General features: G+C 41.2%; 1 protein-coding gene, 1 long non-coding RNA gene and 1 pseudogene across 34 annotated transcripts; 2 read left to right on the top strand and 1 right to left on the bottom strand.

Annotated features, from left to right (window-relative positions):
- The first annotated feature begins 11,052 nt into the window (after positions 1-11,052).
- LOC103541985 (archaemetzincin-2 pseudogene) lies at positions 11,053-12,244 on the top strand (annotated as a pseudogene).
- Positions 12,245-27,404: 15,160 nt separating this feature from the next.
- SAP130 (Sin3A associated protein 130) lies at positions 27,405-107,452 on the bottom strand. 33 transcript variants are annotated; one of them, XM_070579487.1, is made up of 21 exons: positions 107,266-107,452; positions 105,505-105,622; positions 97,457-97,692; positions 96,589-96,747; positions 95,279-95,390; positions 93,682-93,806; positions 85,038-85,162; positions 75,871-76,018; positions 75,627-75,717; positions 75,314-75,418; positions 70,929-71,070; positions 68,015-68,136; positions 62,824-63,126; positions 61,932-62,109; positions 55,722-55,826; positions 43,350-43,705; positions 41,367-41,615; positions 41,065-41,190; positions 29,814-29,917; positions 28,580-28,693; positions 27,405-28,344 (listed from the first exon to the last, which is right to left on the bottom strand). In XM_070579487.1, the coding sequence occupies exons 2-21, from the start codon at positions 105,614-105,616 to the stop codon at positions 28,186-28,188; spliced, it is 3,171 nt and encodes a 1,056-aa protein (XP_070435588.1). In that variant the 5' UTR covers positions 105,617-105,622; positions 107,266-107,452; the 3' UTR covers positions 27,405-28,185. The 33 variants fall into 33 exon arrangements, with proteins under 33 accessions (XP_070435588.1, XP_070435589.1, XP_070435590.1 ...); XM_070579488.1 differs by having other exon boundaries at positions 61,932-62,106; positions 107,266-107,433; XM_070579489.1 differs by having other exon boundaries at positions 41,367-41,612; positions 107,266-107,425.
- On the top strand, positions 106,880-108,182 carry LOC139076596 (uncharacterized). The gene is made up of 2 exons (XR_011528325.1): positions 106,880-107,459; positions 107,812-108,182. It is a non-coding gene; the product is annotated as an uncharacterized lncRNA (long non-coding RNA).
- The last annotated feature ends 376 nt before the right edge of the window (positions 108,183-108,558 follow it).

Raw genomic sequence — 108,558 nt, 5'->3', positions numbered from 1 at the left:
AAGTCCACCCCTTGTCAACTTGACATATATACACATACATCTCCTTAAACCACACTCAGTCTCCAGATAGACACAATAATAAGTCATAATTCACCTGGACATGACGTGACTATCCTGTGTACAACCCCAAATGCACTGACCCCGTCCCCAGAAGAAGAGGTAACGTCCTTGAGTGATGTTTACTCTTCTCCTGGTTATCCTGTAACTTAAATACTATGATGTAGAATTAACAATGCTGAAATAGCATGATTTACAGTCAATATATCTTATATTACATGAGAAGAGAATTAAGGGAAAGAAAACAAAGATATTTGCTTAATATATCAATTATACACACAAATGTATTCGTAACAAAATAAGGAGGAAATACTCATGACAATTACAGAAACAGGTCATGTGGTCATAGCTGGTATTTATAACTACCTTCTTCTACTACCCATTCTGTATTCACTTTGCCTTCAGCAAGCACCTCAACTGGTTGTGGTTCTTTACCTGGCGGGGTGACTCCACCTTCATTGCTGAAGGTCTCAGGTTATGGATAATGGATCCAGCCCATATATACCGTACAGTGGTAAAGAATGCATGTGTATGGATGTGCATTGCTAGTTCTGCCTGAATAGGGCTGTTGTGGTTTTCCACTGACCTTCAACACAGGGCATGATAATACTAAGAGACACCCTAAGGGATCTCCTGTGTTCCAGGCATACTCTTCCTTATCTCCATCATGGAGTAGTAGTCCAATTCCCCCTTGGTAGTCAGGATCAATCACCCCACTAACTCCCTTCCTTACCCATTGATTCAGAGGCATGAGGAACACCAAGTGGCTGGGTGGCAGTCTTAACTTCCAGTTCAATGGAATCTTTGTTGTGTCTCCTGGTGGAAGCATTTCTTCCTTTGCAATTAAAGCCTCTAGGCCAGGCAGCATATAAAGTCATAGGAATAGGAAGCAAAAATATTGCTATTGGGTCACTGGGGGTAATAGTGAGTGGTACTACTCCTGTTTTCACCCCTTGATTCCTGGACCCATGAATCCTGGCTATCGGAGAAAAGCACCATATATTGGACACTGATTCAGAGCATACACAGCCTCTTGAAGAAGCTTGCCCCAGCCCTGCAAGGTACTGACACCTAGCTGGCACTGAAAAGGAGTCTTCAAAAGGCCATTCCACGATTCTATCAAGCCAGCTGCTTCAGGATGGCGGAGGACATGGTAAGACCAGTGAATTCCTTGAGCGCGGGCCACTCGCCACAGTTCTCTTGCTGTGCAGTGAGTTCCTTGATCTGTAGCAATGCTGTATGGAACACCATGGTGGTGGATAAGGCATCCTGTAAGTCCACGGATGGTAGTTTTGGCAGAAACATTGTGTGTAGGGAGCGCAAATCCATATCCAGTGTGAGTTTCTATTCCAGTTGGGATGATGGAAGCAGTCTAATGTAATCAACCTGCCACCAGGCAGCTGGCTGATCACCCTGGGGAATGGTGCCATACTGGGGGCTCAGCGTTGATCTCTGCTGCTGCCAGATTGGGCACTCAGCAGTGGCTGCAGCCAGGTTGGCTTGGATTGTGGAAGGCCATGTTGCTGAGCGCATGTAGAACCTCCATCCCTGCCACCATGGCCACTTTGTTCGTGAGCCCGTTGGGTGACAACAGGGGTGGCTGGGGAAAAGGGCTGACCGGTATCCATAGAACGGGTCGTTCTATCCACTTGATTATTAAACTCTGCCACTGCTGAGGTCACCCTTTGATGAGCATTCACACAGGACACTAATATATTCACGTTTTTTATCTAGAGACGTCTATTCATATACCTCTTCCTCAAATTTCTTTGTCACCAATTTTCCAACCATATTCCTTCCAAGTCCCTGACCATCCATCCAGTCCTTGGCTGCAGCCGTGAATCAGCGTAGAATTGCACATCTGGCCATATCTCCTTCTAAGCAAATGAGCAAGCAGGTGCACCGTCTGAAGCTCTGCCCACTGGGAGGACTTCCCTTCACCACTGTCCTTCAGGGATGGCCCAGACAGGAGCTGTAGTGCTGCAGCTGTCCACTTTCCAGCGGGGCCTGCATGTCATGCAGAACTGTCTGTAAAGCAGGCCTGAGTCTTTTCTCCCTCTGTCATCTGATTGCAGGGAACTCCCCACAAGGCCACAGCTGAGGGCCGGGAGAGAGAAGGCAGTATAGCAGGAGTGGGGACCATGGGCATTTGGCCCATTTCTGCATGTAACTTACTTGGGCCTTCGGGGCCTGCCCAAGCCCAATTACAAAGATAGCATTTTCATTTGATGATAGAGTGTTGCTGTGCGTGGCTGACTGTGTGGTTTGGTGGGTCAGATAACAGTCAGTTCACGATGGGCAGCTCAGGTCACATGATAAATTGGTGGCTGATAGTCAAAGATTCAGTTTCTACCCAAGGCCTAGCAGAAGGTCAATGGCTGTTTCTCGAAAGGAGAGTAGTTATCCATGGAGGGTGACAGGCCTTGCTCCAAAATCCTGAAGGCCTGGGACGTGATTTGTTATAGAGGCCTGACACAGGCTCTAAACAGCACCCTATCTGCCACCGACACTTCAAGCCTCACTGGATCTGCTGGATCGCATGGCCCAGTGGCAGAGCAGCTGGCACAGAAGCCTGCACCTATTGCAGAGCCTTCTCCTGTTCTGGGCCCCACTGAAAACCAGCAGCTTTCCAGTTCACTTGGTAAACGGGCTAGAGTAACACACTCACATGAGAAGTATGCTGCCTCCAAAATCCAACGCAGCTCACTAGCATCGTGCCGCATTCTTGGCCGCAGGAGGGGCCGGATACAACAATTTATCCTTCACCTTAGAAGGAATATCTTGACATCCTCCACTCCACTGGACCCCGAGGAATTTCACTGAGGTAGAAGGTCCCTGAATTTTAGTTGGATTTATTTCTCATCCTCTGACACACAAATGTCTTACCAATAAGTCTGGAACAGTTCTTACTTCCTGCTCACTAGATCTAATCAGCATAACGTCATCAATGCAATGGACCAGGGTGGTACCTTGTGGAAGGGAAAGGTGATCAAGATCGCTGCAAATTAAACTGCAACAGATTGGAGAGTTGATATAACCCTGAGGTAGGACAGGGAAGATGTATTGCTGGCCTTGCCAGCTGAAAGAAACTGCTTTAGTGGTCTTTATTAACAGGTAGAGAGAAAAAGCCATTTGCCAGATTAACAGTTGCATACTAGGTACCAGAGATGTGTTAATTTGCTCAAGCAGTGAAACCACATCTGGCACAGCAGCTTCAACTGGAGTTGCCACTTGGTCAAGCTTATAATAATCCACTGTTACTCTCCAAGATCCACCCGTCTTCTGCACAGGCCAAATAGGAGAGTTGAATTGGGACGTAGTGGGAATCACCATCCCCGACATCCTTCAAGTCCTTGATGGTGGCACCATCTCTGCAATCCTGGCAGGAGTGAGGTATTGCTTTTGGTTTACTATTTTCCTAGGTAGATGCAGTTCTAATGGCTTCCACTTGGTCTTCCCCACCTTAATAGCTCCCACTCCAAAGGTCAGAGGACCAATGTGGAGATTCTTTCAGCTGCTAAGTATGTCTATTCCAATTATGCATTCTAGAACTGGGGAAAAAACCTCAGGATGGGTTTGGGGACTGACTGGGTCCACTCTGTGAGATGGACCTGAGTTCAAACTCCATTGATTGCTTTACCTCCATAAGGCCCTACTCTGATTGGAGGGCCACAATGATGTTTTGGGTCTCCTGGAATCAATGCCTGTTCACAGCTAGTGTCCAGTAGTTCCTGAAAGGTCTGGATATTTTCTTTTCCTCAATGCAGTTATTCAGGTAAAAGGCCATAAGTCCCTTTGGGAAAGGCTAGATGAAAGATTAACAGTATAAATTTTTTGGTAGTGTACTGGGGTCCTTCCTCAAGGGGACCCAGACTCCCCTTCATTCAAGGAGCTCTGGTAAACTGGCTCAAGTCTGGGCATTGATTGAGGAATCACGTCTGTGTATTTTTATGATTTGAGTTAGATTTTTGTTCACTTGACCTAGAACTTTTTGTTTTTTGCTGAGGAAGATTCATCCTGAACTAAGGTCTGTTGCCAATCTTCCTCTTTTTTTGTACGTGAGCCATTGTGACAACATGGCCACTGAAGATGAGTGGTGTAGGTCTGCACCCAGGAACCAAACCTGGGCTGCCAAAGTGGAGCATGCCAAACTTGACCACTAGGCCACTGGGGCTGGCCGACCTAGAACATTTTTGCTTATACAGATAAAGTAAGAATTTAGTAGGCTTCCTATCTATTTCACATCTAGGAACGCGATGACTCGTTAGCCACCTCCATAGGTCTGTGGGAGTCAGACTATTCTGACTGGTGCTTTGACCCTGTCCATTGCAGCAACTATGCCCACCCTGCCTTTGGTGTTGGGAAGCCAGAAAAGCGCTCCTTCGGGCTTGAAATGACAAGCCACCATGAATTCAACAGGAAATCAATTCTGCCAAAAACCCTGTGAGCCCAGAAAAGAACTCAGATGAAATCCCAGCCCTGGCCAACACCATGACTGCAGCCTTGTAAAACCCTGATCAGGTTTGCAGCTATGCTATGCTGGGCCTCTGAAGCGTGGAAACTATGAATAAATATTGTTGTTTTAACCTGTGAAGTTTGTGCTTATTTGTTACAAAACTTGGAAAACTAACTATGAGAATATAGACAGATGCAATGAAAAGAAAAAACATGGATGATTCACACTCTGAATACAATAATTACAGCAACCTGCTACTCACAAATCTCCTGAGAGTGCTTTAAAAATAATCACACGCTATTACAATGGTAGAAGTTAATTTATAAGTGAGACTTTAAGCACTGGTGTGCTAGTTTGAATGAAAAAATATATACGCTTTCTTGGAAAAGTTTCCATGTCCTTGTAAAAAAAAAGGTAAACTGTAAATGAATCAAGAATCTTATTTAAAAAATTTTACTAAAGTCAGTCAAACTGACATTCAACTATGAAAGTTGTGGGCACACCATTACTCATATCTTAGAACTTAAGGAGCATTACACCTCTGAGCCCTTCTTGAAGAATCCAGTAGAGAACAAGTTTCAGAGAAGCAAAATGACTAGACAGACACCGACATAAAGACTGGTGGTAAGCATTAAATAGTTATTTCTAGAATCAATTTAAATTAAATTAAATTCCCCTCTTAATTTAGGGTTAAAGGGAGAGTATAGTGTGCTACCTTCTGTCAATATGCTCTGACATTGTAAGGGATAGCACAGCTGTTTAAAATGAGGGGAGACTCCTCAAGGAGGTGGAGCTTGATGCCCCACCCCATGAATGTGGGCTATACTTACTGACTTGCTTCCAAAAAGTAGCTTATGGAAAGGGAGATAACTTTATAATGGACAAACCTGGCAAATGCTACTAAAATACGTTTTTGTTAGTGTACCTGTCTCCTAAAACGTCCTAGAAGCAATTACAAGCCCAAGAGCAATACTCATTCCCCACTGTCTAGATTGTGCTGTTAAAATACCACTTCCCAGGAAATAACACCAGGGATTCTTGGAGAAATGACTGATTCGAGAAGCAGGAAATACATAAAATGTATCTGGAATATCTTGCCATATCAGATACCAAGATCATATCAAAAAGAATGAGGAGCCAACTTGAAGATGCTCCAGTGGGTGCTAACACTACAAAAGAGAGAATCAGACCATCAGTAACTCCTGTTGAAAGAATATAATACCACACATAGTCCCACCAAAATGAAAAGTCAAATATGAGCTGACCAAGACTGACCAACAGTATCACGTTTAACTGCACAATCAGCAAAAATCAGATTGTGGCAATCTACAAGTTAAAGGATTGAGTTCCTTAACAAATAAAGTTTAAGAAAAAAGAACAGAAGGGCCATCTATAGGTTAAAAGATTTAAGACAGATCAAAGACAATAGGAAAACAAGCAAGATAAACTGTAGTGTTTAGAGATACACACTTGGTTCTTAAAACCATAGAGAAATACAAAAGTGTGATTACTATAAATGTGAAGATAGAGGAGTCCACTAATGGCAGAATACATTTACTAAGATAAATCACATTCTGGGCCATAAGACACATCTTAACAAATCTAATACAATGGAAATCATACAAAAAATGTTTCCAGACCACAGTGGAATTATACTAGAAATCAATAACAGAAAGATAGCTGGAAAATTATAAAATATTTGGAGATTAAACAACAGAGTTCTAAATAACACATGGGTCAAAGAAGAAGTCTCAAAAGAAATGAAATATTTTGAACCAAATGAAAACGAAAATACAAATTTTCAAAATTTGTGGGATGCAATGAAAACAGTGCTTAGAAGGAAATTTATGGCCCTACATACATATAGTAGAAAAGGAGGAAGAGCTAAGATCAATAATCTAAGTTTCCACTTTAGGAAACTAGAGAAAGAATAGTAATTTAAACCTAAAGCAAGTAGTAATAATTATATAAACCACAGCAGAGAGCTGACCCTGATGGTCTAGTGGTTAAAGTTCGGCGCTCTGCCTACTTCAGCACCTGAGTTTTCCAGTCATGGAGCCACACCACCCGTCTGTCAGCTGCCATGCTGTGGTGGCAACTCACATAGAAGAACTAGAACAACTTACAACTAGAATATACAATCATGCACTGGGGCTTTTGGGAAGGAAAAAGAATCACGGCAGAAATAAATGAAATTGACAATAGGAAATCAATAGAGAAAATCAATGAAATCAAAAGCTGGTTCTTTAAAAATAGTAATCAAATTGATAAAACTCTAGCTAGGCTAACCAAGGAAAAAACAAAAGTCACAAATTACTATGATTAAAAATTATAAGGAGGGGAAATTACCACTGACATTACAGAAATAAAAAGAACCATAAGGGAATATTAGAAAGAACTGAATGCCAACAAATTAGATAACAGACAAAATGGACAAGTTCTTAGAAAGACACAAATACCAACACTTACTCAACAAGAAACAAAATCTGAATAGAACTATAATAAGTAAACAAATTGAATTAGCAACCAAAAAACTTCCCACAAAGAAAATTCCAGGACCATATGGCTTCATTGGTGAATTCTAACAAACGTTTAAGAAAGAATTAATACAAATCCTTTACAAACTCTTCCAAAAGTTAGGAGAGCAGGGAAAGCTTCCCAATTCATTCTGAGGCCAGTATTATCCTGATGCCAAAACAGACAAAGATCTCACAGGAAAAAAGAAGAGAGCAATATCTTTCATGAATTTGTTGTTAAGTGCCATTGAGTCGATTCTGACTCCTAGCAACCCTGTGTATAGCGCAGCAAAACTGCCCAGTCTTTCCATGCCATCCTTTCATCTTCTGGCACTATATCAGACAATGCTCTGCTGCTATTCATAGGGTTTTCAGGGCCAATTTTTTCTGAAGTGGGTGGCCAGGTCCCTCTTCCTAGTCTGCCTAATCTAGAAGCTCCCTTGAAACCTGTATACTATGGTTGACCCTGCTGGTATTTTTAAATACTGTTGGCATAGCTTTCAGCACCACAGCAACATGCAGCTGCCACAGTATCACAACTGACAGGAAGCAACCCTAGGAAGCTTCCTGACAACTTGGGAAGCAACCCTAGGTTACAGCAGTGAGAGTACCAAATCTTAACCACTAGACCACCAGGGCTGGCTATATTTTATAAATATATACTAAAAAACCAAAAAAATATATTAGCAAATCAAATCCATTCATAAATAAAAAGAATTACACATCATGACCAAATGAGACATATCCAAAGGAATGCAAGGTTGGTTTAACATCTGAAAATCAATTAATGTAATACACCATATCAATAAGATAAAGGACAAAAACCACATGATGTCAATTCATGTAGAAAAAGCATTTGACAAAAATCCAATACCCCTTGATGATAAAAACACTCAACAAACTAGGAACAGAAGGAAACTTAATCTCATAAAGGGTATCTATGAAAACCCCACATCTAACACAATACTTAATGGTGAAAGACTAAATGGTTTTCCCCTAAAATCAGGAACAAGACAAGGGTGTTCTCTCTTATCACATTTATTCAATATTTACTTAAAGTTATAGCTAGGACAATTAGACAAGAAAATGAAATAAAAGGTGTCCCAGATTAGAAAGAAAGAAGGAAAACTATTCCTTTTTACATATGATGTGATCTTGTATATAGAAAATCCTAAGGAATCCACTGAAAAACTATTAGAACTAACAAACAAGTTTAATGAGTTTGTAGAACACAAGATCAATATCCAAAAATCCACTGTAGCAACGTCAGGGAAGATGGTGGAGTAGGAAGCTCCAGGAGCCCACCCCTCCACGGAAGCAACAAATTGGCAGGAACCATATGAAGCAAATACCTCGTAACTTGAGTGTAGTAGAAGACTTTAGCATCCGGGAATGAGCTGGATGAAGAGGCTGGTAAATTGTCGTCAACTTCAGCTTTAGTGAGATGGCGGCTACCATTCCCTATCCTCCAGCCACAGAACAAGAAACTATGGGGACAGCAGCCCACGTTCCTAATGTGGTTTACAGGAGCCAGAGTGGGCAATAAAAATAAAGACTTTGTCCCCTAAAAGTCAGGGTTGTGGTTTCTGATTGCTGTTTTTGATCAGTGAGAGGCAGGCATGGAGGTTGACTGCTGTTTCAACCCCCATGGGCTGAAATGCCTCCCAGCCATGAGAGAATTTAAACAGACTATGTATTTTTTTCTCTCTCTTGGAAGCCAGATATTTAAGGAAATCTTTGTTAGATCACTGGCTGACTGTAGAGACAACAGAAAAGACACTTGAGTGAACACATACAACAAAGAAAAAACACTTTGAAAAATAGTATGGAAAAGCCACAAAAGGATGGATCCAGCCACCAACAAACAAAATGCAGCAATCCCTGATGAGTGGGAGAATTAGGTTTCCAGTTACCAAAACATGATGCTCAAAATGTCCACTTCTCAACAAAAAATTACAAAACATACAAAGAAATAGAAAAGTATGGACCATTCACAGGAAATAAAGAGTTTGATGGAAACCATCCCTGGGGAAGCCCAGATATTGGAATTATTAGTCAAAGACATTACATAAATGATCTTAAATATGCTTAAGGGGCTAAAGGAAACCATGGACAAAGAACTGAAGGAGGGGCTGACACAGTGGTGCAGCAGTTAAGTGCACACGTTCCGCTTCTCAGTGGCCCGGGGTTCGCTGGTTCAGATCCCGGGTGCGGACATGGCACTGCTTGGCAAAAGCCATGCTGTGGTAGTCGTCCCATGTATAAAGTAGAGGAAGATGGGCATGGATGTTAGTTCAGGGCCAGTCTTCCTCAGCAAAAAGAGGAGGATTGGCAGTAGTTAGCTCAGGGCTAATCTTCCTCAAAAAAAGAAAAAGAACTAAAGGAAATCAGTAGAGATAGAGCAGAGGGTTTGTATACTATTAGAACTAAGTTGACATTATTCAAAGCATATTGTAATAAGTTTAGGATGTTAATTGTAATTCCCAAGATAATGCCTAAGAAAATAACTTAAAAAATATACAGAAAAAGAAAGAAGGGAATCAAAATAGTACACTACAAAAAACAAATGACTACAAAAAGAGGGCAGTAATGGAGGAACTGAGGAACAAAAAACACAGAAGACACACAAAAAACAAAGAGCTAAATGACAGAAGTAAATCTTTATCAGTAATCACATTAAATGTAAGTAGATTAAACTCTTCTATTAAAAGAGAAAGATTAGCAGATTGGATTTTAAAAAACCCAGAACCCATCTATATGCTGTCTACAACACACTAACTTTAGATGTAAAGAAAAAAAAAGGTTGAAAGTAAAAGGGTGGAAAAAGATATTCCATGCAAATAGCAAGCAAAAGAGAGCTGAAGTGGCTATATTATTATCAGAAATAGACTTTAAATGAAGAAAGATTAGAAGAGACAAAGAAAGACATTTCCTATTGATAAAGCTTTCAATACAGAAAGAAGATATAACAATTATAAACATATTCATACCTAAGGAGCCCCAAAATATATGAAGCAAAAATTGACAGAATTGAAAGGAGAAATAGACAGTTCCATGATAACGGCTGGAGACTTCCATACTCCCCTTTCAATAACGTATATAAGAGGCAGACAGCAGACAGATAGGGAAGAGGTAACCGAGCAATGCTATAAACTGATTAGACCTAACAGACATAGAGAACACTCGGAACAGGAGAAAATACATTCTTCTCAAATACATATCGACCATTCTCCAGCATAGGCCGTGTGTTAGGCCACAAAACAAGTCTCAGAAAATTTAAATAGACTGAAATTATACATAGCATCTTTTCCAATCACAGTAGAATAAAACATGGGAATGAAAACGGAAAGAAAACTGGAAAATTTACAAATACGTGGAAATTAAAAAACACTCTTAACCAACCAATGGGTCAAAGAAGAAATAAGGAAAATTAGAAAAGACCTTGAAACTAATGAAAAGAAAAACACAGCAGAGCAAAACTTGCGGCTGCAGTGAAAGCAGCGCTCACAGGGAAATTTACAGCTGTAAATGTGTATGTTGAGAAAAGAAGGAATATCTCAAATCAGTAATCTAATTCTACGTCTTAAGGAATCGAAAAAAAGAACTAAATTCAAAGCTAGCAAAAGGAAATAATAATAGAGCAGAGATAGAAAAGAGAGAAAGAGAAAATCAACAAAATTCAATGTTGGTTCTTTGAAAGATTCAACAAAATCGATAAGCCTTTCTCTAGATTGAGAATAAAAGAAGAGTCAAATCAGAAACAAACGTACAGACATTCCTACCAATTTTATAGAGATGAAAAGGATTATGAAATAATACTATTAACAGTTGTACACCAAGAAATTAGATAATCTAAGCTAGAGGAACTGAACAAATTCCTAGAAACATGTTCTACCAAAACTTACTCAAGAAGAAATGGAGGTTTGCAGAGGCCACCATGCGAGGCTAGTGGGCATCATCGAGCCCTGTGGGGGGTGAAGGGACCCCACACAATTCTATGGTCAGGCCTACACATTCCTGTCCTTGAAGGTAAAATCTTCAATTGACTGTTCCTCTGTAAAGATCTTCCTATCAAAAAACCCAGCGCTTGTGTAACTGCATGAGAACTTGTAGGCTGGGGAACAGCATTTCATGAATGAATCTGTCCAACCAGACAATGATCTCTTTGGACTCATGACCTTGCATTTGCAATCAGATTGTGTCACCTCCTAGCACAAGGCTCTGAAGACTTTAAATAGTTTTTCAATGATACTTACAGAAAGACAACCCCCAGGGAAACGGTCCATCAGTATATACTGGATCTCTAGGGAACACTAGAATTACCAGTGAAGAATATATTGAATGGCACCAGGTTAATTATGCAGCATTTTTCTATGGCTTGACACTAAAACTCCTAGAACCACATCGTGGTTTGGCAATGAAGTGTTCCTTTAGAGTCAACGACAACACACAAAACCTACAAATTCATGCAGGGCACATCTTGACGTTTTCAAAAAGGAAGAAACATGAAGATGCATTCTGTGTTGTGGGGATAACAATGACTGATCTTTACTCAAGAGGCTCCTGGGATTCTTCCTCCGGACAGGCCTCGTTGACAGATGGTGTGCAAATATCAGCTTTGCCACAGATGGCAGTAATTTTTATAGCTCATGATATGCAGACAAAGTGAAGGTGCTCCAGAAAACATCTTCAATTGACTATTCAATTTTTGATAAATATTATATTCCTGCAATGACTAGTATTTTGCTGCTTCAATCCTGTAGGATTTTAACCTATGAGATTGAACACATACTTGGACTGCAACATTGTCAGGGGCCTACATGCCTAATGCAAGGCTCCAGCCACTTGGAAGAAGTTAACCATCACCCTCTGAACCTTCGGCCTATCCATTTATGCAAGTTGCACTGTGCTAGTGGCTTCAACATATCGCAGAAAGATAGAAACTGCTGGTGAGGTGGAGTGACAATGAATCTGCTGACATACCTGGACTCACTCTGAAACAGTCCTGAGGACAACGTGAATTTGATGAAACTTGTGGGAACCTTTAAGGAATGGAAAGAGTTGATAAAAAAAAGGCCTCGAAGTCCTGCAAAAACAAGGACTTTCAAATAGGAGTAATTAAAATAAAACACTTGCACATAATAAGAGAAAATCTGAATAGACTTACGCTATAGACTAGATGTTCGTGTCCCCCAAAAATTCATATGTTGAAATCCTACCCCTGACATGATGGTATTAGGAGATGGGGCCTTTGGGAGGTAACTAGGTAATTAGATAATTAGTGTCCTTATAAGAAGAGACATGAGAGAGCTTGCTTCCTCTCTCTGCTCTCCCCCTTGTGAGGATACAAGAAGATGGGCATCTGAAAACCAGGAACAGTGGTCTCCCCAGACATCAGACAGGCAGCAGCTTAATCAGCTCAGCCTCCATAGCCATGAGAAATAAGTGTTTGTTGTCTGAGCCACCCAGTCTATGATATTCAGTTATAGCACCCCAAATGAAGATAACCTATAAGTGGTAAGGAGATTGAATTAGTAATGGAAAACCCCACAACAAAGAAAATCCAGAATCAGATGGCTTCACTGCTGAATCCTACCAAACACTTAAAGAAGAATCAATCCCAATTATTTGCAAACTCCTCCAACAAACTGATGAAGAGGCAATACTCCTAAATGACTCATTTTATGAGGCCAGCATTACCCGGATAGCAAAACTACACAAAGGCACTAAAAGAAAAGATACAGACAAAAATCTTTTATGAATATAGATGCAAATACCCAACAAAATACTAGGGAATCAAACTCAGCAGCAGATAAAAAGGACCACCCCATAACAAGTGGAATTTACTCCTGGAATGCAAGGATGGTTTGACGTGTTAAATTAATGAATGTAGTAAATCACATTAACAGAAGGAAGAAATAAAATCACACAATCATCTCAATTGATGCAGAAAAAGCATTTAACAAAACAAGGTAAAAACACCCAATAAACTAGGAATAGCAGGGAAATTCCTCAACATGATAAAAGCCATATATGAAAAACCCACAGCTAACATCATACTCAATGGTGAAAAACCAAATGCTTTTCCTTTAAGATCAGGAACAAGGCAACAGTGTCAGCTTTCACCACTTCTATTCAATATAGTTCTGGAAGTTCAAACCAGAGCAATTGGCAAGAAAAATAAATAAACGGCACCCAAGTTGGAAAGGAGGAAGTAAAGTCATCTTAGTATGCAAATGACATGATCTTACACGTAGAAAAACCTAATGATTTCACAAAAAACTGTTGGAGCTAATAAACATATTCAGAGTGAGTGGGCAGAGCAAAATGGCAGGGTGAGCTGACCTGGGACTCTCTCCCCTCCAAACTACAACAAAGGACTGGAAAAAAACTGAATTTCTGCTACTAAACCTAATGCCAGGACGTCGGAGACCTACGGTACCAAAAAGACGGAGGACGGAGACCCTGCATGAGGCCTCGGAGGAGCTGGAACCGGGTAGGAGAGAACTTCGCTCCCTCCCCTAGAGACTGGGATCGCTGCCAGGGGTGCAGGAAGGAGCGGGGGAGGGGCCGCACAACTGGGGATCGTCCAGGACTCCCACTGTCAGTACAGTGGAAACCCGCTGACGAGGGAAAGCTTCTGTGGGAAGGGACCCCATAAACCCAGGGCCCCGGGACCAGAGAACAGAACTGATCCGAATCCAGATCGATGCGGAGAAAAACAGCTCCTCCCCCCCGGCAAACCACGCCGGGAACCACCATCTTGCCGGAAGGTGGAGAGCTCAGAACGTGCAGCTCTCGACCCCCATCTAGTGGCAGCAGGCTGTAACTGCAACCGAATTCTACCATCATGTGAAAAAACCACTTCTCTACCACCCAGCAATTTATAAAAGCTCCAGACCAGAAGGAAAACAATAACAACACAGAATTAAGTCCTGAGGACTTGGAAATAGGTAAACAAAGTGAAAATGAATTCAGAGCAGCTATAATAAAAAAACTCAATGAGGTAGAGAGAAAGATAGAGAAACAAGCCAATGAGTTCTGGAGTTACTTCACAAAAGAGATTGAAATTATAAAGAAGAATCAAACAGAATTACTAGAGATGAAAAACACAATGGACCAGATAAAACAGAATACGGATTCCCTGAATGCCCGTGTAGACACCATAGAGGAGCAAATTAGCATAATCGAAGATAGACAGGCTGAATGGCTCCAGACAGAGGAAAAAAGAGAACAAAGAATTAAAAAAAACGAGGAAAATCTGTGAGAGATAGCGGATTCAATGAGGAGAAAGAATTTAAGGGTCAAAGGAATTCCCGAGAATGTGGAAAAGGAAAATGGAGCAGAAAGTGTGCTTAATGAAATTATAGAAGAGAACTTCCAAAATCTAGGGATTGAGGGAGAAATGTGTGTAGAGGAAGCTTTCAGATCTCCTAGATTTGTCAATGTAAAAAGACCTACTGCAAGGCACATAGTAGTACAAATGGCAAAAATGAAAGACAAAGAATGAATACTCAGGGCAGCAAGACAGAAGAAAATAACCTACAAAGGAACGCCTATCAGACTTTCAGCAGATTTCTCTACAGAAACCTTACAAGCTAGGAGAGAATGGAGTGACATATTCAAAACTTTAAAAGATAAAAATCTTCAGCCAAGAATACTCTATCCAGCAAGAATATCCTTCAGATATGAGGGAGAAATTAAATCTTTTCCAGACAAACAAAAGTTAAGGGAATTTGTAACCCAAAGGCCTCCACTACAAGAAATACTCAAGAAGGCTCTCATACCTGAAAAAAGAAAAAAGGGGGAAAGGGGTCACAAACCACAGAGTAGGGAGACAGATAGATAGAATCAGAATAGGATAGCAAATATTCAACTATAGCATTAGGATAAAGGGAAGGAAACTACCAAAGCAAAGACGATCTTATCACTCTAACTACAAACTCATAACACCAGTTGGAATAAGAAATGAAAACAATTTAGGAGGGGAAGAGCAAAGGGACTAAATCAGTCTAGGCCAAGTAAATAAGAGACCACCAGAGAACAGACTATATTATACATGAGATTCTAAATACAAACTTCAGGGTAGCCACTAAACTAAAAAACAAAACAGAGACACAAAATCTTAGAAACCCAGCATAAGAAATTGCAGTATTCAATGGGTAGGCTAAAGCAAACAGGAAAAGAAATGCAGGAAATCCAGCTAACAAGCAACAGATTGACAGCATTAAGTCCACATGCATCAATAATCACTCTCAATGTAAACGGATTGAACTCTCCAATAAAAAGACACAGAGTGGCAAAATGGATTAAAGAACAAGATCCAACAATTTGCTGCCTCCAGGAAACACACCTCAGCCCCAAGGACAAACACAGGCTCAGAGTGAAGGGGTGGAGGACCATACTTCAAGCTAATAGCAAGGAAAAAAAGGCAGGTGTTGCAATTCTTATATCAGACAAAGCGGATTTCAAAATAAGTTAGGTAAAGAGAGACACAGAGGGACAATATATAATGATCAAAGGGACACTTCATCAGGAAGAAATAAAGCTTATAAATATCTATGCACCCAACATAGGAGCACCAAGATTCATAAAGCAACTATTAACAGACCTAAAGGAAGATGTTAAAAACAACACAATAATAGTAGGGGACCTCAACACCCTACTCACATCAATGGACAGATCATCCAGACAGAAAATCAACAAGGAAATAGTGGAGCTGAATGAAAAACTAAAACAATTGGACTTAATAGACATATATAGAACACTTCATGCAAAAACAGCAGAATACACATTCTTCTCAAGTGCACATGGAACATTCTCAAGGATAGACCATATGTTGGGAAACAAGGCAAGCCTCTACAAATTTAAAAAAATTGAAATAATAACAAGCATCTTCTCCGAACATAATGCTATAAGGCTAGAAATTAATTACAAGAAAAAAGCTGAGAAAGGCACAAAGATGTGGAGACTAAACAATACACCATGAACAACCAATGGATCATTGAGGAAATTAAAGAAGAAATAAAAAAATACCTGGAAATAAATGAAAATGATAACATGCCATACCAACTCATATGGGATACAGCAAAAGCTGTATTAAGAGGAAAATTCATTGCAATACAGGCACATCTTAACAAACAAGAGAAATCCCAAATAAGCAATCTTAAATTACACCTAACTGAACTAGAGAATGAAGAACAAATAAAGCCCACAGTCAGCAGAAGGAGAGAAATAATAAAAATCAGAGCAGAAATAAATACTATTGAAACGAAAAAGGCGGTAGAAAGGATCAATGAAACAAAGAGCTGGTTCTTTGAGATGATAAAATTGACAAACCCCTAGCCAGACTTACAAAGAAAAAAAGCGAGAAAGCTCAAATAAACAAAATCAGAAATGAGCGAGGAGAAATAGCAACAGACTCTGCAGAAATACAACGGATTATAAGAGAATACTATGAAAAACTATATGCCAACAGAATGGATAACCTAGAGGAAATGGATAAATTCTTGGACTCCTACAATCTCCCAAAGCTCACTCAAGAAGAAGCAGACAATTTGAACAGACCAATCACAAGGAAAGAGATTGAAATAGCCATCAAAATCATACCAAAGAATAAAACCCCAGGACCAGATGGCTTTCCTGGGGAATTCTACCAAACTTTCAGAGAGGATTTAATACCTATCCTTTTCAAGCTATTCCAAAAAATTAGGGAGGATGGAACACTTCCTAACACAGTCTATGAGGCCAACATCACGCTGATACCAAAGCCTGACAAGGACGACACGAAAAAGGAGAACTACAGGCCAGTGTCGCTGATGAACATAGATGCAAAAATTCTCAACAAAATTTTGGCAACCAGAGTTCAGCAATTCATCAAAGGGATCACACATCATGATCAAATGAGATTCATACCAGGGACACAGGGATGGTTCAACATCCGCAAATCAATCAACGTGATACACATCACAACGTGATACACATCAACAAACTGAGGAATAAAAACCACATGATAATCTCAATAGATGCAGAGAAATCATTTGACAAGATCCAACAGCCATTTATGATAAAAACTCTGAACAAAATGGGCATAGAAGGGAACTACCTCAACATAATAAAGGCCATATACGACAAACCCACAGCCAACATCATACTCAATGGGCAAAAACTGAGCGCCATCCCCCTGAGAACAGGAACGAGACAAGGATGCCCTCTATCACCACTCTTATTTAACATAGTACTGGAGGTCCTGGCCAGAGCAATCAGGCAAGAAAAAGGAATAAAAGGAATCCAAATAGGGAGGGAAGAAGTGAAACTCTTGCTGTTTGCAAACGACATGATCTTATATATAGAAAACCCCAAAGAATCCATTAGAAAACTCTTAGAAGTAATCAACAACTACAGCAAAGTTGCAGGGTATAAAATCAATTTGCATAAATCAGTAGCATTTCTATATTCTAATAACAAACTAACAGAAAAAGAACTCAAGAACACAATACCATTCACAATTGCAACAAAAAGAATAAAATACCTTGGGGTAAATTTAACTAAGGAAGTGAAGGACCTATATAATGAAAATTACAAGGCCTTTCTGAGAGAATTGGATGACGACATAAGGAGATGGAAAGACATTCCATGTTCATGGATTGGAAGAATAAACATAGTTAAAATGTCCATTCTACCTAAAGCAATCTACAGATTCAACGCTATCCCAAGCAGAATCCCAATGACATTCTTTACAGAATTAGAACAAAGAATCCTAAAATTCATATGGGGCAACAAAAGACCCCGAATTTCTAAAGCAATCCTGAGCAAAAAGAACAAAACGGGAGGCATCACAATCCCTGACTTCAAAAATACTACAAAGCTACAGTAATCAAAACAGCATGGTACTGGTACAAAAACAGGTGCACAGATCAATGGAACAGAATTGAAAGCCGAGAAATAAAACCACACATCTATGGACAGCTTATCTTTGACAAAGAGGCTGAGGGCATACAATGGAGAAAAGAAAGTCTTTTCAACAAATGGTGCTGGGGCCGGCTCCGTGGCCAAGTGGTTAAGTTCCCGTGCTCCACAGCGGCGGCCCAGGGTTCGGATCCTGGGCACGGACATGGCACCGCTCGTCAGGCCACGTTGAGACGGCGTCCCACATCTCACAACTAGAAGGACATGCAACTAAGATATACAACTGTGTACAGGGGGGGTTTGGGGAGATAAAGCAGAAAAAAAAAGATTGGCAACAGTTGTTAGCCCAGGTGCCAATCCTTAAAAAAAAAAAAAAAAAAAAGGAAGATTAGCAACAGTTGTTAGCCCAGGTGCCAATCTTGGGAAAAAACAAAAAACAAAAAACAAATGGTGCTGGGAAAACTGGAAAGCCACATGTAAAAGAATGAAAATTGACCATTCTTTTTCACCATTCACCAAAATAAACTCAAAATGGATCAAAGACCTAAAGCTCAGACCTGAAACCATAAGGCTTCTAGAAGAAAACGTAGGCAGTACACTCTTTGACATCCATATTAAAAGGATCTTTTCAGACACCATGTCTTCTCAGAGAGGGAAGCAATAGAAAGAATAAACAAGTGGGACTTCATCAGATTAAAGAGCTTCTTCAAGGCAAAGGAAAACAGGATTGAAACAAAAAAACAACCCACTAACTGGGAAAAAATATTTGCAAGTCATATATCTGACAAAGGCTTAATATCCATAATATATAAAGAACTCTCACAACTCAACAACAAAAAAATCAAACAACTCGATCAAAAAATGGGCTGGAGACATGAACAGACATTTCTCCAAAGAAGATATATGGATGGCCAATAGGCACATGAAAAATGCTCATCATCGCTGATCATCAGGGAAATGCAAATCAAAACTACACTAAGATATCACCTTATACCGATTAGAATGACAAAAATATCTAAAACTAATAGTAACAAATGTTGCAGAGGTTGTGGAGAAAAAGGAACCCTCATACACTGCTGGTGGGAATGCAAACTGGTGCAGCCACTATGGAAAACACTATGGAGATTCCTCAAAAAGTTAAAAATAGAACTACCATACGATCCAGCCATTCCACTACTTGGTATCTCTCCAAAGAGCTTGAAGTCAGCAATTCCAAAAGTCCTATGCACCCCAATGTTCATTGCAGCATTATTTACAATAGCCAAGACATGGAAGCAACCTAAGTGTCCATCAACAGATGAATGGATAAAGAAGATGTGGTATATATACACAGTGGAATACTACTCGGCCGTAAAGATGAAATTCAGCCATTTGCTCAACACGGATGGACCTTGAGGGAATTACACTAAGTGAAGTAAGTTAGAGGGAGAAGTCAAAGACTGCATGCTTTCACTCATAAGTAGAAGATAACAACAACAACAACAAACACATAGATACAGAGATGAGACTGGTGGTACCAGAAAGAAAGTGTGGAGGGAGGATGGAGAAAGGGTTGCTAAGGCACAGGTGCACAGTGATGGATGGCAATTGGTCTTTAAGTGGTGAACATGACGTAGTCTACACAGAAAATGAAATATAATGATGTATATTTGAAATTTATATGATGTTATAAACCAGTATTACCTCAATACAAAAATAAAGAAACAAGTCAGTTATAATTTTATACACTTGCAATGAACAAGTCAAAAGCAAATCTAAAAAACAATTCCATTTACAACAGCTTCAGAATGAATAAAATACCTTAGCAATGTAAAATAGTAAAGCCACTACGGAAAATAGTTTGGTGGTTCCTCAGAAAGCTAAACACAGAATCATCATATGATTCAGAAATTCCACTCCTAGATTTATACCCAAAGGAACTGAAACCAGGCACTCGAACAGATGCTTGTATACCAACGCTCATTACAGCCTTATTTACACAGCCAGAAGGTGGAAACAGTGCAAGTGGCCATCAACAGATACAAGCATACCTCCTTCCACTGTGCCTCGCGGAGACTGCGTGCTTCACAACTCCCTCCACCAGCGAAAAGATTATGACTCTTTGAAGGCTTAGATGATGCTTAGTATTATTTAGTAATAAAGTATTTTTAAAGTAAGATATGTACATTGTTTTTTAGACATAATTCTATTGCACACTTTAAATAGCCTACAGCATAGTGTAGATATAATTTCTGTATGCACTAGGAAAACAAACAATTCATGTGACTCGCTTTACTGTGATCTTCTCTTTATCGTGGAGGTCTGGAACTGAACCTGCGACATCTCCAAGGTATGCCTGTAAGTGGATGCAATAAAATGTGATATATACATATATCAGAACATTATTCAGACAGAAAAAGGAATGAAGTTCTGATGCATGCTACAACCTGGATGAAAACCTTCAAAACCTTATGCTAAGCGAAATAATCCAGACACAAAAGGACAAATATTGTATGGTTCCACTTATACGAGGTACCTAAAATAGGCAAAGCCATAGACACAGAAAATAGTTTAGAGATTACCAGGGGTTGGGGTAGGGGGAATGAGGAGTTATTGCTTAATGGTTACAAAGGGGTAATGGAAATATTTTGGAAACAGACAGGGGTGATGTTTGCATAATACTGTGAATGCAATTAATGCCACGGAATTGTTACTTCAAATGGTTAAAATGGCAAATTTCATGTTATATGTTTTTTTTACTACAATTAAAAAATTAATTATATATCAAAAACCATTGAAATGGATGAACTATATGGTATGTGAATCATATTTCAGTCAAACTCTTTCAAAATAAATAAATAATAAATATAATATTTAAAAAATCAATTGTATACACAGTAGCAATGAGGAAACAAAAAATGAAATTACGAAAGCCGTTCCATTTACAGTAGTATCAAAATAATAAAAGTTACAAATGAATTTAGCAAATGAAAAACTTCTACTCTGAATACTATAGAATACTGTTGAAAGAAATTAAATGAGTAGTAAATCAATGGAAAGACAATCCACGTTCATAGATCAGGAGACTTAGTAAAGCGGCGAAATTTCCAGTTTAGCTACAGATTCAACAGAACACCTACCAAAATCCAGAGGGCTTCTTGCAGAAACTGACAGGCTGATTCACCTGGAAATTCAAGGTACCCAGAACAACCTTGAAAAAGAGTAACAAAATGCAGAACTCACACTTCCCAGTTTTAAAGCTTACCACAAAGTTTCAGTAAACAAGACGGTGTGGTAGTAGCCTAAGGCTAGACACACAGACCAACGGAACAGAACTGAGGGTCCAGACACAAGCCTTCACATATACAACGAACTTCTCTGTGACAAATGGCCAGGACAATTCACTGGTGAAGGAACCGTCTTTTCAACAAACGATGATGGGACAACTGGCCAGCCACATGCAGAAGAAGAAAGTTGGACACCTTTCTTCACATCAGACGCAAAAATTAACTCAAAATGGATTAAACTCCTAAGTGGGAGTAACAGTACAGACAGGGTACAGGGCCTGTTTGGGGACAAGGAAAATATTCTAAAAGATACAGTAAAAGTCATTGAATTGTACAGTTCAATAGGCGAAGTGTATGTTATGTGAATCATATCTCAATACATCTGTTTAAAAAATGTGATGAAAGATTATCATTACTGATCCCACAGACACGAAAAATATAAGAAAGGAATACTGTGAACAACTCTATGCCCACGAATTTAATAACTTACATGAAACGGTCCAAATCCTTGAAAGACAGAAACTACCAAAGCTCACACAAGGAGAGAGAGACAATCTGAACAGACCTGTAGCTATTTTAAAAACTGACTCAACAATTAATAATTTTCCACAAAAGAAGCACCAAGTCCAGATGTTTTCACTACTGTATTTGAGCAACCATTTAAGGAAGAAATTATACCAATTCTCTATAATCCCCTCCAGAAAACAGAAGCAGAGAGAACAGTTGCCAGCATCATTCTACGTGGCCAGCATTACCTGAAACCAGACAAAAGCAAGTACAAGAAAGAGAGCACAGAACAGTCTCTCTCATGAACACAGACGCAACTAAATACTGGCAAGTTGAACCTAAGAATGCAGAAAGAACTGTTGTTCTGGGTATGCCAGTTGGACTGGCCTCTTCAATAAAAAAACATCAATCGATGTGACCTACCACATCAACACGCCAAAGACGAAAGCTCATACCATCATATGTGATGCAGAAAAGCACACAACAAAAACTACCATCCATTCTACGAGGGAAAATTCTCAGTAAACTAGGAATGGAGGATAGGGTTGGCCCCTTGGCCTAGTGGTTAAGTTTGGCATGCTCTGCTTTGGCGGCCTGGGTTCAGTTTCTGGGCGTGGACCTACACCACTCACTGGCAGCCACATTGTGCTGGTGACCCACATACAAAATAGAGGAAGATGGGCACAGATGTTAGCTCATGGCAAACCTTCTTCAAGCAAAAAGAGGAAGATTGGCAATGGATATTAGCTCAGTGAATCTTCCTCAGCAAAAAAAGAAAAAAGAAAAAAGGAATAGAGAACTTTCTCAACTTGATAAAGAACATCTACATAAAAACCTACAGGTAGCATCATACTTAGGGGTGAGAAACTGAACACTTTACCCCTAAGATTGGGATCAAGGAAAGGATATCCTTTGTTACCACTCCTATTTAACATCTTACTAGAAGTCTTATCTAGTGCAGTAAAACAGGAAAAGGAAATGAAACCTATACAAATTTGGAAAGAAGAAATAAAACTGTATTGTTTACAGATGGCATTATTAAGTAGAAATTCCCAAAGAATGGACAAAAAAGCTTCTGTGAATATAGGAATATCACAGCATACAATGTTAATGGTATATAAATGTTGACAGCTTTCCCATATACCACCAGCGAACAATTAGAATTTGAAGTAAAAAGCACAGTACTATTTACAATTGCACACAGAAAATGAAATACTTAGGCATAAATCTATTAAAATATGTACAGGATGTATGAGGAAAACTACAAAAGAAATCACAGATCTAAATAAATGGAGAGTCCATGTTCATGGGCTAGAACAGTCAACATTATTAAGACGTCAATTCTTTCCCAACTTGATCTATAGATTCTATGTAATCCTAATCCAAAGTCCAGCAAGCTATTTTGTAAATATTAACAGATTCTAGTATTTATATGAAAAGACAAAAGACTCAGAGCAGCCAACACAATAGTGAAGACTAAAGTTGGAGAACTGATACTGTTCAAGACCTACTATAAAGCTATAGTACTCAAATGACAGTGGGGTCGGCGAACGAAGAAACAAGTAGATTAATGGAACAGAAGGGAAAGCCCAGAAATAGACTCACAAAGTATAGTCAACCGATCTCTGACAAAGGAGCAACGACAACGAAATGTAGAAAGGACAGTCTTTTCAACAAATGGTGCCGGGATGACTGGACATCCAGATGCAAAAAAAGAAAAATCTTTACACTGACCTTACAACTTTCACAAAAATTATTCCAAAATGAATCATCATAGACCTAAATGTAAAACACAGAACTATAAAACTCCTAAAACAAAATATAGGAGGAAATCTAGGTTACCTTGGGTTTGGCAATGAGGTTTTAGATATACCCAAAAGCACAATTTGCGAAAGAAAAACTGATGTTGTACTTTACTAAAATTAAAAACTTTTCCTCAAAAGGCACTATTGGGGCAGGGCCGGCCCAGTGGTGCAGTGGTTAAGTGCGCACGTTCCGCTTCGGCGGCCTGGGGTTCGCCGGTTCGGATCCCGTGTGCAGACATGGCACCGCTTGGCAAGCCATGCTATGGTAGTCATCCCACATATAAAGTAGAGGAAGATGGGCATGGATGGTAGCTCAGGGCCAGTCTTCCTCAGCAAAAAGAGGAGGATTGGCAGCAGTTAGCTCAGGGCTAATCTTCCTCAAAAAAAAAAAAAAAAGGCACTATTAAGTTAAGTAAATGGAAAGATAAGCCACAGATTGCAAGAAAATATTTGCAAAATGCATATATGAAAAAGGACTGGTATCCAAAATACTCAAAGAACTCTTAAAACTCAATCAGAAAACAACCAACCTAATTAAAATATGGGCAAAGATGTGAATAGAAATTTCATCAAAAACATATAAAGATGGCAAATGAGCATATGAAAAAATGCTCAACATCTTATGTCATTAGGGGAGGGCAAATGAAAACAATGAGATACCATTACACACCCATTAGAATGGCTAAAGTCCAAAACACTGACAACGCTGACCGCTGGTGAGGATGTGGAGCAACGGGAACTCTCACCCATTGCTGGGGGGGTGTGAAATGGTGCAGCCACTTTGGAGGACAGCTGGGCAGTTTCTTACAAAACTAAACATAGTTTTACCTTATGACCTAGCAATCACACTCTTAGGTTTTCAGCCACTGATTTGAAAATATATTTTCAGACAAGAACTTGCATGCAAATGTTTATAGGAGCTTTATTCATAATAGTCAAAAACTGGAAGATGATGTCCTTCAATAGAGAAATGGATAATCAAATGATTGTATATTCACACAATTGAATACCACTCAGCAGGAAAAGGAAACAACTTACAATACACACAACAAATGGATGGATCTCAAAGTACGTTGAGCAAAAAAGCCAGATACAAATAACTATGTACTATATGATCCCATTTGCATGAAGTTCAAAAACAGACAAAACTCATCTGTGAAGACAGGCAGCAGACGGGAGCCTCTGTCGGGGTGGGCAGGGCGCGTGGACCACACAGGAGTGCTCTTCCTGGGGTCACGGCGATGCATGCAGCTTCGTGCCGAGGTTAGCCACGGGGGACTCTGTTTGTCAAAACACATAAAACTGCAAATTTAAGATTTGGTATTTTAGTCTATGTAATTACATCACAAGAAAATTGGTTATTTGAAAAAAAAAAAGTCAAGATAGTGGTTATTTTGGGGGGAGGTAGAGGCCATGACTGGGGTGGAACAGTTGTGGGGTTTCTGAGGTGACTGGCAAAGTTCTGTTTCTTACTCCGGGGGATAATTTCAAAGTTGTTCTTCTCTTATGAATTTATGAAACTAGCCATTTGTTTCATGTAGTTTTCTGTATCTGTGCTGTATTTTACAATCAAAAAGAAAAAATACATCCTTTCAAAGGTGTCCATTTCATCACAAGTTGGGTTGGACTAAATAACCTCTAAACTTTTAAACTCTAAAATTTTGTGATTCTGTAATTCTTATCATGATAAAAATCACTGAAAATGAAAATACTATAAGGCATTTTCTATTTAATGATCTTTTGAAACATCCAGTTTTTAAAAAACAATATGAAAGATTTTCTAGATCAAGTAGATGGGTTAAAACTTTTTTTCCACATTCACGTTTCTTTGAACTACTGTAAAGAACAGAAGCCAAATCCAAGTCTTAACCTCAAATATATTTCCAATTCTTTCTAATCTTTAAGTATGTGAATGATAGTTTTCTGGACCAAGAGCCACTTGGTCTCTGGACTTCTCAGCACTGTCTCCTGGTCATAAACCCCTGGAAAGCACAACTAACAGAAAATCACCAATCGAAAAGCTGTGCACAATTATATGTCTATGCAAAGAACAGAAGTGCACAAAACAGGCGTATCTGTGGTAACCCAAACCTGCTAACAACTCAGATGTCTTTGCATGGGTGAAGGGAGAAAGAGCTTGGGGGCTGTCCGCACAATGGACCACTTGCAACTCAAGAATCAACAGCAATAAGCTATGGAAACAAGCCACATGAATCAGTCTCAGCATAAGTTTCCATTATGCTGAGTAAAAGCAGCCAGACTCTTTCCCATAGAGAACAGACTCTATGATTCATTCACATAAAATTCCAGAAAATGCAAACTAATCTAGGGGGACAGAAAGCAGATGAACGTTTGCCTGGTGATGGGGAGGCAGGTGGGGTGAGGTGAGGAATCAGAGAGGCCCAAGGAGACTTTTGCGTCTGGTAGGTACATTCACCACCTTGATTGTGGCGCTGGTTTCACAGATGTACGCATAGGTCAAATCTTGTCAAATTATATACATTAAAATGTTCACTTTATGTCAATTAGTCCTCAATAAAGCTGTTATTTTGTTTTGTTTTGTTTGGTGAGGAAGATTGGCCCTGAGGTAACATGTTTCCAATCTTCCTCTTTTTGCTTGAGGAAGACTGTTGCTGAGCTACCATCTGTGCCCATCTTGCTCTATTTTGTATGCGGGATGCTGCCACAGCATGGCTTGACAAGCGATGCGTAGGTCTTCGCCCAGGATCTGAACCCACATACCCCAGGGCTGCCGAAGCGCAGCGCATGAACTTAACCTCTACACAACTGGGCTGGCCCATCAATAAAGCTGTTTTTAAATGACATTATGTACATGGACAAGCTTCATGCCCCCTGACTGGACTGTCCTCAGAAAGTGAGGGAAAACTGAAAACACTATTGTTCTAACCTGCACTGACACCAACGCTTGCACTGACAAGCTTCCTTTGACCAGGGTTATCTAAGTTTTGTTTAAATGGAGGTGATGCTACCTTTAGAGAGAACAGGTCTGTAATGCAGTCCCAAATACCTGAATCTTGTCCTTCACTAGCCAGCACACCACATGAGATCACTGGGGCAACATGCACAGATGAGAAACTGAGACAAAGAAACATCGTTCTGGCACAGTCACACTACACTGGCGCCTGGTTAACAATCAGTAACATTTTTTAAAGTTGGCTCCCCATCCCAGGGAAGCACTAGCAAAACAGTCTCGATTGCTCCGAGGACTTCTTAAGCCCAGGCTATGCAGGCTTAACTGGAGGAAGGCCAAAAGCCTGCTGGGCTTCTTTCTTCCCCAGTCCTATACTAGATGAGAGCTCCATTCTGACTCAAGAAAGGTTGTCTCAGGCGAGCCAGTCCAGGGAGAGCCAGAGCGCAGGTCCTGAAGACCAGGTCCGAACTGGCATAGACTCCCTGTCCCAGATCTGTTCAGGTCAAGGAAAAGACAAGAGCTGGCAACTGGAAACATGTCTAGCTGCGAGGAGACTATCCAGTTAGAAGGGAGAGAGATGGCTACTTGTGCCTGCAGGACGCAAGGCTGGGCCACCTCGCCCTCCGGCTGGACCACAGGAAGCACGAGCAGCCTCGTGAAGAAAGCCCGCGCTCCAGGAAGCTCCACCCCTATGACTACAGTCTTGTCCTACAATTTGACCAATTGACATCTGCAACGGGATACAGTATACTTTTATATTTAAGATAACCAAGAACCAACAGACTTGACCGTTGTGACATATTCCAAGCACCTGGACAAGTGGAACTCTTCGCAAGGAGTAACGAAACTTTAACACGGCAGACTCAACAAAGTGTGGGAGACAGCAGCAGGGGAAGCACTCAAGCGACGGGCAGTACAGCACTGATTAACTTTATAGAAAGAGGCAAACTGCTCATGTACAAAACCTCTTTGAGTCCTTTATTAACGTTTGGAGATGTGCGGTACATGTAATTAACAGCATCACACCAGCTACAGAAGTACAGGTAACCAAGAATGTACTTCAGAACAAGGATCTTGGAGCAACTTAGCGTGTTGCTTGCTCTGAACCTCCACAGAAACCCAACTCTGACACACGCAGGACAGACAATACAACAATGTCACTTTGAAATGCTTCTTTAAAAAAAGGACAAGAATTGATAGTTCAAACCCTTTAAGTGTGAGATGTGGCAGGTCTCTCGGTGCCATGGCACTGCTGTAAAAGGCCAGCCTGGGCACTGGAAGGTCAGACAGAATAAGAACTGACTGGGGTGAGGGAAAGAAGTTTGATTTTCAGTGTAGAGAGATAAGAGATGGTCCGAGTGGAAACTTTCAGTCCAGGCTCAGCATGGGTCCTGCAGGAATCCATCAGATAAATACAGTTTATAAACCGGAAGGGTGAAAAATGCCAGCCATTCGTTTGTGTCACTGATTCCAGCTGGTGGACACTGATGCATCAGGAGTCATTTATGACACAGGAAGTTTACGAGGGGTACGCCTAAAGAAAGAAAGGGGCCACTGCAACACATCAGCTCTGATCCTTTTGTGCCACTGGATGCCACGGGTCCCTCTGCTTTCACGTGTGAATGAAGGAACGCTTCCTTTATCTCAATGTTCCACTTTGAAAATAACCAAAACCCTCCCCCCACCCCCACCATCATTCTTCATAAATTCTGTTTCCAAAGTCCTGATTCTTCTGGGTCTAAACTTTTTCTTTTCGCTTCAATTTGGACACCTTCTTGACAGTCCCGTTCTTGTTGAGAAGTTTCAGGACGCGGTCTTTGTGATCTAAAACCTTAAGCATGGAGTCTCTGGCCTCACTGATCTGATCCATCACAAGTTTACACCTCTGCATATTTCCCTGAAACAAAAGACAGGACAGCACCCATCAGCGATCCTAAAGACAACTGGCTTTCAAAGAACTTCTCACTTTGAGCTGAGGCCATTTTGAGGCTTTCATATAGAAAAGGTGTGTTAGTGTTTCTGGGTAAAGCAAGCTGAAGTAAAGGACAGGTTTCTACTAAAGACATCAGTGGACGAGGGAAGGGAGGGAGACCGCACAGTAAACCCCCTCAGAGGCGGCTCATCGTTCAAACCTGTATTAGCTCGTTTATTCGGTGAAGATCATCATCCGTTGCAGCTTTTTTCTTCGGGATAATCCCTTCCTGTAAGGTGGTCAGCCTTTCATAAACATCATGCTCCAGATTCGTCTGTAACACACAAGAGGGATGGCATCGTGACTTCAGAGATACTTTTCTTGGTCCACTTCAGGCAAATGAACCCACCTTGAAGCACGTTTGTAAACTGGTATAAAAGCCGTTTGGGTGACACAATCATTTCTCCCACTGACTAAGGCACTAAGGTGCAGTAAGGAGAACTGTTCAACAACTCACATTATGACTTGCCGTAACTCAGAGTCTAGCCTCAAGAGAACTTTTAAATATTTTGCCTTGAATTCACAATTCCTCTGAAAAACGAGCCTGCAAGTTTCACAGAAATATGCTTTTCTGCTAAGTACAAAAACTAGCCAAGGCATACATTTTTTTTAGATACTCATAATAGACAATGTTCTTCAGATCGGTGCTACGCCAAAGATGGGAAAACCTCATGAAGCTGTTGTTTTGATGGCCTCGCTGTCACCTCATTGGTGAAGGAAGGATTCCTGCCCTAGGGTTATGAAAATGGCTGAACTCACAACACCCACCAACACTGGACAGACAAGATCAACAGCGGTTTGCTAGTCAATATACTCACAGCCCAGCGGGAGAGGACATCGCACAGCATGCAGGGCCACACGGGCGTTGCACTCAGGAAAAGAGTGAACAAGCAGGGGCTGCAGGAGGCAGGCTTTGTAGTACCATGAGGGAGAGGTGCCCCTGATTCCCACGGGAGGACGTGATTGGCTTGTTTGGGTACTAAGGCACACTGGGAGAGAACTGAAACCCACTGCTCAGGGAGACGTGGGAACTGGGCCTGGTCTGTCACAAGGAGCAGAGAGGGGAGCAGGGGCTTACAGTTAGGCCATTTGAGGCTCCCCCTGCTTCAGATGTCACAGCAACACATAATACTGAACCTAACTCTAGGTCTGACATCACAGTTGTTCAATACATTTTGGTTCTGGGTACCGGAATTAAGATATGTTCAGATTATAGCTATGGAATAGATATGACAATTGGAACATTATACAGCACACACAAAAATTGTGCCATGACCCATGTTAACTGGGAATGTTTCAGGATTACTCAAAAGAAAACACTTGATGAACTCAGATGTCTCCAGCACCTGTTCCTCTCTTTAGCAGGACGTAACAACCACTCGCACTCCACCTACCAGCTGGAGTAACTGGGCAGCACAGAGATGGACTTTCCAGCCTTGGGCACGACAGGATACTCCTTTCTGATTAGCTATTTCCTGTAGCATAGCTTTCTTCTCCTCTGGAGCCATAAAAAAAAAAGACATATTTTTCTATTTTTACAAAACTAAAATCATTTGTGTTCAAGCAGCCTAAGTGCTACTATTTGATCAAGAATTTCTTAAAACATCTTCAAATAAATCTTCTGCATTTAAGTCATTAGGAATTGAGGTCACAATATGAATAAAAGCTCTTTTTGTCCACCCCAGAAGAATGCTTTAAAGACAAACTGATGATCTAGAGAATTCAAAAGAGAGAAAGTTAATATCATCTCTTAAAAGAGGGGAAATCGTCTTGAGTGGGTTGGAGCCTTGCTCATGTATAATGCTTGCAAGCATGCAGAGGGTTGAGCATGACGTCTTAGAAGCTCTTTGGTGTTATCTAGATCTTAGAGAAATCACATGGATCAAATTTGAATAACATTTAAATTTGGGTAGAAAAGTCCAGTAACTAGAATTGTAGTGAAATAAACATGAAATGTATCATCTGGAAAGGGGAGAGACAAACTAGGATTGAAGGGTACTTGTCAAAGGTGAGTAGAGCTTTATCTGTGAAGTTTTAATTACTGTTACTAGGACTTAAAATGTATTTACACATTATATAAATATTTAAAATTATTTTAGGGCTGGCCCCGTGGCTGAGTGGTTAAGTTCGCGCACTCCGCTGCAGGCAGCCCAGTGTTTCGTTGGTTCGAATCCTGGGCGCGGACAGGGCACTGCTCATCAAGCCATGCTGAGGCAGCGTCCCACATGCCACAACTAGAAGGACCCACAACAAAGAATATACAACTATGTACTGGGGGGCTTTGGGGAGAAAAAGGAAAAATAAAATCTTTAAAATTATTTTAAAACATTAAAAGTTTTTATTTTAAAAATTAATCTTGAGGGGCTGGCCCCGTGGCCGAGTGGTTAAGTTCGTGCGCTCTGCTGCAGGCAGCCCAGTGTTTCGTTGGTTTGAATCCTGGGTGCGGACATGGCACTGCTCATCAAACCACGCTGAGGCAGCGTCCCACATGCCACAACTAGAAGGACCCACAACGAAGAATATACAACTATGTACTGGGGGGCTTTGGGGAGAAAAAGGAAAAAAATAAAATCTAAAAAAAAAAAAAAAAATTAATCTTGAAAACACTCTATCTATGTATTCATCAAAACCCATAGAATGTACAACACCAAGACTGAACCCTAATGTGAATCATGAGACTTGGGTCATAACGATGTGTCAGTCTACACAAATGCATCACTGTGGTGGGGGGTGCTGATAGTTGGGGAGGCTATGCATGTGTGGGTATGGGCGTATATGGGAAATCTCTGTACCTTCTGTTCAATTTTATTGTGAACCCAAAATTGCTCTAAGAAGTAAAGTTGACCAATTGAAAAAAACCCAAAACTCTATCCAATAGGCAAATATTAGCATGAATATGGTTAATTTTAAAAAATTTTTGAGATAATTGTAAAGATGCATGCAGTTGTAGGAAATAACACAGCGAGATTCCCTGTACTCTTTATTCAGTTTTCCCCAACGGCAACACCTTGCAAAACAAACAACACAAGTTGCAAAGATAGTACAGACACATACTTGATAAGGAACCTGTATCTAGAACATACGAAGGATTCTTACAACTCAATAATAAAAATAAAATCAATTAAAAAGGGAAAAGGATCCAAATAGACATTTCTCCAAAAAAGATAGACAAAAGGCCATTAAACACGTGAAGATGTTCAACATCATTAGGCATTAGCGAAATGCAAATCAAAATCATGAGGTACCACTTCACACCCACTAGGACGCTATAATCAAAAAGACAGACGGCAAGTGTTGGTGAGGGTGTGAAGAAATCAGGCATTGCTGGTGGGAAAGTAAAAAGTATTCACTTTGGAAAACAGTCTGGCAGTTCCTCAAATACTAAATACAGAGTTACCAAACAACCCAGAAATCATTCCTGGGTATATATCCCAGAGAAACGAAAACAGTATCTACACAAAAACGTGTGCACAAATGTTCACAGTACCATTATTCACGATAATCCCAAAGTGGAAACTCAAATGCCCATCAAGTGATGAATGGATAAGTAAAATGTAGCATATTCATAAAATAGAATATTATTTGGCAAGAAAAAGGAATGAAATACTGATACATACTACAACACGGGTGAATCTTGAAACATTATGCTAAGTGAAATAAGCCAGTCATAGAACACTGCGTATGATACAATTCCATTCATACAAAATGTCCAGCAGTGGGAAATGCATAGAGATGGAAAGTAGACCAGAGGTTGCCCAGGGTTGGGGGCATACGGAGGAGTGAACATAGCAGGATTGGGGATGATGGCTAACAGGTGTGGAGTTTCTTATTGGAGCAATGAAAATGTTTTAAAATTAACTGTAGTGATGGATGCACAACTCCGTGAATCTACTAAAAATCACTAAATTGTACATTTTAATAGGCGAATTGTATGCTACATGAATTAATTTCAATAAAGGCATATTAAAAAAAAGATAGTGAAGAGAAGTTAAGCGTTTCCCTTCACCTGCTTTCCCCCAGTGGTACATCTTATATAACCACACTACAGCATCAAACCCAGGAAAGCACCATTGATGCAAAGTGTGAGTGCAGTTCTCTTGTCACTGTGTCACACGTGTAGAGTCATGTGACCCCCACCACAACTGAGATTCAGAACTATTCCATCACTACAAACATCCCTCTTCTGTTTCTACACCTCTCTGGTCACACCACCCCTCCCCACCATTAACTCCTAGCACGCTCTATCCGTGTAATCACGGATAACACCCAGCGGGAGGACTTTCTTCCCAGGAGGAGCAGGACAGCAGCATTTCTCACCCTGCTTCCCACTACCTATTGCTGAGGCTAAGTCCCAAGTAAGTACAGTTGAGATGTGGGGGCTCCCTTTTTCTGTTCAACCCCCGCTCATGGAACGGAGACTGTACCCTAGGCAAGGCATGCTGGGAATACTGCAGGCCCAGGGAGCCCTTCTCCCAGCTTGTGAATTGTGGTTTCACGCTACGAGAGACAAGCCAAGCGGACCCCAGGCTGCTCACTCCTCTTTGCCTCCATTGAGCACTCACCTCCCAGAGCAGGGTGTTACTCAGAGAGAGTGCCACTGTCCCCAACCCTACCTCTAGAATCCTAGACTCAGATTCTGCCAGGCATGGGGTGGGTGGAGAAAGAGGCCATACAATAGGTAGCTTCTATGTGAAGTTCAAACACACAGGTGCTCCCAAATAGTGGAGGTTGTAGTGAAAGGCAACCGGGAGGAAATCTGTAGATCTAGCGAAGATACAGCCTAGACTGTGGCCTGGTCAGCTTACAGGAGGGAACAAAGACTAAGATAGCTGGGAGAAGCCCTCATGGGGAAAGAACAAATATCAAATACTGACTTCAGAAACTATTCTGGCAAGGAGCTACAATTTGACTAGTTTGTGGAGGAATTTAACTTATATTCCAGGGAAAATTCCAGAACTGTGCTATAGTAGAGCAAAGAGCAAGAATTAGTGGGGTTTATCAGCCAAGTGTGGTCAGGGACAGTGGGAGAGGGCCCCGGCCACTGCCACTGTCAACCCAGGAAGACCATGGGTGTACCCAAAGCTGTGTGCCCCTGAGCTGTAACACCAGAGGCTGAACCCCTCGTAGTGGTGCTATGGGGGGAGGTGATTACATGCCACTCAAATAATCCAGCCAGTCACTCAACATACAAACAAGCAAATAACAACAACAAGCCCCGGGGGAGTGGGAGACCAGTATCCAGAGGTGCTTCAATATGTTATCTAAGTTTATCTAACTTGTCCAGTATCCAACAAAAAATCATGAGGTATGCAAAGAAACAAGAATGAATGACCCATATATGGGGGAACAAAAGCAAGCAACAAACTGCTTGTGAGAGTGGCAAGAGGTCAGATTTATCAGAAAAAGACCTCAAAGTGGCCACAATAAATAAATTCACAGGGGCCGGCCCCGTGGCCGAGTGGTTAAGTTCACGCGCTCCACTGCAGGCGGCCCAGTGTTTCGTCAGTTTGAATCCTGGGCGTGGACATGGCACTGTTCATCAGGTCACGCTGAGGCGGCATCCCACATGCCACAACTAGAAGGACCCACAGCTGAGAATGTACAGCTATGTACCGGGGGGCTTTGGGGAGAAAAAGGAAAAAAAATAAAATCTTTAAATAAATTCACAGAATGAAAGGAAAGTATGAGGGAAGAAATAATGGAAGGTATGATCTCATGTCACATTTAATAGAGAATATGAAAAAAAAGAGATAGAAATCACACACATATATAAAAAAGAAGCAAACGGAAAGTTTGCAGTTGAAAAGTATAATAAATGAAATTTTAAAAATTCACTAGAGGGGCTCAACAGTAGATCTGAACTGGTACAAGAAAATTAGTAAATCTGAAGACAGATATGCAAGCTGAAGAACTGAGAGAAAGAAGAATGAAGAAACATGAACAAGGCCTCCGAACAAACGGAAGAAAAATGAACAAACGCCATTACGAGTACCAACATGCATGCAATGGGATTACCAGGAGGAAGGCGAAGAAGAAAGAGTCAAAGAAAAAACGGCTGAAAACTTCTCAAATTTATTGAAAAACAATAACCTATACATCTAGGAAGCTCAAGGAACTCCAAATATGATAAATGCAAAGACACCCAGAAACAGACACAACACAGGAAAAATGTTGAAAGTCAAAGTTGAGAAAATCTTCAAAGAAGCAAGAGGAAAGACCGACACATCATTCACAAGACAACCCTCAGGAAATCACCAGCGGACTTCTCAGGAGCAACAGTGCAGGCCAGGAGGCAGTGGGCTAACACAACTCAAGTGCTCAATGACCTAGTTTCTCTACATCCTCACTAGCATTTAGCATTATCAGTATTTTTTATTTCAGTTGTTTTGATAGGTTTATTTCAGTTGTTTGACATCTCAATTTAAGTTTCTCTACTGACTAGTGATGTTGAAAATTTAAAACTTTTTCTTATTGTTTTCTGTTCCAGGATCCAATCAACATACCATGTTACATTTACTCGTCATGTCTCCTTAGACTCCTCTTGGCTTGATGATTTCTCAGACTTTCCTTGCTTCTGATGAGCTTGACAGTTGTGAAGAGTACCAGTTCAAGTATTTTGTAGGATACTCTTCTATTTGGATTTGGCTGATGTTTTTCTTAGGAATAGACTGTGGTTTTGGCTTTTTGAGAGACAGAGAGAAGTACCTTCGACATTGCAGCCTACAAAGGGTACACACTATAACACGATGTGCCACTGCTGTTACTGACCTCAATCAGCTGGCTGAGGCGGGGTTTGTCAGGCGTCTCCACTGTAATGTCACCCTTCCCTCACCCTCTTCACTCTGCAACGAAGTCTCTGTGAGCAGCCCACACTGAAGGACCAGGATTTATGTTCCCTTGAACATCTTCTCTTGTGCTTGCCAGCTGTATATTCTCTTTGGTGAAATACTTCTTCATGCCTTTGTCCGTTTTCTAATTGGATTACTGTTTTATTCACTGTTAAGTATTGAGAGTTTCTAATATTTATTCTCCATCTGAGTCCTTTATGAAATATGTGGTTTGATAATATTTCCTCCTGGTCTACAGCTTGTCTTTTCATCCTCCTAACATGGTCTTTCACAGATAAAAAGTTTTTATAAAGTCCAATTTATTGACATTTTTTCTTTTATAGATGGTGTTTTTGGTGTCAGTCAGAACTGTCCACCATGCCCTAGGTCCTGAAGACTTTCTCCTAGGTTTTTTCCTAAAAGTTTTATATTTCACATTCAAATCTATTATCCATTTCGAGAATTTTTGTATAAGGTGTGACGATTAGGTCAAGGTTCTTTTTTTTTTTTGAGATTTATGGATGTCCAGCAGCACCACTTGATAAAACCACTCTCCTTCCTCCATTGAACTGCTTTTGCATTTTGGTCAAAAATCAGTTGAGCATATTTGTACGGGTGTATTTCTGCATTTTCTATTCCAGTCATCCATATATCCATCCTTCTGCAAATACCACACTGTTCTTACTGCAGCCAAATCGCTGGCTTTAAAACTAGTAAGAATGATTTCTCTTGCTTTTCAAGATTTTAGCTATTCTAGTTCCTGTGCCTTTCCATAGAAAGTTTTGAATAAGTTTTACTATGTCTACAAAAACCTTTCTGTGATTTTGGTAGGAACTGTAAAAGTATCGATCGATCTAGGGAGAACTGACATCTCTATGTTGCGTTTTCTACCATGAACATTGTATGTCTCTTCACTTATTTAGATCTTTCATTACTTTCATCAGCATTTTTCAGTTTTCCGCTAACATGTCCTGTACATGTTTTGCTAGATTTATACCTCTGTTTGTGATTTTGGAGGGAACAACTACTTAAGGTATTATGTTTTCAACATCACTTTCCACAAATTCATTCCAAGTACCCAATATTACAATTGATTTTTGTGGGTTGATATATCCTGTGACCTTGCTGAACTCATTTACAAGTTCTAGGAGTTTTCTCATAGAATCCTTGAGACTCTCTATGTAGACTAGCATGTCACCTGCAAATAGAGACAATTTTATTTATTCCTTTCCAACTTGTACAGCTTTTTATCTCCTTTTCTGGCCTTGTGGTGTGGCTAGAACTTGCAGTTCCATGTTGAGTAAGAGTGGTAAGAGAGGACAGCCTTGTCTCTTTGCTAATCTCAGGTAGAAAGCAATCAGTCTTTCACCATTAAGCATAACATCAGCTTTGGGTTTTTTGTAGACTTTTTATCAAGTTGAGGAAGTCTTCCTCTTTTCCATTTTTGAGAGTTCTTAATCAAAAAGTGTTGAATTTTGCCAAATGACTTTTCTGTATCAACTGATATGATCATGTGAATTTTCTTCTTTAGTTTTTGTTGTGGGTTAAATTATGTCCCTCTAAATGTTTCCCCCACTGTGAATGTGGTCTTAGTTGGAAGTAGGGTCTTTGCTGATGTAACCAAGTTAAGAAGAGGTCGTATGGAATTAACGTAAGCTCTAAATCCAACGACTGGTATCTTATAAGCAGGGAGAGAGAGAGTCAAGACACACTCGATGTGGAGGTGGAGGCAGAAACTGGAGTGATGCAGTTGCAAACCAAACACTACCAAGGATTGTCAGCAACCACAAGAAGCTATAGAGACAAGGAAGCATTCTCTTCCAAGGCCTTCAGAGAGTATGAGCATGCTGATACCTAGATTTTGGACTTCTAGCCTCCAGAACTATGAGAGAATACATTTCTGTTATCTTAGGCCATCCAGTTTGTGGTACTTCATTATGGCAGCTCTAGGAAATAGAGCCTGTTCATAATGGTGGATTACAGTGATTTTCAAATGTTGAACCAGCCTTGCATAGCTGTAACAAATCCCACTTGATCAAGGTGTAAAATTCTATTTACATATTGCTGGATTCAATTTGCTAACATTTTATTAAGGATTTTTGCATCTATATTCAGGAGAAATATTGATCTGTAGTTTTCCATATTTGTACTCTGTTTGTCTGGTTTTTCTATCAGGGAAATAGTGGCTTCATAAAACAAATTTGGAAGTGTTCCCTCCTGTGTTTGGAAGAGACTGTGGGGAACTGGTGTTGATTCTTTTTGAAATGTTGGGCAGAATTTCCCAGTTAAAGTATCTGAGCCTAGAGACTTATGTTTGGAAGCTTTTAAACTATGGATTCAACCTATTCAATAGTTATACAACTATTTAGATTGTCTACTTGTTTCTGGTTGAGCTTTGGTAGTTCGTAGTTTTCAAAGAGTTAGTCCATTTCACCAAAGTGGTTTACTTTATGAGCATAAAGTTTGTTTTTTTTGAGGAAGATCAGCCCTGAGCTAACTGCTGCCAATCCTCCTCTTTTTGCTGAGGAAGACTGGCCCTGAGCTAACATCAGTGCCCATCTTCCTCTACTTTATATGTGGGACGCCTACCACAGCATGGCGCGCCAAGTGGTGCCATGTCTGCACCCGGGATCCAAACTGGCAAATCCCGGACCGCCGAAGCAGAATGTGCGAACTTAACTGCTGCACCACTGGCGGGCCCCAGTATAAAGTTTTTAATAGTATTTCTTTATTATTTATTTAAAAACAATAGTTTATTTACTTACTTTTGGTGAGGAAGATGGACCCTGAGCTAACATCCATGCCAATCTTCCTTTGTTTTGCTTGAGGAAGACTGGCCCTGAGCTAACATCTGTGCCAGTTTTCCTCAATTTTGTATGTGGGTTGCTGTCACAGCATGACCTGAGAGCGGTGTGTAGGTCCACGCCCAGGATCTGAACTTACGAACCCCAGGCTGTTGAAGTCACGTGCGCAAACTTAACCACTACGCCACCAGGCAGGCCCCCTCACAGTATTTTTTTTTTTTTGAGGAAGATTAGCCCTGAGCTAACAGTGCTGCCAATCCTCCTCTTTTTGCTGAGGAAGACTGGCCCTGAGCTAACATCTGTGCCCATCTTCCTCTACTTTATACATGGGACGCCTGCCACAGCATGGCTTGACAACCGGTGCCATGTCCGCACCCGGGATCTGAACCAGAAAACCCTGGGCCACCAAAGCGCAATGTGTGAACTTAACTGCTGCACCACTGGGCTGGCCTTCATAGTATTTCTTTACTATGCTTTTAATGGCTGCACAATTTGTACTTTTTCATTTTTGATATTCATGATTTATGTCTTCTTTTATTTTTTTCTTCTTGCCTGAGATTTTTACTGATTTTTTCCCCAAAGAACCAGCTTTTTGTTTCATTGATTTTGTTATTTCCCTGTTTTCAATTTCACTGATTTCTGATATCTTTACTATTTTCCTTCCTTGAATTTGCTTTATGTTGCTGGTTTTCTAGTTTTTTTTTTCTTTTGGTGAGGAAGATTGCCAATCTTTCTCTATTTTGTATGTGGGGTGCCACCACAGCATGGCTTGATGAGCAGTGTGTAGGTCTGTGACCCGGGTCTGAACCTGTGAACCCTGGACCACCGAAGCAGAGCACACAAACTTAACCACTACGCCACTGGGCCACCTCCTTTTTCTAGTTTTACTGATGTAGAAACTTTGATTGAGATATTTCCCCTTTCCTGTTATAAGCATTTAGTGCTATAAATTTCCCTGTTGGCACTGCCTTCTTTAGTTTCTTCCCACATATTTTGACATATGTTTTATTTTCATTCAGTTTTATGTATTTTTAAAAAATTTCCTTTGAGATTTCCTCTTTGACCCATTACTCAGAAGTGTGTTGGTTAATTTCCATGGTTTGGAGGTTTTTCTGTTATTTTTCTGTTATTGGCTTCCAGTTTGATTCCATTACGGTCAATGAAGATATTCTAGATGATTTCAATTCTCTTAAATTTGTTGTGGCTTGTTTTACGATCCAGGACACAGTCTATCTTTGTATGTTCTGTGGGCACTTGAAAGAATATGCATTCTGCTGCCATCTGGGTGTTCTCTAAGTGTCTGCTAGATGCGGTTGGTTTGTGGTCTCAGTCCTTCTACATCCTGGTCGATTTTCTGTCGGCTCTACCGACTGCTGAGAGTGGGGGTCGAAGTTCTCACTGTAACTGCTCGTTTGCCTGTTTCTCCTTTCAGCTCTACTGTTTTAGTTTCATATATTCTGAAGCTTCTGGTTTTTGTTGCCTACAGTGTTTTTCATTAGTATGTAAAGTCCTTCTATCTCAAATTTTCTTTCTTTTTAAGTCTACTTTGATATTAATAGAGCCACTCTTGTTTTCTGATTAATTTCACATTGCATTTATTTTTCCATCCTTTTACTGTCAGTCTACGTAAGTCATTGTATCTGAAGTGAGCTGCTTATAGACAGAATGTAGTTGGACCTTTTTTCCATCCACTCTGCCAATTGGTGTTTTAATTGGTACACAGAGACTATTTACATTTAAGGTAATTACCGATATCAAAGGCTAAAGCTGCCATGTTATTATTTGTTTCTTGTGCTTCTTGTTGCTGTTTCTCTTTTCTTTCCTTTCTGTGAATTACCTGACCAATTTTTGGTATTCCATCTTCATTTATTTATATGAATATGATCTTAAAGCTTAGGCAAAGCAGTTGAATAAAGTTTAACAGTCAAGAGACCTGGAGCAAAGGAGGTGACTGGTATGTACATATCCAAATAGAAGATCGAGGAATCCTCAATATTTTCAGCTGTCAAATTACCTTCCTTGAGATAGTTTTTGAAGAGTGAGTCCCAATAAGCAATAAGAATCTTTTAGTATGGCTTAAAATGTTACCAGGCAAATTTTTAAATCTATTACTACCATGATGTGGAATTCTTGTGGTATGAAAAGACGTTTAGTGGCCTGTATCCTGTTCTTACTGAAGGCCAACACTCTCTGCCCTTTGGAAATCTCACCCTCTTTCCAAACCTCAGGGCACCCTCATGAGGAAGAGTAACTGGAAGTGCAGCCCCCTCCATACTTCCATTGAGAGACTCACCTGTCAGGACCTTCACCCCTGCTCACAGACAGGAGTCAGTACCACCTAATCTTGACTCAGCTTGAGGTTTCTAAGAAACTCTCGGAGAAGCTTCCAAGTAGAAGTTATGTGGAGAAATGGGAAATGTGACCACGTCTCAGAAAACTTACACTTCTCTGTGCAATGATTATATTTGAGATTACTGACACAAAGTGTACCAGTAGAAATATTTGCAGATATTTGCAAAGTATGATCAGCCATTTTTATTTTATGTAAGCTTATTAAAATGTTATTCTCAAGTTCAACAACAAAAAACATTTATTGAGGGCTTGCCCTGGACCATTCCAAGAGCTTCACACACTCCTTTTCCAAAGGTCTTTTGGAAAATAAACTTCCTGGGGCTTACGATGCATGTGCATCTGAACATCCTAGGGACTACTGTAGACTGTCAAGTAACAACCTAGCACAGCACCTCCACAACTACTGTGGGGGCTAAGGAGGTCATCCTGTGACCACCTGGGGAGCTGGTAACACATGAACTTTACTAAAACCAATGTTATCACTTATTCATCAGATTGGGTTTCCAATAAAGTACACATAGCTTTCTGAGGCAAAGAATAATTATGTTTTTTTTGAAACTGGAAAATTGTGATTCTGTCTTTCCATTCTAGTATGATTGCAATATAGTCACGTGAAAGACCAATTTCATGCATTTATACTGGATGTTTCTGGGGAAACTAACCTTTGACCCGGACATCACTGTACCGCTGAAAGTGGTGGTAAGCAGCTTTCCAGGGGTTCCGGTAGTGACGCAGCAAAGTAATGGGAGGTCTTGGACGCACTGGGACATACCTCACACCTTCTTCATCTATTCCGAAGGGAAGAAAAAGACATTAAATAGCTGATTACATATTTTCAAGAATCCTACGGTACAATTCAAATAGTGAGCTGCAAGTGAAATGTGACTACGTATCAGCCTCGGGGGCGGATTCCTGTCTTGGGTGGAAAAGCTTCACATGACACAGTCAGCCCACGTGAGATTACCGATATACTCCTTAGGAGGAGACTTGCGCTTCTCAGCCTTCACCAAAAGACTCTTAGCAGTGGACTTCTCATCGTCAGTGCTGTTCGTCTCCATCATATCCCCTTCTTCTGTTGAAATCACGTGCTGTTGCTTTCGAGGCTTTTTCCGTGGGGAGGCACCAGGTGGCAGGTCACTTGTAGGCATGGACAGGTTGTTGGCCAGCAATGCAAGAGATGGAGACACGGTGTTGGTAGCCAGTGGAGGAACTGCTGTCACAGAGAAAGAGTGCACACTTGTACGAGAAACCAAACACAATGGAAAGCTCCACTTGATTTACACCAAGGAGAACAATTAAGACGACAGAAAAGAGAGCCTTCTTACGTGCTGAGCACTGTGTTAAGCACCCTAACGGCCGCAGAGGCTGCCAACTGCTTCCTAATACCCTGCAACTTCACCTTCCTTAGTACGAGGACCCTCACTTTTAGATGGCACATTGCCACTCAGCTGAAAGACTTTATTTACTAGCCTCCTTTCCCTTACCAGTTTGGCATGGCCATATGAAATGAAAACACAACTGTTTTGAAGCTCTTTTAAGAAGTTTCCTTAAGAAGGAAGGTGTGACCTTCTACTCTCTGTCTTTTCTGTGACCCTGGAACTCAGATGTGATAGCAGTTATCTTGAATCAAGAGCGTGGGAGTCAAATCCTAGGGGAGGTAGGAGCCTGGATCCCTGATGATTTTCTGGAGCTCACATACCACCCCTGGACCATCTTTGCTATTCTTTGGGCACACCCGGCATGCTCCTATTCTGAGAGCTTTTACACTTTGCTTTCTTGGCCTGGCATGCTCTTTTTGCAGATACTCTCCTGGCCAGCACTTCGTCTCTTTAACATCTCTCCTCAAAGATCACTTCCTCAGTGAGACTTTCCCTTTAAAACTCTGTTTAACATCACAGCTCCAGCCCTAACTTTCCCTTCTACTTGGTCCCTGCTTTACTGAACTGATTGTCACCCTTGCTAGAGTGTAAGCCACAAGAGGATGGAGACGTGCTTGTTCTGTACAAGACTACACCAGGAGTGCCTGGTGTGGAGTCCTACAGTTTGAGGGAGGATTACTGCCAGCTTCCTAGCAAAGAGAGGCAGGAAGAAATACCGAAGACAACAGTGCAGACGAACAGCAAAACTGAGAACATTTCATTTCCCCTCCAGGGTCATCTGTGGTATCTTTCAACGCAAGTGCTGAGGCTACATATGGGTACCAGAGAAGGTATTTCATGGCGTAACAAGTGACAATAAGTAAGCAAGCAAACAAATAAACAGCAGGTTTAAAATGTGCAGACAGAGCACCACCACATCTCTTTCTGAACAGACAGCATGGGAAATGGAGGCCTCCATGCTACAAGGGGAAGAGGAGAGCATGGGTAACTGGAGCAAAAAATGACCTGCTTTCCACTTTGGCTTTGTCAGTATTTTATAAATTTCATATACTGAAGGTTACTTTGTAGTCAGGAAAAACAAGTTTCCACAATAAATTATTAAAAAGAAAAATAAACAAAAAGAAAACCTCAAAAGTGACCTGCCTTTCACAAACTAGAAGTTTAGAGGTGAAAAGAGGAAGAAAAAGGGATAGTGAATAGTTTTAAGATTCTACTTGTCACATATAAGTTTATCAAAGGAGTATTTTCAACAACATAAATCTTATTTTATTGCATACTGAAGCAACAAAAATTGGCAAGGAACAAATGGTAAATCATCAGTAATTATCATAATCCATGATTTTCATAAGAAATAAAATTAATCATAACAAACTCGCAAAATGGTTTTAGTTTTCAAAAGAAGCTTAATGCTTTCTTCCACTTACTAAAAACTAATGTTATGCAAATTTAAAATGGGCAACAAGGAACCAGGCTTCCTGGCTGAGGTTCACACAACAGTGTGGACTCTGAGCGTCAGGGAGAGGGGAAGCAGCAACTGCCAATGAAGAGAGCTCTGCACGTGAGCTTACCAGACACTGGCCTCATGATGTCCATGGGCTCCACTTCCTCTTTAACTTTTATCTCAGGTACAGGAGGGCACAAAACAGAGGAGAGGCTGCCACCCCCAGCTGCTGACGGTGGAGGGGCGGCTGCAATGGTCGTGATGGGCGGAGGGATGGGAACTGCTCCAGGAATGGCTGAAAGGGCGGCCGCGGGTTGGGAGGGGGGACTAGCTGCTGCAATCATGGCTGGAATGGTTGGTGGAGGCTGCTGCGCAGTGGGAGGGACCGCAATGGTGGGCTGGTCATTCTGACTGGACACGGTCTCCATGGACACGGTGACTGGAGTGGCCATCGATACGTGCATTTCTGACTTAGGTTTGGCACTAGAACACAAACGCAAAGACGGTGTGGCAAACAAGAGCAAACAGCCTTAACCCGCACATCTCAGAGCATGGGTGTTGGTCCAATTCTTTTTGTACAACACCCAGCACAACTAAAATTCTATTCCTTGATTCTAAAAGTTGAACTTTCAGGAGCTTTTAAAGGGAATTCAATTGGAATAATATCCCCTCTTTGCTCCACTCCCACCAGGTTTTTATAAGCAGTAATAAAATTAACTTAAAAAACAAAACATTTTAAAGAAATTATTCAAATTCATGTCAATGAAAAGACAACCAATTTTCATTACATTAAGCATATTTTTTCTCCAAGAATTCCTTAATGCATGTTGTTTTAGGAGAATTCTGAAAATTACTGTTGTACACATTCTTCATATGTAGTTTCTTATAAACTTATTTCTTATAAAAGAGGAAACACACACACATGGTAAAGATCCAAAACAACGTGAACTTAAAATAATTTCTTTCCACTATCACACACAGCCCTCTCCCAGAGGCACCACTCTTATAACTTTCCAGTATATTTTACCAGAGACACTCCAGGCATCTAAAGTAGCTACAAATACAGTGTTCAAAAATGCATATCCTATTTTTTCAGTGTTATAAAAAGGATTCACTCATTTCACTACAAATTCTCTTTTACATTATTATTATTATTTTTGAGAAAGATTAGCCCTGAGCTAACTGCTGCCAATCCTCTTCTTTTTGCTGAGGAAGACTGGCCCTGAGCTAACATCTGTGCCCATCTTCCTCTACTTTATATGAGGGATGCCTACACAGCATGGCTTGCCAAGTGGTGCCAAGTCCGCACCCAGGATCCGAACCAGTGAACACTGAGCCGCCAAAGCGGCACATGTGAACTTAACTGCTGCGCCACCGGGCCAGCCCCTCTTTAACATTATTTTTATAAGTAAAATATTTCATTTAATAGCTGTAAAGGTTTACCTACTTATATTACTACTGCTGAAAATTCAGGATATCAAAAGCAACACAAAACAATAACCCTCAAATTCAAGGCCAAAAACAATTCGACCTTCATAGGCAAAAAATTCAACATTGACCTAAACTCACACCATATACAAAAATAAACTCAAAACATGACTCATAAATCTAAATGTAATATGTAAAATGATAAAACTTTTATGAGAAAATACAAAAGAAAACCCAGGATCAGGTGAAGTGTCCTCAGACACGATACCAAAAGTACAATCCATAGCAGAAAGGAATGATGATGTTTGCTAAAGACTATTTAAAGAGGTTGAAAAGACAAGGTGTAGATGGAAAAAAAACTACTGGTGAAACATTTATCTGACAGGATGAACCTGAGATGTCATGCTAAGTGAAATAAGCCAAAAGGACAAATACTGTATGCTTCTCCTTATACGAGGCCCCCAGAGTAGTCACACGCATTGAAGAAGAACGGCCATTCCCAGGGCTGGAGGGAGGGAACGTGGGGAGCTGTTGAGCAACGGGGATACAACCATAGTTTTGCAAGATGATAAAGATCTGGAGATCGGTTGCACAACAGTGTGAATATACCTAACACCACTGAAAGTACACTTAAGAGTGGTGAAGATGGTGTAAAAACAAAACAAAACAAAAACCCCACCTATCTGATAAAGGAATTATATTCAGAATATATAAAGGACTGTCAACTCAACACTAAGAAAGCATACAATCCCATTAGAAAATGGGCACAAGACGTGAATAGTAAACAGACACTTCACCAAAGAGAATACTCAGATGGCAAATAAGCACATGAAGAGATTTCAACACCATCAGCCATTAGAGACATGCAAATTTAAGCCTCAATCATATACCACCACATAGCTGTCAGAATGGTAAAAAGAAAAATCTAAAAATCTTACAAAGTACGGGAAGGATGTGGAGCGGCTAGATCTACAAGAAACTAGCACTAACAAATGAATTTCACACGGTTGTAGGATAAAAGGATCTCCCAGGTTGCCTGTGGGAATGTAAAAGGGTATGGCTACTCTGGAAAACAGGTTGGCAGTTTCCTCTCAAATTAAAAATATATGTACCATACAACTCAGCAACCGCACTCTTGAGATTTCTACCCTACAGAAATGAACATGTATGTCTACCAAGAAAGATGTACATGAATGTTCATAGCAGCTTTATTGCTAATAGCCCAAACTAGAAACGAGCCCAGTGCACTTCAATAAAGCAAACAGGATAAAGAAATTCTGGTACATCCATATGATGCAACATTACTCACCCACAAAGGAACAAACTACTGATACACACTACAACTCAGATGGATCTCAAAAGTACTACGTTGAGTGAAAATAAGCCAGTATAATTAGGCTATTGTATGCCAAATATATATATATAAAATAATTATGAGATTCCATTTACACATAACTCTCAAAATGACAAAATTATAGTGATGGAGAGCAGCTAAGCAGCAAGGCGTTACGGGCGGGGGAAGGGAGAAACTGTAAATGAAGGAATGTCTTTGCGGTAATGAAAGAGTTCCATATTCTGATTATGATAATGATTATACAGCTCTATGCATGTGATAAAACTTCAAAGTCGTATACACCAAAGGAAACAAAACGTGCATATAGAAACTGGTGACATACTAATAAGGTCTGCTGTTAAGTCAGTAGTATTGTACCAACGCCAATTTTTTCATTTTGAAAATGTACTAGGGTTATGTAAGATGCAAGCATTGGGGGAAGCTGGGTAAAGGGTGCATGGGAACTTTCTGTATTATTTTTGCAACGTCTGTTGACTCTTAAATTATTTTAAAATACATACTTAAAAAATAAGGGAGCGGGGCTGGCCTAGTGGCATAGTGGTTGAGTTCACATGCTCCACTTTGGCAGCCCAGGGTTCATGGGTTTGGATCCTGGGCACGGACCTATACACCACTTGTCAAGCCATGGTGTCCCACATACAAAATAGAGGAAGATTGGCAGAGATGTCAGCTCAGGGCCAATCCTCCTCAAGCAAAAACAGGAAGACTGGCAACAGATGTCAGCTCAGGGCCAATCTTCCTCTCTCTCTCTCACTCACACACACACACACACACCAATCTTCCTCTCTCTCTCTCTCACACACACACACACACACACACCAATCTTCTTCTCTCTCTCACACACACACACACACACACACCAATCTTCCTCTCTCTCTCTCTCACACACACACACACACACACACAAAATTAGGGTGGGATAGAGATAAGGATTATTCTGGAATTAAAGAGAATTAGAAGACAAAATAGGGCCAGCCCTGGTGGCCTAGTGGTTGAATTCAGTGTGCTCTGCTTTGGCGGTCTGGGTTTAGTTCCCAGGCATGAATCTAGACAACTCATCTGTCAGTAGCCATGGTGTGACCATGGCTCACATACAAAAAGAGGAAGATTAGCAACAGCTGTTAGCTCAGGGACAATTTTCCTCAGCAAAAAAAAAAGACAAAATAACCAGAGATATCAGCCAAAATGTGGGAGTAAGGATTTCTGAAAATTCTCTTCTGTAAAAGCAACAAAAAACTGGCGCAAAAAATTATCAGAAACAACTTTTTCATAACTCTAGAAATTAACCAAAGGCTTTCAACAATCTGGCCAAATTATTCAAGAAAATTGGCTGAATCTCAGTAAGAACAATAAACTTGGTGGTGTTTTAACTTGCCCTGTTTCCATTTCTCCATCTCCAACTCCACAGTGGGCTTGCAAACCAACAGTCCATTCTCACAGCAAAACCAGCAGCCTGGCAGCTACTACCAGAGGGGGGTTGGAGCCCCTACAAACCCACTTTTCCAGAGAATTATCATTATATGACCTATCTGGTTGCTCCAATTTGAAAGACTGTTTATTTGACCTGACTTGGAGCTTGTCCAGCACAAACACCTTTGTCCCAAGGGGTGTTTGGTTGGAAAAAAAATTAGAGGCAATTGATCAGCTGACTGAGAAGATGACAACAATTGGGCAAATAATAAGCTACCCAAAAAGCTTTAAAGGAAAAGCTGGAGAATGAACGACAGAGGCTTTGAAAAGCTCCAACGTATTTCTGCCAAGCTAGGAAGCAGCACATACATGCAGGGCTGTGCGCACACCCAGGGGAGAACTGAGGAGAACTAAGCTCTCCCTCTCGCTGCCTGTGGGCTCGCTGCAAGCTGGAGAGAAGGGGAGGGCAGAGCTGCAAACTGCCTGCCCGAGCACTGACAGGTACCCACCCAAGGACACAGCTGGAGCCCTCTGGCAAACACAGGGACACTCACTGGTTCCAGGCACTCAAGGAAAGTTGTTCTACCATTAGCTGACTACAAAGTTAACTGAGCAGAGAATTCAGTGGCCATACTAGACAAAAATATAGATATTAAAGAATTAGTTCAGAAAAGTCACTAAACAAACAACCACAACCACAACAAGCAGCAGCAACAACAAGAAATGCCAGGCAGAAGTGGAAATCTCATTTTCAGAGTTCATTATATTGTTTAAAATGTCTAGTTTTCAACAAGAAATCTTGAGGTGTGTAAAGAAACAAAAAAGTACTGTTCAAAAACAGGAATAAAGGCAATCAGTAAAACTGTCACTAAGGAAGCACAGATGTTAGGCTTACTAAAGAATTTAAATTACCTATTTTAAATATGTTCAAAGAACTAAAGGAGATCATGGCTAAAGATCAGCATGAAAATGATGTCTCATGAAATTGAGAATATTACTAGAGACAGAAATTATAAAAAAGACTAAATAGAAATTATGGAGTTGAAATGTATAAAAGCTGAAGGAAAAAAATCACTACAGGGACTCAAAAGCACATTTCAGCAGGCATGAGAAGGAATCGACACACTTGAAGACAGGTCAACTGAGATCATCCAGTCTGAAAAACTGAAAAAAAAAAAAACAAAAGGAAAAATAAACAGAGCCTCAGAGATCTTTGGGATAGCAAGAAGTGTACCAACATATGTATAATGGGAATCCCAGAAGGAAGAGAGAAAGGAGCAGAAAGAATATCTGAAGAAATAATGGCCAAAAACTGCCCAAAATTAATGAAAAACATTAATCTATATATCCAAAGGTTCAATGACATCCAAGTAGGATAAACTGAAACCTACACCTAGAAAGATCGTAACTGTCAAAATGCACACGAAAGTATTTAAAAGTGAAATTCTGTAATTTAACTGCATCAAAAAAGGTAATATATGGAAAAATATTAAAACAGTTAAATCTAGTTGAATAATATTTTCTCTATTTTCCTCTACATTTACAGATTTTCACTTTAAGAACTTAAAAAGAGAATGCTGTAAGTTGAAGATAGCACCTAAAAAAAGAAAGATATTTCTAATTTAAAATTCTCCCAGCTATTATATCATTTCAGAGCATGGGGAAGACTTCCATTTATGGGAAGATGGCACAGACATACTTTTTCCTATTCCTCCTGTTAGTATAGCTAAAAATCATGAGTATTATGTATAAAACAAAAGAAAAAAAAAGTTGAAAGGTGAAGAGAAGACATATTGGCTAGGGACCTCAGGACCCAAAGACTGACACAGCAATTAGTTCTTTGGGTTTCCTTCTTCCCTTGTGTATCCCAGACTGGGTGCTGGAGAGCTGGCAGGCCAGAAATGTCAAAGGACATAGATTAAAAAAGTCCCAAGAAAGTCTGCTCTCTCTAGCCAAAGAAACAAGAAAGGAGCAGCTTAGCAAGACAGAAAACCTTTAGACAATAACCGCTCTACCCCAGTGAAACATCAGAGCAACAACTCTGGTCTCATCCCCATGCCCTCCCAAAGGCTGTGGGGAATCTAGACTTAAACACTCACAAGGCTGTAACGAGGCACCTTAATCCTCTCTCCCCCATCTCATTACTGACGTTGTGTCAAAAGAGGCCAAGTAGGCAACCTGGACTTCAACCCCCACCTGGCAGTAACGAGGCAACACTTTCTCTTCCTTGCCTGGGGTAGCTTGAGTGGAGACAACAAAGCTATAAATAAATTCCTGTGTCTCATAATATCTAAAACGTCCAGGTCCAAATAGAAAACCATTCATGTAATCAAGAGCCAGGAAAATCAAGTTGAGTCAGAGATGAATGATGTAGGAATTATCTGAGAAGGACTTTAATGCAGATATCATAAGAATGCTTCAACAAGCAATTACAAATACACTTGAAACAAATGAACAAACAGAAAAATCTCAGTGAAGAAATCAAAAGTTATAAAAAGAACCAAACGGAAATTATAGAACTGAAAAATGCAGTAACTGAACAAATAAACTCACTGGATGTTCTCAGCCGTAGTGATGAGAACAGAATCAGTGGACTTGAGGACAGATCAGCATGATTTACCTAATCTCAACAGAGAGAGAACAGACTGAAGGGTGAGGGTAGAACAGACATTTTCCCATATGCGAAGTGTCAAAAATAGACCTTATGTACTCTTTCTCTGCTACAGAAGAGGTGCTCTAACAAATCAAGAGAGTGAACCAAGAAACAAGTAGTATACAGACTCCAAGTGATGAGTTGAAGGGAATTCAAAGCCTGGAGAAAAGAAGCACCAAGGATAATAGCTGGGCAAGTCCAGAGAGCAATCAACGCAGACTGGACCAGGTGGAAGCAAGGCTTCAGGGGGATGTCACCAGGAAGAAACAAACTGGCAGGTCTCATAGGTCTGTCTGTATTCAGAGTTTTTTAGAGGCTTTGTAGAGAGTTTGAGGATGAATTAGTGATTAGCAGAGAAAACCTAAGCAAACCTTAGCAGTTGCCGTGTAGTATTATGTGATTTCTTTTCTTTTTTTTTTAAGATTTTATTTTTTTCCTTTTTCTCCCCAAAGCCCCCCGGTACATAGATGTATATTCTTACTTGTGGGTCCTTCTAGTTGTGGCATGTGGGACGTCACCTCAGCAGGGCTTGATGAGCGGTGCCATGTCCGTGCCTGGGATCCAAACCAGCAAAACCCTGGGCCACTGCAGCAGAGCGGGCAAACTTAACCACTCAGCCACGGGGCTGGACCCACTATGCGATTCCTTTTAAAATTCAATTTTTAAATTTATTTTGACCAGTTTTAAGATTTATTTTCTAAATCTACTGTTTTCTATTTTATAATATTTTAGTTTTCCTTAACTTTTTTGTTTTGAATTAGCAATGTCACATTTCAAAAGATGTATTGACAAGTCTCCCTTCCTCCCTTAACCCACCCACTACCTCCACACAATACCACTCTATTTCAGTATTTCATTGAATCTAAGTTGCTAACACCATCCAGTACACCAGTATTTTGTGTACCACTTAAAAATACATCAATGATAGAATATTACAAGCCATCGATTTTAAATCAGATATTGATTTCAGAGATGTTGATATGTTATGTTTGATCTTACTCATACGATAGTATGTTCTGTACGGTTTTTGTTTTGTTTCTTTTTAAAATTCTGTCCACATTTTTCATTTCTATCCTCTAAGTCTACAATGTTTTCTGCTTTGTCTTCATTACATGATGGTTTGTTCTAGATCTTTACTGAGTTCTGTCAACTCATGTCATCTCTTTATGTTTTGTCATTTACTCTTGGGAGTCTTTGCATTTCATCCTTGTGTGTTTTCCTTCATGTAAGTGGTGGTTATTTCATCAAGTAATTTATATTCATAGTAAAAAATTTTGTTATAAACTTCATCTGTCCCCGTAAATGTTTTTCTGGTGAGTGTTCTTAGTGAACAAATGAGTATATTTTGTTGCTCTTTTCTTACTTTTTAATTTTAGTTATCCTCATATCCTTCTTTCATTACTCATCAGTGAGTGAACCGGGCTATTCCTAAAAACAGCTATTTACTTGAGATTCCTTTCACTCGGGCGTGGGAGTGTAGGTAGCCTGCTCTTTAGACTAGTTATTCTCATAACCAAATGCCCTCTTCTTTCAGGTGCCACAGAAACAGACTGCCTACTGCCAATAAGACCAGTCTGGGTGCCTGTGTGGGCCCTACCTCCACAACTTCTTTGAACCACACTAAGTCCAGGAAAGAGTCTACAAATAGTTCCTGCACATGTTGCTGCTCACAAAGGATACGCCTGTGTACTTCACAGTGTGTTCACCTTCAGGAGCTAATCTTCCTAGCACTTTAAAAGTAACTCCATATGTTACTTCGATTAAAAAAGAAAAACATTTTAAACAATGAAAAATAATGGATTACATTTGTAAAAGTTAATATCTAGAGTCAGCAAGAATATGGAGAAAATGCGAACACGTATTTCGTGAGGATGTAAACAGGTATAGTGATCAGAAATGAGAATTTAAACTGCACATTTACTCTGACCCAACAATGCTACTTCCGGCAATACATCCCAGAGAACGGTTTGCAAAGAGGCTCACTGATGAAAAGAGATTCACTGCAGTATTGATTATTACAGTGATAAATGGCAATAACTTAAGTGTTCATTGATTGAGGGCTAATTATGGCACCAACATATCTGGGAACACCATATATTATAGGAATATGTGGTTTTTCACTTTCCTGACCTCTAAAGACAGTGTGTCCTAAGGTGTGGTTCTTGTACCACTTCTATTCTCTATTTATACTGTCAGTGGGATCTCTTCCACTCTCATGGCGTTAAAGAACATATGTCAGCTTGTAATTCCCAAATCTTCATCACCAGATGGATTTCTACCTTCAACTCTAGAATTGTATATACTTCAGAATTTTACATCCAACTATGCACTTGACATCTTGGGTGCGTCTAACCACTTGGAAATCTCAAAAGTAAAATGTTTAAAACAAAACAATGATTTTCTTCCCCTGCTCCTCCCAAAGGGTTCCTCATTTTAGAAGCGATAATTCTTGATCTGTAGTTGCTCAGGCAAAACCCTGCAGCTATCACTGACTCCTCCCTTTCTCTCACTCCAACAGAAAATTCTGTCAGCTATACCTTCAGTACATGTCCAGAATCCGAACTCTTCTTAAGACTTTTACTACCTTCTTGCTGGTCCAAGCCCCTAAGATAGTCTAAGGTTCTATCATCTCTCACTTGGTCTCCTTGCTTCCACTCTTTCCTTCTTACAGTATATTCTCAGCATAGTAGCCAGAGGAACCCTTTGAAAAATAAGCCAAATCATAACTCCTACACCTTAGCTCTCTGATCGCTCTCTGTCTCAACCAGAATAAAATCCAAAGGATTTCGAATGGCCCACAAAACTCAACATCATCTGGTCCTCAATTATATCTTTGAACCATCCTGTACAACTCTCCCCCTTGTTCTAGGCTGGTCTCTCTTGCCATTCCTTGTGTATTCCTAATATACAGCCAGTCCTCACTTTGCACAATGCTGGTCTGTGTGAATCTCACATATATACGTGTAACTGTATTATACCAGTCTGATATCAACACTGCTCAAATTTTGGTTACCACAGTATATTTACTTGACTAACTGCGTAAAGTGCAAACTTTGCCAACTCTTCCGTCCACAAATTACTCTGTAACTAACAGATGTGTATCATGGTTTGTGATCTATCACATCACTTCTCTTGAAGTATGTTGGTGATCAGCCACTGCACATCTGTTATTCAGTTCATGCAGACAACAAAGCATATGGTTGTGGTGTCTCACTTCCCAGTGATAACCCTAGGTGAAATTTTGCAAAAGTGGACAATCAAAAGAGAGAACTGGCCAATAAAGATGAAAATGCAGGAAAAAAATGTGATGAGAAAATTGGACCTGATTAGAAGATTTGAAAATGGCAACAACAACGAGAAGACAGGACGAAACCTACGCTTGTACAAAGTTATGGTATGGACAACACTGAAAAGTCCAATGAATTACAGAAAAAGACTGTACAGTCACTTCATATCATTTTTTAATTTAAATTGCAGTAGGAACAGAAAGCTGCTCTAGTGAAATGGATTATTCACTTCTACTCTGGATTGAAGACTGTAAAAAAAAAATCCCAAGCATTCAGGCCAAACTGTTGAAGTTGGATGCCACGCTGAAAGAAAATGGCAATTACAAGGAGAATGAAACAAAAAAACCTTCTGTCAATGAAAGCTGGTTTCACTGTTTCGACAGTCAGCGTGAATTTGATTAACGTTCAGCTATCTGGTGAAGCTGCTGCACAGACAGCGATGCTGCTGTGAAACGTGCACCCAGACTCCAAGGGTTAGTCAGGGCAGACAGTTTTGATGGAAAAGATCTCGTGCCTGAAGTGATGCTGGCAAACAACTTCGCATTAAAGGAACACTTGGAGATAATTTATGACATCGAGAAACAAAGGATGAAATGTCTGAAGCAGACCCAAACTAGGGAAGGAGCGCGACGCTCGCCAAGGCCTAGAAGGACTCCCCCTCTACACGAGTCCCACAACGTGAAGAAGGCAGTAGTGTTCCAACTACTCTTGATTAGTTTTTGGAAAAAAATAAAAAACTTTAACTCTCAATGTTTCTAATGTTTAAATTACAGTGTACTTAGTAAATATTGGTTTTACTATTTTTCTCATTTCCCTACATAACTGACAGTAAGACACTTTTTACTGTTCTCACAAATGTTTTTAAAGGTCACAGAACAATGGTAACCTCTCCCGACTGCTTTCTACACACTGGCACCAAGGTGCCAGGGGATGACTGCAAGGCCTCCTGCACCCAAGTCTTGCTCCCTGCCTTCCAGCTGCCTGACAGAGTCCCGCAACAGGGAGCAGGCTCTTAAACCTCGGCCAGGGAAGCCTACCCGGAAGTCATCACCTCTTCCTCCCCTTGCTGATGTTCCCTTCACAGTGCTTTCTTTCTCTTCACAGGTTTATTATTACTCTACACTCACTAGGAAAGAAAGCTTAAGGAGAATGGGCACTTTGTCTGTTTTAGTCACTCTTATATATCCCCAGATTTTAAAACGAGACTTGGCACACACAAGGCATTCACAATTTTTCCCTTGAATGAAGTTTTAGGAAGAAGTAGATCTAAATATATTAACATGGTAAACTATTACTGATATAAGTGAAAATTGCAAGAGACATCAATCAGCTTTTAAGAATCTACCAGTCTATCTACATGTCTATGTAGAAAAAGATCTGGAAAGATACTTAACAAAATTGCCACCAATCAATATTCTGGGGAGTGGGACTGAAGAGGTGGGTGGAGAATTGGACAGTGATTTTCACTTTATACTTTAAACATTTTTACATTGTCTCATTTTTTCCCCCAAAGTAATATTACTTTTAGAATTAAGAAGATAAAGAAAAAGGCATGTAGTAACTATTGTCATGATGCCATTTTTTTTTCCCTCCCCAAAGCCCCATTGCATGGTTGTATATCTTAGTTGTTAGTCCTAGTTCTTCTATGTGAGCTGCTGCCACAGCACAGCAACTGACAGACAAGTGGTGTGGTTCTGCAACTGGGAACTGAAACTGGGCTGCCAAAGCCGTGAGAGCGCCAAACTCTAAACACTAGTCCATGAGGGCTGGCTCGTCATGACGCCAATTTTTTTGTTGTTGTTGAGGAAGATTGGCCCTGAGCCAACATCTGTTGCCAATCTTCTTCTCCCCGCCCACCCTGCCCACCCACCACTCAAAGGCCCAGTACATGGTTGCATATCCTAGATGTAAGTCATTCTAGTTCTTCTATCTGGGTCACTGCCACAGCATGGCTTGATGAACGGTGTGTAGGTCCACGCCCAGGATTCAAACCAGTGAACCCTGGGCCACTGAAGCAGAACACGTGAACTTAACCACTCGGCCATGGGGCCGGCCCCATGACGCCATTTTGATAGCAGTAATAACTGGGTATTTACTATGAGGCACGCTTTGAACTAAGTGCTTTAAAGGCACCATTTCGTTTAAATACACAAGAATCCTATGAGGTCGATGTTATAAGTATGCCCATTTCATAAATGAGGTAAACGAGGATCAGAGGTTGAGAAAGGTGTCCAGGTCACACAGCTAGAAACCGGATATAAAAAGATGCACACAGGCAAATTATGTGACATCTGTCGCACGTATTAGACTTTTTCCTCCCTAGTTATGTGCAGCTGGAAGCAAGAGTGACAACATTGACGTGCTTACCCCGCAGGCCTAGGTGACCCAGATGTACTCCGCATAGAGCTCTCCACTCGAGGACTAGCCACATCAGGAGGCTGAGGAGGAATGAGGGTTTTCCGAACTGCCATTCTGAAACAGACAAGAGACAAACCCAGAAAACAGCAGTCTGAGGGCATTAAAGGATAAGAGGCACAAGACACATTTACCAGGCATACTTATCGCAAAACAAAAGCACTGCACAGGCTGGGTATTTTTAAATGGATTTTTAAATTTTATCAAAGGAATATGGGCACATTATTTAAAAAGCCAAAACAGTACTAAAAAGCTTTTAACAAAATACAGAAGACCCCTTCCCCATCCCTCCCCACTTCCTGTCCATCTTTCTCCAGGAAGTAACCACCGTGACTCTTTCAGATGCCTTCTTCTAACACGCCACGTCTCCTTTCTACTTAATGTTACAATTTGAATCCGTATGAAGTGTGTACTATCATTACCATGTCCATATACTTACACTGACCTGAACAAGTTCCTGGCAGCCAATGAAAAAGCTGATCAAGGTAGTCAGTGATTAACTGTGGCATGCAAGAGAGAGGTCACATATGGTTCAGACTAGAAATTATTACCACTGCGTTTGGTAATGCAACAGTCATGAGTGATCTTGACATGTTTAGTTTTTGAAGAGTGGTGGAAACAAATACTAGATGAATGGGTTTGAGAGAAAATGGCTAGAACCAGAACACACCATTTTGCAATGACCACAGTTAAGGGACCCAGATACTGATCAAGACTGATAACAGCTCAAAAAGAAGGACCACTATGCATCATATTTCTCCTGGTAAAAGACTAAACCACCAACTTATGAAGTAGTCTTGCCGAAAGAAAAAAAAATGAATCTAATCAAGTCTTTAGATTCAAGTAACAACTCAGAGAAAACGTAGAGGAAAGAACAAGTGACCTAAACTATGGGAGTAGTGGACTGAACTGTGATCCCTAAAAAGATACAGCCAAGTCCTAATCCCTGGTATCAGTAAATGTAAAAAAACAGGGTCTTCGCAAATGTAATTAAGTTAAAGATCTCAAGATAAACTCATTCTAGATTTAGGGTGGGCCCTAAATCCAATGACTGGTATCCTTATAACTGAAAGGAGAGGGAGATCTGAGACACAGACACAGAGGAAGGCCATGTGAATACGGAAGCAGAGACTGATGTGTCCACAAGGCAAGGAATGCAAAGGATTGCCAACAGCCATCAGCAGCCGGGAGAGAGTCCTGGAATAGATTCTCCCTGAAAGCATTCCGAAGGAACCAACCCTGCCAACACCTGGATTTCAGACGTCTAGCCATCAGAACTGGGAGAATAAATTTGTTGTTTTAAGCCACCAATTTTGTGGTAATTTGTAACAGCAGCCCTAAGAAACTAATACAATGGAGGTGTAGTCAACAAAATCCAAGAAGAGGGAGGGAGAGGAAGGGAAAACTTCACAGGACAAGAGACCAAGTTTCTTCAACAAATTGCAAGGAAAAAAAGACATGGAGGAACACTTTATATTAGAAGAGTCTTAAGAGACCTACCTACTAATCAAAATGTGGGCACCTTCTTAGAATACTGATTCAAATAAAGAATATAAAACAAAACAAAATTTGTGACATTTGAGACCACTGGAAATTTGAACAATGACTAGATATTTGATGATATTAAGGGGTTAGAATATTTTTTTTTTAGTAAATATCTCTCAACAGACACATGCTGAAATATATACAAATGAAATGATGTGTTGTCTGGGATTTGCTTCAAAATAATAGGGTGGAAGGGGGTGGCTAGGCATATAGATAACACAAAATCGGCCCTGAGCTGGTAAGTTGATAACTGAAGTTGGATGATGGGTACACATTCATATGTTTAAAACTGTATTATATCTAAACTTTCCCATAATAAAAAGTAAGAAATAAACAAAACAGTAAGACCAACTCCCTACTTAACCCCCAAAACAAAAAATACACAAAAAACTAATGATAAACCACTATAAACCCACAGAATGACCAAACTTAAAAAGACTGCCAATAATAAGTGTTGGCAATGAGGAATGCAATGACCCTCACTGCTGGTGAGTGTGGCTCGGTGTAAGCACTTGGAATAGCTGTTGTCATTACCTGCTAGACTTGAACATAAGCACAGCCCATAACCCAGCAAATCCTCTCCTAGGATATCCTCAGGATAACATTATGGCCCCAAACCAAAACCCAAATATCCACGGATAAACCATGGTACTGTTATACAATGACAATTTATACAGCAATAAGAAAACTACAATAACATGCAATAATGTCATTTCATTTGTACATATTTCAGCATGTGCCTATTGAGAGAGATACATTAAAAAATATATAATAAGCCCTTAATATCATCAAATATCTAAAACATCAAAACCCAGTGAAGGCAGATGGATGCATACCAAAAAATGTATAGAATGTGATTCTAAGCTCAAGAAGAGGCAAAATAAATCTATAGGATCAAAAGAAAAACTATTTAGTCACTTTTGGGAGAAAGGGCTAGTGATGTCCTGTTTCTTGACCCACACAGTGGTTGGACGTTGTGTTCACTTTGTGCTAACTCATTAGGCTGAACATACGTTATCTGTGCACTTTTCTACACTTCAATGAAAATACTGAAAGAATTGGAGTTAGTAAATATAGACAACTCATTTATTTTCTTTGCAAAGAGGAGCAAAAAATGAGGTAGACACTTGGAGCAAAGTGACTCAATAAAAGAATTTTTGTTTTAAGATGGAAGCAATGACAGCATATTTATACTTGTTATGTGAATGATCCACTAGCAAGAAAAACCTGCTTAAGCAGGAGAGAGCAGGGAGCTAGAGCAGCGCTGCTGAGGTGGCGAGAGAGGCTCTAAGAGTGCCCCGACAGTGGGAGACGGGAAGGCAGATGGGGACAGATGCTGGCAGGTAAGGAGATGTGACAGCTAGAGTTTGTGGAGGTTCTCTGCTGTTTGTTTCCATTTTCTCAAGAAAGTAGGCAGCTAATAGTGAATACAGGAGAGGAGATGTGGAAGTTTTGAGTGGAGCAGACGTAAAATAGTTCCAGAAGGCTGGTTTAGGAAAGTGTACTGCATTGGTCCACTGTAAGATCCTAGTGCAGGTTTGTGAGCTTAAGCAAATCCAGTCAACATGGTGTTTTCCCTTCACAATCTGCTGTACCTATGCATGCACAATACCAATTAAGCAGAAAGTTGGATTTAACTCTGGTTTTGACAAAGTGAATAGGAGGGCAAGCAAGTTGAGGCTGAATGCAAGGAAATGATTGCAAGGGACCAGAGAGCGTGAATCAGAGAGAGTACAGAAAGAGGCCATGAAAGGCAGTGAGGAAAAATGAAAAGGTGGAAGGGTCAATGGAAGGAAGGCTCCCAGTTGGGTATTATTGGAGGTACAGTACTGTGGCCAGTGAGGCAGAAAGACAGATGGCGGGCTGGGGGACACTGGAGCACTATAGAAAAAGAGGGCAAGGCAGGCACGCTGAACTCCTGTGCTGAGGAGGGCAAGGCTTATGGATGTGTACTGCTGAGGGAGGGGAAGCATCCAAGCAGCTGAGAGGCCAGAGAGCTATGAAATCATTTGTTTATGTTCAAGACAGAAAGACAGCCAGAAATCCTGAACCTTCTGAACATACAAACATACCCCCCAAAATCACACCTGCATTTCATCAAGCCTCTAGAGCTGCCGGGTCCAACAAGACGGCCACTAGCCACATGGGGCTCCTAGGACTCGAAAGGTGGCAAGTGCAACAAAGGAGCAAAATTTAACAGTATTTCATTTAAATTAACTTGAATTTAAAAACTGACATTTGATTCAGTCATTGGAAATTTTTTCAGTGTGTCTGGAATAACCTGGCTATGTGAAACGACTTCTTCAACTGCAAATTTTATGAAATCTAAATACAGATCAAGTGCTTCTGAAGATCAATGGCCTCAAAGGGGCAGTGAGGCATGAAGGGACATCGACCCTACCTCCAGGCCCAGTGACAGGACAGACGGGAGCAGAGACAGCCAAAAGTTTGGAGAGACTGCAGTGGAAGTCCAGACCCCAAGAAAGAGCCAGTTCCAGATAATGCAAGAAGGTGTTCTCAAAGAAGAGGTAAGAACACAGGGGAATCTGATGAGGACAGACTAGGAATTTCAGAGGGCACAGCAGAAGGGTCTTTGGGAGGTGGCAAAGTGTGCGAGAAGGGGGCAGATCCTTTTGTCTCCAGTGTTGTGAAATTTCAAAATATTTTACCTTGGTGCCGGTTTGTTTGTGTCCATTGCACCTACTGTGCTGAGCATTTCATGGTTCTTTAAATCAGGAAAAAAGTGCCCTTCAGTTTTGGAAGTTGTCTGTGAATGATCTCTAAGTGACCGCCCTCCCGCCTTCTCTCTGCTCTGTCTCGCTGAAGCCCCATGACTTGGAGGCAGGATCTCCTGAACTGGTTCCTTAATATTCTTATCTTTTCTCTTCTATTTTCTCTCTCTTTGTCTTTTTGCTTTACTTTTGAGAGATTTCTTCAACTTTAACAACTCTTCTACTGAATTTTCCATTTCTGCTATCATATTTTCAATTTCAGAACACACACTTTTGGTCTCTGAAGAGTTCCTCTTGTGTAGCATTGCCTTCCTGTTTCGTGGATGCAATTCTTTCTATTGTTCTTTGAGGACAGCATTGACAGTTTGGTCTCTGTTCATTTGCTGTAATTGTTTGTTTTCAGTTTGCTTCTCCTTGCCTAGCTTCTGCATCTTCCAAGCTGCTTGTTTCTGTACGTTTCCTGTGGTTTCTCTCTTGCACTGTTAGAAGCCCCCTCAGACACCTGCTTATCCGTGGTTGTATGTTCATGATTAGGAGGAGGGGTACTAAAAAGCCGGCTGGAAGCTCTGAGCTTGTGAAAGGCTCGTGGACTTCAAGGTTCACTGCAGGCCTATCCGATCCCCGTCCTCAGGGAACCCTTAGTGCTGGTATCTGTAGATCTTTCCCTTGGGACAGATGGATCCCAGGAGAGCAGAATCCTCTTCTCACTTTCTGTCTACAGAGTTAAGTTCAAGTGCCAGGATTCTGTCAGCCAAAAGGGAGAAGTGGAGGGGAGAAGTGGACTGGGAAGTCTCAGCACTTCATAAATGCTTGGTCACTTAATCTGCTTCTGGCAAAATACTCAAGGCCTCCGCTGTGCCAGCTGATCCCAGGGCCCTGTGCAGAGGTGAAACCTGCAGGTGCCTGCTGGGATTGGGGAGGGCAGTGCACCCACGTGTGGGGCGGGAAGGGGGCACAGGGCTCCAGCAGCTTCTCACACAGATTTCAGCCCCACCTCTTCTTACTCTCAGTTCTTCCTGTCCCTCATCCTTTTGAAGATGCAGCAATTTAAATGAGGATGGTGCTCAACGATTTCCTTTACAGAGTTCACATTCGGCTTTCTCACAGCTGACTGAGTGGCCACTTGCCTGCTTTCCAGCTTCAAAGTTTTGTTGCTGTTGTGTCTTCTCCTCTCCCTATCCTCCTTGTGCATTTCTAATCTTTTTTTACTTTTAAAAAGCCTCTTTACTAAAAATTCTGTAGGGTTTGGTGAGGAAAAGAAATTTAGAAGTGCATGTTCAATCTGTCATCTTAATTACAAGCTTTGCCTTGCATTTTCAATGATAAGGTTACTCTACCACGAAGTGACTTGCCCTTAAAAGACAAAGACTCTAGTCTATGTTCCATAGCGTTTCACATAGTTTCCTGCCCATGACCCACCAACTCAGAAGCTTATATGGCAACACAGAACACTATTTGATACTAAATATGACCTTAATATACTTGGGAAATTGCTTGCCCTGAAGAACAATTCATGTTGGATGATGAGGAAAAAATATACAGTAGACGTTAATGTGATTACTTAGACAAGCCTGAAGAGTTCTTTACAAGCCACCATAGTGGTTCTAGGATTAAACTCCCGCAATTACAGAGCGCTCCTAAAGCAGTATGCAAGAGAGGCGTATAAACCGACACCCCACTGCTCAGGGATTCTCTACATCCTTCAGTCTGAGCTTGGTGAGGCTCTTCTGCCCAACCCTGTGAGCAAGTTATTTTGGAGGAAATTCAAAAACTCTACAGAAGATGAGAGATTAGAGCTTGCTAGCAGCTCTGGATGAGTGCCTACTGTTTATGCCAACTATATCTAGAACTAGAGGTGTCATTTGGCACTACTGGGTCTACTCACCCATCTGTGGCAGGTTTCTTCCGGAGTATACTCGGCCGGGGGGATGAGCCCTGGGCTGGAGCATTGGTGCTAGCACTCTGGCTGTGGGTCTGCACCACGGTTGTTGCTGCTGGAGCAGCACTGAATGGATTGCTGATAGGGTTGGCTACAATCGTGGCTCCATCTGCCAACACCACTGCTGGGGGACAGGGAGGGGAAAGGAAAGAATGATGGAGAGAGGGAAAAGGAAGAAACATTACTAAAATGTCACACAAGACAAACAAAAAGGATCAGACCACCAGAATTAGAGGTCCCATGTTATGACTGTCCAGTTTCAAGAAGACAGGGGATAGGAACACAATATTCATCTGTCTCAAAGTAGACGGCAAAGTGAGAGAAGTTATTAAGTCTACTGATGCATGATCAGTATCCATCTTTCTTTGCTCTATAACCGTAATTACTAATAAATGAGATAAGATACATAAAGTACATAACATACTTCAAGAGATGTTCTTCTACAGTTTTTGCAAAATACCACCCACTGCCTCTCAATCCCTAATAATGGTACTAACATTCCAGTCTATCTAATTTTACAGTTTCATACACAACTCCAAAGGAAATCTTAAAAGAATGAGAACACTACCATTATAAGGTGAATTTGCTTTCTCCACTAAGAGCTCTTTATAGAATGCTTCTCATCATGTGCAAATGCATACAGGCTGTTTATGTATCTAATTTCTAACGGTTACAATGATTCTGACATCCAAGTTCTAGGAAACTCATGTTACAAAGAGGAAATTAAGGCCTAGAGAAACTACCTGAGATCACAAAACCAGCAAGGAGCAGAATCAGGATTTACATCCAGTGTATCTCTTTCCTCCACACCAACTTCCATGCAAAAAACTAAAATTACCTGAAGCCTTTCCCTCAGGTTGAGGCTGCTGAGTACCCACTGGTGCAGGCTGAAGTCCTTGGGTGCTGATTGGGGTTGCTGAGTGAATTCCCTGTGTGCCAATTGGTGCTGGCTGTATTCCTGGTGTCCCGATGGGAGCTGGCTGTATCCCCTGTGTACTGATGGGTGCTGGCTGGATCCCTTGGATATGTCGAGCATGAGATGCATCCACTGTCATCAACTGCATGGGGTTTAGGTGGACTGTAGATGCCACCCCAACACCAGTCTGAGCTGTGATGGCAGAGTTTGGAGCCTGAGCTGAAACTACAAATGATGCAAAAAGTGACTACAAGAATGTTAGCTCTGATTAGAGACAGTCCACAAAAGGAGAAAAATTCTAAAACGAAAACAGAATTTTTCCCATTGTGCAAGATCTAAATCCTCATTTTTAAAAAAAGGTACTACAGGGGCTGGCCCCGTGGCCGAGTGGTTAAGTTGGCGCGCTCTGCTGCAGGCGGCCCAGTGTTTCGTTGGTTCGGGTCCTGGGCGCGGACATGGCACTGCTCATCAAACCACGCTGAGGCAGCGTCCCGCACGCCACGACTAGAAGGACCCACAGCTGAGAATATACAACTATGTACCGGGGGGGTTTGGGGAGAAAAAGGAAAAAAATAAAATCTTCAAAAAAAAAAAAAAAAAAGGTACTACATAAAACTCTCTATATAGGGATTTTTCCCCTTTCACTTCCTGCCAACTTGATACGAATCTTTCCGCAGATTACAAAATAGCATTAAAATAAGAAAAAAGCAATCATCTATTAAATTCCAAATGTGAGCCAGGCAACTATGCTAAATAATTAAAAGTTCTGAGATATATCCGTGGCTCCCAGGTCAAGAATCTTTCCTTTAATTGATAGAACCACTACCAGAGGCATTTCTGAGATACAGTAGTTATGAGCTTTAAATTCCATATATCCACTGAAGAGAGAGAACAAGTAAGTTTTCTTTTTTCTATCAGGTAAATATATCATCTACTGTGTATAAAAACAAAACTCAACAACAGCAAAACTGAAAACAAAAGCATTCCTAGGAAGCAACAAAAAAGAAGGGATTTATCACTATTTGTGGAAAGAAGACAAATACAAAAGACTTCTCTTTTCAGTCATCACAAGAATCCAGAAAAAGATACATGCACAATTACGTTCACTACAGCTTTATTTACAACAGGCAAGATACGGAAACAACCTAAGTGTCCATTAATGGACAAATAGATAAAGAAAATATTATATTTTTATATATATATTTTATATATATTATAAAAAACATTACATTATAAGAAAATGTTATATATATTTATACATGTCACATAGCACATAACATAACATAGCATACACACACTGGAATATTATTCAGCCATAAAAAAGAAGGAAACCGTATCATTTGTGACAACATAGATGGATCTTGAGGGCATTATGCTAAGCAAAATAAGCCAGACAAAGACAAATACTGTATGATCTCACTTCTTTGTAGAATCTAAAAAAACCCCAAAACACAGACAAACTGAATTTACAGATACAGAGAACAGATTGGTGGCTGCCAGAGGCAGGGGGTTGGGGGTGGGAAACATGGGCGAAGGGGATCAAAAGGTACAAACTTCCAGGTATAAAATAAACAAGCCATGGAGATGTAACTACAGCGTGGTGATTATAGCTAATAATACTGTATTGCATGCTTGAAAGTTGCTAAAAGAGTAGATCTTGAAAGTTCTCATCAAAAGAAAAAAAATTTTCTATGCATGGTGACAAATGTTAATTAGACCTATTGTGGTGATCATTTTGCAATATATACAAATATTACATCATTAAGTTGTGCAACTGAAACTAATATGATATGTCAATTACGACTCAAGTAAAAAAAACGATGTAGCTGAAAAAGTTTTATAAACCATATAAAGGTTAAAATAAAAAGGTAAGTTACTATTATGAATGATAAAAGTATAGTGAAAAGTTAGTACATGTAAATTTATAGTCACTGCCACATTGCAATTCTTCCCTTGTCGTAAAATAAATAAATAACCCCCAGGGCATTATCAGTTTCTTCCTGAGAAGCGTGCCTCTGCCTTTTCTGTTTAGTAAGTTTTTGGCCGTCTGCCTGCTGCAGAACATGCAGGCGAGTCGCCACTCCAAGCCTTTTCAAGATCAGTCCGTCTCACTCCATGCTTCGTACCCTCACTCACGCTATGCTCCTGCCGAGCCAGAGCCTGCTCTGAGCACACATGCTGTGCTGATGCTTCATCACAGACAGGATGTGCTCCTCTCCCATCGCACCACAGCTCTGTCCTATCCGTTCCGAGATGCTCTCCCCACGTCACTTCCTTTAGGAAAGCCTTCCTGACCCCACACCCTCTCAAGTGGAGGAAGCTCTCACCTCAGCAGCAGCACGCCTTTGCCCAAGCGTTTTCTGAGACTTAGCACATTCCCTCTGGTAATCTCCATGTCCTATCTCCCTACCAGACTCCAAGCTGGTTGAAAGTAAGATCTGTTTAAGAGTCAATTTTAAAAATAAAGCCCAGCACAGGACCTTACATATAGGAGGGTTTCAATAAGTATTTGTGGAATTAATAAACGTATGAATGAATAAATGAATGAATGAAATGGGAAACATCTCCGAAGCAAGTGAAATTTCAGGAACAATTTGAGATCAATTACCTCCAGCACAGGACCTTACATATAGGAGGGTTTCAATAAGTATTTGTGGAATTAATAAACGTATGAATGAATAAATGAATGAATGAAATGGGAAACATCTCCGAAGCAAGTGAAATTTCAGGAACAATTTGAGATCAATTACCTGCAACTTACTATGTAAGTTATGCATATTACTCATAATTATATATTCATATTTATATTTAACTAATAACTAATGGACCAAGAGTCCACCTTTATAAGCAACCAGAGACCATGACAACTGGTCTAATCTATCATAAACTATGTATTAGAGTAACCCCACATTTGGCAAGATCAGAGCCTATTATATACAAATTTCCTGTCCTCTTCTTGATTTGAAAAACATCTGCTTTAAAATAATTTAAAATGAGCCACTGAATCCACAATGCTTAAAAATAGGACCCTGTAATCTGGATAATAAATCATTCCTTCAGTCATGTCCATTCATGTATAGATTCAAATGTCTGAAAAATAATGCAGTACGTCTCATCTGCACCAAGAATGACAGCACTGCACTGGAAGAAACAGTCTTGTTGATTGTACTATTCATTTTTCTGCGTTAGTATCCATCAGGACTACCGTAGTAGTGAAAGAGGGAACTTGGAAAAACAGTGTAGAGAAACAGACGACTGGCAGAATCCCCAACACTTCTGACAGTGCTCATAGGATGGATTTGTACAATAAATGTTTACATAAAATGATAATGTCTGCATAGATGGTTCTGGCTCAAGAGAGATTCTGCATGTACTTTTCAGCTGGCTAGCATTCAGAGAAATACATATTGGTCATGGGTTACAAAATGACTGCATTGTTACACAAGTATCAACTCGCTCAGGTAGCAGAAGAAGGAACCTGTAGGTTAAGTGCTGTTACTGACAGAGAGACTCAAAAACTGTCAGCAATAAGCTTAATCTCACACACATACTCACACACGCATGAGATTTACTTCCTAACTGTCAACATGATTCTATGATGCTTTTTGCATCCTACTTTTGGCAACAATCAATCAAACATGGTTTTATCTTTATAAGATTGAAAATAAAAAACACCATGATGAATTTCCTTTAAAAAGATGTTATACTTTGATGTACAGTAAAACATGACAGAAAATTCAGAACATTTCAGCTATTTTTCCACATTAAAGGAGAAAGTTAAAATAAAACCTGGGGAAAGCATTGTGGAAAATAACAACAGCAAACCAATGCAGACATGGAGGAATCTGTTTTCAAAACTATTTAAAAACTACTAAATACAGTGTCTCAAAGTTTTAGACCAGAACTGCCCAATGGAAATATAAGTCATATGTGCAATCTTAAATTTTCCAGTAGCCACATTAATAAAGTAAAAAGAGGCAGGCCAAATTAATTTTAATCATGTGTATATATATATATATTTTTTTTTTAAGATTTTATTTTTCCTTTTTCTCCCAAAGCCCCTGGTACATAGTTACGTATTTTTAGTTGTGGGTTCTTCTAGCTGTGGCATGTGGGATGTTGCCTCAGCGTGGCCTGATGAGCGGTGCCATGTCTGCACCCAGGATTTGAACCAGTAAAACCCTGGGCCACCGCAGTGGAGCGTGCGAACTTAACCACTCGGCCACAGGGCCACTCCCAATGATATATTTTGTTTAATCCAATATATATAAATTATTATCATTTCAAAATGTAATTACTATGAAAACTTTCAATAAGATATTTTACATTCTTTTTTCCATAGTATGTCTTCAAAATTCAGGGTATATTTTACTCTTAAAGCACATCTCAATTCAGATACTAGATTTTTATCAGAAATATTTTATTTGTATTTTGATTCCACAAAATCTACAATTCTGAAAAACTAGTTTCACATTCCTAAGTTGTTCCAAACATATTAGAAACTCCTCTAATTTTAATTAATACAAAAATTCACTTCTTCACTTGCGTCAGGTCCCCTCTCAAGTGCTCAATGACCACATGTGGCCCTCGCAGCAGTCCTGAATGGCACAGCACAAGGGTAAGATCCACAATCTGGACAATCTGGCTTTCTTTTTCCTAAAGCGAGCTGAGGGTCCCACAGGAAAAGATTATACAAACTCTGAGGTTTAAGTATTGTTTTTTCTGGATTGGCAATGAGAACATTTACCAGTAAAGATGGTGAGTGTAATTGGACTCATATTCAAAATACAATAGATATCCCACAGTACAACAGAAGCCCCAAAAGAATATAGCTGTATTTGTCTTAACCGTACTATCATTTTAAGGTGTAACAAAAATTGTTAACGTAATTATCCTCAGGGTAGGATAAAATCATGCAAATATCACTAATAAGTAACAAACCTTTTACAGGTCACAGAGACGATTTAAAACCTCAAAGCTTCAAATTTTAGCCTAATCTGAAAATAGAAGCTAGAGTAACTAAATCCATACCAGAAAACTCACTGATCAATTTCTATGTCAATGCTTGCAAAAACTAAAATGTTAAAAGTCATTTTAACAGTGGCACTCATACCTGGATACTGTCGGATGGTGGACACAGAGCTGGTGATTGGGGTGTAAGTGTGCGCAGCCAGTGGGTACGCAGAAGGTGGGTACGTTGGCAAAAAGTACTGGAACTGAACAGGAACAGACGGTCTACAGATGAAACGGATAATATGAACCAAAATGGTCTATTTTCTTCTTTACCTTCAAATGATCCTATCTGCTAAATCCCCTTTATACTCTGCCATACCACCATTTCCCAAATTGTGCCCCAAACAAACTACTAGATCAAAGGACAGCTCTAGAGAGAATAATGTTTTAAAAGATAAATGGATACTATAAATAACTATTGCCAATAAACAAAAAAATATATAGAATAATAATTAACCAAAACTGACTCCAAAAAACTCAGTAATCAAAGTTCTTCCCTACTCAATTCCACTTGAAAGACTAAAGCTCAGATTGTTTTTACTGGCAAATTTTATCAAACACACATAAAACAGATAATCTCAAACTTATACAGACTGATTAAGAGACCAGAAAAAGAAGAAAAGGGATCTAACATTTTTTAAAAGGAGCTTAACATAGGCTTGATAGCAAAACCAGACAGGGAGAGTATGAGAAAAGATTATAAATGATGTCACTCTCTACACTGACACAGAAATTCCTAAATAATTAAGTACTATATAAAACTAAATACCTCATGATAAAATAAGGTTTATCACAGAAAGACAGAATTGATTCAGTATCAGAATTTCTATTAATGTTTTATAAAAATGAAAAGAGAACAGTCATTTGAAACTTCGCAAAAGATATACAAAAAAAAAAAATTTAACAGCACTCAACACTTAGTCTTGATATAAATGCCTAAGGAAACAGGGATAGAAAGAAACTTTGTTCCTCAAAGTGAAAATAGTACCTACCAATAGCACCTTATCTATAAGGAAATTTCAGAAGAGTTCCCATTCAGGTCAGGAATAAGATAAGGATGCGCACTATCTCTGCATCTATTCAACATCACAGTGGAAACTCTAGCCAACATTAAGAAAAACATAGGCAGGGGCTGGCTCCGTGGCTGAGTGGTTAAGTTTGCGTGCTCCACTCCGGCGGCCCAGGGTTTGGATCCTGGGCACAGACATGGCACCGCTCGTCAGGCCACATTGAGGCCGCGTCCCACAACCCACAACTAGAAGGACCTGCAACTAAGATATACAACTGTGTACAAGCTGGGTTTGGGAAGATAAAGCAGGAAAAAAAAAAAAAAAGATTGGCAACAGTTGTTAGCTCAGGTGCCAATCCTTAAAAAAAAAAAAAAGGAAGACTGGCAACAGTTGTTAGCCCAGGTGCCAATCTTTAAGAAAAAAAAGAAAAACATAGGCATACAAAACAGAAATGAAAAAACCCCCTCATGCCTCAAAAAACAGTTTTTATTTGCGGATGAAATAAAATCCAAGAGGAAATCTAAGAGAATCTACAAACTTTAAAAGCTAATAGTTGTATTCAGCAAGGTGGATTGACATGAGATGAATATATTAAAACCTGTAAGTATTCCTATATACCGTAATAATCAAACAAGAACATTTTAAGATGCTCCAAGTCTGAAGTTACTTACTTCATGTGCAATGTACCAGGTCCTTGCTATGGAAGAAGGGAGACACAGATATGGAATGGGGGAGGTAATGGGGTTAAACTAAAGCCATCAGCATGTACTCAAGGACTTTTAAAATGCTATATACTCCACAGCTCCGCCCGCTCAAACGGCCTAGAAGAAACGACAATCCAGGAACATCGAAGAGACCTTCGCTTCTACATGATGAAAAGGAATGGGGCTCCTTGAAGAAATGGGAGGTTCCAGGGCTCAGACAGACAATGTTCAGGAGGAGCCTGGAGGATCTTGTTGTGGTGGGAAGTAAGGATGGGCTAGGGTAACCAGGAACGGCAAAACCCACAGGAACTAGTCTGAAGAGGCTGTCCAGGACCAACCCAGCGACAATTTGACCACCAAAACAGATGCCAGTAATGGACTATTAATAATGAATAAAACCAAATCCAGGAGCCTATGCTGATTTTAAAAAATAATAAAATAAATGGGCACAGAGAAAATTTCTTTTCATCAGAATGCCAACTAAAAAATGTGGAAGGAATGTTAGAAAAAGTCATTGTTTGCAATCATTATATTGCAACCATCAATTGATTCGGCCAAGAATCGTCACGCTCAAACTATTAAATGGAAGTTAATCGGGGAACAGGATATCTATAGTCTCAGAGTATTTCCACAGATTAGTTATGTACAAAGGAGAAAAATATACCTTTACAGTAGAAAAATCTGGCAAACATCACCTTCACCTAGTAATTCATGTTGACATAACTAATAACGGGACAAAAGGATAGCATGAGCTCTCTGATGTAGTAACAGTGAGAAGAACATATTGCCTAAGTGGTAATTGCTCCAAAAACGCATAAGCTAAATCCAAGTATGAGCAAACGATCTGAGAAGCCCAAATTGAAGAACGTGCTACAAACACAACTGGCCTAGGTATACTCTTGCAAACTGTCAGTGTATGGAAGAGGACTCATTTCAGATAACTGCACTGTGGTTAAGCAAGAGAATGTTTTTGTTCTTTGGTGATAAAAATGGAAGCACTCAGGGATAAAGAGCCATGATGCTGCAACCCTCGTTCTGGCAATGACTCAAAATAAACAGAGAAACACACAAAACAAAAAAATGGATACTAGGAGAACAACCATCTAAAGGAGAACGGCTTAATAAATACAGCACATTTTCATAAAACTAAAAAGGAAATTACATACTGTATTATTTCCGGGGAAAATTTGAAAATAAGAATAAATAAATACATGCCACATTTGTGGGACGTTTTGTTTTATTGAAAAATCAAAACAACTATGACACAATGGGGCAGTGTGGCTGGCACCTTCGCTCCTACCTGTTGTCACTTCGGGTCTCCATGGCCACAGGATTTGGAGAGGCCCGATGTCCTGAAATGGGAATCAGGCTGCTCCGCTCTGCGGGGTAGTCAGGCTGGATGCGCGGAGAAGTGTGTGTGATCTGCTGAGGCACCACCTTGGCTATAAAGAGTAAAATCCAGTTACCCATCGCTCATATGCTTTTACTGGCATGCCAAAACATTCTTGGCCAGCAACAATCTTAAGAATGCACACAGTAACAAGAATTCTAGGTTTTTAATCAAAATAAAAAATGAAAGATGAGAATGTAAGGTTCAACTGAATTATCTCAACCCAATAATTCACGGACATGTTCACACTCTTATTCGTCAAAGCAGAGTTCAACATTAACACTTCAACAAAAACAGCAGCAGCCAAGCCCTTTTTCCCTAACCAAGCGTACTGGAGACCTTTCCTTAAAAAGGAGAAAAGTTTTTAATTAAAAAAAAAATTTTCTACAAAAATTTGAATACACAAATGGCAAAGACCTTAGCTCCTACTCCAGGGTCCATAACTAATTAGTAATATGTAGCTAATCAGTAATGAGTTGATCATTTTAATGTCCAAGTTTCAGCTTCCTCATCTCTGAGGAGGCCTTCTTCTCTAGATAATCGCTTAATTTCCTATGTCCTGTGATTATGCATAACATTTATAGCAAAATCAAAACGACCAGAGTTTCCAAATTAATCTGAGGCTCAAAGTTGCTTTCCTCTACAATTTACAATCAAATTTTGTTTAGAAGTTAGAGCTGAACTGGGACATACTTCACTGTTGTTACAGACCTGTCCGTCAACTCTACGCTTGGGAACTTGGAAAGAACAGCTGTGACCTCAGAGACACCAGGACAGCTTCCATCTGTGTAAAGACCCAAGTTACACCAGTGACAGGCACATAAACACTGGAGACTAGGAAGACGCCACCGTGTTCCCCAAAGTGCAGTGCAGTGAAGACAAGCCCACCCCGAAGCCCAGTTATTTCCCGAGGGAGGCAGCCAGAGAAGTTTCCGCAGGATGATAGCTAGGCTGCCCAATCCAACCACTGACGATGGCATCTATTGGCTAACACAGAGAGAAGCTGCATGACACATTTTCCATCAGTAATCATTAGAGGAGGTGCTGAGTGGAAAGCAACTAAGCCTTATTTTTTCACTATGCCCATAAAAAGTAGGAGAAAATAATGCTTTCAATAGGAATGCAGCTGTCATTTGACAGAGTAACTAACCAGTGGCTGGTAACCAAACACACACCCATGGATTTATACCTTTAATTTTTTTCTAATTAAAAATGCCACACATTCTCAATTATTAAAAATGCATAAAACTTAAGGAAAAATATAATGTAGAGATCATAAGTTGGCTATGATGTTATCTCCAAAAATAATCTCTGTTTTCTGAATGCTGTACTCATCTGACTCTGCTTTTTATAATGCTTCGACCACTGTCGTGTATGGGCCAGAGCACGGAGAAAAATAAGGATGGTACTCTATTGGAAATGAGCATTCATTTGAGGTGAAAACTCTATGCTCGTGGTTAATGAGGCTTTTTTCCCCTGACCCAGCACATTCCTATCAGTAACTGGCTGAATGCAATATTTAACCTCACCTGGAGAAAGCAAGTGCCACTTGGAAAAAGCGACTTAGGTGATTTTAATGTATCTGTGAAAACCAACACTCTAGGGTTAACATCAGATTTCCCTTCTCAACTGAGATATCTTTGTACAGGGATCCTATTATGATGTAACAAAGAAATATCTGGGCTGCTAGAAAAGAGGAAAACAAAACTACAGCCTGAGCCTGATGGAACCCAACGAAACCCATCAGAGTAAGCAGCGGATGTTAAATCTGTTTGTACACCTCTGTCAAATGATTTTCATATCTAGAATTCCGTAAATGATTAAAATTCAAAGAATGAGCTGGGGAGACATAGAATCCAGTAACTTGGGAGAGGTAAAAAGTTAGCAGTTTTAGGGGCTGGCCCCGTGGCCGAGTGGTTAAGTTCGCGCGCTCCGCTGCAGGCGGCCCAGTGTTTCGTTGGTTCCAATCCTGGGCGCGGACATGGCACTGCTCATCAAACCACACTGAGGCAGCGTCCCACATGCCACAACTAGAAGGACCCACAACAAAGAATATACAACTATGTACCAGGGGGCTTTGGGGAGAAAAAGGAAAAAATAAAATCTTAAAATAAAAAAAAATTAAAAAAAAAATGCTCCACTCTTTAAAAAAAAAAAAAAAAGTTAGCAGTTTTAGCAAACGAACGAACATATTTCCATCTCCCGGTACTTTTAGTGCGTTTACTTCCACAGTGTGATCTTTTAGGAAGGTACAGTGACACTAACAAGAACTAATCTCCAAATAATTCTTCACAGAGGGTTCGAGATGAAACCAGAGAGCACCTGTAGGGGACACTGCCCCCTTTTTATGGGTCTAATTTTCTTCAAAGCTACAGATTCCCTAGGGAGACTCTCCACTGTAAAAATTAAAAGAATGGGCTTGGTTGGCACTGACGTGACAGCACTGAGGATAACTGATGACACTGCTGGGTACAGCCAGAAAATCAATGACCTTTGTCAACCAAAGTGCATTAAGGCTAAACCCACACACAAACTTCTTTTCACAGAAGCAAAATTAAATTCAGAGGGGTATGAGAGAAGTCTGGTTTCTCCCACGTCAGGCCATAGTGCACACTAATGTGAGAAAGACCCAGCAGCAGCGTTCTCTCAAAGTGCTCTGGGGGCTTGGTGCCAACTTAAGGGCTGGATGGCCTGGTTACCTAAACCAGGAGTAAGGGTTTCCTGGGTCCTACCATTGTTCCGGAACAGCGTCCTCGAAGTTCACTGAGAGGGCTATGAAGCCGCAGCCCATCTCGCATGCGAAGGAAGGAAGCAGGGAGGCAGGGACCACCTCAGCACCAGGACACGGCAGGGGGCTGCCGCACTTCCACGTCTGCTCACCAGATTTCCGACAGTTAAGTCTATCAGTGTGCCCTCTCAAAAAGCAGTCTTACTTCTAAAAGTACAGTCTATCAAAAATATAGCAGCTTTCCCCTATCTCTGGGAGTGGAGAACAGCAATATGACACGCTCACCGTCGGAGAACCAGGGCCAAGGTAACACTAGCAACTCAGACCCATGGCTTGTGGGTTAGAGAGAGCAGTGCAGGGGCTGGCCCCATGGCCGAGTGGTTAAGTTTGCATGTTCCACTTCGGCGGCCCAGGGTTTCACCGGTTCGAATCCTGGGCACGGACATGGCACCGCTCACCAAGCCATGCTGAGACAGCCTCCCACATGCTACAATTAAAAGGACCCACAACTAAAAATATACAACTATGTACTGGGGGGCTTTGGGGAGAAAAAGGACAAATAAAATCTTTAAAAAAAATTAAAAAAAAAAAAAGAGAGAGAACAGTGCTGTGCCTCACAGGCCACAGTCTCTCTTTGGAAGCTGTGACAGTGACATATCAGCCGCTAGGACAGGCATCAGCCACCTGCAGCCTGCTGGCCAAACCCTGCCTGATGCCTGTTTCTGTATGATCCGTGAACTGAGAATGGTTCACACTTTTAAATGGTTGGGGAAAAAAATTTTTAAAAGTTATTTCATCACACATGAAAACTACATGAAATTCAAATTTCTGTGTCCATAAAAAGTCTTCCTGAACCATGGCCACGCTTATTTGTTTACATCTCATCCACAGCTGAGTTGCTGCGGCACAGACCTACAAGGCCTGCAGAACCTAGAACACTTCCTATCTGGCCCCATGGAAACGGTCTGCCAATCCCTGCTCGTGAGGACTGACGTTTGGTTGCCAGTAAGTTTTCAAAAATTTTTTAATATTCAAAGTACACACATATTTAAAAGGGGACTAAACAAAGCCTGGAAGAAATTCTGGGGTGGCCATGCAGTACGTCGGGCAGCACTCAGATGAGAACCAGGGTGAAGGACGCAAGGTGTAGCGCTCGCCCACTGCTGAATCACACGGCAATTTTTCCTGAACGCTCTATCAGTGTGCAAGTTCTCTTCATTCCACATCTTTGCTTCTTTCTTGCTTTCTCTGTAGCTCATGTCTAACTATGTCAGTAAAGTGAACTTATTTCTTTAAAAGGTACACATAAAAGACGCAAAGTTTGATGAAGGAGGAAGTCAAAAGTAGAGTCAAAGTTTACTTTGAGCTCTCAGAGACTGTTATCCTTTTACACTCTACCATCAATGCCAAATCTGTATGACAAATAATATTAAAAGTTAAATTTAGGGCTGCTTTGAAAATCAACAACAACAACAACAAATCAGTACTAGCCGTCTATCTGAAGCCTTGGCAGGAGGGGCTGAGCAATTCCTTTGAAGCTTCCGTCTGAAGGTCGCACGACACTTACCGACAGGGATGTTTGAGGTGGTCACAGCAGTAGCATGGGATGAATGTGAGGGCATTGTCATGGTAACAATTGTACTCGTGGGAGCTTGCGTGTGTGACACAGATCCTGAAACGGGAGAGAAAAGGAAATTCTTTAACAATGGCCTCTCAGCACACATTATAGATTCTCAAAAACATGAGAAAAGCTCTTGGGGAAAGTTAAGAGAATTTTTCTAGCCTAATCTTTCTCTCTGACTGAAGCTGAGATGTGAAAAATTAACCCACCACTTATGCCTCATTCTTCCCTGGCAGGAGGAGCAGGGTTGCCAACTTACCGGCCGTGGTTGCTGAAGGAATGGTGTTGGTTGCCAAGATAGGTGCTACTGTTGCTGCAGCCACTGGTGTGCCTGTACTGAAGATAGTTTTCTGTGGGGGAACCCACAACCCAGGATTAGAAAAAAGAACACTGCCCGCTCGATCCAGTTTAAAAGCAATCACTGCCTTCAAGATTGCCAGGTTCTTAGCAAGTTTTGCACAATTCTGGTTTTTAACCCACAGAGTATTCACCTCTTGTTTTACCTGAGCCATGGTATGAAGCTGCTGTTTTGGTGTCCCTAAGGCAGGGTGAGATGGCAGCGTGATTCTTGTTGTCACATCACGTGACTGGGCAGGACGCTGAATACTAATTGCTGCAGATGGTGGATGCTGGATAGACAAAGTTGGCCGACTGAAAAGAAAGAAAAGACATTATGACTTACAACTTGTCTCCAGACACAATGCAGGCAGTCAAGGCCATTTAGTATCTTGTGCTATAGCACAGTTATTTTTTCATAGGTCTGTGAAGTCCACAGTTGCACAAATGAAGTAAATGGCCCACTGAGTTTCTCTCCTGAAACTGCTGTAAGCCTCATTTTAAAAGGTATCAATGTGTACTACGAACTGAATAAATTAATCCCTAGTCATTCTCAGTGCCCTTGATACAATTAATCAACACTCTATGACAATCTCCAGTAAGCATTATTATAATGAACACTTCATTTTGTGGACAAAGCTGAAGATACACACTAAGGGTCTCATCATTATGAGGGAAGATTACAGACAACCTTGATTAATAGCAGCTTAACCTGTGACTTGAAGCACTGACTCTCCCCCCAATTTTATATCATTCCTTACCAGATGACAGAAAGTTAGTTATAACTGCCTAATGATCGAAAGGGATATCAACACAGACAGCAGGTCAAATTAACATGCAGCAAGCTACTGAAATTGCAAGAAACAATGGCAAGAAAACTTGACAGAATAACAAAGTTGGCATCTCAAGTCAGAGCGGGGAGAACGGACTACTGAATAAATGAAGTTGGGAAGACTATGTAGCCATTTGGAAAAAATCAAATTGGATCCATACCTCACACAGTATAGCAGAATAAATACAAAAATGATGAAGATGACAGAAAATAAAAAACTACATGAAGAAAAGATAGAATCCTTTTACAACCTTGAAGTGAGGGAGAGCTTTCTAACTATTAAAAGCTTTCAAAATCCAAAAGCTATGAAAGATCAATAAATTTGACTTGGTGAACAAATGAGCAAACCTCCTACATAGCAAAACACACTACGAGGAAAGATCTTCAAATACTAAGAGTCCTAGACATCAATGAGAAAAAGAGCCTAATAAAAACAGGCAAAGGATATGAATAGCTGGTTTGCTAAAAAGAAAACACAAATGGCCCCTGAACAAAGAAAAGATCCTCACTCTAGCTCATAGAAAGAGGAATGCAATTTAAAATACAAAATATGATATATGAGATATCATTGTTCACCTATCAGATTGGCAAAAAATCCAAAATACTGACAGCATACTCTGTTTTTCAAGCTGTAAGGAAACAGGCACTTTTAAACATTCTGCAGGGAGTATAAATTGGTCTAAATGCTAAGGAAGGCAATTAGATAGCAGGTATCAAAATTACAATCAAATATACCCTTGATCACTTTTGGGAATTTATCCTATAGATATTCTTGCACACATGCATAATGATGTAAGTATAAAGTTATTCACTGCAATATTATTTATAGCAGTAAAGTACTGGAAACAACCTCAAATCCATTTATACAATGGATCACTATATTGCGACTAAGAGAACAATGAAACTCTGTATGTACTAAAATGGATAGCTTTCAATATACGTTGTTACATTAAAAACAGAGTAAAGAGGAATATAGGCCCAAGGGGCCTAATGGTTAAGGTCAGGGTGCTCTGCTTCGGTGGCACGGGTTCGGTTCCCAGGCACAGACCTACAGCAATTGTCTGTTAGTGGCCATGCTGTCGTGGCAGCTCACATACAAAAAGAAGAAGATTGACAACAGATGTTAGCTCAGGGCGAACTTTCCTCGGGGCGGGGGGGGGGGGGGGGGGGAATATATATATATGTGAATTAAATAACATTTTGGGTAAAAAAGTATAAAAGTAAGACTTGCATGTGAATTATTTAAGAAACACTGGAAGATTACTCAAAGAGCCATTATGAAGTTACTTTGGCAAGGCAAAGGGAAAGGGGCACAGGAGCTGGGTAGACAGGGACAGAGGAGACAGATACTCCTTATTGCATTCCCTTTCATGCTTTTCTATTTTGGAACTATGTGAATATGAATTAGGAAGAAGAAAACATGGAAAGTAAAGGTGAAAACATGACGGGGACTTCCATGTGTCCAAACGAAGAAACTGTTTCATCACAAGCAAGATCGTCTTTCAAAATGCTTTAAAATCAGAGCCAGTGGGATACTGGTGAATAAAGTTTACAAACTGAATAAAGGAGGGTTTTCCTTCTGTAGAAACAGAACTCCACAGCACACCCTCGGAGTTCAAAGGAAAGCTGAAGCCTGGCTACAGATGCAACTATGGAACTTGGTGGGACTCACTGAAGAGAGAGCCTACTCTCAGAGACTGGACTTTGAACAGTTGACAACATGGGTCACCAAGTACAGTGCCATGAAAGCCACCCACTCCCACTAACTACAATGAAAAACACGCAGATACACATGTATACATAATTAAAATAATGAGAAATTTTAGGATGGATGAAGCTAATTATGGGAATAGTTTTGAAGATCCTTGTAACAAAGAAGAATGCCAAGAGAACCACCAGGAAAGGGTCTCCTCAATTCAAACTTTAATGTGCTCATATTTTACGAGGTCCAGCTCACACAAAATAACCCCAAAAAAGAATATTTATATTGAACATTTAGATACGTTTTTAAGTGTTTTTGAAAGCACGGACTATAGCAGTCTTTGATTTTCATTTATTCTAATGAAAAATACCATGTTGATTTATATAATGCACATTACGTGCCAGGCATGTTTTAAGTGCTTTACATATATTAACAGAGATACTCCCTATAATGATCTCTGAAGTAGGTAATATTATCGCCATTTTTCTAGTTGAGGAAATTAAGGCATCTACTCTTTGACCTAGCACTCCCACTTCCACAAATGTACCTTGAAGGTATACCATCACAAACATGCAATAGCATATGCCAAAATGTCCATCAGTACATCCATAAGCTGGGGTACCACGCAGCCAAAAAAAAAGAATGAGTAAGGTATCTCTACGTACTGATTTGGAGTCATCTGCAAGATATATTGAGAGAAATGGAAGGTATGAAGCAGTACATATAAATATAATCTGCTGTATTTTCTGTAAGAAAGAAGTGGAAACAAGGAAAATGTGTTTATCTGTGTGTATACTTACTCTCATAAAAAGAAACTCCAAGAAGGCACATCAGAGGATACTAAATGGTGACCTACTGAGAGCAGATGGCAACTTGGGAGGGGACAGGGGACTCATGAGTCCATCTTTTCATATAGATTTGACTTTTAAGCAAAATTGATATTTCACATGTTTAAAAAAGTGAAATCAAAAAGCAAACTCTAAAATTAAAAAATTTAAACAAATAATCCTAACTATACATTAAGTAATAGTAAACACACTTGAAAGATAACCAAAAAATGAATCACAGGTTACCTCAGAAAGCAAAACGACAGCAGCATGGGACATTGGTATCTGTGGAACAGAGATGAGAGCAATACTCCTCATTTTACAGCTTTTTATATGTTTACGTTTTGGAAACGTGAATTTAAATCAGGAAAAAGAAAACGTTACTATCTATCCCACAGAGAAAAGAATCACTTCAACTGACTTTCCCACTTGAACACATTCCCACACTGCTTAGTGGGACCTAGTCTGAGGACAAAAAGAACAGTGAAGAAATCAAACTTCACTCAGCAGTCTTATTGTTAGTAGTAATAAAGGGTTAATTTATGACAAATAGACTTGGGATTCTGAATTAGCTTGAAACTATTTTTTATGGATGAATATGTATATTACGGACAAAAAACCCCAAGTAGTTATATTAATGTCTTCAGGAAACAAGGTTTTCAGTGTAAGAGAAGATAAACATAAAATCTAAGCAAGAAAAAACCTGTAACATTAAATTTCTTTTGAAAATTTCAGTATGAAGACTATGACTGTCTTTACTATATTGACTAACTTTGTCCACAGAAAGTGCACAAAGCAATGATACGCCAGAAGCAATGTGCACCCTTAGCACCCAGATCTTGGGTTCTAAATACCATTCTCCACTAAAAGGAACCAAGGATCCTCGGAGAAATGGATGATTTCAAGACTAAAGAAGCAGGGAAAGTAAACAAGAGCCTGATTCATCACCTATCAGAACAAAAGCACTCAAAGACTAATAGGAGTTATCAAAAGGACACTCGAGCCAGTTCATGGGGAATGTCCCTAGCCAAATTCGGGGCAACTGGGAGAAAAAGAAAGGGATTTTGATTAAAACACATTGAATAAATAAAACATCCCTGAGTCCATAGTGGCAACTCCTACCTGCCCCCTGAAAAGGTCAGAGACTAAATATGGTCAGCCAGCTACAAAGTACTCCCAAGTCTATAGTTTTGATTGCTATGCTATTTCTCCCAGTGATCAGTTTTTTTCCTTAATGGCCTCAAAGGCAACTCTAGGGGTAGAGACCCAATTTAGAAACTTGACATATACAGAAAATAAGGGGTTAATTTACAACAAATGGACTTGTGACCATCCTCCAGTGTTCAGCTAGGTCTTTGTTTAACTTGTTTAGAGTGAAGACAAGTACTGAAGGCAGAGACTGCCAGTTTGCTATCTTCTCCTTTTCCTTTCAAAGAACAGTATCAAGGAAAACAAAAAAGAGGAATACGACCTCCATCTTTGGCAAAACTAGGAGAGACCTGAAACTTCAAACCACGGAAGAGGTGGCAGAATTGTCAAAGATAGTCATAACCCAACAGGAACCCAGGAGCCAATGGACAGAGAACTTCTGCAGCTGCAATTTAAGGAATAAAATGTGGTAAAGCATAATTCTCCAAAGTGAGGAGAATACTTTCACAGAGGCAGCCAAAATCTTGTTTGTAACAGTGGGAGTTGGCACTGAAGCAGGACGTGGATCTGAACCAGTTCCGAGATCCAAGAAGCAAAGCATGAACCAGGAATCACACAGATACAGATAAGCCTCGTATGGGAAACAGTTGCTCTCACTGGGGAAGAGAGAAATTTTGCCATTTTGAGCAGTCTATCTCCACCAGCAAGAGAGAAGTAATGGCCCAAAACACTCAAACACAGGATCCTGGGTTATTAGGAAAATTTCTCCTAAGCAGGTATATGGCCCAGCTTATAAGAAGAACTAATTATAAATACTGATCCAGAATGAATTCAATTCAAAGGTGAGCACTCAGAACAGAACCAGCACAAGATCTATTTAAAGATGCTATAAGAGGGGCCGGCCCCGTGGCCAAGCGGTTAACTCTGCGTGGTCAATTTTGTGTGCTCCGATTCGGCAGCCTAGGGTTTCACTGGTTTGGATCCTGGGCATGGACATGGCACCACTCATTCACCCACGTTGAGGGAGCGTCCTACATGCCACAACTAGAAGGACCCACAACTAAAATATACAACCAGATGCTGGGGGGATTTGGGGAGAAAAAGCAGGAAAAAAGAAAAGATTGGCAACAATTGTTAGCTCAGGTGCCAATCTTAAAAAAACAATAATAAAAAAAGATGCTATAAGAAAAAAGGTGGACAAGAACAGGGGAAAGTCGACTACAAACGACTTCACTAAGCAGAAGAAGAAACATAATGAAATAACTCCTTCCACAAAACGAAAACACAAACCAAAGATTTAAGAGCTCACAGGAAGAGATGACAACACACAAGGAGATAAAATACATGGGCAGAGTGCAAGGGAGAAACAGAAGACAATTATTCAGCTATTTCAGGAATGAAGGCAAAATCAAAAGTAAAACATGAAAGACAATGGTGAAAAGTCAGGGACAGAGAAGATGGTGAGAAAATAAGCAGAATCGAAAGGGGAAAAAATAGTTACAAAGGACTAGAAAGGAAGTCATGCAAAAAAGATCCAACAAACACATAACTGGGTGCCCCCTCCAAATAAAATGGAACAGAATCAACATACGAAGATACAATGCAAGAAAACTTTTCATAAATATAGTTTTATGCTCCAGATTAAAAAGGCACACCACGTTCCAGAACATAACAATACTTAATGGTTATTACCAAACACATCCTAGTAACGCTGCTGAAATTCAAGATAAAGAATCGGGTAGATCAGGCAATCAGGCAGAAATATCAACGCCCTTTGAAGGGGTTAAAAAAAAATCAGGCTGGCCCCAGACTCCTGTACAGCATTACCCAGCTCCAGAAGGCAGAGGAAAAATGTCTATGAAGTACTCATGGAAAGAACACATAAACCAAGAAAATTCTTTATCATACAAACTTCTGCTTAAGTACAAGGCTATCCGGGAAACAATTTTGACCAAGTGAAAACTCAAAATACTGGTCTGTAAGCCCTTCTCAAAGAAAGTAATAGAGAATAAATTTCATTCAACCAAGCGATGAGCAACAACAAAAATCATCAAAGAACTGTCAGGATTGAATCTATTTAACAGAAGGAGTAAGACTTACCACTTAAACTTCAGGAGGAACTTTCCTTCTTTTCCTACGCCTTGAACCAATTTAACTGTCACTGGTTTATCTGGTCTTTGAGAGTCTAGCAGAATTCAATGAAACTGCCTGGGCCTAGGCAGTTTCTAGGGGATAGAGTACTTTGAAATTTTTTTCTATTTCTTCTAAGGAAATTGGTCTGTTTAAACTTTCTATCTCCAGAATTCAAAGGGAGTTACATACTAGGAATTTATCGTAGTTCTAGATGCAAGAAGAAAAGGCATCTGGTCATTAGAGTCTCTGGCTGTTTAATTCACTAGAGCATTTCTAGTGCCTAGAGCAGGGACTGGCACACACACAATGGATATCAGTTGTATGAGTGAATGCTGAATACATATCTGACAAAATTCAATATCCATTTTTATTCAAAACTCAATAACCTGGAAAAGACAGATACTTCGATAACATGATTTAAAAAAACAACTTAACCCCAGTTTTCATTGTACACGTTTATAGCTTTTGAATGTCATACCATCTGAATATATTAACATTTTAAAAATAATGTAAAGTTAAAATGAACAATACACAGTCTATTTTATGTTGGGCAGTTTTCTCTCTTTGTCCTTTGGGCAATATATTCACTTACCAAAAAGTAAAGTGTCTTTATTTTATTAAAGGGAGGACTAATGAAGTTGAGAACTTGCCTAATGTCACAGAGCTCGTAAATGATGGAGTTAATGGTTAAAGGTCAGTCCTAGGCACTGTTCTACAATTCAATGTTATTGCCTTCCGAGTTCTGTTCTGGGTCTTCTTGTCACTCTGTTTATTGCCCCTGGATGGACTCAGATATCTCAAAGCTTTAAGTGTAGTCCACACATTGATGACTTCTAAACCGATTGCACAGACATCTCTTCAACCACCTGTTGACAACAGCCGTTAAATTGTTCCACAAACTCAGTGTCCTGAAAGTCAACCTTCTTTCTAAAACCTGCTTTTCTTTCCTTTGTTTCCTTTTCACTTACTTGGTCAAGCAAGGAAGAAACCAAGGAGGCATCTCAGACTCCTCCCTCTTCCTCACCACTGTGCCCTGCTTCCAGCTGGCAGTCAAGTCTTAGGGACGGTCTCTAGGTTTCTGACAGCTCCATTCTCCATGCCTACTATCCCTGCTTCTGTTCACTGAATCACTTCTTGTTTATATTGCCAAATGACTTTCCCTGGCATCCATCTAACCAAGGGCAAGAACCAAGAAAGACCACGGGAACTCTTGTGCTCCTGGCAAGACACACATCCCACCGCCTTCCCCAACTTTCACAGCCTCACCACTGCAACACAGTTTGGGGATGATGACAAATACCATCATGTTTTCATCCCTGATTGTGTCACTCATAATAAGTATCTGAGATCATCCCTCATCAACCAGACTTTATCCCTGTATGACTGTAAACCTCTTTACTGTACTATTTTCCCTTTTCAAACGTCCAACCCTTCCACTGTACTCTATCAATTTACAATCCATCTTTAGCAAAATCCCCTCTATCCTCAACCTCTTCTCTGACCATATGCTTTACCCTCCTGCCCTAATGAATGTTGGTGGTCTCCTGAGAACCCGGCTTCTCCCTACAGGCCTCTCAACTGGGACTCATCTTCTGTCTCATAAACCTCTTCCCCATCTATACTGCCTTCCTTTATCTCCTCCAGAATTCTTCCCTGGACTCCAGACTGAGAGATTAAACTATCTCAACATCTCCACTTGGGTGCTTAGAAGTCAGCACAACTTTAAAATACCCAAAACCAAAGTCTGGAATTCCTCCCACAAACCTACTCCTCCCATGTTTGCCATCTCAAGTTAATGCAATTCCACACTCTTAGCTGCACGGGCCAACTAGTGCTGCCAGTGTGCTGACTCTTCTCATTCTCTCATAGCCCCTGTGTTAATCCTCCAGAATGCTCTTGACTATCTTCAAAATTCTCTTCAGAACCTAACCCTGTCTTTCCACCTCCGGCAATCGTCTCTCCTGGATTCCTGCCATACTCTTGTAAACATCTGTGTTTCCAACTTCGCCTCTCCACAGCCTACTCTATCCAGCAACCAGGCTGATTCAACTAAAACTTCAGGTCATGACACTGTTCTGCTTAAAATTCTGCTAAGGATTCCCACTGCATGCCAGCAAAGTCCAAATCCTTAGAGTGGTTCATAAGGTCCCACGTTATCTGGGGACCCTGTTACCTCCTAAAATAATCTCTTGCTATTCTCCTACCATTAGCCTCTTGCTGCTCCTTATATGTGACATACTCACTCCTGTCTCAAGGCCTTTGCATTTACTGTTCCCACTTCCTTGAATGCTCTTATCCCAGGTATATGACTCACTTCATTATATCTTTCAATTTTCTACTAAAATGCATTACCCACCACGCCCTCCCTGATGACCTTACATGAAACAGTAAGCCTCTGCACTGCCCACCCTATCACTCCAAAGCCCATTCACCCTCATTTTTCCCCAAAGCACTTTTCACCATCTAAAAAACTATGTATTTTTTTTAATCGTATGTCTCTAGCCCGTAAAGATGGACACTCTATGAGGGCAGGCTGTCTCTCTGTTTGTTCCCTGCTTTATCCACAGTGTCTAGAACACTTAATGGCTTATTAAAGAAGCACTTGATAAATACCGAGTTAAATGAAGGAAGGAAAAAGGGAGAGGAGGAGGAAGAATGGTGGGATGCTTATCTTCAAACCCCCAAACATACCTAAGCGCCGAGTCAGTAGCATGTGCTGCCGTCGTAGTGATGACTGGAGACTGAGCTCTGGTGGCAGACACAGTGGCTACCACCGCAGGAGGGATGGTATTAGAGGTGGTCACAGGTGGACGAGACTACCAAGAGAAGAGAAAAAACAGTTCATTTAAAACAAAAAGTGAAAGGAGGAGAGCCAAGATGGCGCCGTGAGTAGTCCTCTTTGTCTCTCGCCCTTCGAGTCTACAATTATTTGGACACATCGCTTGACAAAGGATATCCAGACAGCATCTCAGGACGTCTGAGACACCCACGCGACTATACATCGGAAGGCGGATGGACTTTCCTCCGGGAGGATGTGGAAATAGGTGAAAACTCTCCGACCCCGACGGGCAGCCTAGTACCCGCAAGCGGCTTTCTTCCAACGGACGCCCCCAGAGGATCCACACACATCTAGGGCAGGAGCGAGAACACAACAGAGGAGCGACGGTGGAAACAGGTGACCAGAACCCTACCTAAACCCCCCGCAATTACTCCTAAACGCAGAGGGAAACTTTGGAGTCGCACACCTGAGCCCGCGGGGAGAGTCTCTCCCCGCCATTGGCGGGGAGACCCAGCCTGGTGCTCGGGGCACCCGGAGGGTCCCAGAGAGAGACAAGGAGGGCACGGAGGTCTCCCAGCTGCCGTTGCCTGCCCCGTGGGACTAGGGATTGCCGGAGATCTCAGAGAGGACTGGGGCTGGGGGAACTTTCAAAGGCCGGTTCGGCGACCCGGAGGGGAAGCGCCGGAGCTCCGCCCGGGCAGCAGACAAAACTCTCTTGTCTGCCGTTAGCAGAGGGGCCACGCTGAGCATTCACGGCTCCGGGAGAGGCCCGGAGAGAATCCCAGAGGGCAGGGCGACTCCCAGCTGCCGTTGCCCGCCCCGTGGGGCTAGGGATTGCCAGAGATCTCGGAGAGGACCGGGGCGGGGGAACTTTCAAAGGCCGGTTCGGCGACCCGGAGGGGAAGCACTGGAGCTCCGCCAGGCAGCAGACAAAACTCTCTGTCTGCCGTTAGCAGAGGGGCCACGCCCAGCATTCAGGGCTCCCGGCAGAGGCCCGGAGAGAAGCCCAGAGGGCGGGGTGATCCCCAGCTGCCGTTGCCCACCCCGTGAGGCTAGAGATTGCCGGAGATCTCGGAGAGGACCGGGGTGGGGGGAACTTTCGAAGGCCGGTCCTGCGACCCGGAGGTGAAGTGCCGGAGCTCCGCCCGGGCAGCAGACAAAACTCTCGGTGTGCCGTTAGCAGAGGGGCCACGCTGAGCATTCACGGCTCCGGGAGAGGCCCAGAGAGAATCCCAGAGGGCGGGGCGACCCCCAGCTGCCGTTGCCCACCCCGTGAGGCTAGGGATTGCCGGAGATCTCGGAGAGGACTGGGGCTGGAGAGAGTTCCAGAGACCCAGCTTAGTAGCCTAGGGGGAAACCCTACAGGCTCACAGCAGCCTTAGGGAAAGCCTCTGCACAGCACCAGTAGAAGGCACCCAGCCGCCAGCCACAAGGCTGGAAGACCCCAGGGCAAAAGCAGCATAGCTAGGTGTACTAACCACAGACTGTAGAAGATGCCAATAGCTCTCCTGCGACCCATAGAGGACAAGTGAGATTTGGTGGGTGCCGACAGCAACGGAGCGACAAATATAAGTGATCCCACCCCTGGCCGCTGGAAAAGCCCATAACACCGTTGCAGACCCCAAGGAGAGAGCGCATCTAGGTGGGCAACAACAGTAGGCACCTACAGCCTGAAGCCCCCCTGTGACGGCCCCCACGGCAGAGGAGGGAATCCAAAGGGCCACTGTGGCTACAAAGAGGGGCCCAGGCCCAGTTAGCAACTACGGACAGGGTTCCTGGTTGGTGAAGTATAAACAGCTGCTCCCCCCACCGCAGCAGCTGAAACAAGTGAAAGGAGCAACTAAACTCTATCTCCATGTGGAGGCACAAATCAACAACATCAAGCAATATGAAAAAATACATTAAATCTCCAGAACAGAAAGAAAGTAACAAATACACAGAAAACAATCCCAAAGAAAATGAGATATATAACCTAAATGATGATGACTTCAAAACAGCCATCATTAAGATTCTCAATGAGTTAAGAGAGAATTCTGACCGACAACTCAACGAGTTCAGGAGCTATGTCACAAAAGAGTTTGATACGATAAAGAAGAACCAAACAGAAATATTGGAAATGAAGAACACAATAGAGGAGATTAAGAAAAATCTAGATGCTCTGAACAGTAGGGCCGATAATATGGAGGAAAGAATTAGCAATTTGGAAGATGGCAATATAGAATTGTTGCAGGCAGAGGAGGAGAGAGAAGCAAAACTTAAAAGAAATGAAGAAACTCTCCGAGAATTATCAGACACAATTAGGAGATGCAACGTAAGGATTATAGGTATACCAGAGGGAGAAGAGAAGGAGAAAGGGGCAGAAAACCTATTCAAAGAAATAATGGCTGAGAACTTCCCAAATCTGGTGAGGGAGATGGATCTTCAGGTGACAGAAGGCAATAGATCTCCAAACTTTATCAATGCAAGAAGACCAACTCCACGGCATATAGTAGTGAAGCTAGCAAAAGTCAACGACAAGGAGAAAATATTAAGGACAGCCAGGCAAAAGAAACTAACCTACAAAGGAACCCCCATCAGGCTATCAGCAGATTTCTCAGCAGAAACTTTACAGGCTAGAAGAGAGTGGAATGATATATTCAAAAATCTGAAGGACAAAAATCTACAGCCGAGAATTCTCTACCCAGCGAAAATATCCTTCAAATACGATGGAGAAATAAAAACTTTCCCAGATAAACAAAAATTAAGGGAGTTCATTGCCACAAAACCTCTTCTTCAAGAAATGCTCAGGAAAACCCTCATTCCTGAAAAATCCAAAAAAGGAAAGGGGCTACAAAACCAAGAGCAGAGGAGATAAGTAGAAGGACAACAACAGAGAGTAGCAGCTCTACATCGGAACAGATTAAACCATGGGACGAGAAACAAAGGAAACTGAAGAAAACCGGAAAACAAGACACAAAATGGTAGTGGTAGGCCCCCACGTCTCAATAATCACTCTAAATGTAAATGGATTGAACTCCCCAATCAAAAGACACAGAGTGGCAGGATGGATCAAAGAACAAGATCCAACAATATGCTGCCTCCAGGAAACACACCTCAGCCCCAAAGACAAACACAGACTCAGAGTGAAGGGATGGAGAACAATACTCCAAGCTAATAATGAACAAAAGAAAGCAGGTGTCGCTATACTAATATCAGACAAGGTAGATTTCAAAGCAAAACAGGTAAAGAAAGATAAAGAGGGACAGTATATAATGATAAAAGGGACTCTCCACCAAGAAGACATAACACTTATAAATATATACGCACCCAACACAGGAGCACCAAAATTTGTAAAGCAACTCTTAATAGAACTAAAAGAAGACATCAACAACAATACAATAATAGTAGGGGACCTCAACACACCATTAACACCAATGGAGAGAACATCCAGACAGAAAATCAACAAGGAAATAATAGAATTAAATGAAAAATTAGACCAGATGGACTTAATAGATATATATAGAACACTTCATCCAAAAACAGCAGGTTACACATTCTTCTCAAGTGCACATGGAACATTCTCAAGGATTGACCATATTTTGGGAACCAAAGCAAACATCAATAAATACAAGAGAGTTGAAATAATATCAAGCATCTTTTCTGATCATAACGCTATTAAACTAGAAATCAACTACAAGAAAAAAGCAGAGAAAGGTGCAAAAATGTGGAGACTAAACAACACGCTTCTCAACAAACAATGGATCATTGAAGAAATTAAAGAAGAAATCAAATATTATCTGGAGACAAATGAAAATGAGAACACGACATACCAAATCATTTGGGATGCAGCAAAAGCAGTCCTAAGAGGGAAATTCATCGCAATACAGGCTCACCTCACTAAACAAGAAAAAGCTCACGTAAGCAACCTCAAACGACACCTAACAGAACTAGAAAAAGAAGAACAAACAAAGCCCAGAGTCAGTAGAAGGAGGGAAATAATAAAAATAAGAGCAGAAATAAACGATATTGATACAAAAAAGACAATAGAAAGGATCAATGAAACAAAGAGTTGGTTCTTCGAAAGAATTAACAAAATTGACAAACCCCTAGCCAGACTCACCAAGAAAAGAAGAGAGAAATCGCAAATTAATAAAATCAGGAATGACAGAGGAGAAATCACAACAGATACCAATGAAATACAAGAGATCATAAGAGAATACTATGAAAAACTATATGCCAACAAATTGAACAACCTGGAAGAAATGGACAAATTCCTAGACTCCTACAATCTCCCCAAACTGAATCAGGAAGAAATGGAGAATCTGAATAGACCAATCACAAGTAAGGAAATAGAAACGGTAATCAAAAACCTCCCCAAAAACAAGAGTCCAGGACCAGACGGCTTCTCTGGAGAATTCTACCAAACATTCAAAGAAGACTTAATACCTATTCTCCTCAAACTGTTCCAGAAAATTGAGAAAGATGGAGAACTCCCTAACACATTCTATGAAGCCAACATCACTCTGATCCCCAAACCTGACAAGGACAACACAAAGAAGGAGAACTACAGGCCGATATCACTGATGAACATAGATGCAAAAATCCTCAACAAAATTTTGGCAAACCGATTACAGCAATACATCAAAAAGATTATACACCATGATCAAGTGGGATTTATACCAGGGACACAGGGATGGTTCAACATCCGCAAGTCAATCAACGTGATACACTACATCAACAAAATGAAAAACAAAAACCACATGATCATCTCAATAGATGCAGAGAAAGCATTCGACAAGATCCAACACCCATTTATGATAAAAACCCTCAGTAAAATGGGTATAGAAGGAAAGTACCTCAACATAATAAAGGCCATATATGATAGACCCACAGCCAACATCATACTCAATGGACAAAAGCTGAAAGCCATCCCTCTGAGGACAGGAACAAGACAAGGGTGCCCACTTTCACCACTCCTATTCAACATAGTACTGGAGGTGCTGGCCAGAGCAATTCGGCAGGAAAAAGAAATAAAAGGAATCCAAATAGGTAACGAAGAAGTAAAACTCTCGTTGTTTGCAGACGACATGATCTTATACATAGAAAACCCCAAAGAATCCACAGAAAAACTATTAGAAATAATCAACAACTACAGCAAAGTAGCAGGGTATAAAATTAACGTGCATAAATCAGTAGCATTTCTATACACTAACAATAAACTAACAGAAAAAGAACTCAAGAACTCTATCCCATTCACAATCGCAACGAAAAGAATAAAATACCTTGGGATAAACTTAACCAAGGAAGTGAAGGATCTATACAATGAAAACTACAAGACTTTCTTGAAAGAAATAGGCGATGACATAAAGAGATGGAAAAACATTCCTTGCACATGGATTGGAAGAATAAACATAGTTAAAATGTCCATACTACCTAAAGCAATATACAGATTCAATGCTATCCCAATCAGAATCCCAAGAACATTCTTCACAGAAATTGAACAAACAATCCTAAAATTCATATGGGGGAACAAAAGACCGCGAATTGCTAAAGCAATCCTGAGCAAGAAAAACAAAGCCGGCGGAATCACAATCCCCGATTTCAAAACATACTACAAAGCTACAGTGATCAAAACAGCATGGTACTGGTACAAAAACAGGTCCACAGATCAATGGAACAGAATTGAAAGCCCAGAGATAAAACCACACATCTATGGACAGCTAATCTTCGACAAAGGAGCAGAGGGCCTACAATGGAGAAAAGAAAGTCTCTTCAACAAATGGTGCTGGGAAAACTGGACAGCCACATGCAAAAGATTGAAAATTGACCATTCTTTTTCACCACACACCAAAATAAACTCAAAATGGATCAAAGACCTAAAGATTAGGCCTGAGACAATAAGTCTTTTGGAAGAGAATATAGGCAGTACACTCTTTGACATCAGTTTCAAAAGAATCTTTTCGGACACTGTAACTCCTCAGTTGAGGGAAACAACAGAAAGAATAAACAAATGGGACTTCATCAGACTAAAGAGCTTCTTCAAGGCAAGGGAAAACAGGATTGAAACAAAAAAACAGTTCACTAATTGGGAAAAAATATTTACAAGCCACTTATCCGACAAAGGGTTAATCTCCATAATATACAAAGAACTCACACTGCTTAACAACAAAAAAACAAACAACCCGATCAAAAAATGGGCAGAGGACATGAACAGACATTTCTCAAAAGAAGATATGAATATGGCCAATAGACACATGAAAAGATGTTCATCATCGCTAATCATCATGGAAATGCAAATCAAAACTACACTAAGATATCACCTTACCCCCGTTAGATTGGCAAAAACATCCAAAACCAAGAACGACAAATGTTGGAGAGGTTGTGGAGAAAGAGGAACCCTCATACACTGTTGGTGGGAATGCAAACTGGTATAGCCACTATGGAAAACAGTATGGAGATTTCTCAAAAAGTTAAAAATAGAAATACCCTATGACCCAGCCATCCCATTACTGGGTATCTATCCTAAGAACCTGATATCAGATATCTCAAGAGTCCGTTGCACCCCTATGTTCATCGCAGCATTATTTACAATAGCCAAGACGTGGAACCAGCCTACATGCCCAGAAACTGATGATTGGATAAAGAAGATGTGGTATATATACACAATGGAATACTACTCAGCCATAAAAAAAGACGAAATTGGCCCATTCACAACAACGTGGATGGACCTCGAGGGCATTATATTAAGCGAAATAAGTCAGTCAGAGAAAGACGATCTCTATATGACTCCACTCATAGGTGGAAATTAGTATATTGAGAAGGAGATCTGATCGGTGGTTACCAGGGAAAAGGGGGGGTGGGGGGAGGGTACGGAGGGGGAAGTGGTGTACCCACAACATGACTAACAAAAATGTACAACTGAAATCTCACAAGCTTGTAATCTATCATAACATTAATAAAAAAATAAATAAATAAATAAATAAAACAAAAAGTGAAATAAAATATAGTAACCCAAACACTAACAAGATAATATGAAACTTGGGCCTCTAAATAAGTATATTTGTATCCAAATGAAAGTAAATTCTCATGCTTCTGATGAAAGAATTCTCTTTTTACAAAGACCAAGACTCAGAATTCTCAAAAAAATCCTATTTTGACTGGATAGTACACAAGTCTCTTCTTTCCAAATATGACTGGATTCAGAGTTCTGTCCTATTATTAGTATAAACTGGCATCTAATGCTTCGGATCTAGAGTTCCCACAGACCTGTTTTTGGTCCTGGTGGAGACATTTTACACTACCACACCACCCAGTGCTTTCCACAGAGGGCCTACTTGGCTATTGGATAGAGCTGCTGGCTCTCAGGCTCCAAGTCAGCATATAAAAGGCAAACACATGGTAACAGTATTCTTTGCTGGTGGAAGATTCAGGGTAGCCAAATACTTCCCAGATGTTTTCACATGGATATATGTCCCTTAATACTACACCTGTTTGTAAAATCTTCACCTGACAGACAAGCTCCACACTGGGCTTCATCTGCTTGTCCACTCCAGCTCTTCTGAGTAGTCCCTCTTTCTTAACCCTGACACACACAGTGAGACCCTCAAGCTCCGCCCATTCCTGATCTGTCACCTCCAGACCTCGTACCTGCTGTGCCTACTGCTGGCGCTTGCTGTCTCACACTAGGGCTGCTGCACTCTCTTCCGCACTAGTGAGCGCCTCATCTTGGTTCTCCTCTTTCTCCAATCCCACCTATACACCCTATATACTCCCAGGGGCCTAGTCAGTCTCCAGTAGGTTTTGTTAGCCAGCATGGTCTTGTCTTTTGAAAGCTCTAGGCTGGACAGCTCCTACTCAGGACTCATAATCAGCTCTCTTCCTTATTGTCTAAACCCAGCTGTTTCACACATATTACCGGTCTGGGCCCCAAAGGTATTTGAATTTCTACCTCCTATATATAATTCAGCTCAATTAATCTTTCAAAGACATTTCTTTGATTATACATTACTGTATTCAAAAAAATTACTGGCTCTCTACGCTATACAAAATCAAGTTCCCACCCCACTTCTCAGAGTTCTGAACTTAGAGACATCACAATATCACCTAATAAAACACTATATGTCAGTAGTACTGAGGCCACAGATTTCCTTGAAGAGAGGTTGAAAGGCATGGATTGTCTTCCTCAAAAACCATACATACGTGCATAAAACATTTAGGGGTTCATAAACCTCTAACCAAATTAGAACCCCTCAGCTCGAGCTGGCCTCTACCACATATTGTATATAAGCAGCACTGTCTTCCTCGCCATTGTTCACAGGATTGCCCGCTTTGCTTCCTCTTCACTTCTCTGAAGCCCCATCACCGCACAGAACCCAACAAAAAGCCTTCCCTTACCACCTCTCTTCTAAATTCCCTCCGTCGATCACATGACATCGCATATAACTCAACCTTCCCTACACCTTGGCGACTAGATCCAAAGTTCCGTGAGGTCATAGGACTCTCACAGCGCCTAGCAGAGTTAGTAACTCAGAGGCGGCACTCAATGCCTGCTGGCTGATGGCCCATGGCTTCACGTGCCTGGATTGGTTGGTGAATGATGTGCTGCACTGCTGGCTGAGCTGTAGCGGCATTTGGCAACTGGGAAGTTGGCCTCAGGACTGTGGTTACTTTAGAACTGGACATCACAGCAGCAGCAGCTGCACCTAGAAAAACAAGTTTTTTCATTAGTATGGCCTATAGGCTCACAATTTAAACAGTTCCAATTACAGTCCCTAGAAAACAATCAGAATAATTTCTAAAACTCAGCATGTCAATATTCAGCTGAAGCGCTTTATGTATACCTCTCATTACACAGAAAATTAAGAAAACATGCACTCAAGGGCTGACTTTTTGTTTTTTTCGTTTTTGCCGAGGAAGACTAGCCCTGAGCTAACGTGTGTGCCAATCTTTCTCTATTTTGTGTGAGTCACTGCCACAGCATGGCTGCTAAGTGGTGTAGGTCCACACCCAGGATCTGAACCCGTGAACCCCAGGAACCAAAGTGGAGCACACCAAACCTCACACAGGATTTGCCCTTTTTTAAAATTTCATTTTTATTTTATTTTATTTTTTGCTGAAGAAGATTCGCCCTGAGCTAACATCCATGCTAATCTTCCCCTTTTTTTAGTATGTGGGCTGCCAGCACAGCATGGTTGCTAACAGAGCGGCGTAGGTCCGTGCCCAGAAACTGAACCCAGGCCACCAAAGTGGAATGCGCTGAACTTAACCAGGAGGCCACAGGGGCTGGCCCAAGGGTTGAAATTTAGTAAGATTAATAATCTGTACTGCTTTTTCAAGGCCATTCTTAAATGAAGCTGGCTTTTTGTTTCTGAGCTACAGGTATGTGGCAGTGAAGCACACAATGCACAGCGTGGCATGGTGCCGCTGCCCTGACTCAGGCCAGGGCTCCAGCAGCTCCACCAGCAGACAGTGAGAGTTCACCTGAGCCACCAGCAGGACAAACATCAACACAGTGAAAAAGGCGAATGATGCCCTAGCGTTTTTGTGAAAGCAGTTTTGACCCTACACAGACCCCCTTGCAGCCTGTGACCCTAACTTTGAGCATCGCTGAGTTATGTTATGACCAAGTAAACCTGGTTTTGCATTTGTTAGCCTGATTTGCCAACAATGATTTTACATTCTCCAATAGAAGGTAACAATTTCTGATCAAGCAGTTGAGAAAACTCATTAAATTTAATACCCTACAACCTATGAGAACTTAATTTTAAGAACAAATTGATTTTATTGCTATGTAAGCAAACACATTTGAGTAACCATTATCGCTAAACTTTAGAAATATTCAGCATTAATATTTGTGACTTATTTATTAAAAATGAACACCATGCTTAGAATATCATAGCTTTGAGGAATTCCTCATTACAAAGGACAAATTTTAGACCATACTAAAAATTCCAACTGCTTTAAGTTCACACACACATATATACACACTGGTAACGCAACTATAAGAAGCACGTATTAGACGATGCGAAAAGGTTATTGCTCTAAGTTTATTGCTACTGTCTGGCAATTTTCTTAAGTTAATTCTAGGTACGTTCTGTGTTATCATATCTTCTACCAGATGTATATCCACTGCTGCATTTCCCAAGTTTGAACAGAACACGCAGTCAGTCTTCACCTCGAGGTAAATGCGAAGCTCCGATGTGCAGAGGGGGCCCAGGAGCGTTGCTTCGGATAATAGACATCTGCACATTTGTGGTCATGATGTGGTGCAGGTTACTGGGATGTCCCTGCAAAAACAGGATGTAATATGATTTCCACGTGCTTGGTCTTGGCCATCGGTGCTTAGCCACTGCTCCTAGGAAGTCAGCTGCCTCCAAATGTAGGTCAGGTGGTTGTCTTTGGACAGTGAGCAGCCAAGAGAAAGGACATTTAGCTTTTTGTGCACAGCATACTGCGTGACAACCCATGCCAGCAGGCACGTGCTAAGTGACCGTGAGGACCCATCAGTCCCTCAAGCCTAGCTGGCTGCTAGATCCCTCTAACGGATGACACCTTTGACTGTCCACTTTCAGACACTCTCATTGTCAACATTAGTCTCTCACACTTGTTTCCTGCACCTTGGCCAAGAGCTGCTTTTTCCCGTGCTCACCCTTTCCTTTTCCCGCAGCTGCAGTCTTCCATTCCTTACGCTACACAGGATTTCTAGGGAAGAGGCAGCAGCGTCCGGCAGGGATCCCCTACCAGTTCTTGTGCCCAACCCCTTAACGCCCCTTCCTCACACTCTCCCAGAGTGACGTCAGTGCTTCTCAAGGGAGGGTTCCAGTACTTCGGGAAGTACTCGGCCGTACAACAAAAGGAAAAAAAAAAAAAGAGTGCATCTTTTTGGTATACCAATTTTTTTCTTGAAAACTTGAAGGGAAAGAGTTTTAAGACTCAGTTTTTTCATTGGTAAGCAATTAAAATATTTAAACAAATCAAACACATATTATGGAGTAGGACTGTAACTTCAAAAATACATTCAAGTTAAAACATAAGACTACAAAATAAACGTTCACGACAGGCGCACGGTTTGAGGGAACCTGCCAGTTGCTCAAGAGATGCACATTCACTCTCCTCAAGAAAGACCCAGAGAAGCACTACTGCCGTGAGGCTCTTAGCACCCCCACAGTTTTGTACCTACAACCAAGCACGACTGGACCCTGAGCTCCGCAAGGACGTGGACGCCCCATCCAGATGTGCACCTCTCACTGAGGGCAGAGCCTCGCACAGAGCAGACGCTCGACACACGGGCTACAAAGACCGCTGCGCACCGGTGTTACTCCCTACAGCTGGCCTTCTCTCAGACTTACTGTCTTCCCCTTGCAGTGTCAGTGACCGTTTAACTCTTTATTAGTACAGTGCCTAACGTACTGCCGGCATTCAATAAACAATGATCAACAGTTTGGCATCTCAGTTTGAAAATCAGCAAATTAAGAGGAAAAAAACCTGTTGTCCACTGATTGTTGCCACAGGAATGGCTGAAGCTTGAGGGATGCTACTCTCCATGGTAACGGTAACCTGCCCTGGAACCTTGGGGGGAAGTGACAAGGTAGAAGGTGGAGCAGGAGCAATGGGACGGCTAGGCATGGTGGGCTTCGGGGGCGGCTGCAAACAGAAAACCACACGAAACATATCAATAGCTTTTTACTAGTGATGCATTTCATTCTATAGTTAAAAGTACACAAATCAAACCTGGAAAGTGCCAGGAAAGATGCCAGAAGCCTGATATATTTTATCTCTTAGCATCACAGCTTTTCCATTGAAGTACCAGCATTTCCATTTTACAGATGAGGAAACAGACAAAGCAAGGCTAAGTCACTTGCTCAAAGCCACACAGACAGTAAAAACTAGAACTGGGACTACAGCCCAGGTCTGTATGGCTCACAGCCCCCATTCCTGCTTCTATACGATGCTGCCTCCCAAGTTTGCACGGAAGTAAACAAAACTCCCAGTAACTGAAAAATAACCACACAGCAATATTCTCAGATACCCCCAAATTAGCAAGCTATTAAAACAAAACGTTGGAGAAGGGTGCCACTCCAAGATAAAAACTGAGTTAGCATGCCCATAACTCAAATAAAATCAATGTGAAAGTGGCCACTAGAAAAGATCCTGTGATGCCAACTGCCCAGCGGCACGAGACTAGGCACTGCAGAGCGGCAGAACTCTGAGTTCCAGAGAAGAGCTGAACTGAGAGGTCAAAAGGAAAAAAACTATGATCCTAGGATACAGCCTAAGACTTTGTGAAAATTGTCAGGAATATTAGCCAGTCTTTAGCTGTGGTTCAATGTGAAATTTTAAACCTCTCCATTACCTTCATAAGTCCCTCCGAAAATGAGAGTGGCACTGCTGGCGTCAGATGTGCTGGTGGGGCTGTCACTGTGACAGGTGTGCCCGATGCAACAGCATGGTGTGTAGACAACATCTGCACCTGTGGATAGGGCCTTACCACAACAGGCTCTTGCTTCTCTTCCCGGGACTGTAGGGAGCTGCTGGAACCCATGTGCTCCCTGGCAGTGACTTCAGCATCTCGACTAGATTCATCGTTGACTAGTAAAGACAGTGAGAGTGACAGAGCATGTCATAACCTTCCAATATTTATTAATATAATAGCACACACAAGAGTGGCCCTTACAGTTAAGTTCTGGGGTTGATAAATAGACCATTTCCTTGTGAGATTTTCTTAACAAGGAGAATGTGGGCATTAGATTCCCGATGGGTATTTAACCCAACAGTCACGCGTGTGGAACACAGTACTTGTTTTGGATATTGAGGCTTTCCCACTCCTGTGAACAAAGGGCCTGGCAACTATCTGAAACGGCCTCAAAGAGTTGAAAGTGCAGTACAAGCTATGGGACAATTTCACTGAAAATATTTACTTAAAAAGTTACAAGAACCCAACATTAAAAAGATAATTTTAATACAGTTATTAAGTGCAAGAACTCATAATTTTTCAAAATAAATTTTCAGCCCAAATCCCTCCAGAGTGAACGTGGAAATCTCTATCACAAAGCATGTACCCTTTGAGACTTAACAATTCCACGTGCAGGAATGCATCCTATAGATATATAGCATATGTGTAAAATGACTTCTGTACAAAGATATTTGTTTCAGCTTTTTTATATTAGTAAAGGAACTGAAAAAAACCTCCATGTCTATCAATAGGGGACTGGCTATATAAATTATGGTATACTCACACAGTAGACTACCATGAAACCTTAAAAATAAAACAAAGAAGCTTCTTAGGTATTCTTATGGAAAAATCTACAATATATATTATTTAAAAATATATGAACACATATAGGTAAAAAAAAGCAAGGTACAGAATTGTGAAAAAGTTGGGGCCAGCCTAGTGGCATAACAGTTAAGTTCGCAGATTTTGCTTCGGCGGCCCAGGGTTCATGGGTTCGGATCCCGGGTGCAGACATGGCACCACTTGGCAAGCCATGCTGTGGCAGGCGTCCCACATATAAAACATAGAGGAAGATGGGCACCGATGTTAGCTCAGGGCCAGTGTTCCTCAGCAAAAAGAGGAGGATTCCCAGCAGATGTTAGCTCAGGGCTAATCTTCCTCAAAAAAAGAACAGTGAAAAAGTAAATAAAATACACACATATAGGCATTTATATTTGTATATGGATAACATAGCTCCAAAACCATCTTGCTTGCTTGAAGGGAAAGAATGTGGATGAGTGGGGACAGGGATGGGAGACAGACTTTTCACTGTATATTCTTTTTCTTTTGGAATTTTGGACCATGTGAACATGTAACCTATCTAAAAATTATGTTAAAAAAATCAAGAAATTGATGTAATGAAAGAAGAGAGTTTACCAAAATATTAACTCATACTTTTCTATCATTTTTCCAAAATAATATTAACATCATTTTTCTGAACATAAAGATTATACTTATGTAAAAACTTTTATCTGGAAAACTATAAAGAACATAAAGTTGCTCCCCAAGTCTATTAATATTAATATTTTGGTAAAACATTCAGACACTTGCCTCTTTAATTTTGAGTGGGTTTTTACTTAACTTTTTATTGAATTATAACCTTCATAAAGTGCACAAATGTTAATTGTACAGCTCAATGAATTTTCACAAACTGAACATACTGAGGAACCAGCACCCAGATTAAGAAGCAAACCTTACTGGTTCCCAGGAACCCTCTGTTTAGCCCGACTGCAGACACTAACCCTCCCAAGTATACTCACTAACCTAACTTCTGACACTACAGATCACTGCTGTTTTTGAACTTGACATAAACAGACTCATAACAAATGTACCCTGATGTGTCTTGCACTTTCAATTGTAGGTATGAAATTCATCCATGTTACTGCATGTAGCTGTAGATCTTTCGTTCTCCGTATAGCACACACCGTGTGAATAAATCACAAATTCTCCATTACTGTTAAGAGGAATTTCGATAGTTTTGTTTGTTTGTTTTTTGAGGAAGATTGGCCCTGTGCTAACATCTGTTGCTAACCTTCCTCTTTTCGCTTGAGGAAGACTGTCGCTAAGCTAACATCCATGCAAATATCCCTCTATTTTATGTGGGACACCACAATGGCATGGCTTGATCAGCAGTGCTAGGTCCACGCCCAGGATGCAACCTGCAAACCCTGGGCTGCTGAAGCGGAGCATGCAAACTTAACCACTACACCACCATGCCAGACCCAATTTGGATGGTTTTCAGTTTTTTGCTATTGTGAGTAGTGCTAGTAACACTCTTGTACATGTCTTCTGGCAAACACATGTACCATTTTTATCAGATAAATATCTAGGAGTGGAATTTTGAGTAATACAGAATATATACTGCACGATTTTTAAAATGGTAAATGGAATTCCACTTCATAGATGTAATATAGCTTTTTAACCATTATGTCATCAATGGGCTTTTAGGTTATTTCCAAAGTTTTGCTATTATCAACAACTCTGGGATAGATATTCATATATATTTTGAGTCCTTATTCAATGATCTCCTTAGAGGAAAATCCCTCAAAGTACAAGGGCTGGGCAAAAAGATTAAGGCACATTTTATATTTCGCTATATATTGACTTTTCTCCCAGGTCATTCAGATTTTTTAAAATTTTGGTTTTTAAAACCACTTTACTGAGGTATAATTTACATACAATAAAACTGCTATTCTAAGAGTAGAGTGTTGAATGATTTTTTTTTTACAAACGTTCTCACAGACAACCTAGGAGCAGAATGGCGTGGTCAGGGTCAAATGGTAAATAAATGTTTGACTTTGCATGAAACTGCTGCAGTATGTTCTTTGCATGAAACTGCTGCAGTATGTTCCCACCAGCAGTGTATCAGAGTTCCAGATGCACCTCATACTCAACAATCCTTTTTTCTGTTTTTTTTTTTTAAGATTTTATTTTTCCTTTTTCTCCCAAAGCCCCCCAGTACGTAGCTGTGTATTTTTAGTTGTGGGTCCTTCTAATTGTGGCATGTGGGACGCCACCTCAGCATGGCTTGATGAGTGGTGCCATGTCCACACCCAGGATTCGAACCGGTGAAACACTGGGCCACTGAAGCAGAGCACTCGAACTTAACCACTCAGCCACGGGGCCAGCCCCTCGACAATTCTTGATAACAGACATTCTTGTGGGTGTGTAGTTGGTATCCCACTGTGGTTTTCATTAGCACTTCCATGACGATTAGTAATGCTGTACTTGCTTTTATGCGATCATAGGTCATTCATATATTTCTTTCTTTGTGAAGTCTATGTCCGTATCTTCTGTCCATTTTTTAATCAATCAACTTTACTGAACTACAATTTACGTAAAAAAGCCATTCTTTGTATAAAATTAGATAAATTTTCACAAAAATATCCTGTACTGTAACCACAACACAATCATGACATAGAACACTTCCCATTACTCTGACAAGTTCATTCATGCCCCTTTGCAGCCAATTCCTCCCTCCATGCCTACTCCTCAACTGCCTTCTATCACTATAGCTTGTCTTTTCTGGAATATCACATAAATACAATCATACAATACGTGGTCCATTGTGTCTGGCTTCTTTCTCTTAGTATGTTTTTGAGGTTCATCCATGTTGTTGTGTATACTGGTAGTCTGTTCCTTTTTATTGCTAAGTAGTATTCCACTGTTAGACAAACCAAACCTTGTTTATCTGGTCACCAGTTGATAAAATTTGGATGGTTTCCAGCTTTTGGCTATCATGAATAATGCTTCCATGATCAGTGAAGCGTTAGTCTTTCTATGTATGACAAACATTTTCATTTATCTTGGGTAAACATCTAAGAATGGGATTGCTGAGTTGTATGGTAAGTTTTTTGTTTTTTTTTTAAAGATTTAATTTTTTTTTAATCTTTTCCTTTTTCTCCCCAAAACCCCCCAGTACATAGTTGTATATTCTTCGTTGTGGGTCCTTCTAGTTGTGCATGTGGGATGCCGCCTCAGCGTGGTTTGATGACCAGTGCCATGTCCGCGCCCAGGATTCAAACCAACGCAGCACTGGGCCGCCTGCAGCGGAGCACGCAAACTTAACCACTCGGCCACGGGGCCAGCCCCAATTGTATGGAAAGTTTAATCTTGATTTTATAAGACAATGCCAAACTGTTTTCCAAAGTGGCTAGAGTACTTTGCATCCTCACCAACAACATGAGTTCTACTTGCTCTACCAATACATCAAAACCTGATATCACCTGTCTTTTAATTTTAGTCATTCTAGCCGATGTGTAGTAGTTTCTCACTGTGGCTTTAATTTGCATTGTCCTGAGAATTAATACTGAGTATCTTTTATGTGCTTATTTGGCATTTATATAGCGTTTTTGGTGAAGTGTCTATTCAAATATTTTGCCTATTTTTTAAAGATCAGGCTGTTTCTCTTTTTACTATTGAGTTACAAGAGTTCTTTATATCTTCAGGATATAAGTCCTTTGGAGATATATTTATCACCAACGTCTTCTCTCAGTCTGTGGCTTGTCTTTGTTATTTTGTTAATAACGTCTTTGAAGAGCAGCCATTTTTAATTTTGATGAAGTAAAATGTATCAATTGCTTCCTTTAAAATTAGTGTTTTTTGTGACCTAAGCTATTTTTGCTTAGCCCAAGGCTGCAAATGGTTTCTTCCATTTTAAGAAATTTTAAGTTTTATATTTAGGTCCATAATGATACATTTTGAGTTAATTTTTGTGTATGTGAAGGTAGAGGTCAAGTTTCGTTTTTTCCATATGGATATTTTCATATGCTAGTGTTACTTTGCTGAAAAGACTCTCATTTCCTTATTGAATTACCCATGTACTTTTGTCAAAAATCAATCAATCATTCATGTGTGCATCTATTCCTGGACCCTCCACTGGACAGTGATGTCTATTTCCACCTTCATGCCAATATCACACTGTCTTGATTAGTGCAGCTTCACAGCAAGTCTTGAAGTAAGGTAGTGAAGTCTTCCAACTTCCTTTTTTCATCAAAATTGCTTTGGCTATTCTAGATTCTTTGGTTTCCACATAAATTTCAGATTCAGGCTGTCAATTTTTACAAAGGGACTGATGGAATTCTGATTAGGATTTCTTTGAATCTATAGATCCCTTTGGGTAGAAATGATATCTTAAAAATACTGTCTTCCAATCCATAAACACGATACATCTTTTCACTTACCTAGGTCTTTAACTCTCTCAGCAATGTTTTGCATGGTTTTCTAACCCCAGCTCTTACATATATTTTAATTTATCCCTAAGTATTTTGTGAGGTTCTTTTTTGGATGCTACTGTGAACCACATTTAAAACTTCATTGTTCATTGCTAGTATTTAGAAATTTTGACTTTTGTACACAACTTTTATCCTGCAACTGTTACTGATTTTACTTTAATTAGTTCTAATGGCTTTTTAAAAACATTCGTTAGGATTTTCTCTGTGAATAAAGACATTTTACTTCTGTGTTTCCATTATCAATTGATTTTTAACCTTCTTCAGCGTCTAAACAGATTTTCCCCTAATTAAATTTTTAAGGGAAATGGACAGCTTCATAACTTCCCCCCAAACCAATTTGTCCAGGAAGACTTTGATTTTTGACAATTTCATTAAGATATAATGTATTAACCATTTCCCATTAAGCTCTTTTTGAAATCATTTATCATTTCTTTCCAGACATTTGGAGTTCTTTCAGTTTATTTTTACCAGAAAAGAATCTTGAAGCAGTAGTTAAGAGAACTGGTTGTAATCTCTATTTTTGAACTTTGAGTATGTAGTGAAATCCTGATATGCTTAGGATCCCAAATTACTTCTTCTGAGAAGAGCAATAGGAAATATAGAGAGACACCTAACTAATCAAGGGGAATTTTTCTTTTTTAAGAGCAATTGAAGGAAAAAACACACTATCCAGAAGTAAAATCAAAGACAATTTTGGTCTAAGTCAATGATTGCCTTCTCAACAAAATCTGAGAGCAATTATTGCTTACTGACGCCTTTTTTTATGAGCAGTATAATTTCTTGCAAATAGATGTTCAAAAATATTCTCTTTATGGGGGAGTCCTGTGACACAGTGGTTAAGTTTGGTGCGCTCGGCTTCGGTGGCTCTGGTTCACCAGTTCAGATCCTGGGCACAGACCTACACCACTTGTCAGCCATGATGTGGCGGTGACCCAAAAATAAAGTGGAGGAAGACTGGCACAAATGCGAGCTCAGGGCTAACCTTCCTCAAGCAAAAAAAGAGGAAGACTGGCAACAGATGTTAGCTCAGGGCTAACCTTTCTCAAAAAAAAAAAAAAACCAAAAACTCCTTACTTACGCTCCTTTAAATTACTCTGTTGTAAATTTATACCAAAGACAAAATATTGTCAAAAGTATTTGTTAAAGAGTAAAGAACTTTAAGTAGCTCTACAAGAACTTCTTGATAACTGCTTTGTGCCCTACATTGTAGCAAGTATAGCGTACACAGGGGTGCACGAGACAGACATGGTCCCTGCCTCTAGTCTAAGAGGTCCTAACCTGAATTGTTGTGGATGATGGAGTCAGGAAAGACTTCCTACAGAAAGTGACACCTGAGATGAAACCTCAAAGAACAGGAATTAGCCAGATAAGTGAGTGGAAAGGAAGAAGGAATATGGCAAAAGGAACAGAATGTGTAAAGTCCCAAAGTCTAGAAAATTGGAAACTTTTTATCATTCATTCAGAAAATACTGAGTAGCTACTATTAAGCAGGAAGCAAAAAGTAGTATTTAAAGTTACTTCAAGTCTAAAGAGAACTAAAATAAATTTGTAGCAAAAACGAAGTTGGCAAGACGGAGGGAAAGCAATAGAAAATGAGGCTGAAACATTCGACAAAGGACCATAGCTCATAGGTAAGAGACAAAGACAGAGGAGTAAAACATGACACCTGAGTTCCTGATTTGAGCAGTAAGTACATAGCGGTACTGTTTACCACGATAAGGAACATAGGAATCAAGCAGTGAAGAAAAAGAGCACTTTATTTCACTTTGCAACGCTGTCTTTTTACTTGCTACATACAACAGAGAGACTATCTGAAGGAGCTCTTCAACTGTTGAAGAGGACTGGACTAGAAACTTTGTTATGGGGGGCTGTCCTACACACTGTAGGATGTTTAGCAGCTTATCTGGTCTCTACGTGTCAGATGCCAATAGTACTCCCCAGGTGTGACAATCAAAAATGTAGCCAGACTGGGGCTGGCCCCGTGGCCGAGTGGTTAAGTTCGCGCGCTCCGCTGCAGGCGGCCCAGTGTTTCGTTGGTTCCAATCCTGGGCGCGGACATGGCACTGCTCATCAAACCACGCTGAGGCAGCGTCCCACATGCCACAACTAGAAGGACCCACAACGAAGAATATACATCTATGTACCGGGGAGCTTTGGGGAGAAAAAGGAAAAAATAAAATCTTAAAAAAAAAAAAATGTATCCAGACATTGCCAAACATTCCCTGGGAGGCAAAATCATCCCCGGCGAAGGACCACTGATCCACAGCACTCAAAGGGTATACCTGTACAAACCAAGTTCTATGCATACATTTCAAATCTCTTTTCCTAGATAGTAAGCTCTAACAGGCAAGACCTATGCCTTACGCTCCTTTGGGCTCCCTCTTGGCTTTATTATTATACCTCTGGGCCTAATTAAACGAGAACATAATGCATTTAAAAAATAGTTCTTGAAAGCATGCTTTACTGTAAGTTTCATGTATACTCTAGTACATGTAAATGAAGTGGTTAAAACAGGAAGAAAACAGCTGTGTTTAAATTAAAACTGCAATACATCCTTTCTTCAAATTCAATAACCTAATACTTACTAAAATCGTACAAGGCATTTGCCAATTTTTCATTTGGAAAAGTGGCAATATTTTTAAGACAGGAAGCAATACAGACTGTCACACATCTCACCTGTAGCAGCGGGGTTGATCAATCCTGCAGAACCACTGTTTGCAATCTGTGAAGGAGCCGGGCTCAGCCCAGGGGAAGGGGTTCCCAACCGAGGAAACGGCTGAGAACTCATTTCCACCTGCAGTGCATACAGTTATATGGTTATGACTAGATTCTGACATTAGAATCAACAATGAGAAATTAAAACATCTTTAACGGGTCCCTTAGAAGAGGAAACACAGCATCACTTATCTAAAACAATTACTTGTGATCAACACAAAGTCCAGAAAAGGCCAAATTCTGTAAGTTTTTGATGTACATAGGTTCAATTAATAGCAAAATCATTTACGTGGTGTTGGGGATACTATGACCCTCCATAAATACTTGTGGATTGCCACACGAAAAAACCGACATTGAATCCCGTACAACAGCCACATGACAGCTATTAACGCAATACCTTTGGATCTGTGTAACAAAGTTTTATGGAAAATGGCATGTCCTTTTGAAAGACTTAAGCCTCTCACCAAGGTGAAGAGAACTGTCATCACTATGTCACAGAAGGAATGGGAAGGAAGATACCCTGTCCTAAGAAAGGATCAGAAACCTTACATCAAGACCCGATCCAAAAGCAATTCTCAAGTGCTTTTCTGCATAGGCCTCCACTTAGGATTTCCTTCTCCGCCACCCTCTTTCACGGACCCCCAGTGAACCAGAAGGACCCAAGACCTTCACTACCCTCTCTAAAGCCGATCCCCACTTTTTCCTCGGGAGCCAAGCTCTGTCAATATCTCCGATTCGCCCGCGACCCCACCCCCACCTCGCAGCCCACTGCTGAGATCGGAACACACAGCGTTCCAGACATTTCGGGTCTCTGAGCCTCCATCTCCGGGGAGGGGGCTGGCAGGCGTTCTGGGAGACCCCGGACGGGCAGCGTGCCTCTTTACCTGCAGCCGCCGCCCGCCGCCCGCACCTCCCGGTTCCACCTCGCCGGGCTGCGGGTGCCGCGGAGGGCCCATCCCGGCGGCAGTGCTGGGCTCGAGGTCGCGGGGTGGACTCGTGCCGGAGCGCGCCTCGGGCCCGCCGCTGTCCAGCCCGCCGGCCCGCTCGCCCCGCCGCCCGGCCGCCGCTCCGCTCCAGCCCTCTTCCCCCGAACCTGCCCCACCTCCCCCGCCCGCCCATTGGCCCCACGCCGGGCGCGTCACTCGAGGACCCGCACCAATCCAGGGCGGCCTGCGCGCTCTAGGCCCGCCCCACCCTCCCGCCGACGGCCAGCCAATCAGGCGCGAGCCTCGCCGGGGCGGCCCAAACCCCTCGAGGCTGGGCCAATGGCAGAGGGAGACAAGCGCTCCCGGCGCGGGGGGCGGGGAGCAGGGAGGCCCCGCCTCGGCCGGGGTCTGAAAGCGGCGGGCGCAGGGCCCGGATGTGGGGAGTCACTTTAAACTGCTCCAGGAGCCAAACTCCCTGGGCCGGCCGCCCGCCCGCGCCGCGCCGGCCGCTCCGCTTCCCCGCCAAGGCCCACGCCCGCCACGCCCCCACGCCCGAATCAACCCACCCCTCCCGGCGCCTCTCCCTTCCTTGCCGCAGGACACCCAGCTCCTGCCGCCGGCCCAACCGCCGCGCCCAGCTGGCGAAAGAGGCCAGGTCTGAGCGCAGGAGACGCGGCACTGCTGCCCTTCCCCGGGGACGCGCAGCGGGACGGACGCTGCAGCCCGGCTCGGCCGCCCCGCCCCCTCGTCTCCTCCCCTCTGCTGCCCTCCCCTCCGGCGCCCGTCCCGCCATTACCTAGGTGCTGTGCCGAGGGGCCGCCGCGCCGCGTCGAACTCGCTCCCGTGCGCTCCACGCCTGCGGGGCCGACGTCCTCGGGGTCTGGACCCGCCGCCGCCGCCGCCGCCGGGGCGAGAGCACTCTGCCCCCCGCCCCTCAGCTCAGCGCCGCTGCTTCCGCCGCCGTAACGAGCCTCTCACCTATTGGCTGGGGTAGGCCCCGCCCCCCTCTGGGGAAGCCAGTCACCGCCCAGTGTGAGCGCGAGAGCGGACGGGACTGCCCCCGGGGTCGCGGGAGCCTGTGGGAAATGTAGTCCCCAGTACCCGAGGGCGGGCCTGGGCGGGGCCTCCGGGAGACCCGGCCTGGGAGCACACCCCTTTGCTGCCCCGAGGCGGTCCTAGCTTTTCTTTTTGCCTGGTGAAAAGGTAGTGTCTCCCAGCTTTTGGCCTCAGCTGACGGCACCAGGTTTCATTTTCCCGAGGGAGGCGCGGCGCGGAAAGGGTAATGGAGGCTGAGTGCAGTGGGCCGCAGGGGCTGCAGCGCGACCGAGCGTTTTCCTGACAGTGCTCCCTGCCCCGCGCCGCGAGTGGGAACTTGATGTCGCCTGCGAAGGCCACGGCTGGCAGAGCCAAGCGTCGTGGGAGAGTCGGGTGCGCTGAACGGCAGTGACCGTGTCGGGTTTGTGGCGGGCGCGCTGCCCCGGGAGGGGCGCTCCGGGCCCGGGGCCGTGCGCCCAGCGGTTAAAGCAGGCCGGCGCCGAGAGGGGCTCCTGGCGCAGGACTCGGGCGCTGTGTACCTGCTCGGTTTTTCCAGAAACGAAGAAGCGAGCGGGGACGGTGGTGTTTTGTTGTTTTGTTTGGGGTGAAGGGTTGAAGTTGATACACCTGTAGAAGTCTTAGTCAAAGCCGCTGAAATAAAATTTAGGTCTGATAATAGAGATTACGTCCTCCTCTTCCTTTCCCAGATGGTAATTTAGGCCTGGAGTTTTGTGATTAGCTAAGAAGTAAATGGCACTCAAATTCCTTTTTCTTATCGTGCACAGCTGTGTAAGATAACTGCTTGCTAGGAAGAGACTAGCTCGTGGCAACAAGGATGAGCCTCAAATAGCCTCAGTCCTTCCTCAAGCCACTTTCCTTTCTCACGCTCTTGCCTTATCAAATTTCTTCTAAAAGTAACTAACGTGATATACGTTAGCTTCCTCTCTCCTTGGGCAGTCTCTACCCCTTGTTGGATTCTGCTCCTGCCACCCTTCTCAAACTGCTCCCCAAAGGTTGGCAGTGACCTTCGCAACTTCACCCAGAGGTCCTAGCT

The sequence above is a fragment of the Equus przewalskii genome, chromosome 17 (assembly GCF_037783145.1).
Source record: "Equus przewalskii isolate Varuska chromosome 17, EquPr2, whole genome shotgun sequence".
Lineage (NCBI taxonomy): Eukaryota > Metazoa > Chordata > Mammalia > Perissodactyla > Equidae > Equus > Equus przewalskii.
Note: the sequence above shows the minus strand (reverse complement) of the source record. Positions and strands in the feature narration are given on the sequence as shown.

Coding starts and splice junctions, on each gene's coding strand:
- SAP130 (XM_070579517.1), bottom strand. CDS start 106,499: ATGGGCCCTCCGCGGCACCCGCAGCCCGGCGAGGTGGAACCGGGAGGT. Junction 95,391..96,588: donor CAACAATCAGTGGACAACAG/GTTTTTTTCCTC, acceptor CTGTTTTTGCAG/GGACATCCCAGTAACCTGCA. Junction 71,071..75,313: donor CACCTCAAACATCCCTGTCG/GTAAGTGTCGTG, acceptor TACTCTTTATAG/CCAAGGTGGTGCCTCAGCAG.